The sequence below is a fragment of the Perognathus longimembris genome, chromosome 9, assembly GCF_023159225.1.
Source record: "Perognathus longimembris pacificus isolate PPM17 chromosome 9, ASM2315922v1, whole genome shotgun sequence".
Taxonomy (NCBI): domain Eukaryota; kingdom Metazoa; phylum Chordata; class Mammalia; order Rodentia; family Heteromyidae; genus Perognathus; species Perognathus longimembris.
This window is the reverse complement of record NC_063169.1, coordinates 35,762,248-35,906,426: the sequence shown is the minus strand read 5'-3', so window position 1 is coordinate 35,906,426 and position 144,179 is coordinate 35,762,248. Positions and strand designations below refer to the sequence as shown.

Genomic DNA, 144,179 nt, shown 5'->3' with positions numbered 1-144,179 from the left:
ATATCAGAATATATACAATAAAAAATTATATAAAGAGCCAAACACTGCGATATCCCATACCTGTGATTCGAACTCCTCAGGAAGCTGAAATCTGGAGGGCTGAGGGCAGAAAAGTCTGCTAGATTCCATATCTAAAATAACCAGAAGAAGCAGGGGTGGAAGCATAGCTCAAGTGGTAGAGACACAGCCAAACATGCACAAGGCCTTGAGTTCAAAATCCAGTACCACCGTGCCTGTAATCCTAGCTTCTCAGGAGGCTGAGATCTGAGGATCACAGTTCAAAGCCAGCCCAGGCAAGAAAGTCTGTGAGACTCTTATGTCCAACTAACCACCAAAAAACCTCAAAGTAGAGCTGTGGCTCAAGTAGTAGAACATCAACCTCTAGCAAAAAACAAGTCTCAAGGACAGTGCCTAGGCCCTGAGTGTAAGCCCCAGAATGAGTACAAATAATATAAAATGCAGTTCTGAATTCAAGAAACTTTAATATCCAATTATAAATCTCACCACTTTAATCACATTTTTGGGTAATTTCTTTGTTCCCCCTTTTAACAATTTTATTATCTTTAAGAAGTTGCAAAAAGGGGTTTCAATTCACCATGTCATGTTATGAACACAATGCATGTTAACCAATGTCACCCTTTTTATCGTTCTTTCTTATCTCTCCCATCTCCACTTATTCCCTGATTACTTGGCTCCATTTAAACGTATGTGAATGAATGAATGCAGTCATAATATTCTTTTGTAATTTCATGTAATTAATTGATCACCACTATTCTTAATGGAAAATTGGTTGTCATAGTTTTATGGAGGGAAGAAAAGAGAAACTTTTAAAAATTAATTTATTTTTATTATCTTTAAGTAGCTGCATAAAGGGATTTCACTTCAACATGCCAGTGTATGCATAAAATGCACCTTGAAAAATATCACCCAAAAGGTAATATTTCTGAGTGAAAATGAAGTTTCTGTTTGAAAAAAAAGTAAGCAAAAATTAAATAATTCAGATATCAATAAAATTATAGAGATCAAAAGAAACAAAAATGAGACAACACATTTGAACAAAATAATTTAGTATCTATTTTAAAATTTTTTTCAATTAATACCCTTTGCTTGTGACTATGTGGCAAAGGAAGTTTAATATCTACCACCCATTGCAGAGTAAACGGATGCAATAATTTGGTGTAGTACAGCATTGGAAGCAAAGTAAATATCTAGCAATTAGGACTGGCTACACATGTTAGGATAGATTTATAAAATGCAATGTTATGTTGATTCTGCTGCATTGGCTCACATGTATTTGGAGATTAAAAATGGTCACAATTGAATGGATCAAGAAAATGTGGCATATATATACCATGGATTTCTATGATTCCATCAGAAAGAATGACATTGCCCCATTCGTAAGGAAATGGAAAGACTTGGAAAAAATAGTACCAAGCAAAGTGAGCCAGACCCAAAGAAATATAAGTAGCATGGTTTCTCTCATTTGTAATAACTAGAATATGCCTATAAATCTACAAGTAAACCCAATGGATAGTTAAAGATAAATAATTACACTTGGACATAATTAAACAGCACTCTAAAAATTCATGCAGTGAGCACAAAGGAAATATTCTTAGGAGAGGATCACAAGGGCTCAAACTATATGCCTGTGATCATATAAAATGATGCTTATTGAAATGCCAAGAAATGGAAACAAGAGACTTTTTATTATACTGTTTGTGATTTCTTATTTTTTTTCTTTCCTTCTTCTTTGGTTTCTCCCTTAATGTTGCTATTTTTGGTTTCTGTACCTTTTGTCTTACATATAAATTTATCTGATTTGGGGAGGAGATGGGGAAGTACAGAAACAGTGAGACAAAAAGTACACCAATTCAGCAAGTGATACTCACTACACACTGTATTAGAAATTAACTATACAACTTGGGCAGAGGGGAGGAAGGAAAGTTGAGAGGGGAAAATTGGGAGAAAATGAGGGAGGGGGCATACAGGAGAGAGAATAAGGGAAGTTGATGTATATACTTTCTTGCCACTTACATTAATTTTTTTCAAAATTTCTTTTAAAATAATTCTTTAAGGTTATTTTAATTGTAAGTTCATGACAGAGAAGGAGAGGAAAATTTGTTTTATTACTAGAATAAAAGTTCCAGGGCTGAAGAAAAAAATCAATTCCTCACAAAGAGATGGATTCTTCCTCTACAAAAATGCTGCATAGAGTTTTCAGAGTATCTGTTGCCATTCCTTTACAAGACAGTGTCAATTCACTTTATTAAATTTGGAAATATATATTTTTTCTATTCCTCTTCCTGTCATTCTTTAATTTCTATTTGAAAATTGTTTTATAATTGAGAAAAGACATCTGAGTAAGAATGATTTAAGGATTCTCTAGCATGACTCATTTTTCCCTTTAAAAAGAAAAAGAAAGTCTGTGAAACAGGAAATTAAAAAATCACATGAGGAAGAGGACCTATTTTTAATAATGATAAAAATTCCAGTCATGGAACTCCTCACATAGGGCTACATTGTCACCAACCTCACCTTCACCCTACCATTTGTGTCACTCTATATCTTTAGGTAAACTTGAGGGACAAAGAAATTGACACTCAGCTCAGTAATAAACCTGAGCAGTTTCTCCATAGTCAACTAATTCTATTCTTGAATCTCTGAATCTCTACTGAATCTCACAAGTTTTTGCTCCTCTGGTGACATTCATTGTTGGAGACGACCCTCTTTGCGTGATAGCTGCAAAGTGCTGGGTAGGCAGGCAGTGACAGCGAGAGGCGAGCGTCCTGAGCTTTCTTCCCAGTTGAGAACAGACAGAGGAAAGGAGCTGCCTTCCTGTGCCCACTGCCCTAGGGGTAGACCATGCCGCACAGCTGCCGGGCTGGCCACCTGGGCCGGCGGCCTAGTTCAATAGCTGGATATCCTGTTCTGCTTTTCTGCAGCTGAGCTGTCCAGGATGATCGCCTGGGAAGTGAGTTGTGACTATCTAGGGTTTTAAGCTTGCCAAGATTAGTTAAGAAAACAAGAGTATGGGGTTATACAAATTCCAAATCTTTACATTGCTTTTTTGCTCGAAATTTGAAAGAAAGATTTGTGATCATTGTGAGTTGAGCTTGCTTACCTGTGCTCCACAGCCAGAGTTTTGGCTAAATATGAATATATTTTCAGAATATACTTAATTTTTTTCTTATTTATTGTCAAAGTGATGTACAGAGAGGTTACAGTTTCATATGTTAGGCCTTGGGTACATTTCTTGTACTGTTTGTTACCTCCTCTCTCATTCCCTCCCCGCTCTCCCTTTCCCTTTCCCCCCATTGCGTTGTTCAGTTGGTTTACACCAAATGGTTTTGCAAGTATTGCTTTTGGAGTCATTTGTAGTTTTATCCTTTGTCTCTCAATTGTGATATTCCCTTTCACTTTCCTAGTTCGAATACCATTATATACAGTTTCCAATGTACTCAGATAAGATACAGTGATAGTGCGGGCACAACCACAGGAAGGGGATACAAGAGGATCATCAACAATAGAAGCTACGGTTTCACATGGCATGTTGAAAGTAATTACAACAGTGATATAACAGTCCTTTCCATAACATGGAGTTCATTTCACTTAGCATCATCTTATGCATTCATAAGGGGAATATACTTTTATATGTAACCCCAGAAACCCCTTTTTAATGGTACAATAAAATTGTGCAAACTGCCTCTATGCCTCATGGATTGATAAGCAGAAGTTAGTCTCCAAGGCTGTATGACTGAGCATAAGTGTTAAAGATTTCTTTGAAAGTTGTTAATACAGTTGGTTATTTTTAGAGGAATGGTCTTTATATGAAATTTCCTTGATGTTCTAAAGAACAGCAGCAGCAGCAGCATCAATGATTAAAAAATTATTTTAAGTGAAATAATCCATACCCAAAGAAACACTGGTTGCATGGTTCCCCTCATTTGTGCTAACTAGATTCTGCATTCAAACAGATGAGTAAACACACTGGATGGTAAAATGAAAGAAAAAAATACATTGAGACATGATAAATTATACTAGTCCCTATACATTCACACAGAAGGAGACCAAAGGAGAACATTCCTAGGAGAGAATCACATAGGCCCAATCTTTATGTACATCTGACCATATAAAATTATATTTATCAAAATGAAGTCCAGGAGGTGGTGACAAGAGGTGTTTGTTTTGCTTTGTTCCTGTTTTTGTTTTCATTCCCTTTAGTTTTGTCTTGTATGTTCATTTATCTCTCTTTTGAAAGCTGACGGTGGGACACAGAAATGGAAGTGGTGGGACAAAGGGTGACCAAATGTAGCAGTGATACTCACAAGACACTATGTTGAAAATGAACCGAACAACTTGTGGGTTGAGACTGGAGGAAGTAACTAGAAAACAGTGAGGAAAGAAGGGTATTGTTCAAAAGGAAAAGTACTTTTTATCTGACTTATATAATTAAAACCCCTCTGTGCATTAACTTTGTAATAACAATAAATAAATTTAAAACAATTAATTATTTTAAAAGGCAGGGATCCCCCTCACCCTACCCCCCCCCAAACCCCAAAAACTCAGAAAAATAGATATGGGGAAACATGTGGATATGCCTCCTCATAGGAACTTCAAGTTTTCATACACTGATTCCACTGAGAAATAAATTAAATTAGTATGGAAAGATCCTTCAGCCCCCACTATGTCAAAAAGTCTGGCTTATGCTGGGTCCTTTTAGGAGCGTATGTCTAGCCCAGCTACTCTTGAGGTGTGGTCAGAAGATCTCAAGTTCCTGGCTAGCTCAAAGGTAGCAGATCCTATCCCCAAACACAACAAAAACATAAAGGGCTGGGACATGGCTCAAGTGGTAGAAGATTTGACCTACTTGGGTGAGACATTGGATGTGAGAACCAGGACTGTTAGCTAGCTGGGAAGGGAGAGCGTATGTAGTTCTCAGTTAAGCTTCACTTGGCATGCATAAAAACCACAAGATTCTGAAATGTCAAATTACTTCTGACCAACTTTGTTCTACTGCTGAGCCATTACATATGGCTGTTTATATCTGGCTCTTAGACAACTTTCAAAACTGATGTTTGCATGTAGTTTCAGTTCATATTTTAAGATCCAATTTTTTTTGTGTTTTGGAAAGTGAAGAATATTTCTCATCCATCCCTTTTAAAATTCTTTGGTGTTTCTGGGAGGCTGAGACTTGTCTCTTGATAAATGGGTGCTCTACACTTTGAGCCACATTCCCTAAGCTTTTTTTTTTTTTAACTATAGTTTACATGTAGGCCTTCCATTTTTCATTCTTTTTTTTTTCTGGCCAGGTTTTTCACTGACTAGGCTTGAACATTTCATTATTTCTCTTTTCATTTTCTGTGTTTTGTTTAGGAAGTGTCAATCCATATTGAAGCAACTGTATCAGCTTAATAACAGTATGTACAGTAGTTATTTAAGAAAAGGGAATGAAATTATTCTTTCTAGCATGAGGATGTTTGATTATAGAATTGGCATGGATCTATTTGAAAGTATTTTTTTCAAAAAGTTATATAATCATTATTAAGGATCCAATCTTGCAACCAGAAGGTTTAGTATTGGATTCACCTTTGTAATTTTAAAATTACTTGTGGTAACAACAAGAGAGTTGAGGGTAAGAAAGGAAATGTAGCCCTGAATATAGCAAGTACATGACCCCCCAACTGCCAAACTCAGATGATGGCTCTAGACGAGGGTTTTCAAGGAGGGTATTGACTGCAAAATTTTCTTCTTCTATGATTATTTTCACTTTTTACTGTGTTAAATCAGAGCCCCAGTGATTAATGTTCTGAGAGGTATATAAAAGCTAGGGAGGGAAGGAGGGTGTAAGAAATATGACAAGAAATGTACTCACTACCTTATTATGTAACTATACTCTCTCTGTACATCACCTTATCAATAAAATTTAATTACAAAATAAAAAAAGAAAGAAGAGAATAGAAACTAGGCTACTTAGTAAATCCTCCATCAAGAAAAGGTCTGACATATTGGCGTCTGTAATCCCAGCTAGTTGAGAGTTGGAGATCTGGAGAATAAAGGTTGAAGAACAGAGGTTAAAGTCCAATGTCTGTAAATTGTTTCTGAGACCCCCAAATCAACACACAACTTGGGTATGGTGATGCACATTTGTAATTTTAAAATAAGCAGGATAAGCTGTATGTAAGAGTATCAAAGTGAGAGACTTGTCTGGGAAAAATAATACAGGATCTATCTGAAAAATATGTTAAGATGAGAGAGAGAGCGAAAGAGAGTTGGGGCATGAAATGTGACACCAGGATCAAAGCTTTATGCCTCCAGATAAAAAAAAAAAACACAAACAAAAAACCAACCAATAATAAGGAATGAGACTGACTACACAGTCTGCCAAAGTACTAAGATGTACACAGCCTTTGTCATGATCTGATTTATAGGAACCAATAGCCTAAGTGTTATATGTACAAAATGTTGTCACAGATATTTGTAACTATGAAGCCAAATGTGAGTTACCATATGATTATATGTCTAAATACCCCAATTTGCAAACGCTGTAAGAGAACTACTAACTTAAATCATGCTAATTAAAGTATAACAGTATACAAAAAAAAAGCTACGAAATCTAGTTTAAAACAGCAGTTTTTACATGGCACTCATGTAAAAAGGCCTAAAGCAAAAGAATATTAAAAGGCGGGTTAAAGAACAAAATATTTATCCTTTCAATAGTGTTTGTTTATGACCATCAAATTTTGTAAATTTGACTCTCTAACTAGAATATTTCTTCCAATGTACTTTACATTAACATTATGACTTGAAAGTCTAAAAAAAGTAATCATTTCAAGAACGTTTTTACAGCATTTTAATATAGTTTAACTAAAATGTATCATATTTGCAATATATTATGACCAAAATTAATTTTTACTTCCATCTTTAACTGTGGAAAGTGAAGTGTATAATGTAAATTTCTTAGAGATTCACACCAATAATTGAATTTTATATCTCACCTTTCAAATGATTACAGGATTTATTCAAAGCGCCATTTGAATTCTGTAGAACTGTTTCCTTCATGTCTGCCTGTCTGCCTATCCATCCATCTATCTATCTGGCTGTCTATGCATTCACACAGAGGCATGAGCATCTACGTCAGATTAAGTTGTTTCTACATTTATTTATCTCTTCTGTTGCTATCCCATCTAAATTTTGGAGTGGTTTTTAAAAGAGACTACCTTCATCTCTATCAATGGAAAGGTTAAAATGTCAAAAAGTGGATACACAAAGTATTCAAATTGAAATGCTATTATTCACATTCATTTTATGCACATCTCTAGTTTTACCATTTCTGTAGTTAGATGGAATATATCATGTTTATATTAAAAGCAAAATAAAGAACAGATTGGAAAGTCATTTTATGATGAAATTAAAAGTTAGCTGTAATACAAGGTTTAATCAAGATGAGTGTGTGTGTGTGTGTGTGTGTGTGTGTGTGAGAGAGAGAGAGAGAGAGATGAGAATATTGATATATTTAATGTAACAATCTGTTTGACAATGTAAGATTTTCTCATGAAGAAAATTGTTCAAACCATATACAGACTGGCCATTGAGACTCAGGCTGATAATTCCAGTTACTCAGGAAGTAGATTAGGAGAATGGCAGTTCAAGGTCAGCCTGGGAAAAATATATATTTTTTTTATTTTGCCAGTCCTGGGGCTTGGGACTCAGGGGCTGAGTACTGTCCCTGGCTTCTTTTTGCTCAAGGCTAGCACTCTAACTCTTGAGCCAGAGTGCCACTTTTGGCTTTTTCTGCTTATGTGGTGCTGAGGAATAGAACCCAGGGCTTCATGCATGCTAGGCAAGCACTCTACTGCTAAGCCACATTCCCAGCCCAAGCCTGGGAAAAATATTAGGCAGATTCCCTCTTAATACAATCCAGGTATGGTGGTGCACACGTTTTATCCCAGTTAAGGGGAGGCATAAGGTAGGAAGCTCATGATCTGAAAATGGCCTCGGCAAAAAGCATGACAGCCTATCTGAAATATAACCTAAAGCACAAAGGGCTGATAACATGGCATAAGTGTGGAGCAGCTGATTATCAAGTGTGAGGCACTGAGTTCAAATCCCAATATGCCTTAAAATTGTTTTTAAAAGAATGACAACATTAGCAGAGATGACACTCAGCAGTAATATATTGCATGTAATATAATTTACCTTTTGTTAGAATCTTATTATATTTTTAATAAAATACTGTCCTACAGAGTCTTAAATAAAGCAAGTATTCTTTGGTCATTATGCTTCACTTCATTCAAACTTTCAGTAACTCTGTTGTGTGTAAAAAATCTATTTAATTAATCAACTGTAACCATAAAAGTTAGAATGTTTTTTATATTTGAATTTGTATATTTTTATATTAATTTATTGTTTATTCTAAGCTGATATCATAAATTAAAGAAAAGCAAGTACTATTTTGAGATTTGTTATTGACAGTATCCACATTCTGGGATCATGGAAATGATCTCATTTTGGTAATTTCAAGGCTATCCATCTTTCTGCATGGGCTAGAATCCCCAGAATGTAACAAATACTATGTTAGTTCTATGATAAGCTAGGTGATGATGTGGGTATATTTCTAAGGAATTGTAAACATGCACAGAAATCTTTTCAGATACAGTGACATTTTCATTTTTATTTAAATACTTCTCATTATTGAATATGTATTTCCTGTTTCATTTATGATTTTTTTTTTTTTTTTGCCAGTCTTGGGCCTTGGACTCAGGGCTGAGCATTGTCCCTGGCTTCTTTTTGCTCAAGGCTAGCACTCTGCCACTTGAGCCACAGCGCCACTTCTGGCTGTTTTCTATATATGTGGTGCTGGGGAATTGAACCCAGGGCTTCATGTATGCCAGGCAAGCTCTCTTGCCACTAGGCCATATTCCCAGCCCTCATTTATGAACTTCATATCATATCAAATCCCATAAAGAATTAAAACTATATATGCTGAAAACATGAACATAACACATTTTTAAAAGATTCAGATCACTGTTTTGATTGACATATTGTTTAGTTTTTCATTTTATTTATATGTATATGATATACAATTACATCATCTTTTATTAATAATTTGATATGTATTTGTATTATTCAGCTTTGTATTGCTGTGTTGAAATAGTTGAGAGAAACAACTTCATTGAGGAAAAGTTGATTGAGGTTTCAGTCCACATCTGGCTGATAGAATTTCCCTTAGGTCTGTGGTGAGGCAGAAGGGCCACAGAGAGTAAAGCATTTCACTTTTTGGCAAAGATAAAGAGGAAGGAGCTGTGCACACAATATACTATCAAAGCTATCTTCTCAGTCATGAATTTCTCACTGAACAAGTATGTTAATGAGGCAAGAATTCTCACGATCTGGTTACCTCTGAAAGCCCCTCTTCTGAACTGTGCTTCATCAGGAACTAAGTGTCAACCCATGAGAATTCTAGAGGTACACTTTTGGTGTGCAGTTACTGCATTATGTTATAAATAAATATACTGCATAGAGATAGATGGGAAATAGTTCTGACTAGTAAGCTTACACATACAAAGCATCTCTTTCTTTACTGAAATTGTATTTAGTCATTTTTTTCATTGTTACTTTATAGTGGCCTTAACTACCTCTTATGCTTGTTGAAAAAATTTAGTATACAAGTAGTTATAAAATTGGAGATGATGAGAATTTGGGGAGGAGCCTTAAAAAAATGTACTCACTGCCTTACACATGAAACTGTAACACCTCTGTACTTCACTTTGGCAATTAAAAAAACAAACAAATTTACTCATTACCTTACTTATGTAATGGTAACCCCTCTGTACATCACCTTTACAATAAAATTTTTAAAAAATAAAACAAAAAGACCATTTGGAGAATGGATATTTGCAAAGCAAAAAAAGTTAGCAAGAATTTTGATAGAATAAAATATTAACAAATACATTTTATGAAAGACACTTGTTCAACGTAAAATGAAAACATTTTAAATAAAAAATAAAATCATACTTACTGAGCAACAGAAACTTTACAATTATTTTGTTGTAATAACTGAAACATAAAAAAAAATCTTATGTGCTAGAGAAGTACAGAAAATAGAGCTAGAAGCTCAGGGTGAAATATTGGATATGGTTCAGGGATCCCAGATGTGGGAAAAATCTGCCAAATTGAAGCAAAAACATATAATTGGATGATTTATGAGTATTATCTCTGAAAGAACTGAGAATAATTCTTTAGATTGTGCCTATATATTTCTTTTATCTGCAAACAGCTACATTTACATATCTTTGTAAATGGTAAATTTCAGTGAGTTTAATGGTTATCTTGATGTATAATTTCTATTTTATGCATGTTTATCCTGTATTCAGTGATTGTTATTGATTTGGCCATTCTGTTCCTAAATGATATTAAAGCATGTTGTATGTATGGACCTTCTTTTATCTTTGAAGAGGATGATATTAAGTTCACGAATTAGGCTAATAATATAGATCTTAACGAATATAGAATAATTTTTAAAAAAATTTTCAACCTAGGAAAGAATGTACACTATTGGAAAAATCAATGCCTCTTTTTACTGATTTTTTTTCTTATTTATTGTCAAAGTGATGTACAGAGAGGTTACAGTTTCATTCGTTAGGCCTTGGGTACATTTCTTGTACTGTGTTTTACCTCCTTCCTCATTCGCCCCTGCCCCCTCCCCATTTCCCTCTCCCTCCATGCGTTGTTCAGTTGGTTTACACCAAATGGTTTTGCAATTATTGCTTTTGGAGTCGTTTGTCTTTTTATCCTTTGTCTCTCGATTTTGATATTCCCTTTCACTTTCCTAGTTCAAATACCAGTATATACAGTTTCCAATATACTCCTATAAGATACAGTGATAGTGCGGGTACAACCACAGGAAGGGAATACAAGAAGATCATGAATAATAAAAGCTACGGTTTCACATCGCATGTTGAAAGTCATTACAACAGTGATATAACAGTCCTTTCCATAACATGGAGTTCATTTCACTTAACATTATCTTATGTATTAATATTAGGCTCTTTGATTCTCTGCTGTGACTAGCCTAAACCTGTGCTAATTATTCCCTATGAGGGAGATCATAGAGTCCATTTTTCTTTGGGTCTGGCTCACTTCACTTAGTATAATTTTTTTCAAGTCCTTCCATTTCCTTACAATTGTGGCAGTGTCATTCTTTCTGATAGAGACATAAAATTCCATTGTGTGTATGTACCACATTTTCCTGGTCCATTCGTCTACTGAGGGGCAAGTGGTACTGAGATTCCTCAGAAAGCTAAACATAGAGCTCCCCTATGACCCATCCGCCCCACTTTTGGGCATCTATCCCAAAAAACCACAAACAAGGACACACTAAAGCCACCAGAACAACAATGTTCATCGCAGCACAATTTGTCATAGATGCCTCTTCTATTAAAAACAAAACTCCTTTTAAGCATGGTGATCTGGAGCGACAGGTAGGGCTATTATTTTCCCCCTTGTATGGTCACTGCCTACAGTTGAGAAGAGAAGGAAGGTAAAAAGGAGGAAATAGAGGAGGGGGTCCGGCAGGAGTATCATGAAAAATCTTCAACTCCTTTAGGAAGTGCCTAACAACATTTAAGCGACAGTGTTATAATTTAGGGAATTTTAGGGATGCTTTTAACTTTCTTATTCTCTAAGAAATCACACACATTGACCCCAAGAAGCCCAATCAGAAGTCATCTTTTCATTCACAGAGGAAGTGTGGTGATTGTATTTCTCAGTTCATGAAAATAGAGAATACTCACAGGTGTCCTAAGACCATATCCCAAATGATACTACCTAACAACAATCTAAGTCATGAAAGTAGCTTTAAAGTTTACCAATTAGTAATAATTTTAAATGTTCCTATTTGAAGCCTTACACATGCTTGTTTTCTAAAACTATGCAGGGGAAAGTTTATTCTAAAGAACTTAAAGTTTTGAGGAAATTTGTGAAAAAAACCCACAAATTTTTGATGGGAATATTATCTAGACTTAATCATCTGTATATTTGGTTAGTAGTACATCCCAAACAAGATACAGTCACATAAAACAATCATTTCTTGTCCTTAACTACTGAGTTTTAGAATAAGGATTGCTTCAGTTACCAGAAACAAATAGCAGTTCCTCAGATGTGAATGACATTCATTCTTTCTACAATACTGCTTATGACCCTCAGCTGATTAAATAAGATTTTTCCCCCATTCATTGAATAGTACTTATTTTCTACCTCTTACATGCCAGGATGCAAGCTAGGCACAATTTCCATCATGACAGATCCAGTATCACTTTTACAAAGTGTTGTTGCTTGTGTTTGTAAGTTTTATCTACTATTTTAGTCTCTGATGCTTTAAAAATGTTACTATTTGGTGTCAGTTTGTAAATAAAATTTGATCATTTCAATGAGCTAATTTTATGCCAATGAAAAGGTAAATTAATGGTTGAAGTCATCAAATGTTGGTACCAGAAAAAAGTATTTTTTAAAATCTTTACTTACTGGGCACTGGTGGCTCACAACAATAATCCTAGTTACTCAGGGGACTGAGTTAGCAGGACTGTAGGTCAAAGACAGGCGAGGCAAGAATGTCCACAAGACTTGTATATCCAATTAACTATTCAAAAAGCCAGAAGTGGATCTGTGGTGCAAGTGGTAGAGGGCTAGCTTTGAGCAGAAATGCTCATGGATAGTGCTCAAGCCCTGAGATCAAGTCCCAGAACTGGCACCAAGAAAAAAAAAAAGCAAATATTAAAAGTGTTGAATGGCTGGGAAGACAGCAGAGGAGCTGCAGTGCACTAGCTCAGCTTCCTCCAGCATCGCAGCTTTTTCACCCCATAGAAACTTTTACTACTAGAAAGACGACCAGCGTAAGTTGTAACAGTACAGGGATTCTGGCCAGGAAGGAAAAATCGACGTTGCTCGTCTGGAAACATAGATTTGAGCACTGGGCGGTGTCCCACCGCCACGCCAGTGCCAGCACCAGCACAGCGCCCGGCACAGCAACCCGCACTCCATGCAGGTAAAGCACACAGAGGAGACCAGGTGGCTGCTGAGCATGGATGACCTGAAATCACAGAGAGAGCGTGAGTACCCCACGAAAGATATTCTCACTCACGCCCACAGAGCAGCTTCTGCAAGGCAGCCCTTCCCCCACCGCCAGAGCAAAGCGCCATCTTTGCCACTGGCATAGGGTCAGACCAGATTGGAACTAAAGCGGGCCTGGGAAAAGCGAGGTCAAAGTAGCCATCTTTGAAAAGGGCAAGAGGGACCAAACAGTGAGAGCCAGCTCCGTCCAGGAGAATGCCCCCTGCCCAGGCGGGAGGCGTGTCCAGGGCCACAGCTTAGCCAGAGGTGCCCCGCCCTGCCCACAGGAACTTCTGAATTTAACGTGACAACAGCCAGCAGCTCCCAGCAGCACGGAAACACCAGACGGAGGAGCTAATAGATCCTGAGACAGATTAAAAGGTCCCATCACAGAGGAAGCCCAATTCCAAGTCCGAATCGGAGCTGCTTTCCATAGCCACCTCCACCAAGGAGGCCGGCCAGCCAAGGAGGCAGAAAACTCACACAAGCAAGCAACTCTCAGCCAGGTAAAACAGGCCAGAGGAGCCTCACCCTGCTCAGTCCACAGTCTATTCAAAGCCAGGCATTAAGGCCACGGCACCACAGCAGACAGAGGAACAAACTGAAATCTGCCAATTCCAGAAAATCAGGAATATAGACTGCAGACCATCACAAGGAAACCAGAGACTGGGGAAAGACCACCCAAACAAGGAAGACTCCATTTTTTTTTTCTTTTTCTTTTCAACATTTTTTAAACTTAAAAAAAAAAAAATTATTTTCTTTTTCAATTCGGAAACATCATCGGTTTTTTTTTTCCATGTTTTCTATTTTTACCTGTTTGTTTTATCAAGTTTTTTTCTTTTCTGTTTGTTTGGGTTGTTCCTTTTCTGATTTTTTTCCTTTAAATTTTATTTTCTTTTTTAAATAATTTTTTTCTGTTGTGTGCATCTGTCTCCCACTATTTTTACTTTATCTCTCTCTTTGTGTTCTCTTTCTTTAAAACTTACTTTCCTATGAAGAACACCTCCACTCTTTTCTGCTAATTATCCATTATCTATCATTGCAACCTTGTTTTCTCTACTGAGTCTACTCTTCTCCACATTTTCACATCACTGAAACTAAACCAAAATCACCACCTCCACTCCCCAAAACATTTTACTCTATTCTCGTTACTACCTCCAACTTACCTTCCTGACTTACAGCCTGGACCTCCAGTCTCCAATGACTCCTGGTTATTGGATAGAGGGTATCCCAGCTTAATCCGAGCAAATCAAAGAGGTTCATAGAAAAGCCAGTCCTAAAAGAACTTAATATAAAAACAAGAATTGCATATAGGGTTGTAACAGTAAATAAGTAACTACTGAATACAGGGCCCAGGATCAGTTGTTATATTGAAATTGTATTCTCTAGGAACACCAAATCTAACTTTATAGACAGGTATACAGGGTATCTGTACATAATTGTGAACTTGTAAGATTTACACAACAGTGCTTGGTAAGGGCTGCTTTGGGTCTTAAACGGTGCTCACAGGTGCTGGTAGACTGGCATCCCCAATTCAAATGGGAAGAGGAAACACAAGAAAGATGGCAAACAATGAAGTCTTATCCCCCACTCAAAACAAGCAGGAAGCAGAGCAGTCAATCAAAGACATAGAAGAGAACCCCAAAAAAGCTCTACAAAGTCTACTGATAAACATGACAAATGAAAAGTTTGAATCTTTTCAGTCAATTATTCTAGAGCGTGAGGAGGTAAAGCAAAAATTAATGGGGAATTTCATGGCACCCACAAATAGAAAGATAAATGAACTTCAAGACTCAAATGAAAAGATAGCTAACCAGCTTAAAGATTTGAGAGACAACTCTCAAAACCAAAGTAATGAAGTTAATGAAGTAAAGAAGTCCATACAAGACCTAAGAAATGACATGGAAATCATCAGGAAAGACCAGTCAGAAGGAAAAGAGATTCGAAATCAAGTAGCTAGCCTACAGTCCCGACTAACTGAAGCAGAGGATCGAATTTCAGGAGCTGAAGATTCCTTAGATTCTATGGAGAAAGATCAAAAATCAATACAAATCCAGTCCAATCAACAAAACAGATCGCTACAGGAGATTCCAGACACGATCAGGAAGCCCAATTTAAGGATAATAGGTATTGAGGAAAACTTGGAGAAAGAGGTTAATGGGATAGGCAATCTATTTAACAGAATATTAGCTGAGAACTTCCCAAACATCCAGAAGGAAAGGCCTATACAGATACAAGAAGCATTTAGAACCCCAAATCGACCAGACCAGAATAGAACGTCCCACTGACACATTGTGATCAAAACAGTATCAGTAGAGTCCAAGAAAAGAATCCTTTAAAGCTGTTAGGGCGAAGAAAACAATCACATATAAAGGAAAAGCAATCAGAATTACCCCGGACTTCTCAGCAGAGACCATGAAAGCAAGGAGAGCCTGGAATGAAGTATACCAAACACTAAATAAAAATAACTACCAACCAAGAATTCTGTACCCAGCCAAACTCTCTTTCATAGCCGAAGGTCAAATAAAAGTCTTCCACAGTAAGGAAAAACTGAAACAATATATCTCCACCAAACCAGCTTTACAGAAAGTCTTCAAAGATGTACTATACAGGGATAATAATCAAGATCCCAATACAGACAGAGAAATGAACCCTAATTAGTAAACATCAGATCAAGAAATGGGAAGACACAGCTTTAAACAAGATAGTGATCATGAAAGGAACAAACGATCATCTCTCAATCCTAACTCCCAACATTAATGGACTTAATTCTCCAATCAAATGACATAGGCTCATAAGTTGGATCAAAAATCAAGATCCATCTTTCTGCTGCCTCCAAGAGACACATCTATCCAGTAAAAGTAAACATCTTCTAAAAGTGAAAGGCTGGAATCAAATCTATCAAGCAAATGGCCCCCATAAGCAGGCTGGAGTTGCAATCCTAGTATCAGACAAAATCAACTCCAAATTAAAAAAGGTAAGAAGAGACAAAGAATGTTACTACATACTAGTAAAGGGATCTCTACTACAGGAAGATATAACCATTCTAAATATCTACACACCAAATGCAGGAGCACCCAACTTCATCAAACAAACACTACTGACTCTAAAATCACTCATAGACCCAAACACATTGATAGTTGGGGACTTTAACACTCCACTATCACATCTGGACAGATCAACACGCCAAAAACTGAACAAAGAAACCACAGAACTAAACAATTGCATAGACCAACTAGACTTAATCGACATCTACAGAATATTCCACCGAATAAGGACAGAATCCACATTCTTCTCCGCAGCACATGGAACATTCTCCAAAAGAGATCACATCTTAGGGCACAAAGAAAATCTGTACAAATTCAGAAGTATCAAAACCATTCCCTGCATTCTCTCAGACCACAATGGAATAAAATTAGAGCTCCACTCAAACAGCCACCACAGAAAATCCTACAATTCATGGAGACTAAACAACACACTGCTGAACCATCAGTGGGTCATTGAAGAAATTAAAACGGAAATTCAAATGTTTATGGAATTCAACCAAGTTGAGGACACAAAGTACCAGCTCCTTTGGGACACAGCAAAGGCAGTACTCAGAGGAAAATTTATATCTCTGAGTGCAGACATCAACAAACTGGAGAAACAGCAACTCAATAATTTAAGGAAGCACCTTAATCTCCTCTGAAGAGAACAACAAACCAAACCCAAAGTCAATAGGAGGAAGCAAATAATTAAAATCAAATCAGAATTAAATCAATTAGAGACGAAAAAAACCATCGAAAGAATCAACAAAACAAAGAGTTGGTTCTTCGAAAAAATCAACAAGATAGACAGACCCATGGCAGACCTGACCAAAAAACGAAGCCAGCACACTCAAATAAACAAGATAAGAGATGAAACAGGTAACATCACCACAGAAATAACCGAAATTCAGAAAATAAAAAGGGACTATTTTGCAAACCTTTATGCCAACAAAATCGAGAACTTGGAAGAAATGGATGATTTCCTAGAAAAAATTGATATTCCTAAACTTAACCATGAAGATTTAAACCTTCTAAACAGACCCATATCCAGTATTGAAATAGAAACGGCAATAAATGATCTCCCATCCAAGAAAAGCCCTGGTAGAGACGGATTCCCGGCAGAATTCTACAAGGGCTTCAAAACAGAACTCACACCAATATTTCTCAAACTCTTCAATGAAATTGAAAGAGAACGTTCACTACCAGACTCATTCTATGAAGCCAGTATAACCCTCATCCCAAAACCAGGCAAGGACTCATCATGGAAAGAGGACTATAGACTGATCTCCCTGATGAACATAGACGCAAAAATTCTCAACAAAATTCTGGCCAATTGTCTTCAACAGGTCATCAAAAAAATCATATACCATGATTAAACCGGATTCATCCCAGGGATTCAAAGTTGGTTTAATATATGCAAGTCAATTAATGTAATCCACCACATCAACTGGAGAAAGGTAAAGAACCATGGTTTTATCTCTGGATGCGGAAAAAGCGTTTGATAAAATCCAGCACCCATTTATGCTAAAAGCCCTGGAAAAACTGGGATTCCAGAGAACATTCCTGAATATAATAAAAGTATTTTATGACAAACCAACAGCAAGCATAACTCTAAATGATGAAAAACTAAAGCCATTCCCTTTAAAAACAAGAACAAGGCAATCATGTCCACTCCCTCCCCTGCTCTTCAACATAGTTCTAGAATTCCTAGCCAGAGCAATCAGGCAAGAAGAAAATATAAAGGGGATCCAAGTAGGTAAAGATGAAGTTAAACTTTCTCTCTTAGCAGATGACATGATCCTATACCTAAAGAATCCCATAGACTCTACCCCCAAGCTACAAGAGCTGATACAAAACTTTGGCAAAGTGGCAGGATATAAAATAAACCTTCAAAAATCAAAGGCCTTTCTCTCTGCTAATGACCCGAGGACCGAGGCTGATATCAGGAAAGCAACTCCCTTTGCAGTAGCCCCCAAAAACATAAAATACCTAGGAATAACCTTAACCAAAGAACTGAAAGACCTTTTTGAGGAGAACTTTAAAACCTTGAAAAACGAAATTAAATCAGAACTAAGGAAATGGAAAAACCTCCCATGCTCCTGGATTGGGAGGATTAATAGAATCAAAATGGCAATATTGCCAAAGGCTATCTACAAATTCAATTCAATACCCATTAATATCCCAACACCATTTTTTGATGAAATAGAGGAAGCAATCCAGAAATTCATATGGAACAATAAAAGACCTAGAATAGCAAAAACAATCCTAAGCAGAAAGAACAGTGTGGGAGGAATTACAATACTCAACTTCAAGTTGTATTATAAAGTTATAGTAATAAAAACAGCTTGGTATTGGCACCGGAACAGACCTGAAGACCAATGGAACAGAATTGAAGACCCGGGAATGAACCCACAGAACTACGCCTACTTAATCTTTGATAAAGGGGCTAAAATGATAGTTTGGAAGAAAGATAGCCTCTTTAACAAATGGTGCTGGAAAAACTGGCTCAACACATGCAACAAATTAAAACTAGATCCTTATATATCACCCAGCACCAAAATCAATTCCAAATGGATTAAAGACCTCAAAATCAAAACAGACACCCTGAAAACACTAAAGGAAGGAGTAGGAGAAACACTTGGGCACCTTGGCGCAGGACGGAACTTCCTTAACAAAGACCCAGAAATGCTACAAATCAAAGAAAGGTTGGACAAATGGGACTGCATCAAACTGCAGAGCTTCTGCATGGCAAAGGACATAGCTCGCAAGATAAACAGAAAGCCCACAGACTGGGAGAAGATCTTTACCGGACATTCAATGGACAAAGGCCTCATATCTAAAATATATGCAGAACTAAAAAAAATTACCTTCCTTCAAAACAAAACCACAAAGAACCAATAGCCCTCTCATCAAGTGGGCTAAAGACTTACAAAGAGACTTCTCTGATGAGGAAATGAGAATGGCCAAGAGACATATGAAAAAGTGCTCTACATCACTGGCCATAAAAGAATTGCAAATCACAACAACATTGAGATTCCATCTCACCCCAGTAAGAATGTCAGATATCAAGAAAACTAACAATAACAATTGTTGGAGGGGATGTGGCCAAAACGGAACCCTACTTCATTGTTGGTGGGAATGTAAACTGGTTCAGCCACTCTGGCAAGCAGTATGGAGATTCCTCGGAAGGCTAAATGTAGAACTCCCCTATGACCCAGCAACCCTACTTTTGGGTATCTATCCAAAAGACCACAAACAAAATCACAGTAAAGCCACCAGCACAACAATGTTCATTGCAGCCCAATTTGTCACTGCGAGAATCTGGAACCAAGCCAGATGCCCCTCAGTAGACGAATGGATCAGGAAAATGTGGTACATATACACAATGGAATTTTATGCCTCTATCAGAAAGAATGACATTGCCCCATTTGTAAGGAAATGGAAGGACTTGGAAAAAATTATACTAAGTGTAGTGAGCCAGACCCAAAGAAACATGGACTCTATGGTCTCCCTTATCGGGAATAATTAGCACAGGTTTAGGCAAGTCACAGCAGAGGATCACAAGAGCCCGAAATGAACTCCATGTTATCGAATCGATTGTTATATCACAGTTGTAACTACATTCAACATCCCATGTGTATCTGTAGCTTCTACTATTGATGATGTTCTTGTATCACCTTCCTGTGATTGTATCTACACTATCTCTGTAATCTTATCTCATTATATTGGAAACCGTGTATACTGGTATTTGAACTAGAAAATTGAAAGGGAATACCAAAATTGAGAGACACAGGGTAAATAAAGAGAAACAACTACAAAAGCAATACTTGCAAAACTGTTTGGTGTAAGTGAACTGAACACCTCAGGGGGGGATAGGGTAAGGGGGAGGGGGGAGGAGGGTATGAGTGACAAGGTAACAAACAGTACAAGAAATGTATCCAATGCCTAATGTATGAAACTGTAACCTCTCTGTATATCAGTTTTATAATAAAAACTAAAAAAAATAAAATAAAAGTGTTGAATGAGAAATAAAACTCTAAAACAAGATACTGTATAACTCCAACTCCATTTTTTTAAAGAGTAATCAAAATATTAATTGTAGAAAAGCTACTTAAAAGATTATATGAGGTATGTAAGATGAAAAAGAAAGGTAAGAAGAGCAACTTATGACTAAAGGTTTTTCAGTTGGAACAGAAATCCTCACCAAAAGTTTTGATCTTCTCTCATCACTTCTTTTATTACATCAATGCCATTATACAACACTGTGTCATTGTCCATTGACAGTCAACTGAATGAAAAATGTTGGAAGATAGATACTGATTTGATTATTGTAGAGAATCATAATTGATAGATCAAAATCAGTGCTCATATTGAAAGCTAATTTATGGATTTGTAGATAATATTTAATGTTTGGAGGGAAATATTCATTAATTCATTTTGTATTTGCAGCAAGACACAAAAGTTACACAATTTTCTGAATTTTTAAAATGTTTGTAAAATAGCTTTAATAAAAAATTAATTCATAAAGTATTTCCCATAGCTATCAGATTAAATAATCTCAAGACAGCACACTAGTGACAATGATCTAGTCAACATCAAACACGTCATTTACAATGCAAAAATATTAACTTTCACACATTTTTCAAAAACTGAATTTTCTTACAGCGTCTTCTTCTCCATGCTAATTGAAATGTGGCTTTTCATGTGATCAAATGAGAACATCCAGTACTGTTGTTATAAAATATTAATCATATGCATCTTGGCAAATTAACTCTTTTTTGGTGCTGAATAAAGCAAATAAAGCAAGCCAAAACAATAAAAAATTAATTAGCAAAATAAATTGGGAAATCTCTGCTATTAGCTAAGGAAATAACTAGCTTTAACCAGTAAAATCAGCTGATTTGATTTCTCAAAATCACTCTTCTCAAAAAACGAAGTGTTTACATAAATACAGGATTGAAATTATTTATGCTAAAATTATGTGAAATAAGTGTTCTCAAGGAACACTTGAAAAATAATGACTCCTCATGTTAAAAACTTTAGTGGCCTGCATGAGTTAATATATAGGGAAAGAAATTGAGAGGCTCAAGTTTGTTTCAGGAACAGTTAATCTCAATATAGAAATTGGTTGAAAAATGAAAATGTACAAATGAAAGTCATTCTTTCATGTACATTATCATAAAGGGCTATGAACTACACACAAAATAACAATTCAAGTTTAGTAGATTTTTTTTGAAACAGAGACTATGTTAATTACCTAGTCTTTTTGGAGAGAATGGTTCAACGGGGAAATTATATGTGTACATTTAAGACAATCATTTATTTTAAATGACCTTCATTATGGTGTGAGGAAAATAAAATCTGAGAATTGGATATTTATATCGAATATGTTCTTAGCTTTTTTTAACCACTTGATAATTTTCAATTCTGGTGAGTCTTAAATCTCTCTTTTGAAGAATAAACATATCCTATAGTCTTTATAAACTCTTCTTTTGCTGTCAGTAACAAATTAAATGTATAACAACAGAAGATATGACTATCATTCTCACTATACATAAGTTATTTATGTAGGGAACATTTCCAGTAGTGACAATAACTTTCTTTTATTTAAATCTGAATTCCTACACTTATCCTAAATATGGATTAAACCCATGGATTGAGAAAAAAATTGTTAAGCACCATTTTAGATAAAATGACAATTTCACTAAAGGATCCATTCCAAACTGAACATTTAGTGAAAAACAACTTCACCCATGTGTGGCTTCCTATGGACAAAGACAAACTACAGACACAAGAGGGCATTGCCTTCGGTCATTCCCTAAGACCCTGGTATATCTTGAGTTATTTCTTAGTTACTTTCACTTCTGATTTGATCTTTGCATTCTTTTCTCTTAAGGCTTAACTCCTGATTGTTAATTTTACTATCTGTAATTTTTCCTCCATTATTCACTTGTAGAGAGCTCTGTGCACTTGTTTAATTGACCTACCAACTTACTGCTACCATTCCTGCCCTGAGCTGGTCACCAATACCTCATGGGTTTTTGTGGGGTTATCCTTAGAAGGTGGTTTGGTGCCTGGGCTCCACTATATGGTAGTAGTACTAACTACCCGTTTTCTTGCTGATAATTTAATTTTTTCTTACTTCAAATATTCAGTACATTACTCAACAATCATCTTGAAAAAAATCCTTACACTTTCCAATAGAATTATTAATTAAAAAACTCATGTCTATTAACAGACATTCAGTTTCTCCTTTGGTTAAACAAGGCTAATTATAGCTTTCTTAGATAAAATAAAGTCTTATCTGCATACTATACAGGGTCTTCATGATTCAGCTCCACTCTTACCTTTTTTTATTTTTTTCAATCTCATGTACAGTCTTATTTTTTTAATCATCAAATGTTTATTGCCAAAGTGAAGTACAGATGGGTTACAGTTTCATACATTTCTTATCCAACTTGTTACCTTCTCCCTCATTTTCCCCTACCTCTCCCTTCCCATTTCCCTCTCCCCTCCATGAGTTGTACAGTTGGTTTATATCAAATGGTTTTGTAAGTATTGTTTTTGCAATGGCTTGTCTTTTTAATCCGTTGTCTATCAAATTTGGTATTTCTTTGCCCTTCCCTAGTTCTAATACATGTATATACAGTATCTAGGATACTAAGATCAGATACAGTGATAGCAGGGATAAAACCACAGGAAGGGAATATGAGAAAAAAAGGTACAGTTCCACATGGCATATTGAAAATAATTACAGCAATGATGTACCATGTGTTTCCATAACTTGGGGTTCATTTCACTTACAATCATCTTATGTGTTCATATGGGCATAGCTATTATGCTATTGTGATCTTCTGCTATGACTATCCTAGACATGTAGTAATTACTGCCTATGTCATGGACTCTATGGTTTCCCTCTTAGGGAATAATTAGTAAACTCTTACCTCTTTATAACTGCCACTAAGTGACTTTCAAAGGAAGCATTGCACATGAGGCCTGCTGAGCAACTGTCTCTTCTTTTAACTTGTCATGTTGTTCCATATCCCTTTGTCTTTGTACTATGTGATGTGCTCAAAATATCTTTCTTACTTTTCTGTGATAAATATAAGTGGCATTCCAAATATAAAGACTGCTGTGGATTGTTCATACAATGTCTTCTAAGAGTAGCATGTTGTAAGCTTAGTCTCCAGCTGATGGTGAGATTCATAAGTGAATGGCTCATGAAAATTCTAAATTCATCAGTGGACCAATTCATTCCATGAGTTCATAGCTATTGGGTTATTAGATGTATCCTTTTCAAAGGAAGCAGACCACTGGAGATGTGACTTCGAAGGATGTATCTTCCCCTATATTCTTATTCTCTCTCTCTCTTCAATATCTCCTTTCTGTTTTCCATGAGGTGAACAGCCTCCTCTGCCACACATTCATGCCATCATCATGTTTTGTTTCAGCACCAGCTCACAATGGAGCAAGATGACCATGGACCGAAACCTCTGAAACATGAGCCAAAAATCATTCCTTCTTCCACTACATTGTCTTTCACAGATATTTTATCATAGTAACAAGAAATTGACTGACACAGAGACCAAACATGTACTGTCATCAATAAGGAAAGTGTGAGGGATACATTTACATGGGTCTCAGAGACATACAGTGAGACAAGAATTTTGGCTTTAAACCTGTAATAATCCTGAGAAAACTAGGGTGTTAGTGGCTTATTCAAGAAATACATTGACAAATGCATCAGTGATATTCACTAGACACTATGTTGAAAATGAACTGTATAACATGTAGTAGAGGGGGGAAGGAGGAAAAAACAGCAAGAAAATGAGGGAAGAGGTGACACTGTTCAAAAAGAAATATACTCATTACCTGCTTTATATATCTAAAATGTCTCTGTACATCAAATATAGGTAAACAAATAAATTAAATAAATGGTAAGCAATACATAGAAGCAGGTCCTCTCATTTGCTGCAATATTCTCTGTATTTCTACCCATGTTTCTTTATTTCTCTCTGTTGCAATTGTTTTATATTTGCCTTGGATTCTCCAGCTATAGTAACTTCAGACACTAGGTCTCATTTATTTTTGTATCTTTAGCAGCTACTACATTGCCAGCCTCATTGTATGTCTACAGGAAAATGTTTAATAACTATAAATAAAGGTATAATAGTGAATGCTTCCATGAGACACAGGGGGTTATAAAAGGGAGATCAGGACTCAAGTGCCAAAGGTTCTAGATAACAATCTATTTTGATACTGGAACTAAGATTTGGGATGTGTGCCCCTGTACTAAGAAAAATCAAACCAAATCAAAATAAAAAACAACTTGTAAAATTTGGGGCACCATGTGCAATGGTCTAAATGTGTTCTCAAAATTCTTGTGCTGTAGATTTACTCTCTAGTGCAAATGGGTTGGCAGCTGAGGCCTAATAGAATGTAACTGAATCATGAGAACTGAGTGAATGGATGAGGATGTTAGAAGGAGTGATGGATAAATTATCACAACAGCATACCATTATAGAAGCTAGTCAGTCTTCATTCTAGCTTTATTTGTATATGCTTGTTTGCTCTATCAATTTCTTCCATATGGTAGCAATATGAATGTCCTCCTTAAATGCCTCCCAGCCTAAAGAATCATAATCTGAATCAATCCATTTTCTCAGTCTATGGAATTGTGCTGTACCTTCAGAAAATGAAGTCACAAGTATGATTTAGGTCAACAAAAATCTCTTGATCTCTAGAAAGCTCAGACATACTAGTTTTGCCAATGCTTTCCACATTCCATGGAGGTCTATTTCTTTCCAATACATTAATAATTTCTAGAGAGTAGAAAGGATTTATGTTCTCATGATCACATCTGTTGTTGGACTCCTGCTGCCTGGAATTCCACATGTGTTTGGACTAGCCAGTCACATGCAAAATTCAGTCCTGCTCATGATTTCCATAAAGAATTCCCTCACTAAAAGCAATGACAGAATCACAGGTTATACTGAAAATTTTGAATCAGGGAAAGAAAATAAAATAGCTTATTCCCAGAAGTGTGATAAATGTTAGCAACAACAAAGTTTCACATAAAAAGTGTGATATCAGTATTCCTGTTCTAAAATAGGCTTCCATCATCTACCACAGGGGAATTTCAGCTAACCTTTACTTTGCAAACTCCCTTGTCCTCACACTAACCCTTTGGTCTCTGCCTCTTTCCTTTCACTTCTCTGATTTTCTTTTTCTTCTCTCTTTCTTTTAAAATTAAAGAAATTTAGCTTCTTGTATTCTGAACAATGTTCTCTGTTCTTTGAAGCATTTAAGTTCACTCATATTCACACTGTATTTAATAAATGACTTGACCAAGTATATTGGCACAAAAAGATCACTCTTACCTAAAGATAATTATGATGAGTCTTTATGATGATTATATTTATACCTCATTATTGAAGGTCAGAAACTGAAAAATCACTGATGATAAATTTATGAAGAGGAATCTCCAAGTACAACACAGAAGCTAGAAACCTCTCATTTCCATCTATGGTTTGGAGAGTTTGTGATTGCAACTGGATTTCAATCTGCTTGAAACTACAGACTGTCAGGGACATTTCCATTCATACCCTATTAGCACTTAAGTACTTATAAGTACCCATTGATGGTTATTTTAAATTTAGAATAAATGAAGGAGTTTACAGATTTGTTAGCACAAATATTTTGTTGAATTAAATTATTGATATAAGTCATCACCTTAGGGAAGAACAATCTGTTAATTATACATAGTGAATTGTCAGCATTTTTAAGACTTAGAAATGCAATTTCACATTTGGCTGAAAAATAGAAAATATAAACTTTGAGACAAATTTTTAATTTTATTTGAAAAAAGTTATATAGATGGGCTAGTTCTTATTTTAGAAAATTGCACACGTTGAAACAAAATGACAAAACACATTTTTGTCTAGGTAGAATGCAATAGAAGATATGTGATTGATTTGAGCTCAAAATAATTATTAAAGGTTTAGAAGAATAAGAATACATATGTTTGGAGAATTGATATTGTGGATTACATTAATTGATTGCGTATATTAAACCAACATTGCATACCTGGGATGAATCCAGTTTGATCGTGGTGTATGATTTTTTTGATGACCTGTTGAAGACAATTGGCCAGAATTTTGTTGAGAATTTTTGCGTCTATGTTCATCAGGGAGATCAGTCTATAGTCCGCTTTCCATGATGAGTCCCTGCCTGGTTTTGGGATGAGGGTTATACTGGCTTCATAGAATGAGTCTGGTAGTGAACGTTCTCTTTCAATTTCATTGAAGAGTTTGAGAAATATTGCTGTGATTTCTGTTTTGAAGGCCTTGTAGAATTGTGCTTTGAATTCTGCAGTGAATCCATCTGGACCTGGGCTTTTCTTGGATGGGAGATCATTTATTGCCGTTTCTATTTCAATACTGGATATGGGTCTGTTTAGAAGGTATTAATCTTCATGGTTAAGTTTGGGGATATTAATTTTTTCTAGGAAATCATCCATTTCTTCCAAGTTCTCGATTTTGTTGGCATAAAGGTTTGCAAAATAGTCCCTTATTATTTTCTGAATTTCGGTTATTTCTGTGGTGATGTTACCTGTTTCATCTCTTATCTTGTTTATTTGAGTGTGCTGGCTTCGTTTTTTGGTCAGGTCTGCCATGGGTCTGTCTATCTTGTTGATTTTTTCAAAGAACCAACTCTTTGTTTTGTTGATTCTTTTGATGGTTTTTTCGTCTCTAATTGATTTTTCTGATTTGATTTTAATTACTTGCTTCCGTCTATTGACTTGGGGTTTGGCTTGTTGTTCTCTTTAGAGGAGATTAAGGTGCTTAAGGAAGCACCTTAAACTTAAATTATTGAGTTGCTGTTTCTCCAGTTTGTTGATGTCTGCACTCAGAGATATAAATTTTCCTCTGAGTACTGCCTTTGCTGTGTCCCAAAGGAGCTGGTACTTTGTGTCCTCAACTTGGTTGAATTCCATAAACATTTGAATTTCCGTTTTAATTTCTTCAATGACCCACTGATGGTTCAGCAGTGTGCTGTTTAGTCTCCATGAATTGTAGGATTTTCTGTGGTGGCTGTTTGAGTGGAGCTCTAATTTTATGCCATTGTGGTCTGAGAGAATGCAGGGAATGGTTTTGATACTTCTGAATTTGTACAGATTTTCTTTGTGCCCTAAGATGTGATCTCTTTTGGAGAATATTCCATGTGCTGCGGAGAAGAATGTGGATTCTGTCCTTGTTGGGTGGAATATTCTGTAGATGTCGATTAAGTCTAGTTGGTCTATGCAATTGTTTAGTTCTATGGTTTCTTTGTTCAGTTTTTGGCATGTTGATCTGTCCAGATGTGATAGTGGAGTGTTAAAGTCCCCAACTATCAATGTGTTTGGGTCTATGAGTGATTTTAGAGTCAGTAGTGTTTGTTTGATGAAGTTGGGTGCTCCTGCATTTGGTGTGTAGATATTTAGAATGGTTATATCTTCCTGTAGTAGAGATCCCTTTACTAGTATGTAATAACCTTCTTTGTCTCTTCTTACCTTTTTTAATTTGGAGTTGATTTTGTCTGATACTAGGATTGCAACTCCAGCCTGCTTATGGGGGCCATTTGCTTGATAGATTTGATTCCAGCCTTTCACTTTTAGAAGATGTTTACTTTTACTGGATAGATGTGTCTCTTGGAGGCAGCAGAAAGATGGATCTTGATTTTTGATCCAACTTATGAGCCTATGTCATTTGATTGGAGAATTAAGTCCATTAATGTTGAGAGTTAGGATTGAGAGATGATCGTTTGTTCCTTTCATGATCACTATCTTGTTTAAAGCTGTGTCTTCCCATTTCTTGATCTGATGTTTACTAATTAGGGTTAATTTCTCTGTCTGTATTGGGATCTTGATTATTTTCCCTGTATAGTGCATCTTTGAGGATTTTCTCTAAAGCTGGTTTGGTGGAGATATATTGTTTCAGTTTTTCCTTACTGCGGAAGACTTTTATTTGACCTCTGGCTATGAATGAGAGTTTGGCTGGGTACAGAATTCTTGGTTGGTAGTTATTTTTATTTAGTGTTTGGTATACTTCATTCCAGGCTCTCCTTGCTTTCATGGTCTCTGCTGAGAAGTCTGGGGTAAATCTGTTTGCTTTTCCTTTATATGTGATTGTTTTCTTCTTTAAGGATTGTTTTCTTCTTTAAGGATTCTTTCCTTGTATTCTGCTTATCCTGTTTTGATCACAATGTGTCAGTGGGATGTCCTATTCTGGTCTGGTCGGTTTAGGGTAAATGCTTCTTGTATCTGTATAGGCCTTTCCTCCTGGATATTTGGGAAGTTCTCAGCTAATATTCTGTTAAATAGATTGCCTATCCCATTAACCTCTTTCTCCAAGTTTTCCTCAATACCTATTATCCTTAAATTGGGCTTCCTAATCGTGTCTTGAATCTCCTGTAGCGATCTGTTTTGTTGATTGGACTGTATTTGTATTGATTTTTGATCTTTCTCCACAGAATCTAAGGAATCTTCAGCTCCTGAAATTCAATCCTCTGTTTCAGTTAGTCAGGACTGTAGGCTAGTTACTTGATTTCGAATCTCTTTTCCTTCTGACTGGTCTTTCCTGATGATTTCCATGTCATTTCTTAGGTCTTGTATGGACTTCTTTACTTCATTAACTTCATTACTTTGGTTTTGAGTTTTGTCTCTCAAATCATTAAGCTGGTTAGCTATCTTTTCATTTGACTCTTGAAGTTCATTTATCTATTTGTGGATGCCATGAAATTCTCCATTAATTTTTGCTTTGCCTCCTCATGCTCTAGAATAATTGACTGAGGAGATTCAAACTTTTCATTTATCATGTTTATCAGAGACTTTGCAGAGCGTTTTGGGGGTGCTTCCTGCTTGTTTTGAGTTGGGGATAAGACTTCATTGATTGCCATCTTTCTTGTGTTCCTTTTTCCCATTTGGATTGGGAATGCCAGTCTACCAGCACCTGTGAGCACCGTTTAAGACACAAAGTAGCCCTTACAAGCACTGTTGTGTAAATCTTACAAGTTCACAATTATATATAGATACCTTATATACCTGTCTATAAAATTAGATTTGGTGTTTCTAAAGAATACAATTTCAATATAACATCCGGTCCTGGGCGTATTCAGTAGTTACTTATTTACTGTTACAACCCTATATGCAATTCTTCTTTTTATATTAAGTTCTTTTAGGACTAGCTTTCTCTATGAACCACTTTGATTCACTCGGATTAAGCTGGGATAACCTCTATCCAATAACCAGGAGTCAATGGAAACTGGAGGTCCAGTCAGTAAGTCAGGAGGGTAAGTTGGAGGTAGTAAAGAGAATAGAGTAAAATGTATTGGGGGTGGTGATTTTGGTTTAGTTTCAGTGACGTCAAAATGTGGAGAAGAGTGGAATCAGTAGAAAGAACAAGGTTAAAATGATAGACAATGGAGAGTTAGCAGAAAAGAGTGGAGGAGTTATTCATAGGAAAGTAATTTTTAAAGAAAGAGAATGCAAAGAGAGAAATAAAGTAAAATAGTGGAAGACATGCACAAAACAGAGAAAATTTATTTTAAAAAGAAAAATAATAAAACGGAAAAAAAACCTGAAAAGGAACAACCCAAACAAACAAAAAAGAAAAAAACTTTATAAAGCAAACAGGTGAAAATGGAAAACAAAAAAAAATCCAACGACGTTTCAGAAGTGAAAAAAAAAATTTGTTTTTTAAAGTTTAAAAAATGTTTGAACAGAAATAAAAAGTGATGTCCTCCTTGTTTGGGTGGTCTTTCCCCAGTCTCTGCTTTCCTTGTGATGGTCTGCAGTCTATTTTCCTGATTGGCTACGTTTGACTTGATTTCAGTTTGCAGGGGGTGGATCTGTTCTGACCCTTTTCCCTTGTTGGTGCAATCCTGGGTCTCTGTGGTTCACACAGCTTGCAGGCAGGCCTTGGGTGTCTTCTGTAGATGGGGACTTGAGCAGTCTCGGGAACCGTGGCTCCTCTGTGTGCTGTGGGGCCGCAGCCTTTAACTCCTGGCTTTGAATAGGCTGTGGACTCAGCAGGGCGGGGCACCTCTGGCCTGTTTTACCCAGCTGAGAGTTGCTTGCCTTGGGGAGGCTCCTGCCTCCTGGGCAGGCGGCCTCCTTGGCGCGGGTGGCTATGGAATGCAGCTCCATTTTGGGCTGGGAATTGGGCTTCCTCTGTGATGGGACCGTTTAACTGTCTCTGGAACTGTTTGTTTCCCCATCTGGTGTTTCCGTGCCGCCAGGAGCTGCTCGCCGCTTTCGCTTTAAATTTAGAAATTCTGGTGGGCAGGACGGGGCACCTCTGGCTAAGCCGAGGCCCAGGACACGCCTCCCGCCTGGGTAGGGGGCGTTCTCCTGGGCGGAGCTGGCTCTCGCTGGTCTGTCCCTCTTGCTCTTTTCAAAGATGGCTCCTTTCACCTCGCTTTCCTCAGGCCCGCTTTAGTTCCAGTCTGGTCTGACCCTATGCCAGTGGCAAAGATGGCAGTTTGCTCTGGCGGTGGGGGAAGGGCTCCCTTCCAGAAGCTACTCTGTGATGCAAGTGAGAATATCTTCCATGGGGTACTCATGTTTTCTCTGCAATTTCAGGTCGTCCATGCTCAGCTGCTGTCTGGTGGATTTCTCCCTGGTCTATGCTGTGTGCTTTAGCCGCACAGAGTGCGGGTTGTTGTTCCAGGCGCTGTGCCAGCCCCGGCACTGGTGTGGTGGCGGGACGCCGCCCAGAGCTCAAATCTGTGTTTTCAGACCAGCAAAGTTGATTTTTCCTTCCTGGCCAGAATCCCTGTACTGTTAGAACTTACTCTGGCTGTCTTTCTAGGAGTAAAAGTTTCTATGGGGTGAGAAAACTGCGATGTCGGAGGGAGCTCAGCTAGGGCTCTGCAGCTCCTCTGCCGTCTTCCCGGAAGTCATATATAGTTTCTTATATTCCAACCTTTTCAGCCAGTAGTGGTGCTATGGCTCAAGTGGTAGAGTGCTAGCCTTGAGAAAAAAGAAGCCAGGGACAAAGTTCAGGCCCTGATTCAAGTCTCAGGACTGTCCAAATATATATATATATATATATGTGTGTGTGTGTGTGTGTGTATATATATATACATATATATAAATATACATATATATGTATATGTATGCCTTTTCCACATCATTCTTTACTTGTTCCCAAACTTCCAAGTCCAAAGTACCTTCCTCTGGGAACCAAGGATTATATTTCACTACCACTTGCATACATGTGTCTATCTGTGAACAGGAGACAGTAACGCCATTACAGTTTTAACACATGATGAGTAAGATTAGAAAAAGGAGTAGATTTAGCTTGTCCCATGGCCCCGTAATATCTTAATTTCCTCTTGGAAGCTCACTACACAGCTTAGATATCTCTTATGAAATAAAAATATCTCTTATCTCCTCTCAAGAGTTCACAACCCAGTTCCGCGGATCTCCTGTGGATCAATTGTCATGCCCCACATTGGGTGCCCATTGTGGAAGCACGGGTAACTGCAAGGAAGACAGGACACAGGGGACATGGTTCTGTGAGAAGAAGACACGTGCTTTACTTTTGGGGTGTCAGGATTATATAAGGTTAGAGATCAATTCATAATTCCAAGAGCAAAAAAGAATGATTTACAGCTCCATTCACACCAAGGATGTCATTGTAACAAAAGATCAGATTAGCAAAAGTAAAGCTCTAATTAGCTTCTGAAAAACTCAATTGTCTTGACAATAAAATTCCCTAATACTGTGAAAGTCCTTCTCCGGAGTAACTAGGTAGACAATACTACCCATAAAAGCCCTTCTCCGGAGTAGTTGTGCAAACACCTAAAAGCCCTTCTCTGGAGTAATTGTGCAAACAATATAACCCAAGAAAGCCCTTCTCCGAAATATTTGGGGCACACAATACAACCCGGGAACTTTCTATGGAAGGAGAATCTCATGACAAAAGTGGCTTTCTTTAGCCAATCAAACAGAGGAAATCCCTTAGTAGGAATTTTCCCCCACTGGCCCTTAGGTGTTCCAGGAAAGGTGTCAGAATTTCGTGCTGAGGCTAAGTTCCCCCACTGGTCAGAGGAATGTCGTCCTTCCACAATAAGAGGATCATGAGAAATGAGGAAAAGCACACAATGGAAGGACCATGGGAAATTGGTTCCAGTGAGTTAGAAGAGTTCGATAAATTTCCAAAGGTTCAATTTTAATTTTTAAGCCTAAAAAGTTCACCTCTTTTTATCTTAAGGCTAAACTTTATACATTCATACCCACAAGTATATTTTACTTATTTGTTATCAAAGATGTTGGGGTGGGGAACATGTATTTCTACCACCATGTTTGCAGAAGCAACAGTCTTCAAGATAGCCTGATAACTCTCCTAGTCCAATGTACAGTAGCTCCAATAATTTTTAAATCACTGTCATGAAAACGTTTGAATTCATCTATCCCAAGCTTTCTCCCCCGACCTGTAATTAATCCTTCAACCTCATTAAAACAAATTTTCCTAATGTACCCTATGTGCTGGAGTCCTTAGCACTGTGGTGTGAAACAACAAATGTGCTATTGCAGTAGGTTCCATAGAAATACTTTAAATGATTTATTAGCTGTGTATATTTGCCTTCTTGGAGCTATTAGAAGTATTTTTTTCTGCAATTCAAGTCCAAAATATGTTTTATAGTTAATATTAGACATTTTTAAAAAAATACTTGGCTGCCAAGAAGTGTTATTGAATTAGGTACAAATCTATACAATTTGTGTATATTTTTCTTCTTTATTGTCAAAGTGAAGTACAGAGTTGTTACAGTGTCATATGTGAGGCAGTAAATACATTTCTTATCTAACTTGTTACCTCTTTCCTCATTTCCCCCGCTGCCTCCCCCTCCCCCTTTCCCTTTCCCCTCATTAGTTGTACAGTTGGTTTACACCAAATGGTTTTGTAAGCATTGCTTTTGGAATGGTTTGTCTTTTTATCCCTTGTCTCTCGATTTTGGTATTCCCTTTACTTTCCCTAGTTCTAATACATGTATATACAGTACCCAGGGTACTAAGATCAGGTACAGTGATAGCAGGGGTAAAACCATTGGAAGGGAATGTGAGAGGTAAAATAAGAAAAAGAAAAGGGTAGAGTTTCACATAGCATGTTGAAAATAATCACACCAATGATATACCACTTGATTCCATAACGTGGAATTCATTTCACTTAACATCATCTTATGTGCTCATCCGGGCATAGTTTTACACATATTAAATTTGTTTCCAATGAGCTGTTCAATTGTAATATAAAGTTGTTTTCATTATTTCTTTAAATATTAAATGTATTACATACTCATATGTACATATATGTTAAACAAATACTGTATCTCTCTTTCTATCCAACAAATAACTACCAAGGGCTAGTAATTTGATGTTATAAGCCTTGGGAGATGATTGTCTTGAAATTAGTTTGTCTACAAAAGCACTTAATAGTTTTTAAATTTTCAGGTAATTACTCAAGTTGTATCATTGCAAATGAATTACATACAATCTTTTCCACATATGGTTAATAGAGGCTTAAACAACATAGGCAGATTTCTAATAACTTGAATGCTCATATCTAATTTCATTCATGTGTTTTATTAAATTGTTTTATAGAGGATTGGAAATATGGCTTAGTGGTAGAGGGCTTGCCTTGCATGCATGAAGCCCTGGGTTCGATTACTTAGCACCATATAAACAGAAAAAGCCAGAAGTGGTGCTGTGGCTCAAGTGGTAGAGTGTTAGCCTTGAGAAGAAAGAACCCAGGGATAGTGCTCAGGCCCTGAGTCTAAACCCCAGGACTGGCAAAAAAGAAGCCAAAATAATGTTTGTAGAAAATATGTGTCATGATACCAATAATTTTCCATTGCATTATGGGTCATGAGAAAGCATAGAAAAGCTTACCAAGGAAAGTTAGCTTCACTGCATGTTGATCATTTTTATATAGCTCAAGAAATTTACAATATAGATCCCTGCATGCTTTTTCCTCCCCTTTGAATATTTTCTGTAAGCAGTGAAATGAACTGAGCTTGGGACAAAGAATTTGACTACTGTGACTTTTCGGTATTTAAGTCTAGGAAATCAAATTATTTTCTAGTTATTTGTGAATGAAGATTTGAAAACAACTATAGAAAACAACAATCTTCTAAGTTAGGAATTGTAACAACATAATAATTTCTATTATAATGTAAGTTGTCAGTCACAAGCTACATCAGTTCCTATACTGTAGAAAGTAGTTTTCCTATTTCTTCATTGCTAGCTGATCTGTAAGGAATATACCTGAATACTAAAGAACATTACATAGTCACAAAGACAAAAAAAATCATGTCATTTTCAGGAAAACAGATACGTTAGTGGAATACCATGTAGAGATAGATAAGCCAAACTCAAAAGGTTAAATGTATATTTATTTTCATTCAATTGTGGAAACTTGACTTCAGAGGCACTTATTCTTATAAACCTATAAATTTAAACATGTGTGTGTATCTATAGCATAATGGTAACTGGATCTGCTTAGGAGAATGAGAAAAAAGGAGAAGAAAAAATATGAAGGGGAATAAATTTAAAATATGTTACAACTACGTATGTAGATGGCAAAAGGAGTATAAAGGAAAACCGTTGATCAATAGAAGTTTGTGGGAATTTGAGAAAGAGAAAGCAGTAGAGAGGATTTTATGATTAAAACACATAGATAAATGTTTGAAATACAATGTAGAACTTTCTGCTGCAATTAATACACACTGAAAAATGACAGGAAGTTAAAACAGGCTGTGTTGGGGGAAAGGTATCAATATAAGGAGAAAATGAGGATGAATATATAAAAATGTGCAAAAATAGAACAATGAAACCTGCTGACATTTTTTTAAGAAGTGTAGAAGAAGAAAGAGAGAGTGATCGAGAGGGTAAATTTGATACAGATGAATTGTATGCATGTATGAAAATGTTCAATAACCCCAACCCAGGTTGTATGCTAAAAAGATTTTATGAAACTGGAAATAAAAAGCAGAGTGGAACTGAGCTGACTCTGAAAATACATCATGATTAAAGTTTTACTATTAGAATAACAGTTGTTATAGAAATGATTTTTATTGGTATACATTAGTTGAACAAGGGAGGTGTCAGAGAAACATTTTTCTTACATATAAACTGTCTACATATAAACAGATCACACTCACACCTTCTATCCTTCTCCTTTGCTCTCTTTCCATTATAAAACAATTTCAACAAGTTGTATTTTCATATAGGCAAATAGTCTTATTATATTCTTATATGCATATAAGAATATATATTTATATGTATATAAAGAAAAACATATATTTATACTATATTCTTTCCATTCATCAACTCTACTCACCCTCCTCCTTTTGTACCATCTATTCAATAAAAATTTTAATTTCTTGTCATTCATTGTTGTAGTGTGTATTGATTGTACTGAGGTGACATTTCAGATGTTTATATATTTTTATCTGAAAAACTCTATTGCTTTTTTTTTCTTTGTTTCCCAGCTTTTTATGGATCCACATTCTTCATAGAGATTCTTGTACCAAGAAATCCTAGTTAGGGCTGGGGATATAGCCTAGTGGCAAGAGTGCCTGCCTCGGATACACGAGGCCCTAGGTTCAATTCCCCAGCACCACATATACAGAAAACGGCCAGAAGTGGCGCTGTGGCTCAAGTGGCAGAGTGCTAGCCTTGAGCGGGAAGAAGCCAGGGACAGTGCTCAGGCCCTGAGTCCAAGGCCCAGGACTGGCCAAAAAAAAAAAAAAAGAAAAAAGAAATCCTAGTTAAATCTGCTCAGTAAATACCTATCAAAGTCAAAATGTAAGCTCTTGAAAATTAATACTGTGTATGTCTATACTAGATTTCAGTGTTCCCTGGATTTATTTCAGTTTATTATTAAATATCATTCACACAAACAAATCCCTGGACATTTGGAGTAATTTTCCAGATATCAAAATATCAGATTCACTTCTCATAAAGATGTTCCCACCCAAATATATTAAATTCAAGAATTAAAAACTTTCCAAATTGGGGGCTGGAAATATGGCCTAGTGGTAAAGTGCTTGCCTCATATACATGAAGCCCTAGGTTCAATTCCTCAGCACCACATATATAGAAAAAGCCGGAAGTGGCTCTGTGGCTCAAGTGGTAGAGTGCTAGCCTCAAGCAAAAAGAAGCCAGGGACAGTGCTCAGGCCCTGAGTTCAAGCCCCAGGACCAGCAAAAAACAAAACAAACAACCAAAAATCCTTCCAAATTACACTAAACATCCAGGGATAGTAAGATAATATCTTGCTTCTATTGTTTTGTGAAATCTGGCACACTGAAAATATATTGGATAGAATCAGCATTCTTTCCTGCTTTTAAATCTCTGAGACCAATTTTATGCCATACAGATTCAATTTCATAGTCTCCGAAGTATTTCATGCCCAAAAAGTGTTTTGAAGATTTGTTCCTTGAACAAGACCGTTTGTCTGTCTCCATTAAAACAGGTTTCTATTAGTCTCAGACAAAATAGTAACAATAGTATTTTTCAGGCAGCTATAAAACACTGAATTACAAGGAATGCATTCTGTTGTCAGAATTAGTGTGGTCACAGAGTAGCATTTTATGCTTGCTTATAGTTCTTCACATCATAACTAAATGTTGCTTTTTTGTCTTTTACCCTCAATAGATACATAGGTTATGATAATTTATTTTTATTGAATGAGTGAACAAAGAAGTAGTTACAATGTTTTTTCAGTCACCATTATCAATCAATACTTAGTTGTAGAAAAATACCAGATAACTCAAATTAAAATTTCCCATTCTACTTTCATAGCATTGAACTTTATTATAATAAATGTAATATAGCAGCATTTCATTTGTGAAATGGAGATATTTCATTTCCCTCTTGTTTCTCAGCTAATAGACTTCTCTTTCTGTCCTATCCTGGTCTCCTTTATCTTTTCTCTTCTGTACTATTCATTGCAGTTCACCTCTGTGAGGAATCCTACTTCTCTTATGATTATTTTCTCTTATCTGAGGATATTTTTCCATGGCAGATACCTCCCAGCTTAGAACAAGCATGACAAGGTCTTCCTTGGTATTCAAATCACAAGCCGCTAAAATCTAGGCCATTCTCTTATCATCTGATTTAAGCTTGTAATGCATTATCATTGGAGTGCTTACTGGGAATTTCCCAGTCTCATTTGATTTAGTGTCATGGACAGGATGACTGATGACTGAATTTTCCTTGCTGTAACCTTGATCATTACCTCTCAGGGAAATTATTTGGTCTAGGCTCTTCTAAATCACTAGGCACAGCTTCGCATGTTTGAAGACTCTCATTTCTCTAAACTGTCTTGAACTTGTGTTCTTCCCTCTCATTAGAGTTTATTATTGGGTCTTTATTTTTCCCATCCTGTACACTTTCTATCGTTCATCTATACCAACAACTTCTCCTGTCATTAGAAGGAATGATGACTAAAACAATCAGATTTCCAGCCCAGGGTTCCTTTGCAGCACGTATGGGGCAGGCTGGAATCCTATGGCTGGAGGAGCACCTGTTGGCTGACCCCTTCAGCTTCTAGGAGGTAATTATAGTTATTGGACTCCAGTTGCCCTGGTTTAACTCCTTGTGCTTTTGGAGTTTTCCCCCCTACCAAAGTGTATGTGATTTACTATAAAAATAAATCAGGCAGGATGTCTCTAGCTGGAATTCCAGCATTTTGGGAGGTGGAAGGAGAAGGATTTTGAGTTCAAGGACAATCTGATCTACATAGTAAAAACCTATTTCAATTAAAAACATTTAATAAGTACATTTTAAATCAAAATGATTCTGTTTATTTAATTTTTTTAGTCTTTCAATATTCTTTTTTAATTATATTTATAAATAATGGAATATGCAAATAATTAAGCAGTAGTAAAATTATACAAATATTGTATTGTTTATACCATTTGTCATTTCAAAGTCTCTGCTCATAATTATTCATTAAACCCTTACAACCTTATAAACTAATTGTTACTTTTTTGTAGGAAAGATAGACTTGTAAAAACTTGGAGATTTGCCCAAGATCACAAACTATTTAGTGTCAAGACAAAAGCCTGAATCAAGTAAGGAAATCAATACACATTTGCATAGGTATTGCACAGCCTTTCTTACCGATCATAAAAATTTCAAATACTATTTCACAGCTGAGATTTGTTTTCTTTTAACATTAAATAGAAACTGTTGTTTAAGTTTCTATTCTTTTGCTGACTTACACAGCTTTTGAAAGAAGCAATAATTTACACTTTGGCATAAGATAGAAATAAATTAAAAACTGAAGTCAAAGAATGCATCATCAGGAAACTGGATTTTATATTCTCCATTGTAAACAGTGATCTACATAGGCTTTATTTCCCAAGGAAGTCAAAATGATTACAAGTCAGACAATGTGTACCTAAAACTGGAAAATTAATTTTGTTTTGTGGAAACATTCAGAAGCCATTTCTTCAAGACTTAATCAAATTGCCTCTCCTGGGTTCATTTTGCTTAGTTTCCCTGTGTGATGGTTGTTTTTTGCCATTCACCTCAAAGGCCTTTGCTGGTCTGGTCACTCATGTTTTAACAAAGCACACACTTTGGCCAGCACTCTGCCCTGGACAAGGAAATATAATCCGTGGATCAGGCAGGAGCCAAGTTCCTCTGAGTTATGCTGTGAGGAGACTGCTGTCTAGCAATGAGGGAGTAGTAACATTCCTTCGTGGCGCCTGCTGCAACAGATTTCAAGAATGGTAACAGACTTGTTTTAGGGGTTTAAAACTATCAGTCTGGGATCAGCAGCCTGTTCTGAGAAGCTGTGCATGCCAAATTCCAGCTGTCACAACTTACTGCTGTAAGAAGCTCATGCTCAGTCAGTCAGTCAGAGACTTGGATGATGACCTTCATTAAGATCTTATGCCACAACACTTTTTATAGCCACACCAAAAAACCCAAACTACAAATCTCCCTCTTGAAAACCCCAAGCGTCCCCTCCTGGTTTGAAATGGAGGGTCAAAACAAGGTTATCTGTAAGTTAGGTATGAGCACCCAAACAAAATATTTGGCCAAATATATGACTAGTGTGTGGTTTCAGGTTTTTATTTCAAAATCTTCTCAGGCCATTAATCACAACCATGAAAGGTTCTTCATCAAAGAGTTCACACACAGTTCACTTTTCAGTCTACAGAATCGATGTATGGATTCTCATGACAAGAAGAGAAAATCAGTAGTTGACAAAGTTGAATCTGAAATATGTCTACAATTCAGAGTTCTTTCCAACTAAGATTTTTAATTATCTGTACATGTGGATGAGCATGATATTGCTTTCCTTAGAGTGAGGAAGGAAAGGTTTCAGCCCTATGTGCCTTTGACCAGGAGCAGAACCATGACTAATGGATTGCTCACCAACAGGAAGAATAGCTAACCTTCAAAAGCTGCAGTGAACATGCCACATAAATAATACAGTGTTTAATGGATTTCAATGGACTCCAATTACACTCCTTAAACAGCTTCCTAAATTGTTTTCAAGGTCAATTAAGTCACAGTTAACAATAATTGATTTCTTTAAAATTTATTTTATTTTAAAATTAGCATACATTGCAGTAAAAGGGGATTCCTTTATGATCTTTCCACACGTGAGCACAATATATTGAACAAATGCACCTCTTCCACCCTCATCTCCCTCTCTGTTCAAAGAGCATTCAATGGATTTCATTCTGTTGTCTTTATGTGAACTGTCTTTACCCCTCAGTATCCTCTCCTTTCTCTCAGCTCCTTTGGGCTAATTGCCTCCTAGACAGTCCCTGTTCATGCTCAAAAGTTGAATTCTCAATAGTTTTAGGGTATTGTTGTGAGCCTATTACCATATTAGTACATTCAGTTTCCACATAATTCACTGTGAGATTATTTTCATTCTGCCTATTTGATTTATAAAAGGCAACAAACCCAGAAAAGTTGTAGAAATTTTTCCTCACAGCAACCAGGAAGACAAACCAGGATCCATATTTGGTGTCATGATCACTAACAATAGAAGGCAATGATAAAAGGTTATGTTCATTGTTGTTTTGTTAGTTTTTAATGTTTAACATATTTCATCTTTACACCTCTCCCCAACATTTGCACAAATTCCTCATATGCTTTGCATTCATATGGGATAATGAGTAGATTGGATTTCTGATGCTACCGCTTCTTTTATTATCATTATTTAACAATGTGAGGAAAATGACAACTTTTAATAGTTCACTGTGGCATTGACTTACTGAGATAGTGCTTTAGGAGACTTTGTAGGTTAGCATCTTTAAGACACATAGTATATATGCAGTTCTTCTCTCCTGTCACCAAAATAAATGGTTAAGGAAACATTTAACCATTGTGGACTACTTTTTTTTTTTATTGTCAAACTGATAAACAGAAGGGTTACAGTTTCATATGTTAGGCTTTGGATACATTTCTTGTACTGTTTGTTACCTCCTCCCTGATTCCTCCCTCTCCCCTCCACCTTTCCCTTAGCCCCCATGAGTTGTTCAGTAGATTTACACTAAACAGTTTTGCAAGTATTGCTTTTGGAATCGTTTGTCTTTTTTACCCTGTGTGTCTCAATTTTGGTATTCCCTTACAGTTTCTGAGTTCCCATACCTGTATACACAGTTTCCAATGTACTCAGATAAGATACAGAGATAGTGAAGGTACGAAGACAGGAAGGGCATACAAGAGGATCATCAATAATAGAAGATAGGGTTTCACATTGCATGTTGAAAGTAATTACAACAGTGATATAACAGACGTCTTGATAACATTGAATTTATTTCACTTAGCATCATCTTATGTGTTCAAAATGGTATAGCTATTGGGCTCTTGTCATCCTCTGCTGTAACATGCCTAAACCTGTGCTAATTATTCCCTATGAGGGAGACCATAGAGTCCATGTTTCTTTGGGTCTGGCTCACTTCACTTAGTATAATTTTTGCCAAGCCCTTCCATTTTCTTACAAATAGAGCAATGTCATTCTTTCTGATAGAGGCATAAAATTCCATTGTGTATATGTACCACATTTTCCTGATCCATTTTTCTACTGAGGGGCATCTGGGTTGGTTCCAAATTCTAGCTATGACAAATTGTGCTGCAATGAACATTGTTGTGCTGGTGGCTTTAGTGAGTTCTTGTTTGTGGCCTTTTGGGTAAATGTCCAAAAGTGGGGCTGCTGGGTGATACAGGAGGTCTATGTTTAGCCTTCTGAGGAATCTCTATATTGCTTGCCAGAATGGCTGAACCAGTTTACATTCCCACCAACAATGAAGTAGGGTTCCCTTTTGGCCACAATCCCTCCAACACTTGTCATTGTTAGTTATCTTGATATAGGACATTCTTACTGGGGTGAGATGGAATCTCAATGTTCTTTTGATTTGCATTTCTCTTATGGCCAGTGATGTAGAGCACTTTTTCATATGTGTCTTGGATATTCTCATTCCCTCATCAGAGAAGTCTCTTTTTAAGTCTTTATTGGCTTTGCGGTTTTGTTTTGGAGGAATGTAATTTTTTTTAGTTCTGCATATATTTTAGATATGAGGCTGATGTCCATTGTATGGCCAGTAAATATCTTTCCCAACCTGTGGGCTTTTGTTTAACTTGCAAGCTATGTCCTTTGCCCTGCAGAAGCTCTGCAGTTTGATGCAGTCCCATTTGTGCATCCTTTCTTTGATTTGTAGAATTTCTGGGTCTTTGTTAAGGAAGTTCCCTTCTGGGCCAAGGAGCCCAAGTGTTTCTCCGTCTCATTCCTTTAGTGTTTTCAGGGTATCTGTTTTGATTTAGAGGACTTTGATCCATTTGGAATTGATTTTGGTTCAGGGCGATATATAAGGATCTAGTTTTAGTTTCTTACAGGTGTTGAACCAGTTTTGCCAGCACCATTTGTTAAAGAGGCTGCCTTTCTTCCATCCTATTTTTTTAGCTCCTTTATCAAAGATTAAGTAGGCATATCTCTGTGGGATCATTTCTGGGTCTTCAATTCTGTTCCATTATTCTTTAGGCCTGTTCTGGTGCCAATAGCAAGCTGTTTTTATTACTATAGCTTTATAATACAGCTTGAAGTTGGGTATTGTAATTCCTCCAGCACTGTTCTTTCTGCTTAGGAATGTTTCTGCTATTCTGGGTCTCTAATTGTTCCATATGAATTTCTGGATTGCTTCCTCTATTTCATTAAAAAATTTATTGGGATATTAATGGGTTTTGCATTGAATTTGTAGATAGCCTTTGGCAATATTGCCATTTTGACTATATTAATCCTCCCAATCCAGGATCATGGGAGGTTTTTCCATTTCTTTAGTTCTGTCTTAATTTCTTTTTCATGTTTTTAAAGTTCTCATCAAAGAGGTCTTTCACTTCTTTTATTTAGGTTATTCAAAGTTATTTTATGTTTTTTGAGGTTATTGCAAAAGGAGTTGCATTCCTGATTTCAGCCTAGACAATCCAATCATTAGCATAAAGAAATGCCATTGACTTTTGAGGGTTTAATTTATATCCTGCTACTTTGCCAAAGTTTTAGATCATCTCTACTGGCTTGGGAGTAGAGTCTATTGGGTTTTTTAGGTATAGGATCATGGCATCTGTGAAGAGAGAAAGTTTAACTTCATCTTTTCCTATTTGGACCCTCTTTATATTTTCTTCTTGCCTAATTGCTCTGGCTAGGAATTCTAGTACTATGTTAAAGAGAAGGAGTGGATATCCCTGGCTTGCTCCTGATTTTAAAGGGAATGGCTTTAGTTTTTCACCATTTAGAGTTATGCTTGCTGTTGGTTTGTCATAAACTGCCTTGATTATATTCAGGAATGTTCCCTGGCATCCCAGTTTTTCCAGTGCTTTTAGCATAAATGAGTGCTGGATTTTATCAAGTGCCTTCCACATTCAAAGATATAACCATGTTGTTCTTTACCTTGCTCCAGTTGATGTGGTGGAGTGACATCAATTGACTTGCCTGTACTGAACCAAATTTGCATCCCTGGGATGAATCCAGTTTGATCATGGTGTGTAATTTTTTTGATGACCTGTTGAATTCGATTGGCCAGAATTTTGTTGAAAATTTTTGCATCCATGTTCATCAGTGAAATCAGTCTGTAGTTCTCTTTCCATGATGAGTCATTGCCTGGTTTTGGGATGAGGGTTATACTGGCTTCATAGAATGTGTCTTGTAGTGAATTTTCTCTTTCAATTTCATTGAAGAGTTTGACAAATATTGGTGTGAGTTCTGTTTTGAAGGCATGGTAGAATTCTGCTGTGAATTCATCTGGACCTGGGCTTTTCTTGGATGGGATGTCATTTATTGCTGCTTCTATTTCATTGCTGGATATGGATCTGTTCAGAAGTTTTAAATGTTCATGGTTGAGTTTGGGGATATCAATTTTTTTCTAGGAAATCACCCATTTCTTCCAGGTTCTCAAATTTGTTGGTATAAAGTTTTGCAAAATAGTCCCTTACTGTGTTCTGAATTTTGGTTGTTTCTGTGGTGATGTTACTTCCTTCATCTCTGATCTTGTTTATCTGGGTTCGCTGCTTTCGTTTTTTGGTCAGGTTTGCTAGGGGTCTGTCTATCTTTTTAATTTTTTCAAAGAACCAACTCTGTGTTTTATTGATATTTTTGATGATTTTTCTTGTCTCTAATTCCTTTAATTCTGATTTGATTTAAATTATTTTCTTCCATCTATTGACTTGGGGTTTGGCTTGTTCTCTTTTGAGGAGATTAAGGTGCTTCCTTAACTTGTTGAGGTTCTGTTTCTCCAGTTTGTTGATGTAGGCACTCAGAGATATAAATTTCCCTCCTAGTACTGCCTTTGCTGTGTCCCAAAGGAGCTGGTACGTTGTGTACTCATCTTGGTTGAATTCCATAAACATTTGATTTTCTGTTCTAATTTCTTCAATGACACTCTGATGGTTCAGCATTGTATTGTTTAGTCTCAATGTATTGTAGGATTTTCTGCAGTGGCTGTTTGAGTTGAGCTCTAATTTTGTTCCATTGTCGTCTGAGATAATGCAGGGAATGGCCTTAATACTTCTGAATTTGCACAGATTTTCTTTTTTTTTTTCCTTTTTTCTTTTTTTTGTCAGTCCTGTGGCTTGGACTCAGGGCAGGTGCACTGTCCCTGGCTTCTTTTTGCTCAAGGCTAGCACTCTGCCACTTGAGACACAGTGCCCCTTCTGGCCGTTTTCTATATATGTGGTGCTGGGGAATCGATTCCAGGGCTTCATTTGTAAGAGGCAAGCACTCTTGCCACTAGGCCATATCCCCAGCCCTGCACAGATTTTCTTTGTGCCCTAAGATATGATCCATTTTTGACCCATCTTATGAGCCTATGTCATTATCACTATCTTTTTAAAAGCTGTGTCTTCCCATTTCTTGATTGAATATTCTGATTTTTTATTTAGGGTTCATTTCTCTGTATGTGTATCTTGATTATTTTCGCTGTATAGAACATCTTTGAGGGTTTTCTGTAAAGCTGGTTTGGTGGAGATATACTGTTTCAGTTTTTCCTTACTGTGGAAGACTTTCATTTGACTTTCGGCTCTGAATGAGAGTTTAGTTGGGTATAGTATTCTTGGTTGGTAGTTATTTTTATTTAGCGTTTGGTATACCTCATTCCAGGCTCTCCTTGCTTTCATGGTCTCTGCTTATAAGTCTGGGGTAATTCTGATTGCTTTTCCTTTGTATGTGATTGTTTCCTTCTCCCTAACAGCTTTAAGGATTCTTTCCTTGGAGTCTATTGATCCTGTTTGGATCACAATGTGTCGGTGGGATGTCCTGTTCTGGTATGGTCTGTTAGGGGTTCTAAATGCTTCTTGCATCTTTATTGGCCTATCCTTCTGGATATTTGGGAAGTTCTTGGCTAATATTCTGTTAATTAGGTTGCCTATTCCATTAACTTCTTTCTCCAGGTTTTCCTCAATACCTATTAGCCTTAAATTGGGCTTCCTGATTGTGTCTTGAAGCTCCTGGAGTGAGCTGTTTTCTCGATTGGATTGGTTTTGTATTGATTTTTTTTATCTTTTCCCATAGATTCTTGGGACTCTTCAGCTCCTGAGATTCGATCCTCTGCTTCAGTAGTCGTGACTGTAGGCTAGCTACTTGATTTTGAATCTCTTTTCCTTCTGACTGGACTTTCCTGACCATTTCCATGTCCTTACTGTACTTATATCTTAGGTCCTGCATGGATTTCTTTACTTCATTAACTCCATTAATTTGTTTTTGAGTGCTGTCTCTCAAATCCTTTAGCTGGGTAACTATCTTATCGTTTGTCTCTTGTAGTTCAATTATCTTTCTATTTGTGGAGGCCATGAAATTCTCCATTAATTTTTGCTTTGCCTCCTCACGCTCTAGAAGAGTTGACTGAAGAGATTCAAATTTTCATATATCATTTTTATCAGTAGACTTTGTAGAGCATTTTGAGGGTCTCTTATATGTCTTTGATTGACTGCTCTGCTTCCTGCTTGTTTTGAGTGGGTGATGAGACCTTACCAAGCACTGTTGTATAATTCTTAGAAGTTCACAATTATATACAGATACCTTATATACCTGTGTATAAAATTATATTTGGTGTTGCTAAAGAATACAATTTTGATGTAACAACCAATCCTGAGCCCTGTATTCAGTAGATACTTATTTACTGTTACAATCCTATGAGCAATTTTTATTCTTATAGTAAGTTCTTTTTGGACTGGCTGGCTTTGTCTTGAACCCCTTTGATTCACCCTGATTGAGCAGGGATACCCTCTATCCAATAACCAGGGGTCAATGGAATCTGAAGGTCCTGGAAGTAAGTCTGGGGTAAGTTAGATTTAGTAAGGAGACTAGAGTAAAAATTTTTTTTGAGGGGGTGATGATTTGGTTTAGGTTCAGTGACGTGGAAATGTGGAGAAGAGTAGAATCAGTAGAAAGAACAAAGTTAAAATGATAGGCAATGGAGTGTTAGCAGAAAAGAGTGGAGGTGTTATTCACAGAAAAGTAAAATTTTAAAGAAAGAGAATGTGAAGAGAGAGATAAAGAAAAAATAGTGGAAGACAAATGAACAAAACAGAGAAAGGTTATTTAAAAAAACACCCCAGAAAAATGAACAACGAAAAAAAAAAACTTGATAAAACAAACAGGTAAAAATGTAAAACAAAAAACCAATGACATCTCAGAAATGAAAAAAAAAAAAACGCTTAAAAATGTTTTGAGAAAAAAATGGTGTCTTCCTTGTTTGGGTGGGTTTTCTACAGTCTCTGGTTTCCTTGTGATGGTCTGAAGTCTATTTTTCTGCTTGGCTGGTTTGACTTGCTTTCAGTTTGCAGGGGGTGGATCCACTCTGACCCTCTTCCCTTGTTAGTGAAATCCTGGGGCTCTGTGGTTCACACAGCTTGCAGGTAGGCCTTGGGTGTCCACTGTAGATCAGGACATGAACAGTCTTGAGAACTGTGACTCCTCCCGTCTGCTGTGTGCTGCTGCCTTTAACACCTGGCTTTGAATAGGCTGTGGACTCAGCAGCTCAGAATAGGCTGTGGGGCACCTCTCGCCTGTTTTACCAGGCTGAGAGTCGCTTGCCTGGGGAAGGTTCCTCTCTCCTTGGCAGGGAGGCCTCCTGGGTGGAGCTTGCTATGGAATTCAGCTCTGTTTTGGGCTGAGAATTAGGCTTCCTCTGTGACGGGACGGTTTATCTGTCTCAGAAACTGTTTGTTCTCATGTCTGGTTGTTCCTTGCCACTTTCTGTTTTAATTTAGAAATTGCGGCGGGCAGGGAGAAGCACTTCTGGCTGAGCCGTGGCCCAGGAGGAGCCTCCCGCCAGTGCAGGGAGCATTCTCCTGGGCGGAGCTGGCTCTCACTGATTGTTTCCTCTTGCCCTTTTCAAAGATGGATTCTTTGTCCTCACTTTCCCCAGGCCTGCTTTAGTTCCAGTCTAGTGTGACCCTATGCCAGTGTCAAAGATGGCGCTTTGCTCTGGCAGTGGGGGAAGGGCTCCCTTCAAGGAGCTGCTCTGTGGGCAGGAGTGAGAATGTCTTTCATGGGGTACTCATGCTTTCTCTGCGATTTCACCCTGTTCATGCTCAGCCTGTGATCTGCGTGTGTCTGCTGCCGTCTGGAGGATTTCTCCCTAGTCACAGCTGTGTGCTTTAGGTGTGCAGAGTGTGGGGCACTGTGCCAGTGCCAACACTGGAATGGTGGCGGGTGACCGCCCGGAGCTCAAGTCTCTGTTTTCAGGGCAGCAAAATCAATTTTTCCTTTCTGGCCAGAATCCCTGTACTGTTATAACTTACTTAGGTTGTCTTTCTAGGAATAAAAGTGTCTCTGGAGTGGGAAAACTGCAATGTTCGAGGGAGCTCAGCTAGGGCTCTGCTCCTCCTCCTCCATCTTCCTAGAAGTTCAAAAACTGGACCACTTTTTGTCTCTAACTTATGATGATGAGATATGCTTCATTCTGAGCAACTAGTAGAACAACTTTATGCATCAGAGACATGAAATATGCTAAAGAATATGTTCATAAAATATTTTATGAATATAGACTATTAACTACTTAAAATACTCAACAACTATTAAGCTATGACCATGATTTAGACAAATATTAATAATGACACCTAAAATAACAATTCTAACAGTTGTTGTAGTACTTTAGTTTGATAAAATACAACTTGTCTATTTTTTTCCTTTATGGTATTTGGGTAATGCCTAAAAATTCATTACCAAACACAAAGTCACTAGACCTTCTCTAATATCTTCCTCTGTAAATTTTATAGTAATATATTTTACACCTAGGAAATTTTGTGCAAAGTATAAAATATATGATGAGATTAAGTGTGAGTGTCTCTATGCATGGATGTCCAATTGTTTTGTAACTATTCAAGAAGTCTATCTTTCTTCAAAGACTTCCTTTTGCTTTTATGTCAAAGATTATTTACGTAATTTGCATTTGTCTATATCAGCTTCTTCAACACTGTGCAATTTACCCATGTGCCTATTTAATAGTCATATTGTGCTTCCTTGATAACTTTGGCCTATGATAATTCTTGAAAGACTTAATAAGTGCCTCCAACTTTGTTTTCTTCAAAATCATAGAGACCTTTCTTGGCCTTTTATCTTTCTATGTTAGGTTTAGTCCCTATCACAATAATTAATATTTTAGTCATTTTAATGCATTCGATCCATGAGCAAGTTTCCTTCCTGTACACACAGAAAACAAAGGTGAGGAATCAAAAGCGGAGACAAAAAGAATTATTATCAAGCATTACTTCATACAGAGCTAGAGGCTAGGAAAACCCAGACTGGTACCATATTGCTGAAGTAGTAATAGAAGTTTCCCTTCACTTGTACCTGATCTGGGGTGGGGTGGGGGGAACATCCATTTTTTACCTGATAGGATGTTAGCTGTAATTTTTTTGTGGATATTCTTTATTAGGTTGGCAAACAGTCAGTCTACTAGTTGATTTTTTTCTGTATTGATTTTTAATATTTAAGATTTTTCAACTCTGATATACATTATATGCAGAAAATTTTCTACGTCAATTAGTATCTGTAGTTGACTAATTTTTTATTGTTTTCTAGGTGCTTTCTCTATTAATGGGTGATAAATCATGTACTTCTGTACTAACCGAGGTATCACATTATTTTCTTTTACCTTAATTAAATGGCTTTTACTGCTCATGGATTTTCAAATGTTGAACAAGCTTTATGTAACAGAATAACCACTACTAGGTTATGAAGAAGAATTCCTTTCAGACTTTGTTGGATTTAAATGAGATCTTCATCTATGTTCATGATAAATATTAGTCTGAAATTTTCTTTTCTTATAGTGTTAGTGAATTAAAGAAATATTTCGTAATGTAAATTAGGATGGCTATTGCATTGAATTTGTAGATAAAGAAGTTTTTAAATGCTCTGATTCCATTATTGAAACAATCTATAAAGGTAATGTTTAGTTTCTGGATTTTTTCTGCTGTATTAAGAAAGAACTGAGCAAGAGTTATTCATAAGTGGGATAACCTTGGAAGTAGGATATTGCATTGTATTGCAGGATATTGTATTGCATTGTTCATTTCTGTGTATTATTTCACTGATCTTTATTTGGTGTTATAATTGGTAGATTAAAATGTGGCTATACTGTATTTTTTTCTCTTTAAAATTTCCTCTTTGGGATGGGTAAGAATGTTAAAATTGGTGATAAAGATGCATTTCACAAGCTGCTTTGTTATATGACATCTCCTTTGTACACTTATTTAAAGACAGTAAAAAAATCCTATTTTAAACTAAAGCATTTAGTAAAAAATATGAGATGGAAATCTCAAAATGGACAATACCAACTTTTAGGTTCTGTCAACCAGTTATTATATGCTGTTTGTTTTATTTGTTGATCCCCATGAATGTATGAGAACTACTTGGCATTGTTTTACTCACTGAAGCATACCCAAGGAATTAAGCGGAAATAGTGCATGTGGGGGAATATGAGGAAGGAGGTAACAAGTTGGATAAGAATTGTACTCACTGCTTTATGGATGAAACTATAACCCCTCTGTACATCACTTTGAGAATAAAGAAGTAATAAGAAATCTTTGACATTCAAAAATCGATTCCCATTAATGAAAATACTCAGGATAATACTATCAGAATTTATCTACTACTGTTTTATATAAAATAGCAACAATCTTAAATTTGAAGATTAATGTAATCCTCTCACTGTTCAACTACCATTGAGTTATTTTATCCAGGAATATGATTACAATAACTTATATACAACTCAGTACTCTTTATTGCATTTCTGAAAATATTTTGTTTAGGAAACACAGTCCAAACTATTCATATCATACATCTCCCACAACTTACTCTTTTTATCTATATTCTCTAGTATATTTTTTTCCTACTGCATTGAAAAACTCATGACACTACCTCCCACATTCATTGTCTTAATTTTGGGAGTCAAAAACCAGAAATGGATTATCAAGCCCAAGCCAATACCCAGGAGTTGGTATGATTATGTTCTTTCTCAGTGTTCTTGATGGAATCTTCATCCTTGTCCTTTCCAGATGGAAAGGCCCTTGGTTCATGATTCTTCCGGCTCCTGAAACCTGCTTTCCCTAATTCCTGCATGCTCTCACACATACCCCGTGTTCTAGCTATAGCACATTCTTTATAATTGCAGATTAAGTAATGTTGCTTTTTGCTTTCATTGCCTTTGCTTTTGATACATCTACCATGCAGATGTTTATGTGCCATCTCTATCATCTTTCTAGCTATCTACACTCATCCTTCAAGACTTTTCAAACAACTCTTCCTCTGAAGTCAGGAGTCTCTAGCTATTTATAGTACTGAGATCTGAGGATTAAGGTTCAAAGCTAACCCAGGAAAACACTGCAGCTCCAGAACAGACAGCAAAAAGGTGGACTGATGCAGTGGCTCAATTGGTAGAGCACCAGCTGAGAGGAGAAAAATGAAATGAGAGCATGAAATTTAGAGTCCTAGACTTTTCAACAAGTAGATGGATGCAGAAAATTGAATCCTTGACCAAATATTGAGAATGCACCAGAATTCAAATTTTTTGTTTAATAAGAGTTAGTTAGGAAAATATTTCCTCTGGCTGTAGTTTGGAGTCATTTACCATGAAGTAGATTTATGAAAGGTATCAAAGATGTCTATTCCATACATATTTTGCAGGAGTCAAAATGACATTTCCTTCTCATCTCAATCCTTAATTGGCTGCTCATGGTCACTGGGGTTTTTGCATAGCCTCAAGGCTGGCTCCATTCTGTGGCCATCTGTCTCAGTTATAAGCTCACTGCAAGTTCCATATGGCTTCTTAATTCCAGTGAGCCTGAAGTGTTGTCCTGTTCCATAGAGCCAGTTAAGATGAATGGCTTACTTTATTTGTTTTGGGTTTGGAATAATTGGGAAGTGAAATTAGCAGTATTCTGTATCTTTCATATGCTACATCTCTCAGTCTGTGTTTCCTTTAATAGAAGATGCTGCTATGGGCACCTGGCATCTCTCTCACATCTTCACACATATTTACTCTCTAAATAGAGAACATATTTTTACTCTGAAAATAATGGAAAGAAGGTCACATTTTTATTTGTAATGAATGATGCCTATATAAATTTCCTCAATATTCACAGTCATAATGATTTCTTCTCTCATGGTAGCATTTCTTTGGTGATGTGATGATATTATGGCAACTCTACTATGTGTGTGAACTTCCCAATTAGAAGTTATTTGCACCTTTATCCCATCAGGGATTTATTTTTAATGCCACAATTTCATATAGTTAATTGGCTAAATTGTTCCTTCACACTCTGAAGTTTGACGTTTTTCTTACTCCTTTATTTTATAACTGTCTCAAAAAAACCTAATCCCTGGTCTACGTCACAATGTTTTACATATTATAACAAATAGGGCTGGAGAATTTGAAAACCCATGCCACATCGCTTCATTTCAAATTTATTATGTCCCGAATTATTGTGGTCTATCAGTCTACAGTTTGTTCCTTTCTTACCTTCCAAACCTCTTATCCCAGTCCCCCTAACAAAAATTCCAAAGTCTTTCTGTTATCTTCATGATCTAATCTCTTTTTCTTCTCTCATATATTATTACTAATTACTTTTTAAAAAACATTCTGGGGGTTTTATTTTTATTTTCTTTAAATTAATACTGAAAATGATTTTCAATGTGATACTTATAGCTCTCCTAAGATACACTTGGAAGAAGTTCACTCTAATTATGTTACATTTTTAACCACTTACCCTGTTCCTACTTCTTTTTAATATAGTTTCTTGTGAGTTTCATTGAGGTATTTTCATAACACATGTCTACCCTATACTTCTATAATATTCATCCTGGTGATTTTCTCATTTCTTATACTCCCACCAATCCCATTTGTTTCCTTCCAAAACCCCCATTTTGCAAACATGTCATATATTGATATTATCAACAATAATAATTATTAATTAGACATAAATTCTGTAAATAGCTAAAATAGTATGTAGAACTCTTTCTGAGCCTGACTTAGCTTTCTTAATATGATAATTTCAGTTCTATCCACATTCTTTCAATGATTTAATGATTCTTTCAATGATTTAATTTTTTTCTTTATGATTGAATAACATTTCATTATATATGTGTATCACATTGTCTTTATTCAGTTATTGTTTAATTTTTTAGCAAAATGTTAGTCATTTATGTGGGTGATCATTATGCTTTGGTTATAAGTAGTACTATAAATAGATAACAGTGTAAATAGTACTGCCATGGATATATAAGCCATTTATCAAACCTTAGTAGGCTTAAGAACTATGTGAGGAAGTGGTGCTGTGGCTCAAGTGGAAGAGTGCTGGCCTTGAGTTGAAGGACAGCAACCAGGCCCTGAGCTCAAGCCCCACAACTGACAAAAACAAAAAAACAATTTGAGTAGTTTCCATGGAAATACATGGAATTTTAGTCACTTAAGTTGTTTTTTAATTTTTTTATTTTCTTTAAGTATTTATGCAAAGGGGGTGCCCTTTAATAACATGGATATGAATACAATGCATCTTGATCAGTGTCACCCCTTCCACATTCTCACCCACACTTGGATCCTCATCTTTCCTTACTTTATTTGTGGTATATACAATGAATTCTTGACTGAATTACATCCCTACCCTAGCCCTTTTAAGTCACACTCACAAAGATTTTGGTCAACTAGTCGGAGAAAGCACCTTGGGTTACTTGCTCTTTTAATGTCATTGCAGATGATTCTTGTACAGCTGTTTGCACACCATGGTTTAGGAGCATTGATGATTTTTTAACTGTTTAGCATTCTAAGATATACCTATTCTGACATACGTGCTATCCTGTACTGCGTCTCATGGCCTCATTAAACTCAGAGCAGGCTGGCTGTGGACTTCCAAACCTGTCTTGACATTCATGGTCTATTCTGTGCCTACTGTGCAGAAATCAATGATATCTTATTCTGCTCCTATTGCCACCTTCCACCTTACAGTTTCATGAGAAAAGTATGGGTCAACTCACCTCCTGCAACATATTTGCAATTCCAGACTATATTCTCTATTTTAGCTGTGGGATGTGTGTGTGTGTGTGTGTGTGTGTGTGTGTGTGTGTGTGTGTGTGTGTGTGTCCTATCTTTTTTTCTAGTCTGGATTATTTGTTTCTTAATCCTTACATTTTGCTAACTACAATGTTTGTCCATTCGCCCTCTCTTCCTTCCTCTTTTCTGACATTTTTTTTGGTGATTGCAGGGCTTGAACTCAGGGCCTGGGCACTGTCCCTGAGCCTCTTGGTGCTCAAAACTAGCACTCTACCACTTGAGCCACACCACTTCCACTTTGCAGATCCTGATACTATATTAACTTAATGTGTTGTGTTCACACACTTTTTGTTTGGTTTTATTATAAAATTTATTTTTGATATCTGATGATGCCAGAACTTCTTGAGAACAGGGGTAGCCTTATTTTGTCTACATTCTCAATATTGAAGAAAATATTCTGAGGCTTTATCTTAATATAGAATATTTTGCTCCAAATGTTAATATTCAAAGGAATGTAAAATATAAGGAGTTTAACAACTCTTGGAATTTTTCTAGCCCACTGGTTACATACTTTTCTGAAGTTTTTCTAATTAACCCAAGGCTTTGGTGATTCTCATTTTAATATTTTCAGAAATATTTACTTTGATGAGAACCAATTTTAAATTTTTTGGCAATTTGAAGAGGAAGTAGATATTATTCAAATATCAGTTGGTAATTATATTATTCTAATGTCAGCTAGTAACTTTAGGAATTATACGCTTATTTTCATGAACCAGTAGATTATTCCTGAACAGCCATCACAATTGAAATCCTTATCTTTGAGGGATAGTTAGCAATGGTAAGTGGATGTGCTTCTTGGGAGAGAATAATTTCTGCATTTGAAATGTGCTCAGAACTTTCACATCCAAGTAAGTCACTTTGAACAGAAATGTGAATAAGGCAAATGAGGAGCTTGTGAAACTGGGGTTTGGGTAAATGCCATTCAGGGATGATGGTTTCAGCTGATTTAATTGATCTTTAGCCTCCTAGGTCCTGCCATTCCTCTGGTTGTACTGCAATCATTTGGGATTTTTCTCTTCAGAAATGGCTATCAGGCTCAATGTTAGGTTCTCACAATACCCAAGACCCACCGTGTCGGTGTGCTGCCATTCTGAGGAACAACCCATTTAGCTTTATAGGATTATTATAACAACAATGAAGGCCCACAAGGGCCTTCTTTCCACATAAAACAACGGAGCAGGTTCCCAGTCCGGGAACCATGTATGCCCTCCATAAGAAAAAGAGGTAAGAATAAATGGCCCTATATTTCACAAAAGCAATTAAGTCATGTTGAGGTTTTATAACTCACTCGTAGTGCAGATCAGTAATACTCAGGGAAGCAAAATCGACAGCCCCCTAAAGACTTGCAGGTTTCTGAACATACCAAAGCCAGTGATAAGCATGGTAATAAGTCACTGAGAGTTTGGGACTGTTTTCTTTTTTTCTTTCAAATATTCCCCAAACAGAATTTTCCTCAGATATGAACATTTTGTTTTGAGAGAGAAAAATATGTATGAGGTAGAAAGTTTTGTTTCGGCCAGAAATTTTAATTACTTCATATATATATATATATATATATATATATATATATATATATATATATATATTCACTAAACATATTCAACTAGTAAAGCACCCATCAAATACAAAATGCAAATGTGCCTTTCTCACATGCTTTCTTATCACCCTTGTATACTCAAAATCAACCTTTTCTTGACTGATGGTTGAGACCCATGTGTATCTATTTATATAGACATTTTCTCCTTATTGGAAGGACTTAAGTAATGTTGTGTTTCATGTCAAAATTCCAGCTTCTGAAAACTGGCTGATATTATAATAATATCTAGTTCCTCTTCAAAGGAAACCACAGATTCAGAGGCACAGTCATTTTTTTTCCAGCTATCATTCTCTAAAAGAGGAGTATAATTGTTTTAGGGAAAGCTGGCAGTAACTTCATTGAACACATAAATGTTTAAAGAAACAGCAAAAGCTGTACAGTAAAAATAATAATATTAGCTGAATTCTCACAGTAGCACATGTCAATAACATGAGACACCTCTTTGAAAGGTGTCCTGAAAAGTTCTTATAGAGCTTTATTTATGATGTGAATTTCAATGTTAACCTTTTATTGTCATATATTTGCATAGTAAACTAAAGAGCTTAATCAACAACATTTTCACACATTCATACAATGTACTTGGATCAAATATGTTTCTGGGTGTTAGAAGTCTGGTATTTAGTAGTATCATAATTTACTTGGTACATTTTACTTTATTATTTTATTCAGTAAATTTACCTTTTCAAAGCTAAGAAAGATATTATTAGAGATTAAATAGATTCTTTTCAGTAGGTTTTCTTTCGAGTTTATATAATAAATTACTCAAAATTGCTAACATTAATTTTGTTTTAGTATAATTCAAGAAACTATCTTTCAAAGTTTATTAGCATTTAAATTAATCTTTAATAAATAATTTTTTTTCAATTTTTCATAATGATTTAATACTTGACATATGGTAGATTATTTTCATGGAAATTGCACTCTATTGATAACACAATGAATAATCATTTTCTCTTATAAACATAGCAAGGTCTTTATATGTTGATAGAATTCTCAAGCTAAAAATCTACTAATATGGGAAAAAACTAATTTGTCAAATTTTTTTCTCATGCACCGCAAATTGGTTTAAATTTAACAATTGTACTTGGTCTTTGATTCTTTGGAGTTTTCTAAAATATTTTTGTTTTATTTTATACTTAAAATTCTGGCTTCTACTTTGAGTGTATATGTATGCTGGGCCTAAGACTTTGGATTGTTTGAAAATAGCCATCCAATTTTTTTTTTCAAATTTATTTTTACTGGAAATTGTTCTCTACTGAATTGCTTTTTTCAAAAATCAGTTAAGAATATTTGTGTGAGTTTTTCTCATGTATGTAACACACTCTTTTCTTTGGCTGTTTCTACTCTTTGCTTTTTCTCTAGTCTTCATATAGTTTATTGCCTGAAATTTGTTTAGTTTCTTTCATCTCTTGTCTTTTGTCAAGTTTTTGAAATTTCTAGTCATCATTTCTAATATTTTTTTTTTTTCTGGGATAAACTCGGGGTCTTGTGCTTGTGAGGAAGGCACTCTTCCACAGTCTCCTTAGCCTTTTTGGCCTTCCATATTTTCTTACTTACATCTCATATGTAACTGGGGGTGGCTGGACGATGGTCCAGTGTTTTACACCTTCCTAGAAAGCAGGTTAACAGGTATGCATTGCTGTATTCAGCATTGATTATGACATTCTCTTCAAACTGCAAGCCTCATAATGCTGCCTACTGCATAAGAATAAAGGCATGAGCCACTCATTGGCAACCTTTAAATACTTTTATGTTCAGATGTCTCACCACCATTTCAAACCTCCAATATTATGAATCTTACTTTTTTTGTTGTTGTTTGTTTTGTTTTGTTGTTTGGTTTTGTTTTTGTGGTGGTGGTGTGTGTACTTAGGACCTTGAACTTGTAAAAAAAAATTCTCTGCCACTTGAAGCATATTCACAACCCTTTTCACTTTAGTTGTTTTACAGATAGAGCCTTGCTTTCTTTCCTGGGGATATTCTGAACCAGAATCTTCCAACCTATGCCTACTGTTCCAAGTTGAATCACATATGTGCACCACTGTATCCAGATTTTTGGTTGAGATGGAGTCTTGTTAACACTGCCTCCAAGTGTAATTGTATTAACCTCTGTCTAGTCAAGAAATAGATGATAGCCATTAACCATCATGCCTGGATAGATTTTTTTTTTTTAATAGTTGTAGAGTTCTGTAGGACTCAAGGTGGGGTGGAGGTCCAGTTTTCTTCTGGTGTTCAGATTAAGTAACTTCTATTTTACTTTTCTTAAAATTATTAAAGGTGATGTTCAAAGAGGTTACAGTTACATAAATCAGGTATTGAGTACATTTATTTTGAACAATGTCATCCTTTCCCTCATTTTTTTCCAGTTTTTCCCATTCTGACCCTCCTTCCCCCAACATTGTATAGTTCCTTTTCAACATAGTGTTTAGTGTATCACTGCTGAATTAGGTTACACTTTGTCCCACTCTTTTGGTGTTTTCCTTTCTTCCCCAAACCAGATAAACTCATGTACAAGGCAAAAGGTATAAAAATTAAATACAATAACAAAAGGGAAAAATGGAAAAGATAAAGAAATAAAAAAAACACAAAATGTAAAATAAAAAAAATTTTCACTTCTTGGAATTCATTTCAATAAGCATCATTTTATATGATCCTTTTCACATAACTATTGACCCTTTGTGATCCTCTCCTAAGAATATCTTCTTTTGGTCTCACTTTGTGAATATTTAGATTCCTTTAATTTATTATGCCCAAGTATGATTTTTCTCCTTTTAATATGCATTGGGTTTACTTATAGTTTTATAGGCACATTCTACTTATTACAAATGAGGGAAATCATGCAACCTATGCTTCTTTGGGTCTGGCATATATTTTGCTTAATTTTCAATTAACATAGGCTTTTCCAAGTCTTTCCTTTTCCCTTTTCCTTACAATGGGGCATTGTCATTCTTTCTGACAGAAGTACAGAATTCCATTGTGTGTGTGTGTGTGTGTGTGTGTGTGTGTGTGTGTGTGTGTGTGGTGTGTGTGTATACACACATACGCCACATTCTGACTGTGTTTTCTGTTGAAATCATTCATTCATTTGTTTTTATTTTGGATATTATACTTTTCAGTTCTGAAGTTTCATTTTATTTTTCTTTATGTATTTCTTTGTTAAGAATTTATTTGCTTATGTATTCTATTTTCCTTTATTTCAAGTACATTGTAGTTGACACTGATATGATAATTGGCTTAATCGTTATTGTAAGTTGATTCTAGCAGGACTGAGTCTTGATATAAATATATATATTGATTATGTTTTTCAGTTTGAAATCTTTTTGTTCACTGGTATACTATGATTTTTAAACATAAACATTTAGGACATTATGTTGAGAGACTCTAGACCTTATGAAAAGCCACCTGGTTTTGCCATATCAATTACATGGCTCTGATAGGGGATGGAAGGAAGTCTCTACTTTGTTGCTACCTGAAGGGAAGTAAACTTTCAGATTTTCCAGTGAGAAAGAAAGTTTAGTTCTTCACTCAGCCTCTGTGGATAATAAGAATAATATACTGGCTGTGGTGTAAAGTAAGGTTTCTGGTTTTCTGCTATACCTTTCACTGATAGCCTGCTATCTGAGTGGGGCAGGGATGCCTCACATTACTCCCCAGTTGCATTGTATGAAAAGATCCTTCTAACTTCTAGGTGTGGTAACAGGGCCTAGCCAACTCTCCCCTCCTCTCCCACATGGTTTTCACTGACACTATTGGGGAACAGCCAAATGGGATAAAAATTTGGTTTACTACTAGGCCTTCTCAGTTGTCACTTTAGTGGTGGTAGTGGTGGAAGTGATGGATTGAGTATGTCTTTCAGTCTTTACTGAGGATAAGGAAACATTGTCATGTTTGTGGTTGTTATTTTCCTGTGACATTGACTACAGTAGATTCATTATTGTTTAGTGATTTTCTTACCCTTTCCTTCCCCTTTCACTTAAGAAAACAGTTTTTTCCTCCCTTCCTTCCTCCTTTCTCTCTTCCTGCCTTCCTGCCTTCCTGCCTTCCCTCATTCTCATTTTCCTCCTTCCCTCCCTCCATCTCTCCTTTCCCTTCTTCCCTCCCTTCCTTCCTTCTTTCCCCTTCTTTCCTTTCTTTCTTTCACTCATTCTTTCTGTGGTCTTACTGAGTTGTTGCTTTATTCAGTTCCAAGTGTAGTATAACTTTTGGACTTCACTATAGTATCTTTCCTTGAATTCCTAGTGCTAGATTGTCTGCTTTATTTTCTTTTCTGAAGATTTTTACACTTGTTTTATGCAGACTGTTTGGTGTTTTAGCTGTACTTAGTTGGAGAAACAGGAAAATAGCACATTTCTATTTCTGCAGACACAAGAATCAGAAACTATTTAATACTCGTAAACTGTATAAAGTAAAACATTTGGGTACAAATAAATTTCAAACACTTAGGGATGAGTCTAGTTCATACTGCATTTGTATATCAATTCAAATTACTTAAGATAATGAATCTGTCATAATAACTACTTAGTCACTGATGAAATAGTCACTGATCTTATACAGAAATGTCTTGTTTACTTCAATTTGGAAATATCCCAATGAAAAATTAACATTGGGTCCACCATAAAAGTTGTCCAAAGATTTTAAAGTCTAATGATTAAAGAAACCTCACAGGCTATTATTTATCTTTCTCCATTTCTTTGCTTTCTTGCAATTACACTAACATTCCTAAGTTGTTTCAATATGATTTCACTTAGAAGTGCAGCTGCAAAGACAAATCTCAAGACATTTATATATTTCATAATCATGTTCTTTCCTTCCTTTTCTTTCTTCTTCCTTCCTCCTCTTTCCCTCCATTTTTCCTTCCTTTCTCCCCTTTTTTTCCTTCCTTTCTTCCTCCCTTTCTTCTGTCCTTCCTTACTTTTATTAGATAAAGTTTTACTGATCTAAACCTCTAGGTGGATGAAATAGGAGATCAATGACATGGGGAACTGTGTTTGAGAAATGATTTGGTGAATGTAGTTCCTGTTGAGGTCTTTCATCCTGTTTGATGCAGGAACAATCCTGGGTGGGCTCTGCTTGTGTGAGCCAGTGCATGTCCCAGCAAGTAAAGCTAGTGAGAAGAAATTTCCTCCCAAGACACGTGGCTCTGTTGAATGCCAAGGATATTATTCCTCTTTACTAGAAGCTGAATGCTCAGCTGTGGAAGAATGGGGAAGGTTATATTCTAATCACATGAGTTCTGCTGAGATGATTCTACCTCATGCATTGGAACAACCTCATGTCTTTCTCTCCCAATTTCCAACCTGTTTCCACTCACTTAGCGTAACAAAAACTTAGCAAAAAAAGCTATCCCATTCTTAACTAGACCCCCAAAATATATTTCAATAATTCCCACAGTAAAATAGTAGTTCAAGATAATTAAGTCTCAACTAATATTGGGTGATTATTCACCCATCCAAATATTATGTTAACACACTCTCCATTTTCTAACTATTGCTTGTGCTAATTTCCTTTCTTACTCAAAGCTCCAAATGTTTCTTTAAATTGCAGTCACTTTAGTATGTATGGATGATTTTTAAAACAGTGATCACTTTTTTATGTAGCCCCCTCCATTTTCTATGTGCTCAGTATGACTTTGCAAATCAATGGCATTTGGTTTTCTTCCATAGAGAAATCATTTCCTAAGGAAGATAATTTAAGTAATTCATCTCTCTTTCTCTACCTTCTGTCTGTATTACCTGCCAAGAACTGCAATTGGAAATGGATATCAAAACTGAACATCCTTCTCACTTATTCAAGTCACAACTACAAATGGTGTAGACTATCTCAGAAGCAAGGGTCTTCAGTTATTTTAACTTGCCAAATATTATTTTTGAGTGCAATTTATTTGCAATGCTATCACAAGAAAGGGACATCTGATTCAGATTCTGCTTTTGATAGTTTAAGCTAATTTCGTACATACTGCAGAAGGACCACATGCACAATACTACATAGATGGAATATATAAATAAGGAGTAATAACTTGTTTTAAATATAGGTTATAAAGGAAGAGATGTGGGAAAAAGGCTAACTATGAACTCTTGAACCTTTTCCTTTCCCCAAACTATATTTCTAGGGAAAAGTATGCCACTTTTAGGCTTCACTTAATATGGAGATTGGTGATACTTTTTGAAGAATGAGGAAGTGTGCATAAAGAATTCAATCCAAGGGTAGTCATCACCTACTAAAAGTTTTTACTCAGATTATATGTGTATGCACTGGTACTGGGTCTTGAAACCCGGACCTCCCAGATGTTTTACCCAATGTTGACACTACCATTTAGCCACACCTCTACCTCTGGCTTTTGGAGTTAATTGGAGAAAAGGTTTTCAAAAATGCATCTAATAAATCTGGTTTCAAGTCTTAATTCTCTGACCTCATAAGCTGTTGGTGCCAGAAAGCAACTATTAATTTCCAAGGCAAAAGACTCCATTGTATGTGCACTTAGATGATTGAATTGTAACCTGAATCAAGTTATTAGAGCCTATTTTTTTCAGAAGGTACTTTGGAAAATTGAACACATAATCAACAGAATTGATTATTATTACAGAGTGTAACTGAACTGAATTTTTGTTGATTTGTTCTTAGGTTTGGATATAGGATGTGAAATATTACAATCTAATTTATAAAATTATTTCTCCACTCTAGGATCCGTAAACAAAAAATTGCTATCTGTGTTCTGCAAGAGACCCATTTTACAGTAAGGGATAAAAACAGACTCTGAATGAAAGGATGGAGCAAGAACTTCCAAGCAAATGCACCTATCAAAATGGCAGGGGTAGCCATCCTGATTTCAGACAAGCTAGACTTCTCATTAAAATCAGTTCAAAAAGATAAAGAAGGGCACTACATTTTAATACAAGGAAAAATCCAGAGTCAAGATATCACAGTGATAAATTTATACTCACCAAACAAAAGAGGCCCTAAATATGTCAAACAAATTCTTTCAGAGCTACAGAACAAAATAGACCCAAATACAATCATAGTGGGAGACTTTAATACTCCACTGTTTCCAAGAGACAGATACAACTCACAGAGGATTAGCAAGGGAGCCAAAGACCTAAGTAACACCATACCTCACATCTGACAAATTTGTACAGAGTTTTTCATTGCACAGACACCCAATACACAGTCTTTTCAGCAGCCCATGGACCATACTCCAAAATAGATCATGTCATAGTCCACACAAAGAAACCTCAGCAAATACCAGAGTATTGATCTTATCCCATGTATTTTATCTGACCACACTGGAATCAAGGTAACCCTCAATAACAAAGGACACCACAGAGTCTACACAAATACTTGGAGGCTAAACCCCTCACTGTTCTCTAACACTTGGTTCACAGAGCAAATTAAGGCAAAATTAACGAATTCATAAGCCACAACGACAATGAAAATACATCACAAAGAAACCTATGGGACACAGCTAAGGCAGTGCTGACGGGCAAGACCATTGCCCTCAGTGCATACATTAAAAGAATGGAATCAGAACAGGTAAATAACCTCACGATGCAGCTAAAACGTCTGGAGAAAAAAGAAAAACTTGAATCTAAAATGACTAAATGACTAAATGACTAAATGAATCTAAAATGACTAGTGTAGGGAGCCAACAGCGAAGTTCATCCTGACTTCTGGCTATGCTCTCAATGACGTGCAAGGACATGGCTTAGTCGATATAGGGAACCAATAGCAAAGTCATCCTGACCTCTGGTTATGTTATCTCAAGGACGTGCAAGGACAGGGCTTACTTGAAGGGCAGCAATAATCCAGAGATGTTTTGTTATGTCCACAAGAGTCTGTTTTATGTAAACCATTCAACCTTATCTTGTTTTACTGCCTCTTGTTATTTACCAACTTCAGGGCCTTCCTGTTTTCTTAAACCTTAGTTAATCCTATGCCATTCCCTGGTTCCTAAGCTGTATATAAGCTGGAAGTTAAGATTAAATGGGGCTACAGTCTTGAGCTACAATCTTGAGCTGCAGACCTCCTGAACCCCATCTTTTGTCTCTTATCTTTTTTCTCATCTTGTATTTTTCTTTTTCTTTAATCCTCGCCCCCTCAATCAGGATTCCCTTTCGTTGCTGGCTGGCTCTGGCAAGTGGCGGCCGAACAGGGACCTGAAAACCTGGGGCGAAGGTAGAGGACCCGGCTCAGGTAAGGATGTCTGATCACTTGGGAAAGAGAGCGGGAGAGAGAGAGTATCATTGCGAGTAAGAAATTATGGGACATAGTAACAGCTGAATGCTATACCTGCAGGCCCCCAAAGGGATACTTCATGACCAGGAGTGAAAGTTGGCCAAAATCAGTTAGAACATTTCTTTCACTTTATTGAAGAAGCATGCCCCTGGTTTCCAGAGGAAGGAACCCTTAACTTAGAAACTTGGCAGAAAATTGGAAAAAAGATTCAGGAACATTATGACGCAAATGGCCCTGGGAAAACCCCAGTGAACACTTACTTTTTGGAACCCGGTCAGAGATTGTTTAGATACTAGACATGAACAGATTAAATTCAATCAGTCGATTGGAGAAACTGAACAGGGACCTGATGAGCATTGCCCAGTCCCAGGAGCTTATGCAGCTGTCTGGGAAGAGCTAAGAAAATTAATAAAATCTGAACCCTCTGGGCTATATATCAAGGAAGACTCGGATGGCTCAGACACTGAGGAAAAAATATACGATGAGCCTACTGAGGATAGACTGACCCATGTTGAGAATATGTTGAAATCAGTTATAGCCCTATTGTCACAGCTTCATCCAGAACAACAAACTCCTTTAAAGGTAGATACTGGTGAGCCCCCACCAACAGTCCTGGCAGACTTACAGCAATCCTAGGTGCAGGCTGCTCACAGAGGGGAGGGACCTGAGGCTAAGGAAATGCTAACACCACCGAGGTAACTTCTCCTGACTGAGCACTCTAAAAGATGCTCAAGTTTGAGCCCAATCTTACAAATTTGGAATATTTTACTTAACTTCTATGAGCACACGGGCAGACGAATTTCTCTGTCTCTCTTTTTCTGCCTCTCTATAAACTCTGCCTGCCTGCCTGCCTGCCTGTGACATAGGATGGGCTGATGCTAGCTTCCAAAGGTACCAATATTTGTTTAACATCTTCTTTGAAAGGCACAAAGAAAGGTTTTCTATTCTTTTTTTTTTTTTTTTTTTTGCCAGTCCTGGGGCTTGGACTCAGGGTCTGAGCACTGTCCCTGGCTTCTTTTTTTTTCTCAAGGCTAGCACTATGCTACTTGAGCCACAGCGCCACTTCTGGCCATTTTCTATATATGTGGTGCTGGGGAATCGAACCCAGGGCTTCATGTGTGTGAGACAAGCTCTCTTGCCACTAGGCCATATTCCCAGCCCCGGTTTTCTATTCTTATTGATGTGTGTTAAGTTTGGAGAGTCAGTTAAATTCTGCTTGATGTTGGTGAAATCCTAAGTTTTCTCTAGCATTGAGCACATGCTGGACAATAGAATTTGTTGGAGGTGGAAGCCCACCCATCCCCCAGGTGATGGGCGATCCAAATTCCTCAAGGCGGGGCAGGGACTTGGAGACTCAAGCTCCTGGTAACCCTGCCACCCCACCCTGAATTCCATAACTGTGGCCTTGCAATTCAAAGGTGCCTTACAATTCAAATGCTAGAAGGTGAAGGTGTCTTGCTGTGAGCCTGCTAAGGCTCTGACCAGCTCCTCTACCATTATGCTGTGCCACATGTCTGTGTTCTGTTCATGTCCTGTCTCCCATCTCTTGGACCTTCTCTGGTCATACCATCCCACTTCAGCTCCCCATTGGAGCTGAACTGTTTTCTCAAAATGTGGCTGGCTTCTCGGATAATCTGTGAAAATTTTGGTTTGCTGCAAAGGTTTTATTTTTTTTCTAACCACGTGGTTCTAGTTCTAAAATATGGGCAAAATTTGCCACTGGAATTCCAGAAAACTTACATGGCCAATTAAAGAACAATTCTAAGTGTATCCCAAAGCTTGTGCACAACTGTCTGTCTGTCTGTCTATCTGTTTGGTAAAACTTGAAAACAACAACAACAACAACAACAAAAACACAGGTTTTAAACCCATGTTTGGGTGCAAGCAAATGTGTCTAAGAAAAACTCCAAAAGGTTCTAATATTAGAGTTAGTTTTATAGCAGGCCTATCATGACAGAGTTGCAACCGAGACTTACTCCAAGGTTAAAAATATCAAAGTTGTGTTTGGTGGCCACAGGGTTGCATTGGGGAAGCATTGGTATCTTCCCCCTCCATGTCTCAGAAACTGTCATGGCTGTTGCAGAGAGCAAACTTGGTTGACCTTTAGTATGTGTGAATTTTGTTACTAGGAAGATGGTTAAAGGCCCAAGCCTTCTAAAATCCTTTTAAACCAGTAGGGCACCAACTTAAATTTTCAGGCAACCCAGCAGGAGGTGTAACAATCTATCCAGGGGACTCCGAGAGATGCCACTACAGCCTTGCCCAGATCGGACCCATCTCTCCTGCCTGCCTCCATCACACATGACTAACGAGGCCTGATGATTTGGGATGGAAGACACAGCCACATCAGATGCACTGAAGCTGAGACTTTTACATTGTCTTGACACTTTGCCCTCTTGATTGTTATTCATTTGTGTTCTCATCCACCTGCCAGTAAATGATGATTTGATTTGATGGCACATGGATCTCATTTAGTCTGCTGTTCTCTAAGTGTTACAGCAGAACTCTGGCAAGTATCTATCAGTCAATTCTCAGCAAGATACAGGTAAGCTCTACTCCTATTGTTCTCCTGTTGCTTTAATTGGAAATGAAAAGGGCTTTTATGGATAAGACTCCTTGGATTACAGTTCAAAGCCAGCCCGGACAGAGAAAAAAATATCCCTCTAAAACTCCATCTCCCAACTAACCAGCAAAGAGCCAGACTGGAAGCTTGGCTCAAGAGAACTAGCTAGATGATAAAAGCAGCACCATGGCTCAAGTGGTAGAGCACTAGCCTCGAGCAGAAGTGCTCAGGGACAGTGTCCTGGCCTTTAGTTCAAACCTCGTGAATGCCAACTGGGACAAGCTATCCAAGCAAGGAGCACCTAGACATTCAGGATGAGATCAATTCTGACAACAAGAAACCATGGAGAGGAATAAGAGGAGATAAAATCTCATCTTAAATGGAGTCAATTTAAACTTGCCCCAACTGTACTAACTTCCTACCTGTGCCCTCCAAAGGCATTAACCCTCGAGGCTTAGTGGCCAACCATGTTTGACAAATGGATGTTACCCATATTCCCTCTTTTGGACAGCTTTTCTTTGTCCATGTTACCATAGACACCTACTCTAATTTTATTATGACTACTCCTCTTGCCGGGGAGGCTAGCAAACATTGTATTTCCCATGCCCTATGCTGCTTTGCCACTATGGGACTTCTTAAACATATTAAAACTGATAATGGTCTGGGATATATCAGATGAGCTTTTCAAACTTTTTGTAAATCTTGCCAGATTGTTCACACTATAGGAATTCCCTATAATCCTCAAGGTCAAGGAATTGTTGAATGGGCAACTGTTTGTTAAAACACCAAATTTCTAAATTAAAAGGGGAAAATTATACCCCTTCTCCTGTTAATATTCTTTCTCACACTTTATTCGTACTAATTTTTTAAAATTTGGACTGTAATGGCCTTTCCAAAGCACAGCAGTTCTGGGAAAATAGAGAACAAAGAGCTCTTGCCCAAGTTAAGCTAAAAGATCCTTTGACAGTTGCTTAGCACGGGCCCGATCCAATAGTGACATGGGGTCGAAGACATGTCTCTGTTTTTTCACAGGATGAAAATAACCCCTGCTGGTTACCTGAGTGTTGTGTTAGGATTATGGAAGCTCATCAGAATGGTACAAGCACTGACTCACTGGGCTTACATGCCAGATCCACCGATTGTACACCCTACAACTTGGGAAGGAACTGAGGTGTTTGTCCAAGTCAACAGATCAGCATATGGTACAGCCCCAGATCCTTTTGTCCAACACGTTAAAATGGGAGATTTTGCAGCTTCTGACACTGGAACCCCTTTATGTTTTACAACTGACTCGAACAGTCATATTTCAGGCTGCACTGTAATGCAATCCATTAATCATTGAATTTGGATTCCTAATAACAGTCGTGTACAGTATAAGAATGACTTCATTGCCTACTGGGTTCCCTGTACATGCTAATTCTACATCGTCCTTCATGAAACCTCGCTGCATCAATGTCTCTCAAATTATAGAATCCACAGGAGAACTGCACCCCATAAAGTATAGACATGAAAATCCTTTTATAACCAATATTTCAGGGAATAATTCTCAGTTGATGGACTGGTCGGGAGCCAATCTCAACAACAAGTACAACCTAGGTCTGTGGTGGATGAATGGACACCCCCAACGTCATGTCTGGATGTTAGTGGCTGCCCTAAATAATATTTCTTGGACTACTTTTTTTAAAAAATATTATGAGTTGTGTGGCACCTCCTTATGCCATTATGTATGAACCTTTTCATATTTCTATTGGAGCCATGTATTTCAATGTTACTTGTACTAACTGTTCTTTTACAAATTGCTTGTATAGAAGGCTTACTGATCATATAATTATTACTAAGCAGCCTCCATTTGTCATGCTTCCCGTAAACATATCTAAAGCCTGGTGTAAAGAAACAGGTATTCAAGTGTTAAAACATTTAAAAGAACTGTTTGAACAATTCCAACACTATATCCCTTCCTTGACTAATGTTAAGGGGCTATTAATGACATTGCTCAGCCTGGGAATAGTTTTACTGATGGTTTTCCTTTGCCTTCCTTACATTGTACGTGTATTACAAAACTATTTTATGAGTTTAGCCAGCCAGTTACATAAGATCAAGCTCCAAGTAAATGAATTTTCCCCAAGAGGAACTGCAGTCAGAGACTGGTAAGAGGGGGTGCCATTCTGACCAACCTAAGACTGGGTCTTCAGAATTGCTCTGAAGAAGTTCCCAATGACGGGTAAGGCAGACAACCTAAGACAGGCAGGTTCGCTTCTTTAAACAAAGACTGGGGAGATGTAGGGAGCCAACAGCGAAGTTCGTCCTGACTTCTGGCTATGCTCTCAAGGATGTGCAAGGACATGGCTTAGGCGATATAGGGAACCAACAGCAAAGTCATCCTGACCTCTGGCTACGGTATCTCAAGGACATGCAAGGACAGGGCTTACTTGAAGGACAACATTAATCCAGAGATGTTTTGTTATGTCCACAAGAGTCTGTTTTATGTAAACCATTCAACGGTATCTTGTTTTACTGCCTCTTGTTATTTACCAACTTCAGGGCCTTCCCGTTTTCTTAAACCTTAGTTAATCCTATGCCATTCCCTGGTTCCTAAGCTGTATAAAATGAATTTGTATAAATTTGATTGAAAATAGAAAGACCATTCAACAAATAAATAAAACTAAAAGCTGGTTCTTTGAGAAAATAAATAAAAATTGACAGATCCCTTGCAAGACTTACAAAAAAAAGAAGTGACTCATATCCGTAAGATCAGAGACTCCACCATAAAAATTACAATACACAGGATATTCAAACAATCATATGTAACTATTTCCCAAACCTCTAACCACTAAAGAACAAAAATTTTACAGAAATGGATCAATTCTTAGAGAAGAATAAACTGCCCAAACTGAATCAAGAAGAAATAAATCAACTAAATACACCAATAACTTACAGCGAGACACAGGACGTAATCAAGAGCCTCCCAACAAAGAAAATCCCAGGCCCGGATGGATTCACCAATGAATTCTATAAAACCTTTAGTGAGGAGCTAATACCAATACTCCTTAAACTCTTCAGCGAAATAGAAACAGAGAGAGAATCCCAAACTCATTCTATGAATTTAATATTATACTCATCCCCAAACCAGGCAAAGACCCAAGAAAAAAAGGGAATTAAAGACCAATATCACCAGTGAACACAAAAGCAAAGCTCCTCAACAAAATATTAGTTAACAGGATCCAGAAACTGATCAAGAAAATTATACATCATGATAAAGTAGGCTTCATCCCACAAATGCAAGGATGAGTCAACATCTGCAAATCAATAAACACCAAGAAACACATCATCATCTCAGCCGATGCCCAAAAAGCCTTTGACAAAATACAACACCCATACATGTTAAAAGCCCTGGAGAGAACAGGAATAGAGGGAACATTCTTTAAAACAATAAAAGCCATATACAACAGACCAACTGCTAATATCATATTAAATGGAGAGAAACTTAAATCATTCCCCCTAAACTCAGGAACAAGACAAGGATGCCCACTCTCCCCACTTCTTTTCAACATAGTGCTGGAATTCCTAGCCATAGCAATAAGGCAAGAGGAGGGCATCAAAAGGATCCACATTGGCAAAGAAGAAATCAAACTATCCCTATTCACAGATGACATGATCTTATAACTGTATAACTGAAGGACCTAAAAAAATCAGTCCCCAAACTCCTAGACCTAATAAATCATTTTGGCAAAGTAGCAGGATACAAAACCAACCCACAAAAATCAGCAGCTTTTCTGTACACCAGCAGTGCACAAGCAGAAAAGGAAATTATGGAAATAGTACCATTTATAATAGCTAAAAAAGAATAAATTACCTAAGGGTTAACCTAACTAAAGACGTGAATGACCTATTTAATAAGAACTATAAAAATATCAAAAGGGAAATCAAAGAGGACACAAGGAGATGGAAAGACCTCCCATGCTCATGGGTAGGCAGAATCAATATAGTGAAAATGACCATATTGCCCAAAATGTTATACAAATTCAACACAATCCCCATCAAGTTCCCAGCTACATTCTTCACTGAAATAGAGAAAGCAACCCATAAATTCATATGGAACAGCAAAAGACCTAGAATAGCCAAAGCAATTCTAGGCAAAAGAAGCAGTATAGGAGGTATCACAATACCAGATTGCAAGCTCTATTATAGAGCCATCATAACAAAAACAGCCTGGTATTGGTATTAAAACAGACCTGAAGACCAATGGAATAGAACAGAAGACCCAGAAATAAAGCCACATTCTTACAATCAACTGATATTCGACAAAGGAGCTAAAGACATACAATGGAAAAGCATAGCTTCTTCAACTACTGGTGCTGGGAAAACCGGGCAGCCATATGTAGAAAACTCAAAGTAGAGGCTAGCCTATCACCATGCACCAACATCAACTCAAAATGGATTAAGGACCTCAACATCAGTCCTGAATCCTTGAAACTACTGAAGGACAGAGTAAGAAAGATTCTAGAATTTATAGGCACAGGAAGGAACTTCCTGAATAGAGTCCCAGGGGCACAACAGATAGGGGAGAGTCTCGACAAATGGGACTACTACAAAATTAAAAGTTTCTGCACAGCTAAAGACCTAGCAACCAACTAGAAAGACAACTAACCATATGGGAAAGGATCTTCACCAGCACAGCAACAGACAAAGGCCTAATATCCATCATCTACAGAGAACTCAAAAAACTAACCCCCTCCAAGCCCAGTAAAACAATTATTAAATGGGCAAAGGAGCCAAAGAGAGATTTCACAAGAGAAGAGATAAAAATGGCAAAGAAACATATGAGGAAATGTTCAACATCCCTGGCAGTAAAGGAAATACAAATGAAAACAACCCTGAGATACCACCTCACTCCAGTTAGAATGGCCTATACTATGAACTCAGGCAACAACAAATGCTTGAAGGGAGGCAGGGAAAGAAGAACCCTTCTCCACTGTTGGTGGGAGTGCAAAACCACTTTGGAGAACAGTATGAGGGTTTCTGAAAAACTAAGCACAGACCTACCCTATGACCCAGCCATACCACTCCTAGGAATCTATCCTGAACAACAGGTCTTAGGATATCAAAAAGACATCTGCACATCCATGTTTATCGCTGCACAAGTCACAATAGCCCAAATATGGAAACAACCCAGATACCTTCTACAGATGAATACATCCAAAAAATGTGGTACCTATATACAATGGAATACTACATAGTGATTAGAAATGATAAAATATTGGTATTCGCAGGGAAATGGTCAGAACTTGAACAAATAATGCTGAGCGAGACAAGCCTAGAACACAGAGAACAAAGGGGCATGGTCTCCTTGATATATGACTGTAGGGTCGGGTGTGTGTGTGGGGGGGGTGACAGTAGAGACCAGGTCTGTGAAACAAAAAACTTCTTGTCAAATGGTATTTCCACAGGTTTGGGTCAGCGACCTTATATTATGTATCTAAAACCAAACAACTACTAAACATGAAAAGGTCTAAAATAGACTTCTCAGTGGATCACAATAGCTCAACAGCTATGTATATATGATCATATAAGACAAGGATAAGAAAACTCTGTTGTTGACATTATATTTAAAGTTCTAGGTGAATTTCCTTTGGCATACGCCATGTGGCTACTGTATATGATTTTGGTACACTGGGTATTGTATATATGCCTACCTGATCTAGGGAAGGGAAAGAAAAACGAGGGTGTAAGATATCACAAGAAATGTACTCACTGCCCTATTATGTAATGGTACCCCTTTTGCACAATACCTTGTCAACAAAATTTAATTAATTAAGAATTATTTCTCCACTCTTGGAAATAAAAATGAAAAATCTGCTCTCTTTGTACATAAAGATAACAGAATCCAATGTCCTCCAGAAGGACAACTCACATCTAGCTCTATCATCTCAATAGGTCAGGGACATCAGAGACAGAGGCTTATGTGAAACAAAACAAGCCAGCTAGGTAATGTCCTACATTTCAGTAAGTCTCCTTTATTTGCCTTAAAATGATTTCTCACTTTGTCAAATTAAGAATTAAATGTCATACAATTTTCAACTATTTTGATGGTAAAATAGCATAGGATGATAATCATGTTATGTAGAACTCTTCATTTTCAAAAGTGCTTTTGAATGCATTTCATGTCTCACAGTATCAAAGTGAGGAGATGTTCTTTTCTTCATTTCTGAAAAGAAACTGTTGTTCACAGAACTGACTGACTGACACAGGTAAGAAAATACCGAGTTAATCCAAGGACCAGGCCTTCTAATTCCTATGCATGAGCTAATATTTTTAATCCACATATGATTTCTCATTAATTTACAAGAAGTGCCTACAGCTTAAGTCCAGCCTAAACTTGAGTGTACAGAGAAGTCTGGAATGTACATTGTACCAGAGGCTTACACTCCTAGAAGCAAGAGAACTAGTTGGTATTCCCTTTCCCTTTCCTAGTTCCAGTACATGCATATACAATATCCAGGGTACTAAAATCAGTTACTGTGATATCAGGGGTAAAACCATGGGAAGGGAATATGGAAAGAAAAAGAAGGGCACCGTTTCACATGGCATGTTGAAAATAACTGCAGCAGTGATATGCCACTTGTTTTCATAACTTGAAGTTCATTTCACTGAGGATCATCTTATGTGTTCATATGGACATAGCTCTTGAGCTATTGTGATCTTCTGTTGGACTATCCAAGTTGTGTACTAATTATTCCCTGTAAGGGGAACCATAGAGTCCATGTTTCATTGGGTCTGGCTCACTTCACTTAGTACTATTTTTTCCAAGTCTTTCCATTTCCATATTAATGGGGCAGTGTCATTCTTTCTGACAGAGGCATAGAATTTCATTGTGTATATGCACCACATTTTCTTGATCCACTCATCTACTGAGGGGTGGGGGGAGGCATCTGGGTTTGTTCCATATTTTAGCAATGACAAATTGTGATGCAATGAACATAGTTGTGCTGGTGGCTTTAGTGTGGTCTTGCTTATAATCTAGTAGTGAAAGAGCAGCTTACACCTCTAATCCTGGCTACCCCAAAGGCTGGAACCTAGAGGATTTGAACTCTGCTCAGGTAGCGACTTTAAAATATACAATAATTATAAATTATTGGCTTGTCAGTGTGTATAGAACACTAGAACCAATTTCACTTTCTTTGCTTTTTTTCTTACTCTTTCTCTCCCTTTCCATCCCACTTGTAACCCCATTTTTTCCTGAGCAGAATGATTTTTGTGTTATAGCTTTCAATTTATAATCTACATTCCAAGAAACAGATACAGCAGTGTTTTTGTGGCTTGTTTACATTCATACTAACTAGAAACCTAGACAAGGGACCCAATAAATTTATGTCAAATGAGCATATGGATGTAGCCTCTCCTTTGATTCCCATGACAATTGATCCATATTTGAACTATGGTCCTTACCCTATCTTATTGTGATATTTTTTGTTTCCATGGCTACACTACTTATTGTCTTTGTGTGTGTGTGTGTGTGTGTGTGTGTGTGTGTGTGTGTGTGTTCCAGAAGTAGACTGAGATAAGGATTCTAGAGCAAGTAGCTTACTTTTGCCATGATATCAGAAAACAGAATATAACTGAAGAGAACTCGGCAATGTGGACAATTGAAGCTGTAACACTAATGAGGAAGCCTAGGCTTCTGTACAGCACAAACCTCAGTAATCCAACCTGCAGGAGATGGGTTTAGAGATGCTTCTAGAATGCACTTATTTCCAGGCCTTTAACCTTGCACAGTCAAAGAAAAACTTAGGGGGGATAAAGTAATGTAGATATGGGAAAGTAGTATCATTTATAAAAAGGGAGATGCCAATGGGATGGGATACAACAAAGAGAGCATATCCATACTTTGGAAATCCATGCTCTGTTTGTGGGAGTTGCATGTCATTTTTTTTCTATAGATTTATTATTTGCCAATGGTAATATACAGAATGATTAAATGCCACACTATGATGAACTTAATTTTAGAAGTAGGCTTTATTAAGCTATTTGACACATGACAGGGAAGGCAGGCAGACACGTATACTTCTTGTCTGCATGTACTGATAATTTGGACTTTTGAGTGATGTTATAAGTATCCAAATATCCTTGGCAGAATAAAGGCTCCCCTCTTGCAATGTGCACAGTGAGAGGTTACTGCTCTGTTACGGAAATGCTAAGTCCAGTCTGATTTTTGTGTCCCCAGAGGATATCACCAATCCTACCGCGTCACGGAATGTGATACCCTCTCCCAAACCAACCTACTTCAGAGCATTCAATTGGAGTCCTGCCCACAGGTACCACTGAAATATCACCCCTGTTCTGCAGTTACCCTACTTGCCAATTGTGGCTTTTTTCATCAAAACCACAAAACCTGACCATGAAAGGTAAACTAATACATTTCAAACTTTTTCCAAGAGCGTTTATCATTCTGTTTCTCGTGAGTGGTTGTTTTAAGTTGAACACAATCCACATGACTCGTCTACATTTACATCTCTAAATGTTGCTTTATGAAAACAAGTTGGTGTCCAGAGGAACACTTTCAGAGATTTTTCTTTGAATATATTTGTCTTTGCTTAAAAGATAGCCCGACTCAAAAACAAATAAAACTGATTTTGAAGGATTTGGATCATTAAACTTTTAAAGGATTAAGTTTTATGTATATCCAACAGAACTCAGATTCTACTGTCAATGCGGTATAAAGGGATCAGAAATTTTTATTACAACAACTATATTAGGAAAAGGAGTGTGATTATAATAATCTAATGTTAACAAAAACTTGACTGTATGCATTGTAGGAAATCATTCTGTAATTTTCACACTAATTGATGTAAAATCATTTCTCTGTAGGATAAACACCAGTATCTTCTTTTCCAATGGGAAAAATGTTTTTTCTATTAGTAATGTCTATTAATACATGTTACAGACAGACTTCATATGAATTGTGAAGTTAATTTTCTTTTTTCATTCTTATAATTAGGTGTTTGATCTTAAATATTCATCTCAAAATTTCCATATATCAAAATAGACAGCAGTTTCATAATGAACATCTCATTTATACTCACTATAAAATAGTTATCTGGTGATGAAAATTCCCATCTTGATTTGGCTTATATTAAGCAAAGATGTTCTGCTAAATGCTATTTTAAGGCTGCTTTTGTGCAGTAGAGAGATTCCTGCTTTGTAGCCCCAGAAAATTTGCATGCTGTGAATATTCTCATAGCACTCAGCCTCAAATTACCAACTGGACCCCAAAAAGCACAGAAGAGGAATGTAGGTGACTCTAGGAGCTGGGGTAATATGTATGAGCTGGAATTTGCTGCATCGTTGGTTTCTAGTATAAATACTCTGGTTAAAATTGGTCAGCCTTGATCTAAGATTTGTACCTCACGCTATTAAAAGCATGTATCAATACTACATTAAAAAGAACTCATACAATGGAAGAAAATATTGAGCGCTTCCCTGACTCTTAGTAGCCTTAAATCTTTCAGTGAGTCACTTACCGATGGTATCATTTTTTTTTTGGTCACTACCATACATTGATTAAGCATAAAGCTTTCTATAGCATGTGAATTGGATTACAAAGTTGGTAAGCTATGTTCTTCATTCAATTAATCAATTTAAAGTATAATAAAAGAAGTAAAAGAAATATGTTCAATTGTTGTTATCTATGCTGGGGAATGTAAAAAGAAAGTATATATGTCCATATTCAGGTATTAAGTGTGAACTATCATCTAATAAAGGGATAAAAAACTCACCATAATATCTTTCCTCACCAAATTCTTGCCTTAAGTGTACTCCAAATTTAACTATTGGGAGATGGTTTGACATTTATCTAGATCTTTAAGGCTGTTATATAACTAATATTCTTGTACTTTGTGCATCCACAAACACTTCTTTCTTCATTTCATTTTCTTTTTTTGGGGGGAAGTGGCCCTGTGGTTGTATCCTAGGGCCTTTCACAGGCCAGGTAAGGACTCTACCTCTGAGCTGCAACTCCAGCCCAATAATTTGCTACTTCTTAGAACCACCTGTCACTAGGTAACCTACGATGATATCACTAAGGACTTTGCTCCTGCTTACTGTGGTCATATGTGCCTGTCATTCTAAATGGCAGCATGCTTATAAGAAGGAGTGCTATGGACATTTACAAAGAGGGCAGGTGCAAAGCTTCATTTCCTGGAAGCATGATAATGTGAAGAGAATGGTTTTTAAGAGGAACCATCTAGTGAGAAGTGATAAATGACAGGGGAATTTACCATTAGAAGTACCCAGGGTCTGATGTTTTCCTACAGTAACTGAAAGCAGACACACCACAGCCCAATATCAGATTTATTTAAACTTTACACGTTTTACTGATGTAATGTCAAATTCATTTATCTTTTAACTCTTAAATATTGTTTGATGTAACCTCTACAACATTGAACTGTACTGACCAATTTCTTTATCTAAAGATATTTTTCTATCTTTCTCCACACTTCCTTCTTTACAACTATTTAAATTTATCTTAGACCTTAACAAACATCTCTACTTATTTGCCTTTGTTACTCACACTTTTCTTGGGTTTAATTTTTCTGCTCTAGTATTTTTCATCTTCTTTTTTCTTCCTCTTCTTTTTTAAAAATTTTGATTATCAAACTGATGTACAGAGAGGTTACAGTTTCATACGTTAGGCATTGGATACATTTCTTCTTTTTTTTTTTTGCCAGTCCTGGGGTTGGACTCAGGGCCTGAGCACTGTCCCTGGCTTCTTTTTGCTCAAGGCTAGCACTCTGCCACTTGAGCCACAGTGCCACTTCTGGCCATTTTCTGTATATGTGGTGCTGGGGAATCGAACCCAGGGCCTCATGTATATGAGGCAGGCACTCTTGCCACTAGGCCATATCCCCAGCCCTGGATACATTTCTTGGACTGTTTGTTACCTCGTCCCTCATTCCCACTCCGCCCACCTCCTTTCCCTTTCTCCCCCATGAGTTGTTCAGTTCATTTACACCAAACAGTTTTACAGTATTGCTTTTGTAGTTGTTTGTATTTTTTACCCTGGGTTTCTCGATTTTGGAATTCCCTTTCAATTTCCTAGTTCTAATACTAGTATACATGGTTTCCAATATACTCAGATAAGATACAGAGATAGTGCAGGTACAACCACAGGAAGGAGACACAAGCAGATCATTAGTAATAGAAGCTACAGTTACACATAGAACATTGAAAGTAATTACTACAGTGATATAACAATCGTTTCCATACATGGAGTTCATTTCACTTAGCATCATCTTGTATGTTCATAAGGGTATAGCTATTGGGTTCTTGTGATCCTCTGCTGTGACTTGCCTAAACCTGTGCTAATTATTCCCTATGAAGGAGACCATAGAGTCCATGTTTCTTTGGGTCTGGTACACTTCACTTAGAATATTTTTTCCAAGTCCTTCCATTTCCTTACAAATGGGGCAATGCCATTCTTTCTGATAGAGGCATAGAAATCCATTGTGTATATGTACCATATTTTCCTGATCCATTCGTCTACTGAGGGGCATCTGGGTTGGTTCCAAATTCTAGCTATGACAAATTGTGCTATGATGAACATTGTTATGCTGGTGGCTTTGTGTGATTGTTTTTGTGGTCTTTTAGATAGATGCCCAAAAGTGGGGCTGCTGGGTCATAGGGGAGCTCTATGTTTAGCCTTCTGAGGAATCTCCATACCACATGCCAGAGTGGCTGACCCGGTTTACATTCCCACCAACAATGAAGTAAGGTTATCTTTGGGCCACATCCCCTCCAAAAATTGTTATTGTTAGTTTTCTTGATATAGGATATTCTTACTGGGGTGAGATGGAATCTCAATGTTCTTTTGATTTGCATTTCTTTTGTGGCTAGTGATGTAGAGCATTTTTTCATATGTGTCTTGGACATTCTCATTCCCTCATCAGGGAAGTCTAGTTTTAAGTCTTTAGCCCACTTGATGAGGGGACTATTGGTTCTTTGCGGTTTTGTTATGGAGGGAATGTAATTTTTTTAGTTCTGCATATATTTTAGATATGAGGCCTTTGTCCCTTGTATGGCTGGGAAATATCTTTTCCCAATCTGTGGGCTTTCTGTTTATCTTGTGAGCTATGTGCTTTGCCCTGCAGAAGCTCTGCCATTTGATGCAGTCCCATTTGTCCAACCTTTCTTTGATTTGTAGCCTTTCTGGGTCATTGTTAAGGAAGTTCAGTCCTGTGCCAAGGAGCCCAAGGGTTTCTCCTACTCCTTCCTGTAGTGTATTCAGGGTATCTGTTTTGATTTAGAGGACTATGATCCATTTGGGATTGATTTTGGTGCAGGGTGATATATAAGGATCTAGTTTTAGTTTCTTACAGGTGTTGAACCAGTTTTGCCAGCACCATTTGTTAAAGAGGCTGCCTTTCTTCCATCCTATTTTTTTAGCTCCTTTATCAAAGATTAAGTAGGCCTAGTTCTGCGGGTTCATTTCTGGGTCTTCAATTCTGTTCCATAGTTCTTCAGGCCTGTTCCGGTGCCAATACCAAGCTGTTTGTATTACTATAGCTTTATAATACAGCTTGAAGTTGGGTATTGTAATACCTCCAGCAATGTTCTTTCTGCTTAGGATTGTTTTTGCTATTCTGGGTCTTTTATTGTTCCATATAAATTTCTGGATTGCTTCCTCTATTTCATAAAAAAATGGTGTTGTGATATTAAAGGGTATTGAATTGAATTTGTTGATAGCCTTTAGCAATATTGCCATTTTGATTATATTAATCCTCCCAATCCAGGAGCATGGGAGGTTTTTTCATTTCCTTAGTTCTGCCTTAATTTAATTTTTCATATTTTTAAAGTCCTCATCATAAAGGTCTTTCACTTCCTTGGTTAGGGTTATTCCTATGTTTTTTGAGGCTATTGCAAAAGGAGTTGCATTCCTGATTTCAGCCTCAGCATTCAGCTCATTAGCATATAGAAATGCCATTGATTTTTGAGGGTTTATTTTATATCCTGGAAGTTTGCCAAAGTTTTGGATCATCTCTAGTAGCTTGGGTTAGAGTCAATGGGTTCTTTAGGTATAGGATCATGTCATCTGCGAAGAGAGAAAGGTTAACTTCATCTTTTCCTATTTGGATCCCCTTTATATTTTCTTCTTGTCTAATTGCTCTGGCTAGGAATTCTAGTACTATGTTGAAGAGAAAGGGAGAGAGTGGAGATCTCTGTCTTGCTCCTGATTTTAAAGGGAATGGCTTTAGTTTTTCACCATTTATAGTTATGCTTGCTGTTGGTTTGTCATAAACTGCATTGATTATATTCAGGAATGTTCCCTGGAATCCCAGTTTTTCCAGGGCTTTTAGCATAAATGAGTGCTGGATTTTATCGCATGCCTTCCGCATCCAAAGATATAACCATGTGGTTCTTTACCTTGCTCCGGTTGATGTGGTGGATTACATTAATTGACTTGGGTGTATTGAACCAAATTTGCATCCCTGGGATGAATCCAGTTTGATCATGGTGCATGATTTTTTTTGATGACCTGTTGAAGTCGATTGGCCAAAATTTTGTTGAGAAATTTTGGGTCCATGTTCATCAGGGAAATCGGTCTATAGTCCTCTTTCAGTGAAGAGTCCCTCCCTGGTTTTGGAATGAGGGTTATAATGACTTCATAGAATGTGTCTGATAGTGAACTTTCTCTTTCAATTTCTTTGAAGAGCTTGAGGAATATTGGTGTGAGTTCTGTTTTGAAGGTCTTGTAGAATTCTGCTGTGAATCTGTCTGGACCTGGACTTTTCTTGGGTGGGAGATCCCTTATTGCCATTTCTATGTCAATGCTGGATAGCGATCTGTTCATAAGGTTTAAATCTTCATGGTTGAGTTTGGGGATATCAATTTCTTCTAGGAAATAATCCATTTCTTCCATGTTCTCGAATTTTTTGGCCTAAAGTTTTGCAAAATAGTCCCTTATTGTGTTCTGAATTTTGGTCGTTTCTGTGGTGATGTTACCTGTCTCATCTCTTATCTTTATTTGGGTGTGCTACCTTCATTTTTTGGTCAGGTTTGCTAGGGGTCTGTCTATCTTGTTGTTTTGTTCAAAGAACCAACTCTTTGTTTTGTTGATTCTTTTGATGGATATTTTTGTCTCTAATTCATTTAATTTTGATTTGATTTTAATTATTTGCTTCCATCTATTGACTTCGGGTTTGGCTTGTTGTTCTCATTCAAGGAAATTAAGGTACTTCCTTAAAATAGTGATCCAATTTATGAGCCTATGTCGTTTGATTGGCAAATTAAGTCCATTAATATTGAGAGTTAGGATTGAGAGATGATCGTTTGTTCCTTTCATTATCACTATCTTGTTAAAAGCTTTGTCTTGGGCTGGGGATATGGCCTAGTGGCAAGAGTGCTTGCTTCGTATACATGAAGCTCTGGGTTCAATTCCCCAGCACCACATATACAGAAAATGTTCAGAAGTGGTGCTGTGGCTCAAGTGGCAGCGTTCCAGCTTGAGCAAAAAAAGAAGGCAGGGACAGTGCTTAGGGCCTGAGTACAAGCCCCAGGACTGGCAAAAAAAAAATCTGCGTCTTCCCATTTCTTGATCTGATATTCTGGTTAACTATTTAGGGTTTATTTCTCTGTCTGTATTGGAATCTTGATTATTTTCCCTGTATAGTATATCTTTGAGGATTTTCTGTAAAGCTAGATTGGTGGGGATATATTGTTTCAGTTTTTCCTTACTGTGGAAGACTTTTATTTGACCTTTGGCTATGAATGAGAGTTTAGCTGGGTACAGTATTCTTGGTTGATAGTTACTTTTATTTAGCGTTTGGTATACCTCATTCCAGGCTCTCCTTGCTCTCATGGTCTCTGCTGAGAAGTCTGGGGTAATTCTGATTGCTTTTCCTTTATATGTGATTGTTTTCTTCTCCATAAGAGCTTTAAGGAGGGAGGGAGGGGGGCATGAGGGACAAGGTAACAAACAGTACAAGAAATGTATCCAGTGCCCAACGTATGATACTGTAACCTCTCTGTACATCAGTTTGACAATAAAAATTTGAGAAAAAAAAAAAAAAAAAAAAAAAAAAAGAGCTTTAAGGATTCTTTCCTTGGACTCTACTGATCCTGTTTTGATCACAATGTGTCGGTGGGATGTCCTGTTCTGGTCTGGTCTGTTTGGGGTTCTAAATGCTTCTTGCATCTGTATAGGCCTATCCTTCTGGATATTTGGGAAGTTCTCGGCTAATATTCTGTTAAATCAATTGCCTATTCCATTAACTTCTTTCTCTTGGTTTTCCTCAATACCTATTAGCCTTAAATTGGGCTTAAATTGAGCTCCTGGGGTGATCTTTTTTGTAGAGTGGATTGGTTTTGTATTCTTTTTTTATTTTTCTCCATAGATTCTAGGTAATCTTCAGCTCTTGAGATTCTATCCTCTGCTTCAGTTAGTCAGGACTGTAGGCTAGTTACTTGATTTTGAATCTTTTTTTCTTCTGACTGGTCTTTCCTGATGATTTCCATGTCATCTCTTAGGTCCTGTATGGACTTCTTTACTTCATTAACTTTATTAATTTGTTTTTGTGTGCTGTCTCTCAAATCTTTTAACTGGGTAGCTATATTTTCATTTGACTTTTGAAGTTCATATATCTTTCTATTTCTCAAGGCCATGAAATCGTCTATTACTTTATGGAAGAATTGCTGTATTGATTCAAGCTTTTCATTTATCATGTTTATCAGTAGACTTTGTAGAGCATTTTGAGGGTTCTTTTCCATGTGTTTGATTGACTGCTCTGCTTCCTGCTTGTTTTGAGTGGTAGATAAGATTCCATTGTTTACCATCTTTCTTTGTTTCTTCTGCCCATTTGGATTGGGAATGCCAATCTACAAGTACCTGTGAGCACCGCTTAAGACCCAAGGCAGACCTTACCTAGCACTGTTGTGTAAATCTTAGCAGTTCACAATTATATGCGGATACCTTGTATCCCTGTATATAAAATTAGATTTGGTGTTCCTAAAGAATACAATTTCAATATAACAACCAATCCTGAGCCCTGTATTCAGTAGTTACTTATTTAGTCTTACAATCCTATAAGCAATTCTTGTTTTTATATTAAGTTCTTTTAGGACTGGCTTTCTCTATGAACCACTTTGATTCACTCGGATTAAGCTGGAATACCCTCTATCCAATAACCAGGAGTCAACGGAAACTGGAGGTCCAGGCAGTAAGTCAAGAGGGTAAATTGGAGGTAGTAAAGAGAATAGAGTAAAGAGTAAAGAGAATGGGGGGGGGGGTGATTTTGGTTTAGTTTCAGTGACGTCGAAATATGGAGAACAGTAGAATCAGTAGAAAGAACAAAGTTAAAATGATAGACAATGGAGAGTTAGCAGAAAAGAATGGAGGTGTTATTCATAGGAAAGTAATTCTTAAAGAAAGAGAATGCAAAGAGAGAAATAAAGAAAAAATACTGGAAGACAGATGCACAAAACAGAAAAATTATTTAAAAAGGAAAAAAAAAACTTGATGAAACAAACAGGTAAAAATGGAAAATAAAAAAAAAAGGCGATGTTTCAGAAATGAAAACAAAAAAAGAAAGCTTAAAAAATGTTTGTGAAAAAAATGGAGTCTTCCTTGTTTGGGTGGGCTTTCTACAGTCTCTGGTTTCCTTGTGATGATGTGCAGTCTATTTTGCTGCTTGGCTGGTTTGACTTGCTTTCAGTTTGCATGAGGTGGATCTGCTCTGACCCTAATCCCTTGTTAGTTAAATCCTAGGTCTCTGTGGTTCTCACACCTTGCAGGTAAGACTTGGGTGTCCTCTGTAGTTGGGGGTCATGAACAGTTTCAGGAACCGTGGCTCCTCTCGTCTGCTCTCTTTTTCCTCTTCTTGTCTGACTTCCAAGGTTGATTCTTTGATGATATAATTATCTCATACTGAGGATACTAAAAGTTGAATAGTTTTAGTCAAATGAATAAATGAGCATTATATACCTGAATGCTAGAAATAAGCACACTGTATCTTGCAGACTCTGCCAAAACAGTGTTTTCAGGTAGAAGCCATGAACAGTTTAATTAGCTCTAAGCTAAAATTAAATTATATTTAACACTATGTTATGGTGAGTAAAGATATCTTTGCAGTGAAACTAAACCATACTGGCATGCTATCCATCAAATAATGACAATTTAACCAAGAAGTGGCCCTTTTAATTTACCAAATATTTGTAGGATAGAGTTTTAAAATTATTTATTAGGAAATGGAGAAGATATTTATTTATGAACCCTTTTTTAAACGAGGACACCTAGTTTTAAAAAACAAAGTGTCTAGATATTAGGATATCTATAAAAATGTTGTTTTGCTTCTGATCTATGGTTAACTCTTTATGGAAAAATGTTTCTGATATTAAACTTTAAAATGTAATGCCATTTAATTCAAAGCAGTCTTAGACAATGTTTACCACATATATTCAAAGAACGTTTTTCTGCCATTTTTGAATTATTATGGTTTTATTCTACTTTAATTTATGGGTAAATGCTAAAAAAAAAACTTTTGCTTTGTTTTATTCTAATTTTCAGTTTGTAGGAATTGCTTAAGTCTGCATAATACAGAGGTAAATCACTATAGTTCAGATGTCACTTGAGGATTTCCAAAACTTCCTGTATCTGTTGAGTGGAATGGCCCTTGGTATGACTTAATGCAGGTACTTCAGTGAAAAACAACAGACAACAAAATCTATGCTTAAAAATAGTAAAGAAGAGGGCTGGGGATATAGCCTAGTGGCAAGAGTGCCTGCCTCGGATACACGAGGCCCTAGGTTCGATTCCCCAGCACCACATATACAGAAAATGGCCAGAAGCGGTGCTGTGGCTCAAGTGGCAGAGTGCTAGCCTTGAGCGGGAAGAAGCCAGGGACAGTGCTCAGGCCCTGAGTCCAAGGCCCACAACTGGCCAAAAAAAAAAAAAAAATAGTAAAGAAGAAATGCCATTTGGAGTTAGGAATTGATTTTCATAGGTTCATTTACTTTTTTAAAGTAAATACCAACTAGAACACTTAATATAAAATATCTGGTTTTATTTTCGATTGTTGAGTCTTTAAGTTCCATCATCCTAGAGATGGCTAATCATGATGGTCAAGTAATTGGGTTGAGAAAGTCAGTGAGGATATTAGAAACTCACACTTTTAAGATTTCTTTGTGAGAGCTTTTCTAAGAGAACATTAGCTAACAGGGAAGATCAACCCTGAATATGATTGGGTCTTTATCTCAGATAAAAAGAAAAGAAAGAAATAAAATAAAAAGAGGGAAAAGGAAATAGCCTTGATCACAGGCATTTTTCTCTGCTTTCTGGCCATCATGTGGTAAGCTGCTCTGATAAGCCATGTCTTATTTACAATGAAAGAGAACCAAGATCCCCGAAACCATAAGACAGAATAGATCATTCCTTATTTAAGATGTCTTGCCAAGTACTGTGTAACAACTATGAAAAAGATGACCAATACAACTACACTCTGCTTTTGTATTTGGAAAAGATGATGAGAAAATGCATGCTGCTTCTTTTTGGGTGTATCAGTGATTAATTCCAATCTTATAGTCTGTCAGCCTGGATTCTGCAACTTTTCTCCACTCCCAATTCCTGCACAAGAAAACGTATTAATTATACAATCTTTCTCACTTAGAATGAACCTGCTTTTGTCTATTCTGTTGTCCAAGCTATCTTTGGGGCACCAGAGAGTCTTTCTAGATACACAGTATCTTGGGTTAGATCTTTACCTCACAGTGCACAGTGGTGAAATTACATTGATTGCCTCAGCACCTTGGGCAATCCTTCCTGCAGTTATCTCTAACTCCAAAAATTTTCAGAGCTACCCAAAATACCATTACCAGCTAGAGTCAAGTGTTCTACACATGAGTCTGTGGAGGACATTTCATATTCTAACCATAGATTACAAGATTAATGGGGAGTCATTGGTGAAAGACAGAGTACTTCAAGAAACAGGATATGATTAACAGCCCAAATATCTGTTGAGTGACCAAGAAAATTGATTAGTTGTGATAAACACATCACAATAAAAAGGGTTTACAGATCAAAGGAAATAACAGGGTGAAGAGACAACATATAAAAGAAAGTAAAGCTAAGTACCTTCTGAGTTGGGTGTGGTAGTACACACTGTAATTTCAGAAATCTCTCAACTGAGATAGGATTGCTAATTCAAGGCCAGCCTAGGCTCATAGCATGTTTCAGGGGGGTCTGAACTAAATACTAAGCATATGTCACAAAAAGAAAGCAACACAACATAAAAATCAAACCACACATCTGAAAAAAGAAGTCTCCATCTAGAAAATATAAAAATCGAAAATGTAAAGGCTTAAAAGAAAAAAAATGATCATAATAAAAGAATGATAAACCTGTATAGCCATTTCTCAAAATGCAGCATAGCAAAGATTAGGCCACAAGGATGTGAAAATATGTTCACTATCACTAACTACTAGGGAAATGCAAGGCCAAATTACAATGAGGTATCATTTCATCAAAGTCAGAATGGCTATTATCCACAAAGTTAAAGGTAATGGTATTAGTAAGGGTCTAGAGGAGAAGAGAGACTTACAAGAACTATAAACATAATAACAGAAAATTTATAGGTGGTCATCAAAATTTTACTAGTGACTTACCTATGATCTAGCAATAATTACTGGGTATATATACAATGATCTCATTACTGAGTATAAATCCAACATATATTTCATGTTTGTGACACTATTCACAATAACTAAGAAATAGGAACAATATAAGGTTTAATCAACTGATAAATGGCCCATGAAAATAAGGTAAATTCATACAATACAATATACTATTTAATCACAAAATGCATAAAATTCTATACTTTGCAATAACAAAGATGGGACTGGAGCCAGGCACAGAAAGACAAGTACTACATAATTTCATTTGGACATGAAAAGAAAAGAATGTTAATCTCATAGAAGGTAAGAATTATTATGCTGATTGCTAGAGAGTGGGGAGATGAGAGAGGTGGAGAGAAATGCTGACCAATGAATCTGGGGTTACGGTAAAACAGGAGAGACAATTCTAGTGTGTTGAAGTTACATGGGGATGATTACAGAAAACAATAAAATACTATCTAGTTTCAAAAGTTAGAAGAAAGGATTTTGAAAAGTTGCATCAACATGTTCCTCATATGCTTATGTGATTACTGTGCTGCTTTCATACAATCCCAGTTGAGGAACTCTTTGAATAGCTCTGCAGTTATTCAAAAACCTAGTAAGATACAGTAGGATTTCTTTGATTTTTCTAGAACCATTGAAACCAACACTGACGAACTTGAGCTGAATTTTTTTTGCCTGTCCTGGAGCTAGAACTCAGGGCCTGAGCACTGAAACTGTCTTCTTTTTGCTCAAGGCTCGCACTCTACCACATGAGCCACAGCACCATTTCTGGCTTTTTATGTTTATGTGGTGCTGAGGAATCAAACCCAGGGCTTAGTGCATTCTAGGCAAACACTCTACCATTAAGCCAACATTGAGGAACTTTATGAAGGACCTCTTGGGTGAAATTCTAGTTCTAGCCTTTTCTAACTACGGGACATCAAACAAGACTTTCTTCTTTTTTGTTGCTATTTTTTGGTTGGTTTTAGCAAATAATGCCTTTTAAAGATATATGATTATAAGAATTAAACAAGTTTAGCACAAGCAAACATGTAGAATATAATCAAGCATGTGAATAAAGTTCATTACCACCATTATGGACATGTAGCCTCGCTTGTGATCATGTTCCTAGTGATTAGCACAAAAAATGACTGTATAGGTAGAGATGTTAAAAATATGTAGGAAATAGATGGAAGATGGCATGAATGTATGTATGTGTGAAAGTATGTTTATATGTATATGTGTAGCCATAAGCATTGACAGATATATTCTTTTATCTGTATACAGTAACACTACAGTAAATTTGTTGAACATACAGAAAAGGGGAAAGATTTAAATGTTTAAAGCTATACAGCATTAATTTTGCAAGATGTCAAAAGTTTAAAGGAAATTATCAGTGAAAAGCTACAGGACTGTCTATGTAATGAGGGACAAAGGAAAAGAGGAATGCATTTATTCCTTGTCCCTGTCACTTTGGCTTTGTGTCAAGCACATAAGGGTGGCACTGAAGCATGTGATTGGATTTGTAAGAATCTCCAAATGAGAAAGAAAGGGGACTCGTGCATATTAAATCTATTGCGGATTCAACATCCTGAAAGAGGAGAGTAAGGAAGAGGAATGTGTATGTTTTATTGTAGCTACAATCAACTTCTCTCTATTGCTCTGAGTTTGGCAATCACAATAAGTAGAGTATATACACATTGCCTTGTGGACTGATGGTTTTCTGAATTCAATTCATATTTCTCATGTTAAGGAAAGCCAGCACTGCTCATCAACTGGGACTTCTGCCAGTAGCATCATAATATGCGGAGCAATGAAACAGGAACTCCAATTCCAGGTCCAGTTTTTCCTTGTGTAAAATTGCTGTCTTTCCTACTCTCTGTATGAAGTACCTGGTCATTAAAGGAAGAAAATATTTACCAACTGTGGTAAATTGCACTCAATAATTTGGCTCGGATATGCAAGTCAGTGGTAAAGTTTTTGACTAGCTTTCAAGAGGATCTGAATTCAATCCCCAGCAATGTCAAAGCAGAGAAAAGCAAAATACATTATGTGATTTCAACATATATAAATTACTCTGTAAATTTCAGGAGCTTCTTTCATATTTATGATATGTAAAGCAGTACCACAGTGCCCTACTCCAGCCTGTCATTACTACATATGATAGTGATTAGCACTTCCCTGTATAGACATTCATTAAAAGTCTATGACTGATGTTGACCTAGAAAAATAATTATTTTATTTTCACTTTTTAAATAATTTTGGAGTAAAATTTAGATACCCTAAACTGTCCTGTTTTAAAGTACACAGTTCAGTGATCTACAATAAAGAAAGTCTGTAATAATCACCTTGAATAAGATGCAAACTGCTGGGTCCCCCAAAATTATTCATGCCCCTTTTCTAGTTAGTCTCTGAAATTCCAGACCCAAGTGCCAATCTCTGCTCTCACAACTAGAATCATATCTTTTCCTTGAGCTTTATGGAATTTGAATCTTCCACTATTATATAGTATTTGGTTTCTGATTTCTTTTACCCGACATGTTCAGGAGAATTTTCCCAAGGCACTCCATCTACTCATTACTTCTAATTGCTAAGACGGCTTCTGCTTGTGTGAACCCATTGCCATGTGATTCTTTATTTTCCAGTCAATGCACATTTATCAATTTGCATTTATTTGTCATTATGAAGAAAGATTCTCTGAACATTCATATACTAATTTTTGTATGCATTTTTTCCATCTCTTTCAGAAGTGGAATTGATAAGTAAAGGGTAGGTCTATTTCAGTCTTTACAAACTACTACTGATTCTGTTTTCAAATGTGTGGTGTCATTTTTCACTCACATATGCTAATTCTAACTCTTCCATATCAATCTTTTTAATTTTATCCATTATAGTGGGTGTGAAATAGTGTCTCATTATACTTTTACTTAGCATTTCTCTCAGTGTTAATGATGCCTACTATCTTTCCAAATGCTTATATTCAAAACTTTTGTGTTTTTTATGGATCTGTAACAAATTTCCAATTAACTTTTATATAGAACAACAGATAGAGGTCAAGAATTTCTTGTTTGTTGGATTTTTTAATTTTAATTGTATTGATATCCAGTTGCTCAAGCACTATTTTTAAAAAAGTCTCTTCATTCTCCCTTTTGATATTGGCATATAGATGGAAATGTAATGAAAGAGTCACATAGGAGGTGATCTATTTCTAAACATACTATTCCATAGTATGTATTTATTTGTATACAAATTTTCTCTTGATTGTAAATGTACAGGAAGTTTGGGGATTATTTGTCATTTCATTAAATTTGTTATACCTTTTCATTACTTACTGTTCTATTTTAAGGTGCTTTGCTTTTTCATAACTTCTAGCACTAGCATGTACTCATTTACTGGATTCTGATAGTTGATTGATAACATGAAGTATATGCAATTAATAATGGCATCTATTATTTTTATTTTTGTATCTATCCGTTATTAATGGATGCAATGAATTTTGCATCTGTTGCATAGGAAAGAAAGTACATTACTTCTCTAAGGTAAGAAGACATTCATCTGGTGGGAAGCTAGACAATTAACAAGATTCTGAATTTAGATCTAGATGCTTATTTCATATTTTGTCCCTATACTCTCTGTACTAAAAGAGTTTCAGAAAATGCTGAGGGTTGTTTTCTACTAAGATTACCTGTGATGCTTCAACTTATTAAATGTCATGCAGAATTAACTTAAAATCCAGGCCTATTATGTAATCCAAAATGGGAGAAAACATTTCTTAAACTTACGTTCAAATTACAGTTGTAGCCACCATCCTATGTAAAGTTTGATTAAAACCATAGTGCCGGTTGGAGTAACTACAACCTATATTAAAATTTTCCGGATTGTTTAAAGTGATGTATCTTTTAAAAGTCTTTTACAAAGAATCACTCACATGCTTGTAGTGCTTTTAGTATAAATATACCAATATACCTATTATTCTATCCATTGTATTATATTTATAACTATGTAAAGTACATAACACTTGATAATGACAATAAGTACATTATTTATCAAACAAAATAAATCTGACCATTGTCCAAAAAGAAATTTATTCATTACCTAACATATGTAACTGTACTTCACTTTTATAATAATGATGTTTAAAGCCAGAAAAAAATATTTGTGTTGTTAGAAAATACTATTCATTTTTCTTGTAAATTTACTTTTATGTTACAAATACCAAGCTGTTACTCCTTAAATTTCTATGTACTTAGTTCTGTGACCTCAAAGAACATTATCTTGTAGAATAATGACTAAAAATTGTTATAAAGTGTAAATAATAATTGCAACCTTTGAAACTAAACGGAAGGCCCAGGGTAGGTGGTAGAGAAACTGTATGTCATCACTTGGTATTATTATTTCTTAAAGAATTGGGTCTTAGATTTAAAAATATTTCAATAGAAGAAACACTCTACAGTCTGAAAATCTACCTTATCATATTAGAATTCCTAAAATGATGTATGTAAAGGATTTTCTGAGAATAGTTTCTCTCTCTAATCAATATTTTAGCTCAAGACTTTGCCCTGCTGAGTGCAACTTAAAGTGAGTTCAAAAGTACAAATGCAAATTGACGAAAGAAACCATTCAAAATAGGTCCTCTGTAGAGTGACTGCTTCAAAAATGTACAGTTATTGGATAAACTAAAAGTTTTCTTTTAACACTCTTCCCTTTATTCTTCAGAAACCATCAATAATTCCTAATGGAATGCTAGCTGAAAAATATTTTATCACTTCTTTTATAATGACAGCTGGAAAAAAAATCAACTTTATAACACTTTATAACAGCCTATCTGGGTAATGCACATAAAATTGCTATAATAAGTCTCATCTTCATGTTGTGTACACATTTCAGATAAAGTTACATTATTTCTGCTTTCAAACAAGTAAAACAAATCTACTTCTCTTAGTATTTTCAAGAGTATTTTGAACCAAGGTAACTAACTTATTTATTGATTTATTTATCAAAGTGGTGTACAGAGGAGTTAGTTATGCTTTCATACATAAGGCAGTGAGTAAATTCTTACCAAGTTTGCAACCTCCTCCTTCCTTTTGCTCCCACTTTACCCCCTTCCTAATTCTCTCCCCTCTAAAGATGTACAGTTGGTTTACAGCATATTGTTGTATCAGTATTGCTGTTGCATTGGTTCACCTTTTACCCTTTGTCTCTCCATTTTGATGTTCCCCTTCCCTTCCATACTTCTGATAAACATAGGTAACTAACTTATTAAAGACAATTCTCAAGATACTCAGATGTGAATCTACACAACTGTCATAAGAAAGGAAACTACCATAGTTCACAGAAAGCGATTTCCTTCCGGCTTTGGTGCTGATAAAAGTGGGATTTGCCTCTAAGCCAAATCAAATCTCATGCTTCAACTGACATCTGGTAAGTAGGGAAACTGGCTGCCCTGGAGTCTGAACCTCAGTGAGCAGAGGTCACTCTGAGTCTATTGCTTTTTAGATTCTCTTGGCTTCATTCAGTGTTCAGAAATTCAACACAGTGAAACCATTGTCCTTGGTGTTGCTCAAAAGCACCTCTAAATATGCATGCCAATATTTGTGGGAAAATTTGAAATCTTTCTTGCTCAAAACAAAGAGGAAGATAGTTTCTTAAAGCTGATACAAAGAAAACCACCCAAAGGTTGCCTTTATTTATTTAGGGTGTGGGGGGGGGGGGGGACACAGGCTCAGGCATGTACACTGCTCCCTGGGCTTGAATGCAAGGCCTGGTGTTGTCCCTAAACTATTTTGCATAAGGCTAGTGCTTTTTCACTTGAACCACAGCTCCACTTGCAGCTTTTTTGTGGCTACTTGGAGAGAAGAATCTTATGGACTTTTCTGTCCTGGCTGACTTTGAACCTCTATCTTCAGATCTCAACTTCCTGAGTAGCAAGGATTAGAGACACAAGCAACCAAATGCCTCAGCTTATCTATTTTTATTGTGGTCATACACACACACACACACACACACACACACACACATTTTAAATAATAACTTTTCATAATTCCACTTTTATAGAATTACAGGATTGTACAATGTAAAACTCTTTATGCATGAAACAATTATTTTCCCTTTCCCCAGACCTCAGTAATCACCATTGTATTTCTTATTTCTTTTAATTTTATTACTTTTAAAGACCTGAATAAGTAGAATTATACTGTTTTTATCTTTGTCTGTTGTTGGGTTTTTTGTTTTGTTTTTTTTGTTTTATTGTTCTCTTGCATGCTGGGGATAAAAACCAGAGCCTTAAACATGTTATGCGATTTCTCTAGCTCAACTAAGCTATATCTTAGGGCCTATTTATTTTTCTGCATATGGCTGTCTCATTTCATTTAGAACAATGCCCAAAGGCTCATCCATATTATAACATATGACAGGGAATTCTTCCTTCCTAAGGCCGGATGTTTTCATTGTAAGTATATATAGCATTTTGTTTACCCAGTCATCTATCACTTAATATTGGGGGTACATCTACCTCTACTCCAGTGAAAAATATTGATTTAAAAGTTTTAATTTTTTTCTAGATTCCAAACTCACACAAGAGCAAATATTGGAGAATGCATTGGTTGTTGGCTAGGAGTATTGATATAGAACTAAAAAAAACCCAGCAAATATTCATGAATGAATGATAATTAATGAGTTTAAGCATTTTTCCCTAGCAAAATCTAATAGTCAAATAAGTGCAGTCTAGCAGAAGGGCTAGGAATTGAGAATGGGAAAATACTGGGGAATATTTGGAATGAGAATAAGAAGTTTGTGGAGAGTTGCTTGATCTCTTGCTACTACATCATTATACATTTCCAAATGTAAAAGTCATCATCACTTGATGGTCATGAAGTTGAAATTTTTTTAAAAAAAATTCTTAAAATCATAAGAACCTTTACAATTATATACCATCATTGAAAGAAATGAGTCTATACGAAGTTAAAAAAAGATTATTATCTTGCCAGATTTCTATAGGCAAAGAAAAATGTCCTGTAATATTTCATAGGATAAATTGGTAATACATAAATTAATATAGAATCTGGCTAAATATGTACATATAAAACTTGATAAAGAAATTTAAAACTTCCTAGAGAAGAACACATGTCAAAAACAAACAGCAGAGAATGAAGTATATACTTCAAAGGTATTTTACCTAAAAATACCAACATCTATAGTTGCTCTCTCTTAATTAAAATATCTCCAATAACTCTTCCCTCAGAACAGATTCCAAAAAGTATTAGTACCTAGAAAACAGAATGAACTTCTACACATGAATCAGGAGGCAACAAATAAAAAAGTAGTAAACAAACTTGTAAGCAATTTACAAGAAAATATTTAAATAACTGACTTCCAGGAAGACAGAAGAGCCCTAGCTAAGCTCCCTCCAACATCCCAGTTTTACAACTCCAGAGAAACTTTTACTCCTAGAAAGAAAGCCCTAGTAAGTTATAACAGTATAGGGATTCTGGCCAGAAAGGAAAAATCTACTTTGCTTGCCTGAAAACACAGATTTGAGCTCCAGGTGGTGTTCTGCTGCCACTCAGGTGCTGGTGCTAGCACAGCACCCAGCATTCCATGCACCTAAAGCACACAGCAGCGACCAGGAAGAAATCCTCCAGATGGTGGTAGACAGACACAGATCGTAGGCTGAGCATGGATGGGCCAAAATGGTAGAGAAAGCATGATTACCCCATGAAAGACATTCTCACTCACACCCACAGAGCAGCATCCCCCACAATCAGAATGAAGTTCCATCTTTGACTCTGGCATAGACCAGGTCAGAGCAGACTGGAAATAAAGCGGGCCAGGGGAAAGCAAGGACTAAGGGGCCATCATTGAAAAGGGCAAAAGTAACCAAATGTTGAGAGCCAGCTCTTCCCAGGAGAAGGACCCTCTTCCCTGGGTTGCAGCTCACCGACTCAGGTAAACTCAGCCAGAGGTGCCCCGCCCTGCCTGCCCCACCAACCCTGCGGTTGCCGACTCTCCAGCAGCCGGAACTTCTAAAATCAAACCAAAAGCAGTGAGCAGCACAGAACAAACAGATGGGAGAGTAAACAGTTCCAGAGACAGATATACGGTCCCTTTACAGAGGACGCCCAATTCCTACCAGCAAACCGAGCCAAATTCCACAGCCAGCTCTACCCAGGAGAAGGTTGCCCACCCAGAAGGGAGGAACCTCCTCAGGGAAAGCGGCTCTCAGCCAGGTAAACCAGGCACAAGGTGCCCTGCCCTTTTGAGTCTGCAGCCTAGTCAGAGCCAGGCATTAAAGGCAGCAGACAGGAAGAGCCACAGTTCCCAAGACTGTTCAGAATCCCCCAACTACAGAAGACATCCAGATCCTACCTGCAAGCTGTGTGGACCACAGAACCCCAGGATTTAACTAATAGGGGACTAGGGTCAGAGCAGATCCACCCCCTCCAAGCTGAATCCAAATCAAACCAGCGATGCAGCAGGAAAGTAGACTGTAGACCATCGCAAGGAAACCAGAGACTGGAAAGTACCTACCAAACAAGGAAGACTTCATTTTTAAAACATTTTTTTTAACATTTTTATTTTTCATTTTTGAGTTTTTGTTTCTCTTGTCACATTTTCTTTCTTTAAAATTACTTTACTTTGACTAATACCTTTACTCTTTTCTGTTGATTCTCCATTGTCTATCATTTTCACCTTGTTCTCTCTACTGATTCTACTCTTCTCCACCTTTCTATTTCAGTGAAACTAAACCAAAATGATCATTCCCCATTCATTGTACTCCATTCTTTTCACTAGTGCTAACATACCTTCCTAAATTTACATCCAGGATCCCCAAACTCCATTGACCCCTGGTTATCAGATAGAGGGTATCCTTCTTTAATCCGAGTGAGTCAAAGGGGTTCATAGAGAAATCCCAACAGTCCAAAAAGACCTAAATATAAGAACAAAATAGCTCACAAGGTTACAAAATAGCTCACAAGGTTATAACAGTAAATAAGTGACTACTGAATACAGGGCTGAGGGTTGGTTGTTATATTAAAATTGTATTCTTTGGGGACACCAAATCTGCTTTTGTATACAAAAAAAGAGGGAATGTATCTGTATATAATTGTAAACCTCTAAGATTATCCAACAGTGCTTGGTAAGGTCTGCTTTGGGTCTTAAATGGTGCTCACAGTTGCTTGTAGATTGGCATTTCTAATCCAAGAAAGATGGCAAGCCAGGGAATCTCTTCTCCCACTCAAAAAAAGCAGGAAGCAGAGCAGTTAACCAAGAAGAGGATCTTCAAAATGCTCTACCAACTCTACATATAAAAATGTTAAATAAGGGCTGGGGATATTGCCTAGTGGCAAAGAGTGCTTGCCTCATATACATGAAGCCCTGGGTTCAATTCCCCAACACGACTTATACAGAAAACGGCCAGGAGTGTCACTGTGGCTCAAGTGGCAGAGTGCTAGCCTTGAGCAAGAAGAAGCCAGGGACAGTGCTCAGGCCCTGAGACCAAGCCCTAGGTCCTTCAAAAAAATTTAATGAAAAGTTTGAATCTCTTCAGACAACTATTCTAGAGTGTGAGGAGGTGAGCCAAAGATTAATACATCAATCCACCCATAAAGTAATAGAGGATTTTATGGCCTCCACACATAGAAAGAGGAATGAACTTCAAGAGTCCAATGAAAAGATAGCTACCCAGCTAAAAGATTTGAATCACAGGAACTGAAGATTCCCTAGAATCTATGGAGAAAGAACAAAACACAATACAAAATCAATCCATTCAGCAAAACAGATCACTTCAGGAGTTCCAAGATATAATCATGAAGCCCAACTTAAGGCTACTAGGTATGGAGGAAAGCATAGGGAAAGAAGTTAATGGAATAGGCAATATTTTCAACATAATAATAGCAGAGAGCTTCCCAAATATCCAGAAGGATAGGCCTATTCAGATACTAGAAGCATTTAGAACCCCAAACAGACCAGACAGAATACGACATCCCACTGACACATTGTGATCAAAACAGGATCAATATAGACCAAGGAAATAATCCTTAAAGCTTCTAGGGAGAAGAAAATAATCACATACAAAGGAAAACCAATCAGATTTACCCCAGTCTTCTCAGCAGAGACCATGAAAGCATGGAGAGCCTGGAATGAAGTATGCAAAACCCTAAAGAAAAATAACTTTCAACCAAGAATACTGTACCCAGCTAAACTCTCATTCATAGCTGAAGGTCAAATAAAAGTCTTCCACAGTAGGGAAAAACTGAAACAATATATCTCCACCAAACCAGCATTACAGAAAATCCTCAAGATGTCCTACACATGGAAAATAATTAAGATTACAATAGACAGAGGAATTAACCATAAATAGAAAACTGGAATATTAAATCAAGAATTGGGAAGACACAGCCTTTAACTATAGCTATAAAGATAGCTATAATGAAAGGAACAAACTATCATCTCTCAATCATAACTTCCTCTGGACAGATCAACACACCAAAAACTGTGCAAAGAAAGCTCAGAACTAAGCAACTGCATAGACCAACTAGACTTAACCGACATCTCCAGAATATTCCCTCCAGCAGCACCAGGATACACATTCTTGCCAGCAGCACTTAGAACATTTTCCAAAGCAGATCACATCTTAGGGCACAAAGAAAATCTGTACAAATCCAGAAGTATCAAAATCATTCCCTGCATTCTCTCAGACACAATGGAATAAATTAGAGATCAACTCAAACAGCCACCACAGAAAATCCTATAATTCATGGAGATTAAACAACACACTGCTGAGCCATCAGTGGGTCATTGAAGAAATTAGAACAGAAATTCAAATGTTCATGGAATTAAACCAAGATGCGTACACAAAGTACCAGCTTCTTTGGGACACAGCAATGGAAGTACTCAGAGGAAAAATTATATCTCTGAGTGCCTACATCAACAAACTGGAGACATCAATTCAACAACTTAAGGAAGCACGTTAAGCTCCTCAAAAGAGAACAACAAGCCAAACCCCAAGCCAATAGAAGAAAGCAAATAATTAAAGTTAAGTCAGAATAAAATGGCTTGGAATAATAATTTAAAAAAAAACACGAAAGAATCAAGGAAATGAAGAGTTGCTTCTTTCAAAAAATTTAACAAGATAGACAGACCCTTAGCAAATCTGACCAAAAAATGAAGGCAGCACACCCAAATAAACAAGATCAGAGATGAAACAGGTAACATCACCACAGAAACAACCAAAATTCAGAACACAATAAGGGATTATTTTGCAAACCTTTACCCCAACAAATTCGGGAACCTGAAAGAAATGGATGATTTCCTAGCAAAAATTGATATGCCCAAACTTAAGTATGAAGATTTATACCTTCTAAACAAATCCATAGCCAGTATTGAGATAGAAACTCTAATTAGGGATCTCATATCCAAGAAAAGCCCAGGTCCAGATGGATTCTATGCAGAATTCTACAAGGCCTTCAAAACAGAACTCACATCAATATTTCTCAAACTCTTCAATGAAATTGAAAGAGAAAGTTCACTACCAGATACATTCTATGAAGCCAGTATAACCCTCATTCCAAACCCAGGCAGGATCACATCATGGAAGGAGAAATATAGACCAATTTCCCCGATGAACATTGACACAAAAATTCTCAACAAAATTCTGGCCAATCGCCTTCAACAGGTCATCAAAAAAATCATACACTATGACCAAACTGGGTTCATTCGTGGTAGGCAGAGCTGGTTCAAAATATGCAAGTCAATCAACATAATCTACCACGTCAAACCTAGCAAGGTCAAGAATTCCATGCTTATTTCGCTAGATGAGGAAAAAGCTATCGATAAACTCCAGCACCCATTTATGATAAAAGCTTTGGAGAAACTAGGATTCCAGGGAACATTCTTGAACATATTTAAGGCTGTTTACAACAAACCCACAGTGAACATTACTCTTAATGGGGAAAAACTAAAGCCATTTGCTCTAAAATCAGGAGCAAGACAAAGTTGTCTGCTTTCCCGCTCCTCTTCAACATAGTACTAGAATACCTAGACAGAGCAATAAGGCAAGAGGAAAACATGAAGGGGATCCAAATAGAAAAGATCAAGTAAAACTCTCTCTCTTAGCAGACAACATGATCCTGTATCTAAAGAGCCTTGTAAACTATATTCCCAAGCTACTTGAGCTGATCCAAAGTAGCAGGATATAAAATAAACACTCAAAAATCTATATGCCAATGACCCGAGGACCAAGGCCAAAATCAGGAAAACAACTGCTTTTGCAATAGCCTCAAAAAACATAAAATACCTAGGAATAACCTGAGCCAAAGAAGTGAAAGACCTTCATGATGAAAACTTTAAATTCATGAAAAATGAATTTAAGGCAGACCAAAGGAAATGGAAAAACCTCCCATGCTCCCATATTGGGAGGATTAATATAGTCAAAATGGCAATATTGCCAAAGGCTATCTACAAATTCAATGCAATACCCATTAATATCCCAACACCATTTTTCAATGAAATAGAGGAAGCAATCCAGAAATTCATATGGAACAATAAAAGACCACGATTAACAAAAACAATCCTAAGCAGAATGAACAGTGGTAGAGGAATTACAATACCAAACTTTAAACTGTGTTACAAAGGTATAGTAAGACAGCTTGGTAGTGGCATAGGAAATGGCCCGAGGACCAATGGAACAGTACTGAAGATCCAGAAATGAACCCACAGATCTATGCCTACTTAATCTTTGATAAATGAGATAAAAAACAGGATGAAGAAAGCCTCTTTAACAAATGGTGCTGGCAAACTGGTTCAACACCTGCAACAAATTAAAACTAGGTCCTTATATATCACCCTGCACCAAAATCAATTCCAAATGGATCAAAGACCTTGAAACAAAAACAGATACTCTGAAAATACTACAAGAAGGAGTAGGAGAAACACTTGGGCTCCTTGACACAAGATGAAACTTTTTTAACTAAGCCCAGAGATGGAACAAATCAAAGAACGAATGGACAAATGGGACATAGCTTGCAAAATAAAGAGAAAGACCACAGAATGGGAGAAGATCTTTACTGGCCATACAATGAACAAAGGCCTCATATCTAAAATATATTCAGGGTCATATCTAAAATATATGTTTGGGTCAGCGACCTTATATTATGTAACTAAAACCAAACAACTACTAAACATAAAAAAGGTCTAAAATAGATCTCTCAGTTGATCACAATTGCTCAAAAGCTATATATGTATGATCGTATAGGACAAGGATAAGCAAACTCTATTGTTGATATTATATTTAAAGTTCTAGGTGAATTTCCTTTGGCGTATGCCACATGGCTACTGTATATGTTTTTGGTTCACTGGGTATTGCATATATGCCTACCTGATCTAGGGAAGGGAAAGAAAAACAAGGGTGTAAGATATCACAAGAAATGTACACACTGCCCTATTGTGTAACTGTACTCCTTTTGCACAACACCTTGTCAACAAAATTTAATTAATAAAAAAAGAGTAAAAAAGTAAAATATATGCAGAACTAAAAAAATTAAATTCCTCCAAAACAAATCCTCAAAGAACCAACAGCCCACTCAACAAATAGGCTAAAGACTTAAAAAGAGACTTCTTTGATGAGGAAATGAGAATGGCCAAGAGACACATGAAAAAGTGCTCTACATCACTGACTATACAGAAATACAAATCAAAACAACCTTGAGATTCCATCTCACCCCAGTAAGAATGTCCATTATCAGGAAAACTAACAATAACCAATGCTGGAGGGGATGTGGTCAAAAGGGAACCCTACTTCATTGTTGGTGGGAATGTAAATTTGTTCAGCCACTCTGGAAAGCAATATGGATATTCCTCAGAAGACTAAACCTAGAGCTCCCCAATGACCCAGTAGCCCTACTCTTGGGCATCTACCCCAAAGAACATAAACAAGAACACACTAAAGCCACCAGCACAACAATGTTCATCGCAGCACAACTTGTCATTGCCAAAATATGGAATCAACCCAGATGCCCCTCAGTAGACAAATGGATCAGGAAAATGTGGTACATATAAGCAATGGAATTTTATGCCTCTATCAGAAAGAATGACATTGCCTCATTCGTAAGGAAATGGAAGAACTTGGAAAAAATTACACTAAGTGAAGTGAGCCAGACGCAAAGAAACATGGACTCTATGGTCTCCCTCATAGGGAATAATTAGCACAGGTTTAGGCATCAGATGATCACAAGAGCCCAATAGCTATGCCCTTATGAACGCATAAGATGATGCTAAGTGAAATGAACTCCATGTTATGGAAATGAGTGTTATATCACTGTTGTAATTACTTTCAACACGCCATGTGAAACGGTAGATTTTTTGTGTTGTTGTTGTTGTTGATGATGATGCTCTTGTATCCCCTTCCTGTGACTGTCCCCATGCTATCACTGTATCTCATCTGAGTACCCTAGATAATTTATATACCGGTATTAAAACTAGGAAAGGGAAAGAGAATATCAAAATCGAGCGATAGAGGATAAAAGGACAAATGACTCCAGAAGCAATACTTACAAAACCATTTGGTGTAAACCAATTGAACAACTCATGGGGGGAGAAGAGAAAGATGAGGGGGGAGGGGGGAAATGAAGGGGGAGGTAATAAACTACACAAAAAAGTACCCATTGCCTTACATATGAAACTGTAACAGCTCTGTACATCACTTTGACAGTAAGTAATTTTTCAACTAAATTTAAATAGCCAACATATGAAAAAGTGCTTCATTTAATCATAAAAATTCATGTATTAATTAGATTTTAGGGCGCGGGGCATGGTCCCCGGGTCCAATGGCCTGGCCCGCTTCGTGGGCCTGGTGGTTGATGTGGTGTTTGTGATTGAGGGAACTGCCAACTTGGGTCCCTACTTCGAGGGGCTCCTCAAGCACTACCTGCTCCCCGCAATCGAGTACTTCAATGGTGGGCCCCCTGCCGAGACGGACTTTGGGGGAGACTATGAGGTAACCCAGTATAGTCTTGTGGTCTTCAACACTGTGGACTGCGCTCCGGAGTCCTACGTACTATGCCATGCTCCCACCAGCAGCGCCTATGAGTTTGTCACCTGGCTCGATGGCATTAAGTTCATGGGCATGGCGGTGAGAGCTGCAGCCTCATTGCAGAGGGCCTGAGCACTGCTCTGCAGCTGTTTGATGACTTTCAGAAGATGTGGGAGCAGATTGGCCAGACACACCGCGTCTGTCTGCTGATCTGCAACTCGCCCCCGAACCTGCTGCTGGCCGTGGAGAGTACCACGTACTCAGGGTGCACCACTGAGAGTCTTGTGCAGAAGATTGGAGAGCGGGGGATCCACTTCTCCATCGTGTCTCCACGGAAGCTGCCGGCCCTTTGCCTTCTGTTTGAGAAGGCTGCACCTGCCGCACTGCTGGAGCTACTGCAGGTCGCCGCGGATGTGAGCCGAGACCCTTGGCACATGGTGCTGGTGCGGGAGCTGGTGCTGCCCATTGGGGGTAGGTCAGCCCCGGGCCCGCTCCAGCCCAAGCAGCCGGTTCCCTTGCCTCCTGCCCCAGACTCGGGTGCAGCCCTCTCCACAGCCCCCCAGAAAGCTCTACCCCCCCCCCCCCCCCCCCGCCCACCGCAGTACCAGGTCTCTGTGAACCTGAGCGCTGCTCAGGTGGCTACCCACAATGCGGTGGAGGCTACCAAGAGCCAGAAGGCTGGGCTGGGCCCACGCTTCTCGCCCATCAACCCCCTCCAGCAAGCCACCTCAGGAGTGGGCTCCCCCCCTTCAGCCAGGCCCCAGTGTCTACACTGCCACCAGGGCCCCTTGGGGCCCCCAAGCCACCTCCTTCGTCCCAGTCCAGCCTGGTGTCCACTGTAGCGTCCGGCCAGGGCCTGGCCCCTCCTGCCCAGCCCGGGGCCCAGTCTATGGCCAGCTCCGTGGCCCCTGGTCCTAACCCTAACCCCCCCTAGCTCGGGGCCCCAGCACTGGGTGGGCAGCAGTCAGTCCCCAACAAGCTCCTGGCATGGAGTGGGGTTCTAGAATGGCAAGAGAAACTTAAGCCAGCCTCAGTGGACACCAGCATCAAGCTGACCCGGTCATTGCCCTGTCAGGTCTACATGAACCATGGAGAGAACCTGAAGACAGAGCAGTGGCCCCAGAAGCTGATCATGTAGCTCATCCCCCAGCAGCTGCTGACCACCCTGGACCCTTTGTTCCGGAATGCGAGGATGGTCCAGTTCCACTTCAACAAGGACCAGGAGTCCCTCATGGGCCTCTACTGCATCATGGGCAATGGCTTTGTGGGCTGCGTTCACTTCCCCCACATGGCCCTGTGCGAGGTGCGCGTGCTCATGCTGCTGTACTCGTCCAAGAAGATCTTCATGGGCCACATCCCCTACGAAAAGAGCGGCTTTGTCAATGGTATCCGCCAGGTCATCATCAACCACAAGCAGGTCCAGCAGCAGAAGCTGGAGCAGCAGGGCGGGATGTGGGGACAGCAGGCGCCTCCAGGCCTGGGCCCCATTCTGGAGGATCAAGCAAGTCTCCCACAGAATCTGCTCCAGCTCCGTGCACCACAGTCCCAGCCTTAGGCTACTGTGGTGGCTTCTGGGGCTGCAGGGTAATCCCAGCCTCAAGGTACTTCCCAAGCTCCTCCAGGTGCACCCCAGAGCCCCCCCTGGAACTGCCCCTGGTCCACCCCTCAGGGACCCACTCTTCGGCCTCAGAACCCTGGGGCCAACCCCCAGCGGCGTAGCCTCCTCCTTAATGCCTCACCGCCCGAGACTGGGGTGCCCCTGACCCAGGCCTCCCTCCACCACCTGCAGCCACCAGGGGCTTGGGCACTGCTGCCCCGGCCACACCAGAGCCTGGGGCAGCCCCAGCTGGGGCCTCCTCTCCTGCACCCACCACCTGCGCAGTCCTGGCCTGCACAGCTCCCCCCTTGGGCTCCGCTTCCAGTGGCCAAATGGAAGAGAGAAGGAGAGGGCCGCGTGTTTCGAGAAAGATGGGAGCGAGACTATTTCTTTGTGGAAGTGAAGAACATGCCTTTGTGTTTAATATGCAAAAAAAAAAAATCGTGTCTGTGTTGAAAGAGTACAACCTGAAGTGCCACTATGAATCGCAGCACAGTAAGAGCTACAGCCAGTACACGGAGCAGACGCGTGCCGCCAGCGAGCTAAAGAAGGGGCTCAAGTGTCAGTAGGAGTGGAAGGAGTGATGGGAAGATTACTCCAGGCATGAGCACCCCACGAATGTGGAGAGGAGTTGGAATGCACGACTGTGAGGCCAGTTGAGTGTCCCTGGTTTTGTCATGGCGTCTTGAGAGTTCCGATCACCAGGGGCTCCCAGGCCCCGGCACCTGGCAGAGTCCCAGCACGTGGCCTTCTCTACGCTGCTCCAAAACTATGTCCAACCACTTAGCTTTATTTATTGGTGGTGAGACTCTTGAGGTGACCCAAAAAGTGTGTCCATGGTGCCAGGCGGGCCCTCTGCTGGAACCGGCTTCCTTGTGTCTTCAGACAGGCCGGCGTCCTCGTGCACAAGCACAACTGCAGGCAGCGGTGGCGACCCCAGGATCCGTCACCCTGCGTCACCTGCTCAGGACAGAGGCCAGGCCCTCACCGCCCTCCCGGCACTGAAACCTTTGCCACAAAGCTGTGCTCCAGCCACAGGCCAGTGAAGCCCCGAGATCTGCTTGTGACAGAAATCCCAGCGGATGAACCTGAGGCCATTTCAGATCACGCAAAAGCAGCACCGCAGCCCCCCTGTGCCCCCACTGCCTCTGCAGGGCTCTGCACAAATTGCTCCTAGAACGTGGCCATGTGGGCCCCAACCCTACCCGCTCCGGGAGCCATTGACAAGGCATAATGGGGCTCTTCCTTTGCTATAGTTGCTTTCTGACTGTGAAAGGCTACTGTCTCCCACACTGTGGGCCCCACACCAGCCCCCCCATCCCCAGGCTCCCCGACACCCCTCCCAGAACGAGCCAATGCGGGCCCTTTGCTTTGTCGGCCCTTGGCCTACAGTGTGAGCCCAGACCGCAGATTGTCTCGGTAGGGTGCTGGTTCTTGTTCTTTTGCAAGACTGTGAGATTTTTCAGCTCTGTCCACGTTTGGGGGTAACCATGCGGCTCCAGCAGCTGTTTTCCGTTACAACTCTGACTCAAATATGGCTCCAGTTGAAGGACTAGAGGCTGGTTCAGTACCCATGGCCCACCCCACCGCAATCCACGGCTGGCCTCACCCCTGCCCTCCAGCCGCAGCTCTCAGGAGCAAGAGAATTATAACAGAGCAAAATTTTAATAATTAAAATATTTCTATTTTTCAATTTGTATTTTTTCAATTTTGAATTTAAAGCATAAGACGACAGTATCATACATGTTTGTATTCTGTTCCGTGCTTTCACCGTAGTTGAGTAAAGAGCCAATTTGAAAAAAAAATAGATTTTATAATGAGGTAATGCATACTACATGAATCTGAAGAAACCTTCATATTAAATTATAGAGTACATGCAATAATTCTCTATTGATCTCTAATCTAATCCTTAAACAGGACTTTCTTCTGTGTTGCTGTATGAAGGTCAGAAGTATGTTTCCATACAACACAAAAGTCTTGTATACATCTTTGATAATATGAAAACCATAGAAGAATTAACCTGAATATGTAATTCCTGAAGCAGTTTCAAATGGACACATCTCCTAATTTTTAAAATGTATTTTTCATAAATTCATCTCACCATGCCTCAGGGTATTTGATGAAAACCAAATCGGATTCGTCATTTTTACCTTGTGTAGCATATAAGAATTCACAAACACTAGTTAAATAAAATTGTGATTATGCTAGCTGACAAAGTAGTTCTATCGTATGCACTGGTAATTTAACTACCAATAGAAGGCTCAAGGGACTACAGATAGGTTAACCTAATGCACAGATTTCTCATTTCTCTTTTCTTAAAAGGTTAACTAAATTAACTTGTTTTGTAGAGTATTAAGCCAGTCATGGTAGAAGATCAAAATACCCCAATAGCTGCACCCATATGACCACATTAGATGATGCCAAGTGAAATAAACTCCATGTTATGGAGACAAGAGTTATACCACTGTTGTAACTATTATCATCATCCCAATGTGAAACCATACCTTTCGTATTTTTAAATTATTTTTTTCTTGTCTGTTTGTTTGTTCAATTGTTTTGTTCAGTTTTGTTTCTCTGGTATTCCCTTCTTGTGGTTGTACCCCTGCTACCACTATATCTCATCCAAATACCCTGGATACTGTTTATACAGGTATTAGAACTAGGGAAGGGAAAGGGAATACCAAAATTGAGAGACAAAGGTCAAAAAGACAAACCATTCTAAAAGCAATACAAAACCATTTGGCGTAAATCAATTGCAAAACTCAGGGTGGGGGGGGGAGAGGGCAGGTGGGGAAAAATGAGGGAGGAGATAAATTGCACAAGAAATGAACTCACTGCCTTACATATGAATCTGTAACCCCTCTGTACCACACTTTCACAATGAAGAGAAAAGTTTAATTTTTAAAAATGAAGCATTATGATGAAAAGTCTGTGAACTGAAGCAGAAACTAAAGGGACTGAATACCCACAAGCAGATTCTATGGGAATAAAAAGAAGCAGATTCATTTTCTAACGGGAATAAAAAGAACTTGAATTGTGCCCAAATCTGTTTATGACAGCTATGCTTCTTAGTAATTATGTAATTTAATTTATATCACATTAAGCCAAGAAAATATAATCAACACTCTGAGGAAGATTATTTCTCTGAGAACTAAAATGAAAGCTTTAAAAAATTTAATAACATTAAAATAAATTCATACAAAAATAAATATTAAAGTAGATTTGCCTAAATAATTGTAAAAAAAGAGAAAAACATAAAAAATTTAAATAGGCTTGTACCTAGAACACTTCACAAATGTTTCTAATTGTTTATTTTTAATAGTCCAGTAATCACAGATGGCATTTTGTGGAATTTATATGTTCTAACTGTGGATGTTCTAGTTATTGTACCTGCACACAAAGGATTTTCTCATACTTTATAAGATTGTGGTTTAATGAATATTCTTATAATTCATAGTTTGTATATAAGTTAGGTTATGATTTCTACCTTAATAAGTTTTTAAATATTCATGTGTCAATTATCACTTCAAATTTTAATGCAGGGAAATTATGGGTATCAGAAAAAGAATAGGGAACCAAAGTACTGAAACTTTGAAAATCACTTCATGTAAGAGAGGAGAAAGTTGAAGTAACACAGGTAACATAAAGCTATATCTTGACATAGTAGATGAGGAGAGAAGACTAGCATATGAAGGAACAGAGAACATACTCAACTTCTTAGACTAGTGTTGTCAGGAAAAGTGTCTTCAAAATAGAGAAATTAGAATAAAAACTTGATCAGGCATAAGAATTTCTGAAGGAACAACATGAAGGCCAACAGGGCAAGGTTGTAGTGAATAAATCAAAGAATGGAGAAGCTAAATGCAGAAGAATGTCTGGATGCCTCATGGACATTCCTGCTTGGGCTGCCTTTGAACTGTTATCCTCATATCTCAGGCTCCTGAGTAGTTAGCATTACAGTGAGAGAAACAGGCACCTGGTTTCTTTGCCTGCATTTTTTTTTTTATCAGCGAAGGCCAAGGTTTGATATTCTTTATAGTATTTCTCTCTCTATATATATTATGTATACATGTTATATGCATAGATACCCATATACTATATATATTATATGTATGTATACATAGATACTATATACACACATATCCTATGTATATGTATAAGTATCTATTATCTTGTTTTGCAAAGGTCTGAGAATCTTAAAAAGAGAAAGTTTTATTATCACTAATTTCAGATTCCAGTTCCCCACATATATGTTAAGTCTACCTTCTTGCCATTGGAAGTTTTTTGAGACTTCTTTTTAAGAGGCACTATTATTGGCTTTTCCTGGGTGAGCATGGGTGCATATGCGCGCGCGCGCGCGTGTGTGTGTGTGTGTGTGTGTGTGTGTGTGTGTGTGCACTGTTTTTGTTTCCATTTTTGGCCAGTATCTTAGTTTGAACTCAGGGCCTTGTGTTTGCCTAGCTTGCTTACTTGCCTGGCACTCTATTACTTGAACCATGTGTCCATCTTAGCATTTTGAAAATGCTATCTAGTGGAATTTTCTGCCTGGGCTGCATTTGAACTTTAGTCCTAGAGCTCTAGGCCTTCTGAGCAACTAAAATATAAACTTGATACAATGAAGCTTTTTAGGCAAACACAATGTTCTCAAAAGTTCTTTCATTATTCAAGAATACCTCAGTTAATTTATTCCATTGTAGTTCTGGGTTTTTATGGGAAGTCAGATACTTTTTCTTTTTATTATCATCATATATTTTGTCATCTTTTCACAAATGAACCTGCTAGGAGTTATCCATGTATTCACCTAGGCACTCATTGCAATTAGCTTAAAAATGTTTCATTATTCTGTTGCATTAGTTATTTAACAATACTTTCCAAATTTCACTTTAAATTCCAGAGTAAAGATTTTTAGATATGATGACTTTATTTTAATTTATTATGATTTTCCTCAATTGTATGCACAAAAGCATTTTTAAAAATTTGTATTGCACTATAATGTTCATTACATTTTGCCTACAATATAAAAGTAAAATGCTATTTTAAAAAATCCTAGTAAATACTGTTGTAGTTCATGAAGATTTCAAATATAGAAATGATCTCTAGTGTTAGGCTGGTTTACTCATTTTTAAAGCAACATTATACCTTTAACTGATTTAAAAAAAAAAACAGTTTCTGGAAATGCTTTATTTCTTGTAAAAGAAGAACTTACACTCAATTAGATATAGCCAGCAAAGACTACCTAACTAGAATTTATTGAGTTCAACCCAATAAAGCCACTCTATAACTGTAAACAATCAAATACCTTTTTGGTTTCTTTTTGTGTTTCATCAAACTTCCTGCTGTGTTTCTTCCAAGAATTTCCCATTACACTCTGGGATGTAGCCTCTGGATTGGAGCATCATTGTTGCCTTAGACAAAATTTAAAAAAAATTATTATGGCCTGGCTTGCTTTCTCAACATATGTGTTTGTGTATATTTTGCACATAAATTTCAAAAGGTAATCATCATTGGATAAAAAGCAGATAAACAATATGTTTCTTTCGAAGTTTTTTTGTGACTACAGTCTTTATGTTGTGATTCATTTTTTAACTTTTCTTTGCTGGCCCATGTTTTTAATACAGAGGAATAGCTTTCTGATTTCTAGTTTCATGACCTCTGTGCAAGGAATCATTGTATTCAAAAGAAAGATATTACATGAGCGTGCTTTTCAATGGTACTGGTTGATATTCAGAAGAAATATAGAGACATTTTACTATTTCTCTTGCCAGATTGAAAACATGAGGAGAAATTAGTGCTGCTTATTTTATTTTATTTTTTTAATTTTATCATCAAACTGATTTACAGAGAGGTTACAGTTTCATGCGTTAGGCATTTGATACATTTCTTGTACTCTTTGTTACCTTGTCCCTCATACCCCCCTCTCCCCCCTTTCCCTTTGCCCCCATGAGGTGTTCAATTCAGTTTTGCAAGTATTGCTTTTGTAGTTGTTTGTCTTTTTTCCACCCTGTGTCTCTCAAATTTCGGTATTCCCTTTCAATTTCCTAGTTCTAATACCAGTATACACGGTTTCCAATATACTCAGATAAGATTACAGAGATAGTGTAGGTACAACCACAGGAAGGTGATACAAGAACATCATCAATAATAGAAGATACAGATACACAATGGACGTTGAAAGTAGTTACAACTGTGATATAACAATCATTTCCATAAAATGGAGTTCATTTCACTTAGCATCATCTTATGTGTTCATAAGGGTATAGCTATTGGGCTCTTGTGATGCTCTGCTATGACTTACTAATTATTCCCAATAAGGGAGACCAGAGTCCATGTTTCTTTGGGTCTGTCTCACGTCACTTAGTATAAATTTTTCCAAGTCCTTCCATTTCCTTACAAATGGGGCAATGTCATTCTTTCTGATAGAGGCATAATATTCCATTGTGTATATGTACCACATTTTCCTGATCCATTCGTCTACTGAGGGGCATCTGGGTTGGTTCCAGATTCTAGCTATGACAAATTGAGCTGCAATGAACATTGTTGTGCTGGTGGCTTTACTGTGATTTTGTTTGTGGTCTTTTGGATAGATATCCAAAAGTGGGGCTGCTGGGTCATAGGGGAGTTCTATATTTAGCCTTCTGAGGAATCTCCATACTGCTTGCCAGAGTGGCTGAACCAGTTTACATTCCCAACAACAATGAAGTAGGGTTCCCTTTTGGCCATATCCCCTCCAACAATTGTTATTGTTAGTTTTCTTGATATATGACATTCTTACTGGGGTGAGATGGAATCTCAATGTTGTTTTGATTTGCATTTCTTTTATGGCCAGTGATGTAGAGCACTTTTTCATATGTCTCTTGGCCATTCTCATTTCTTCATCAGAGAACTCTCTTTGTAAGTCTTTAGCCCACTTGATGAGGGGGCTATTGGTTCTTTGCGGTTTTGTTTTGGAGGAAGTTAATTTTTTTAGTTCTGCATATATTTTAGAGATGAGGCCTTTGTCTGTTGAATGGCCGGTAAAGATCTTCTCCCAGCCTGTGGGTTTTCTGTTTATCTTGCGAGCTATGTCCTTTGCCGTGTAGAAGCTTTGCAGTTTGATGCAGTCCCAATTGTCCAACCTTTCTTTGATTTGTAGCCTTTCTGGATCTTCGTTAGGGAAGTTCTGTCCTGTGCCAAGGAGCCCAAGTGTTTCTCCTACTCCTTCCTTTAGTGTTTTCATGGTGTCTGTTTTGATTTTGAGGTCTTTAATCCATTTGGAATTGATTTTGGTGCAGGGTGATATATAAGGATCTAGTTTTAGTTTGTTGCATGTGTTGAGCCAGTTTTGCCAGCACCATTTGTTAAAGAGGCTATCTTTCTTCCAAACTATTGTTTTAGCTCCTTTATCAAAGATTAAGTAGGCGTAGTTCTGTGGGTTCATTTCTGGGTCTTCAATTCTGTTCCATTGGTCTTCAGGCCTGTTCTGGAGCCAATACTAAGCTGTTTTTATTACTATAGCTTTATAATACAGCTTGAAGTTGGGTATTGTAATTCCTCCAGCACTGTTCTTTCTGCTTAGGATTGTTTTTGCTATTCTAGGTCTTTCATTGTTCCATATGAATTTCTGGATTGCTTCCTCTATTTCATTAAAAAATGGTGTTGGGATTTTAATGGGTAGTGCTGCTTATTTTACTATGGGATGGACTGGCTAAGCCAGTCATGGATGCTATGTGATTCACCTCACATAAGTTACTCTGGTGTTCTGAGAATTCTCCAGGATATGGTCCCATTAGCCTTCTCTTTAGCAGGGGGCTGGGTGTGTTGGAATGTCCTCTGCAGGTGGACCAAACCTTCCCCAGCTGAGTCTGGATCTCTGATGCCTTTCATCCATCACTTTGCCAAGACGTGGCTCCAGGACTGACAGCTACCCAGAAACAGGGCATCTTGGCCAACTAGATTTCTAGCCTCATTCAATTTCCCCAAAGGGTTAAAAGTTGAAAAAATTTAAATTCTGATAAAAAGTGGTAGTTTATGTTTTTAAATAATGCTTCATTTCAGAAGGCAGTCTACAGCAAAAATTATAAAATATTAGTAAAATTAGAACTAGAGATAAAGCAGGGAAGAATATACTATGTTATTTCAGATGATAGGTGAATAGACACATAGGTAAGTAAACATTTACAAAATGTTTGGAAATAATCACATTCACCACACTTTGCCTTTCCTTCTTTTTAATGTAGAAATATGTTTGAAGGAAGGAATATTTGGTAATCATTTCTAAAATCCTGTTTACAAAATGAAGACTTATAAAAATGGATTGTCTTCAGATTACCATATTCTACACTTAAGGAATAATTCTTAGTTACCTTTAGGTCCATAAAAGTAGGGCCACCCTGAAATTTAACATCTCAATAAACCTGACTCATATTTATTTTGAAATAACTTCCCAATTAACATGAAAATATTCTTTTTGGACTTCCTTGGTGTTGGGTTAAAACTTTTTTTTTTTTTTTTTTTTTTTGGCCAGTCCTGGGGCTTGGACTCAGGGCCTGAGCACTGTCACTGGCTTCTTCCCGCTCAAGGCTAGCACTCTGCCACTTGAGCCACAGCGCCACTTCTGGCCGTTTTTCTGTATATGTGGTGCTGGGGAATCGAACCTAGGGCCTCGTGTATCTGAGGCAGGCACTCTTGCCACTAGGCTATATCCCCAGCCCTGGGTTAAAACTTTTGAATTAAAAGTTAAAAGTACATTTGAGCTACTTCTGGTAAATAATTACATTCTAAAATTGTAGCAGATATAAAATGTTTTGGGCATATGTAAGTTACAAAGCAGCATTTTCTAGTCTTTAGAGATATATGAAAGAACATTCATTTGGGGACCAGAGTTGGCTCCAAGTTATCACGGACATAGTCATGCCAACTTCAAATCTATAATGGAAAATGCTTGAGTCCAATGTGCTGTAGGTGTACATATACAGCTCTAATCAAAGCTTACCCTGAACCTCAGCAGGGTAGTGTGCAAGCAGGAACACCTGCTTTTCATTTGTAAGTTGACAGGCCATCAAACATTAGTGGTTTCTGCTTAGTTCATAGCATTCTTTTCTCTGATCCAATTTTACTTTCGTCTGTGCATTTAACTGTGAGTTAATTTTTCACTGGAATGTCCAACCTAGTTTTAACTTTAAGAACCACCATGTCTTTTGCCTTTCTTCCCCAATTTGGCTTGTTCTACCTTAAGTTTTTTTCTTTCTTTTTTTTTTTATTCTTCAAATTCTGTGAGTAACCTGCTACTTACCACTCCCTTCCTCAGACATCCTACCAATATCTTTCTTGAGCATCTGTGCTTCATGACCAAGAAGAAAAATAAAGCTTAAATTTCATTATTTGTAAATGGTGCAGCAAGGAAAACTCCTTTGCTTTTATATACACAGTTTTCCTTGGCTTTTATTCCACGTTAGAAGTAGAAGATGAGTATATCCAGCATAAAAGCAGGTTTCAGAGAAGGAAGAATAACAGGAAATAGTTCTGAGCAGGTATGGAAAAACCAACTTCTACAGGTAACAGGTACAGAGTGGACTCACATAGCTGACAGCGAACCATTCTTTGCCCAGAAGTGTGGCAAATAAGAAATATTTTCTGTAATTTTGATTTCTCCCAGCACCTACTAGGTTTCAAAAGCACAATGAAAATAGTAAGGAGGAATATAGTCTACTTTTCCTCAAATCAAAATATAATTTCTATGTAATTTTTCAAAAAATATCTTTAACTTCACATTATTGCCCCTGCCCCATGAGAGGTTAAGTTACTTCAAGAATTGCTGAAAATTTACAAATAAATAAATACATAGAAATAATGTTAGCAACATAAGTAGATGTTGTTTTCAGACCTAATTAAAGAAACATTTTTGATTCAAGGATTCATAGCTCTTCTGAGTTTGCCTCTAACAATATAGATTTTTCCCTGTTTCTTTGTTTCATTGCTATTTTAGCTCAATGATTTGACATAGCTACCACCTCACAGGTGGGGCTCACTGGCTTGGGACACAGTGAAGAGGCCTGGCTTCCTTCCTTAGCTTCAACCACTTCAAAGATTGCCCTAGGGGCAGAGTGGATGAATGAATATGGCCATCATTTTGCCATCTCTGTTACAAGTTGAGCAGATCTCTACCACAATTGTTGGAAAACAAATCAATAATAATGAAGCTTCAAGAATGATTTCATGATCTTCTCTTGGGATCAAGCTCTGTCTGACAGAGATGAAGAACCATCTAGCTTCTCGGTCATTGTTGGTGTAGGCTTTAGGCATGCGTTTAGGTAAAGGGAAAGCGTGCAGACACTGTCCAGGAAACTAGACATTTAGATACACATTATTAATGAATACAATGCTTAAGAAATTCACAGTGAAGTGAAGGACAATGGTGAGTGCTATAGTAAATGGGAAATATTGCAGAACAGGATTTTTACTAAAATGGAGGAAGGTAATAAAGTGTTCATGGAGAAATTGCTGACATATCTAATTTAGGAATGAAAGTAAGACTGGTAGAGGAAGACTTCTTGAAGGAAGGGTTATCTGAGCTGAATATTGAGTTTCGACTTGTGCCAAGGAGCCCTAGTGTTTCTCCTATACAATAAAATTTCGTGCTTCTGTCAGAAAGAATGTCATTGCCCCATTGGGAAGGAAATGGAAAGACTTGGAAAAAATTATGAAGTGAAGTGAGCCAGCCCAACAAAACATAGACTTTATGGGTTCCCTCATTTGTAATAATTAGTAAATATCTCACATAGTCCTAACAGATGATCACAATAGCTCATAGCTATGTACATATGATCACAAAATGATGCTAAGCGAAATTAACTCCAAGATATGGAAACAAGCAGATTACCATCATTGGTATTTTTCTTTTTTTATTGTCAAGATGATGTACAGAGGGGTTACAGCTACATGCTTAAGGTAGTGAATACACACACACACACACACATACATACATATATATATATATATATATTTCTTGTCATACATGTAATCCTCTTCCTCATTTTTCTATTTTCTTTTTTTTTTTTCAGGCAGGAGAGAAAGTTTATTACTGAACTGCGGGCCTGTGGCCAAGATGATCCATGGCTGGAGAGAAGGGAGAGAGAGAGCGACCCCCACCACTCAGCCCTGCCTTATATCTAGGGCAGGGGCAAAGGGTGTGGCCAAGTAGATTAGAATGTGACCTCAGGGAAAGGGGAGGTAACTGCCTCCAGGTCTGCAGGTTACCCAGATAACTGGGTGGAGACTTAATGAGGTGGGGGCATCTACATGAGCCCTCAGGGAGAGGACCTAACATTCCAGCCTTTTAATAGTTATGAAAAATGGTGAAGACTCTCTCTGGCTGCTTCCTGCTGGCAAGGGGCGTCGGCATTAGGGGTAAAATGCAGAAATGTGGCCTCTCCTGGAGAAGGCTAGCAGCAGGGGCCCTTGGTGGTAGATGCCAGTCCTTGAATGAAGCCTGGAAGAAGTCTCATGAGGCAGGGGCTGGACAAAAAAAATATTAAGGCAAAAGGAAGGGCTTAGGGCACAAAATTAAAAATTGGGTGACTTGGCTAGTTCTTATACTCAGGTATGGACATTAGATGGACAAGCTACTATCTCTTGATCCCCTGGCTCTGATTAATTTTGAAAGGGTGAGACAAAGTGACTCCATTTTGGATGCGATCATTTTCCTCTTACTCCACTCCATGATACTTGTTCCTGGAACTGGCTGAGTCCCAGTGGTCTAGGTGCTTGTTGCTGGGATGACTTGCCCTCGTTGGCATTCACAGGATTTGAACTCAGGGCCTGGGCACTGTCCCTGAACACTTCTGCTCGAGACTAGTACTCTACCACTTGAGCTCCACTTCCAGCATTTGGCTGGTAAGAGATAAGTCTCTTCAGCCATGCTTCCAGCCTGGCTCTTCGTTGAGTAATTGGGAGATGGAGTTTGAGAGAGATTTTCAGCCCTGGCTGGCTTCGAACTGCAATCCAAGGCATCTTTGCCACAAAAGCCCTTTTTCATTTTCAATTAAAACAATAAGGAGACCAAGGGGACTAGAGCTTACCTGTACCTTGTCAAAAATTGACCAAATACTTGCCAGAACTCTGCAATGACAAAACTCAGTAGATGTGATGAGTTTTAGCACAGATATATAGCTAGATGGACATACTAAAAAATGACATTTACACAGACATACACACTGTGCACATAGGTTTTACAGCATGCAAAAATGAATTTCAGCAGTAGAGTCTTTCGGAATTCCAATAGTAAATGACATTTTTTTTGTCCAATATTTTAGAACCACATGGTCAGTTAGAAAAACAATTTTGCTAGCAAACAACAATTTTTCAGATTATAAAATGGAGAAACCATATTTTGATAAACTCCAGTGGGGTGCCATGTTGAGGGGGGTGGCAGGAGGACACAAACACACTAACAGAGAACATGTGGCATGGCATAATGGCACCTGAGCTGGTGCCTGTTAAACCCAATATCCACCACGTGGTCAATGCTAGAGAAATTAACTTTCAGATATCTTTGCTGACAAGCCTTAGTTACAGAAGTCTGTGAAATGAGGCAGCTTTGTGAGCAAGGCACATTACCAGGATGGTACAACTTGGAATTTTAAAGGATGCAAGTAAGCAGGCAGATGAGGGAGAAAAAGGAAGAAAGGAAAAGAGAAAGAGAGAGAGAGCCTGAATACAAGTGACTTCTGACCATTTACCATTGCAGTGGCAAAAACTGTATCTGTTTGAGTATTTTGAGCAGGCCCCATTGCACTGTCAAGAGGCATGCTAGCAGTGTCCTGGCGCGGGTGTTACTGTGATGCAAAACCCAAAAAGCACAAGAGGGAGGTGCCTGGTTAGTGGATGAGAGCTTACTGGGCATAAGCAGCAGAAGCAGTGGACAGAGCAGCAGAGAACTGGAGCAGCAGCAGTTTCACTCACCAGGGTAGACAAGTGGTGAGGAGGTGGATGTGGATGGAGGCCAGCAATGGTATTAGTGAAAAGTGCCACGTGGCATCTCGCAGCAGCTCAGTTCGCAGAAAAAGGGCCATCAGGACTGGGGATACTCCCAGAAAAAGAAGAAAAATAGATGGGAATTCTGCCTGTCCTGACTTTTAAGCCCCATCCAAGTCACGGCACCATATATGTTAGGTTTTTAAAGTAGGTAGCCGGTAAAGGAGAATGCCATGCAGTATTCAGGCAGGAGAAAAAGTTTATTACCAAACTGCTGGCCTGTGGCCAAGATGATCCATGGCCGGAGAGAAGGGAGAGAGAGAGCTCATTTTTCTATTTTCTTCTCTCCCAAAAGCCCCTCACCTCACCGCCTTGCTTTCTTCATTATTTTTTCAAAAACAAAAAAAAGAAAAAATCATACCCTTAATGTACATTGTCACTCTAGTCTACAATGCTTGTGTCCTCTATGATTATTAACTGTAAAACAATTTCTTCCAGATTGGGTGACATATACATACACGTCTCTTTTCTTTTGCTTAGTGTAATCTGTTCCTTCTTTTTCTCTAATTTCCCCCCTCCCTGCTGCCCTTGAGTTAGTTTGTTCTTATCAGTGCCCATTGCAGCTATTGGTCCCTTTCTACTGTATTTCCCACCCTACCCCCCATTTTCCATTCATTCTGTGCCCTGCTCCCAGCTTCTTTCAGATGTACACCTGTGTACATCTTATGAGAGCTAAAGGGTGTAGTGTCTTTTAGTTACTCTAAGATTGATTACAAAGAAGTCTTTTGCTTCCTTATTTTTGGTGTTTGTTACAGCCTGGATATTAAATTATGTACATATTGTTGTTTTTAATGCACTATTTGAAATTATTTCTTTTTTGTTTATCTTCCCTATGGTTTATTTAGCCCCTGTTGTCACTGTATTTGATTTTGGTACCATAGGTATTGTATATATGTTTGTCTGAATTACGGAAGGGAAGGGGAACCTCAAAATGGTGAGACAAAGGGTAAAAGGCAAACCAATGCAACAACAATACTTACAAGACAATATGCTGTAAACCAACTGTACAACTCTCGGGGGGGAGGGAATTCAGGAGGAGGAAAGGTGGGAGAAAAATGAAGGAGGAGGCAATAAGTTTGACAAGAAATATACTCACTACCTTACCTATGTAGCTGTAACAGTGAGAAACAGACCAGGAAGTCAGAATAACATTGAAATCTTTACCTACCATTTCTTTATTTGAAGTGAAGGAAGAGGACTATAAGACAATCTATGTAGATAACCTTGAGGAACACAGAAAATGCAAGGAAACAGCTCTCAAAATGAATGCAACCTACCAACAATACAATTTTATCTCTCTAAGACCTGCTTTGGAATTCTGCCTTACAACATTGTAAGATATAAATCTGTGCTGTTTTAAGCCCCTCAATTTGTAATAGTATATTACAGCCATAATACAAAAGTAGCAGAGGAGACAAACTTACTGAAGCAGGTCTAATTCAATGTGTCTCTCTCAGAGTGATCTGGTTGTAATCCATAGTTTGCCCCTCTTTTTCTTTATGGCTGTTGATAAGCACTGGTGAACTAAAATCAATTTATTAAGCAAATTTTACAGTTTTATAGGATATTTAGTTCTTTCTACATTTGTTTGTATATCTTCAAAAGGAAGCATCAAAGCTGGTGTTATAATTTACCATGGCTGCATTAGAATTGCATGTCAAAATACAGAATAAATACTTATCAAGATCACAAACTGTGATAAATAATAAATTCAGTTCAACATCATGTAGAATCATCTAAGAAAAATAACTGTTTCTGATAGAGAAATGCAAAACTTAATATGCTAAATTAAATGAATTTATCATAATGAGGTTCCTTTTGTATCAACATTATTTTGTACAGTAATAGCATTACAATTCTATTCATTAGATCTAATCATCCTAGAAAATATGATTCAAATTTACATGCACAATTTAAGTGCACCAGATCCTTCTTATAACTTATTAGAGATTAAAGTTATTTGTCCAGATGTATTTGTTGATTCAACATGTATTTTAAATTTCACAAGTTGGTAATGAGTGGTGACTTTTATCTGTCCTGTGGCATTAGTTCATCAAAAAGTCTATGAAATATTTTCATTTTTTCCAAATAAATCTATTTTGTGACAGGATGTTAGTAAGATAGCCCTTTAACAATAATACTTATAAAAATTTTGCTTAAGAATAAATATGATTTAATGCCAAATTCTGATAGACTAATCAGTAATTTAATTCTTACTGTTTTAATATGCATGTAAAAAAAAGCCATCTAATGATTGAAATGAAGAATTTCTGGACTGTCCTAACTTTCATCTCTATTTCAAATCATTTACATTCTGAGAATTCTCAGAAGAAAAATCTATAATCTTAATTCTGCCAGGAAAATAATCTGCCTTGATCATCATAAACCTAACCATTCATTATTCATTCTCTCACTCTGTGTGTGTGTGTGTGTGTGTGTGTGTGTGTGTGTGTGTGCGCGCGCGCAGGTCCTGGGACTTGAACTCAGGACCTCTTCACTGTCTCTGAGATTTTCTGCTCAAAGCTAGCACTCTACCACTTGAACCACAGATCCGCTTCTGGATTTTTAGTGATTTATACATAATTTAAAATAAGAGTCTCATGGACTCATGATCCTCAGGTCTTAAAGATTTTCATAGCCGAAGATGAAGAGTCTAGAGCTATAGAACAACTATGAAATGCTTTATCCTTCATATGATAGATCACTTGTTTTCACAAGCTTTTCTATGTTAAGGAATGTTCATGAAATATAAAAATGTGTGCTATGGATCGTTAAACTCAACTCCATTTTCCTTTGTCTAGATCAAGCTTTCATCACTTCCTTTAAGGCTTTAAATAAATTGCTGTTTCTTCCTATCCTCTGTAGACTGGGCCTACTTTAGTCCATGAGAAAATAGAATAGTTTACATTTCATTTCTTTTCACTTCCTAATTTTACTCACTCCCCATTACCTCTCTTTCACTCTCATGTCAATTTATTTCTTCCCACCACCTGGTTTTGACCAGATACAAACTTGTATCTATCCTAAATCAACCAGAAATATTGTTTCTACTCATAAAATTTCTTTTTAATGTTCTAGATTATTTCCTTGTAGTTTTTAACTGCCCTTTCACTTTTTGAGGTCTAGGTCTTTTGGCACTTTTCTACTGCAAATAACTGCTAATCAGAATACAGTTAATGGTAACTTCAACTTGAATTAAAAAGAACAAAGTACCTTGAGCCTTTTCCTATCTGTTTCCTACCCCTATCTATTTTTTTTTCTATCCATCTTTTAACTGCAGATGCTCATGCATGCTTATATAGCAACTTATGAGATTTTTGGCTCTCATTGGAAGAAACTGTCCCAACTTCATCTTTTCTAAAACTAATTATTTGAAAATGGCTTTTAAAATCTATATATCTGTTCAAGGACATTTACATGTATTTATGACCTTAGATCCAATTGCCATTATACCACTCCACCCAGATGTTCAATTTACCTCAGAATAAAACATCCCAAAAGTGAGCTTTCCTGACACCAACACTCAAATTGAACATATTGACACTTTTTCTTAGAGTCTGTAATTTAGTTTCTGACAATATGTTCTATGCTGACACTAAAAATACTTTTCCAGATCCCTACAAGAAACCTTGACCTCCTCTCATTGCAAGGACCAACCAGTGAGGAAGACCTGTCACTACTGCTTAGCAGGTATTTCATAAATTTCTAATCTTTTCTAGTCCCACTTTCATGGATCATGTTTTCCAATTGTCAATTTACTTCATCAATAATTTTATACATGGTCTTCTTCCTGATAGCCTTGATTTCTCAGGCTTGTTTTACCTATTAATAACCTCAGGTAATGTTCTATTCCTTAAAATTCTCCAGTGATTGCTCACTCACATATGATAAATTCTTAATCCTGAATAAGGTATATGAATACACTCTTCCCATCTGGTCTTTAGCTACCACATCAAATTCACCTAGTTTGCATGTATTGTTTCATGTGTTCTTCTGAAGCTGAACTGTTTGAGGAGAAAGGAAAAGCAGGTTGTTTCTCTTTGCTTTTGAACATGCTGCCATATTTTCCTGACTGTCCTTTCTTCCCTCTTTACCTGGTGAGTTCCTCCTGTCCTATAGTCATTCCTGTCAGCAACGAAACTAATTTGTCACATGCTTTGAGCAGTACCTCTTAATAGACTTTTGAAATACCACAGAATCCTAAAATTTCAATTGATAACTTAAAGTTTTTTCAGTTCTTAAGTAGTTCAATACAACAATCAGAACAAATATATTGATATTATAGAGCAGAAGTCAACAAAATACCACATTTGGCCCAAATCACCTCTAAGGAGGCTGCAGCCTGTTATTTTATGATAAATTTTACTATTCAACTAATAAAAATTGTTTTATTTTATTTTGCTATACCAGTAGACTTCAGTAGTTACCAGAGCAATCATGTAGCTCACACTCTGAAATATTTTCACTCAAATTCTTTATACAAAATATTTACAAAGCTCTGTGTTAGAAGAAAATTCATATGTCATTCCATAAAATGTATGCAATGTAATCTATATTTCAAAATGATTCAAAGACACCAATACTTTTAAATTTGTAAACATCTCTCTTACAATCAGAAATTATGATTTTTTACTTTTCTTTTTAAATTGATATTTTCTTTTGATTTCACCAACAACATTAGCCAAGGTTCTCCAAAGAAGCAGAATCAATAAAGATATGTGCACATATAAAGAGATTTATTATATGAAGTTGAAACATGGAGCATGGTAAGTTTGAAATCTGTAGATCTGATTGAATATGGCAGCTGAGCCCAAGGCCCAGGAGTCCTGTACAGACAAGGACAGGCAATTTTCTCTTTTACTAGAGTGGAGTAGACTTGCTTTACTCAGTGGATGAAAGCATGAACAAAAGGAATCAATGAGGGCATGCTTTTCTGTTCTTTTTAAAATTTTAAATATTAATATTATTTAAAAATCATCTGCATAGAAACCTTCAGAAAATATTTAGAAAAATACTATGACCCGGTAAAATTGACAAAAAATTAACCATCATACTACCTACTATTTTTCTAGTATATTTTATGATTGGTATCTTTTTTAAAAAGTTTTTATTATAAAACTGATGTACAGAGTGGTTACAGTTTCATACATTAGGCATTGGATAAATGTCTTGTACTCTTTGTTACCTTGTCCCTGATACCCCCTTCCACCCTCCCCCTTGCCCCCTGTGAGGTGTTCAGTTCACTTACACCAAACAGTTTTGCAAGTATTGCTTTTGTTGTTGTTTCTCTTATTTTACCCTTTGTCTCTCAATTTTGGTATTCCCTTTCAATTTCCTAATTCTAATACCAGTACACACTGTTTCCCATACACTCAGATAAGGTTACAGAGATAGTGTAGATACAATCACAAGAAGGTGATAGACAAACATCATCAATAGTAGAAACTACAGATACACGTGGGATGTTGAAAGTAGTTACAACTGTGATATAACAATCATTTCCATAAAATGGAGTTAATTTCACTTACCATCATCTTATGTGATCATAAGGGTATAGATATTGGGCTCTTGTGATCCTCTGCTGTGACTTGCCTAAAGCTGTGCTAATTATTCCCAATAAGGGAGACCATAGAGACTATGTTTCTTTGGGTCTGGTTCACTTCACTTAGTATAATTTTTTCCAAGTCCTTCCATTTCCTTACAAATGGGGCAATGTCATTCTTTCTGATAGAGGCATAAAATTCCATTGTGTATATGCACCACATTTTCCTGATCCATTCGTCTACTGAGGGGCATCTGGGTAGGTTCCAGATTCTCGCTATGACAAATTGCGCTGCAATGAACATTGTGCTGGTGGCTTTACTGTGATTTTGTTTGTGGTTTTTTGGATAAATACCCAAAAGTGGGGTTGCTGGGTCATAGGGGAGTTCTACATTTAGCCTTCTGAGGAATCTCCATACTGCTTGCCAGAGTGGCTGAACCAGTTTACATCCCCACCAACAATGAAGCAGGGTTCCCTTTTGGCCACATCCCCTCCAACAATTGTTATTGTTAGTTTTCTTGATATATGACATTCTTACTGGGGTGAGATAGATTCTCAATGTTGTTTTGACTTGCATTTCCTTTATGGCCAGTGATGTAGAGCACTTTTTCATATGTCTCTTGGCCATTCTCATTTCCTCATCAGAGAAGTCTCTTTGTAGGTCTTTAGCCCACTTGATGAGCGGGCTATTAGTTCTTTGCGGTTTTGTTTTGGAGGAATGTAATTTTTTTAGTTCTGCATATATTTTAGATATGAGGCCTTTGTCCATTGAATGTCCGGTAAAGATTTTCTCCCAGTCTGTGGGCTTTCTGTTGATCTTGCAAGCTATGTCCTTTGCCGTGCAGAAGCTCTGCAGTTTGATGCAGTCCCATTTGTCCAACCTTTCTTTGATTTGTAGCCTTTCTGGGTCTTTGTTCAGGAAGTTCCGTCCTGTGCCACGGAGCCCAAGTGTTTCTTCTACTTCTTCCCTTAGTGTTTTCAGGGTGTCTATTTGATTTCGAGGTCTTTAATCCATTTGCAATTGATTTTAGTGCAGGGTGATATATAAGGATCTAGTTTTAGTTTGTTGCAAGTGTTGAGCCAGTTTTTCCAGCACAATTTGTTAAACAGGCTATCTTTCTTCCAAACTATTGTTTTAGCCCCTTTATCAAAGAGTAAGTAGGCGTAGTTCTGTGGGTTCATTCCCGGGTCTTCAATTCTGTTCCATTGTTCTTCAGGCCTGTTCCGGTGCCAATACCAAGCTGTTTTTATTACTATAGCTTTATAATACAGCTTGAAGTTGGGTATTGTAATTCCTCCAGCACTGTTCTTTCTGCTTAGGATTGTTTTTGCTATTCTAGGTCTTTTATTATTCCATATGAATTTCTGGATTGCTTCCTCTATTTCATCAAAGAATGGTGTTGGGATATTAATGGGTATTGCACTGAATTTGTAGATAGCCTTTGGCAATATTGCCCTTTTGATTATATCAATCCTCCCAATCCAGGAGCATGGGAGGTTTTTCCATTTCCTAAGTTTTCACTTAATTTCGTTTTTCAAGGTTGTAAAGTTCTCCTCAAAGAGGTCTTTCAGTTCTTTGGTTAAGGTTATTCCTAGGTATTTTATGTTTTTGGAGGCTATTGCAAAGGGGGTTGCTTTCCTGATATCAGCCTCGGTCTTCGCGTCGTTAGCAGAGTGAAAGGCCGTTGATTTTTGAGGGTTTATTTTATATCCTGTAACTTTGCCAAAGTTTTGGATCAGCTCTAGTAGTTTGGGGGTAAAGTCTATGGGATTCTTTAGGTATAGGATCATGTCATCTGCGAAGAGAGAGAGTTTAACTTCATCTTTACCTATTTGGATCCCCTTTATATTTTCTTCTTGCCTGATTGCTCTGGCTAGGAATTCTAGAACTATATTGAAGAGCAGGGGAGAGAGTGGACATCCCTGCCTTGTTCCTGATTTTAAAGGGAATGGCTTTAGTTTTTCACCATTAAGAGTTATGCTTGCTGTTGGTTTGTCATAAACTGCCTTGATTATATTCAGGAATGTTCCCTGAAATCCCAGTTTTTCTAGGGCTTTTAGCATAAATGGGTCCTGGATTTTATCAAACACTTTTTCCGCATCCAGAGATAAAACCATGTGGTTCTTTAGCTTTCTCCGGTTGATGTGGTGGATTACATTAATTGACTTGCATATATTAAACCAACTTTGAATCCCTGGGATGAATCCAGTTTGATTGTGGTGCATGATTTTTTTTGATGACCTGTTGAAGTCAATTGGCCAGAATTTTGTTGAGAATTTTTCCGTCTATGTTCATCAGGGAGATCGGTCTATAGTCCTCTTTCCGTGATGAGTCCCTGCCTGGTTTTGGGGTGAGGGTTATACTGGCTTCATAGAATGAGTCTGGAAGTGAACGTTCTCTTTCAATTTCATTGAAGAGTTTGAGAAATATTGGTGTGAGTTCTGTTTTGAAGGTCTTGCAGAATTCTGCAGTGAATCCGTCTGGACCTGGGCTTTTCTTGGATGGGAGATCCTTTATTGCCGTTTCTATTTCAATACTGGATATGGGTCTGTTTAGAAGGTTTAAATCTTCATGATTCAGTTTGGGGACATGAATTTTTTCTAGGAAATCGTCAATTTTTCCAAGTTCTCGAATTTGTTGGCATAAAGGTTTGCAAAATAGTCCCTTATTATTTTCTGAATTTCGGTTATTTCTGTGGTGATGTTACCTGTTTTATCTCTTATCTTGTTTATTTGAGTGTGCTGCCTTTGTTTTTTTGGTCAGGTTTGCTAGGGGTCTGTCTATCTTGTTGATTTTTTCAAAGAACCAACTCTTTGTTTTGTTGATTCTTTCGATGGTTTTTTTCGTCTCTAATTGATTTATTTCTGATTTGATTTTAATAATTTGCTTCCGTCTATTGACTTGGGGTTTGGCTTGTTGTTCTATCTCAAGGAAATTAAGGTGGTTCCTTAAATTATTGAGTTGCTGTTTCTCCAGTTTGTTGATGTATGCACTCAGAGATATAAATTTTCCTCTGAGTACTGCCTTTGCTGTGTCCCAAAGGAGCTGGTACTTTGTGTCCTCAACTTGGTTGAATTCCATAAACATTTGAATTTCCGTTTTAATTTCTTCAATGACCCTCTGATGGTTCAGCAGTGTGTTGTTTAGTCTCCATGAATTGTAGCAATTTCTGTGGTGGCTGGTTGAGTTAAGCTCTAATTTTATTCCGTTGTGGTCTGAGAGAATGCAGGGAATGGTTTTGATACTTCTGAATTTGTACAGATTTTCTTTGTGCCCTAAGATGTGATCTATTTTGGAGAATGTTCCATGTGCTGCCGAAAAGAATGTGGATTCTGTCCTTGTTGGGTGGAATATTCTGTAGATGTCGATTAAGTCTAGTTGGTCTATGCAATTGTTTAGTTCTGTGGTTTCTTTGTTCAGTTTTTGGCATGTTGATCTGTCCAGATGTGATAGTGGAGTGTTAAAGTCCCCAACTATCAATGTGTTTGGGTCTATGAGTGATTTTAGAGCCAGTAGTGTTTGTTTGATGAAGTTGGGTGCTCCTGCATTTGGTGTGTAGATATTTAGAATGGTTATTTCTTCCTGTAGGAGAGATCCTTTTACTAGTATGTAGTAACCTTCTTTGTCTCTTCTTACCTTTGTTAATTTGAAGTCAATTTTGTCTGATACTAGGATTGCAACTCCAGCCTGCTTATGGGGGCCATTTGCTTGATAGATTTGTTTCCAGCCTTTCACTTTTAGAAGATGTTTACTTTTGCTGGATAGATGTATCTCTTGGAGGCAGCAGAAAGATGGATCTTGATTTTTGATCCAACTTATGAGCCTATGTCGTTTCATTGGAGAATTAAGTCCATTAATGTTGACCGTTAGGATTGAGAGATTATCGTTTGTTCCTTTCATTATCACTATCTTGTTTAAAGCTGTGTCTTCCCATTTCTTTCTTTTTTTTTTTTTTTTTTTTTTTTTTGCCAGTCCTGGGCCTTGGACTCAGGGCCTGAGCACTGTCCCTGGCTTCTTCTCGCTCAAGGCTAGCAGCACTCTGCCGCTTGAGCCACAGCACCGCTTCTGGCGGTTTTCTGTATATGTGGTGCTGGGGAATCGAACCTAGGGCCTCGTGTATCCGAGGCAGGCACTCTTGCCACTAGGCCATATCCCCAGCCCACCCCATTTCTTGATCTGATGTTTACTAATTAGGGTTCATTTCTCTGTCTGTATTGGGATCTTGATTGTTTTCCATGTATAGTACATCTTTAAGGATTTTGTGTAAAGCTGGTTTGGTGGAGATATATTGTTTCAGTTTTTCCTTGTTTTGGAAGACTTTTATTTGACCTTCGGCTGTGAAGGAGAGTTTGGCTGGGTACAGAATTCTTGGTTGGTAGTTATTTTTATTTAGAGTTTGGTATACTTCATTCCAGGCTCTCCTTGCTTTCATGGTCTCTGCTGAGAAGTCTGGGGAAATTCTGATTGCTTTTCCTTTATATGTTATTGTTTTCTTTGCCCTAACAGCTTTGAGTATGTTTTCCTTGCACTCTGCTGAAGCTGTTTTGATCACAATGTGTCAGTGGGATGTCCTATTCTGGTCTGGTCGATTTGGGGTTCTAAATGCTTCTTGTATCTGTATAGGCCTTTCCTTCTGGATATTTGGGAAGTTCTCAGCTAATATTCTGTTAAATAAGTTGCCTATCCCATTAACCTCTTTCTCCAAGTTTTCCTCAATACTTATTATCCTTAAATTGGGCTTCCTGATCATGTCTTGAATCTCCTGTAGCGATCTGTTTTGTTGATTGGACTGGATTTGTATTGATTTTTTATCTTTCTCCATAGAATCTAAGGAATCTTCAGCTCCTGAAATTCGATCCTCTGCTTCAGTTAGTCGGGACTGTAGGCTAGTTACTTGATTTCGAATCTCTTTTGCTTCTGACTGGTCTTTCCTGATAATTTCCATGTCATTTCTTAGGTCTTGTATGGACTTCTTTACTTCATTAACTTCATTACTTTGGTTTTGAGAGTTGTCTCTCAAATCTTTAAGCTGGTTAGCTATCTTTTCATTTGAGTCTTGAAGTTCATTTATCTTTCTATTTGTGGATGCCATGAAATTCTCCATTAATTTTTGCTTTGCCTCCTCATGCTCTAGAATAACTGACTGAAGAGATTCGAACTTCTCATTTATCATGTTTATCAGTAGACTTTGTAGAGCATTTTGAGGGTTCTCTTCTATGTCTTTGATTGACTTCTCTGCTTCCTGCTTGTTTTGAGTGGGAGATAAGACTTCATTGTTTGCCATCTTTCTTGTGTTTCTTCTTCCCATTTGAATTGGGGATGCCAGTCTACCAGCACCTGTGAGCACCGTTTAAGACCCAAAGCAGCCCTTACCAAGCACTGTTGTGTAAATCTTACAAGTTCACAATTATGTACAGATACCCTGTATACCTGTCTATAAAATTAGATTTGGTGTTCTTAAAGAATACAATTTCAATATAACAACTGATCCTGAGCCCTGTATTCAGTAGTTACTTATTTACTGTTACAACCCTATACACAATTCTTATTTTTATATTAAGATCTTTTAGGACAGGCTTTCTCTATGAACCTCTTTGATTCACTCGTATTAAGCTGGGATACCCTCTAGCCAATAACCAGGAGTCATTGGAGACTGGAGGTCCAGGCAATAAGTCAGGAGGGTAAGTTGGAGGTAGTAAAGAGAATAGAGTAAAATGTATTGGGGAGGGGAGGTGGTGATTTTGGTTTAGTTTCAGTGATGTGGAAGTGTCAAGAAGAGTAGAATCAGTAGAGAGAATAAGGTTGCAATGATAGATAATGGAGAGTTAGCAGAAAAGAGTGGAGGTGTTCTTCATCGGAAAGTAAGTTTTAAAGAAAGAGAACGCAGAGAAAGAATAAAGTAAAAGTAGTTGGAGACATATTCACACAACAGAGAAAAATTATTTAAAAAAGAAGATAAAATAAAAAGGAAAAAAATAAAAAATATCAGCAAAGGAACAACCCAAACAAACAGAAAAGAAAAAAAAAACTTGATAAAACAAACAGGTAAAAATAGAAAACATGGGGAAAAAAAAAAAGACGTTTCCGAATTTAAAAAAAAAAAAATTTTTTAAGTTTAAGAAATGTTGAAAAGATAAAGAAAAAAAAATGGAGTCTTCCTTGTTTGTGTCATCTTTCCCCAGTCTCTGGTTTCCTTATGATGGTCTGCAGTCTATATTCCTGATTTTCTGGGTTTGGCAGAATTCAGCTTGCTCCTCTGTTTGCTGCAGGGCCTGTGCCTTTACAGCCTGCCTTTGAATAGGCTGTGAACTCAGCAGGGAGGGGCGCCTCTGGTCTGTTTTACCCAGCTGAGAGGTGCTTGCCTGTGTAAGGCTTCTGCCTCCTGTGCCGGGCAGCCTCCTTGGTGGAGGTGGCTTTGGAAAGCAGCTCCTTTTCGGGCTGGGAATTGGGCTTCCTCTGTGACGGGACCATTTAACTGTCTCAGGTTCCTCCGTCTGGTGTTTCCCTGCCGCTGGGAGCTGGTGGCTGTTTTCGCTTTAAATTTATAAGTTCCGGCGGGCAGGGTGGGGCACCTCTGGCTAAGCCGAGGCCCAGGGCATGCCTGCTGCCTGGGCAGGGGGCGTTCTCCTGGGCAGAGTTGGCTCTCACTGATTGGTCCCTCTTGCCCTTTTCAAAGATGGCTAATTTGACCTCACTTTTCCCAGGCCTGCTTTAATTCCAATCTGGTCTGTCCCTATGCCAGTGGCAAAGATGGCGCTTTGCTCTGGTGGTGGGGGCAGGGCTGCCTTGCTGGAGTTGCTCTGTGGTCGCGAGTGAGAATATCTTTCGTGGATACTCACGCTTTCTCTGCGATTTCAGGTCGTCCGTGCTCAGGTGCTCCCTGGTCTCTGCTGTGTGCTTTACCTCCGTAGAGTGTGGTTTGCTGTGATGGGCACTGTGCCGGTGCCGCCGACACTGGCGTGGTGGTGGGATACCGCCCAGAGCTCGAATCTGTGTTTTCAGACGTGCAAAGTCGATTTTTCCTTCCTGGCCAGAATCCCTGTACTGTTACAACTTACACTGGTTGTATTTCTCTCTGAAAACTTTTTCTTTCCCCCATGTGACAAGTATCAAGACACTGCTCAAAGTTTCTCACCGGTGCTTCCCAAGGGAGGATGGGAGGGGTGGTCTGATTGGTATCTTTTATAGATGATTTTTAAGTCTGTAGTTTATCATTCTCTGAGAGTAGTAGAGTGCTACCCTTGAGAAAAACAACTCAGAGAGAGAGCCCAGACCCTGAGTTCAAGCCTTACAACCAAGAACAACAACAAATTAAGACTGTTAAGTATAAAGTCATAAAACTTTCTTCTGGAATTATTATTATCATTATTCCAACAAATTGTAACAAGAAAAAGAAAAAATTAAATTTCAATAAATTATTAAATATGAAATATAAAATGTATTAAGAGTATTTTAATATCAAAGCTGTTCCTTGTATAGCATCTGCTCTCTTCTAATAATATATATTATATTTAAATGAATAGTATAAAACAAAATGCATGATTGAAAAAGAATTGTGGCAATTTTATCACTACTTTTCCTTTTTATAAATGTGAACAATAAGAAATTATTGTTGTAATGTAGCAATATCTACTTAACACTTTGATATACATTTAAAGATGGTACAGTTGTCTCTTACTTAAAAATCATCTTTTCACTGAAAACTTGCCTAGTTCACCTTGTTATTCCAACTAAAACAATGGGAAGTTTCTCCAGTGCTGTGGCTTTGACTCATGTCAGCTGTGACATATTTTGTTGTGTAAAATAGCCAAGCATGTATGTTTAATTTCCTACTGGTTAGTAGACAGGGGAAAGGAAATATTCTACATTGATGTCACAGTACTACATGTTACTTGTCACATTACAGATGAAAATAAGAATTAAATAAACTGATATATTGTCACTTATTTCATTGTGAGATTTTTGTTATTTCTAAAGCTAGATTAGTAGTAAGCCTATCACAAAGAATAAGTAAATTTTGTAGCTGCTTATATCTAATTTGCAAAACCACAATCTTTTGCCTGATGTATATGCATATGTACAGTGAACTTCTTTTTTTTTTTTTTTTTTGGTCAGTCCTGGGCCTTGGACTCAGGGCCTGAGCACTGTCCCTGGCTTCTTCCCGCTCAAGGCTAGCACTCTGCCACTTGAGCCACAGCGCCCCTTCTGGCCGTTTTCTGCATATGTGGTGCTGGGGAATCGAACCTAGGGCCTCGTGTATCTGAGGCAGGCACTCCTGCCACTAGGCTATATCCCCAGCCCCTACAGTGAACTTCTTGACAAATTACTTATAGACTGTGATGTTGGGCTAAACAAGGTTAACATCACAGAAAGGACAGGTAGTTAGGAAGGGAAGACTAAGAGCTGTCTGCAGTTCCATGGGTCAAAGCTGAAATTTGTTTGCCCCAGGGTATCAACCAATCAGGATAGAAAATCAATTCAAGAAATTGTGGTAGGGGGAATTGTACAGCCGGATGCTATTTGGAGTCTCCAAGCTGAGAGAAATTTAACAGCCTTTCAACAGGTTAACTTCTGCCCATTTAGGATAGTCTCCCATTTGATTAACTTAAAGTCAGTCCATTTAGACTTTGAATTATATTTGTGAAAATCCCTTCACAGCAGCACTTGGAGTAGTGCTAGAATAACCAAGAACATGCATGCCTGTTTCCATATGGCGAATATATAGCAGGCCTGTCTAGTCCTATTGGTTTTTCATCTTGGCATCAACAGAAAAGCCCCTAGGCAAAGATTGAGATAATTGTGAGATGGTGATGAGATCCAGGACGTGAGGCACAGTAGCCACTGTGGTGGAAAACTGTCTAAGGCCCTGGAAACAGAAAACACTGAGAGTGGCTGAAATACCAGGTAAACGGGTAATCCTTATTGGCCTTATTTTCCATCTTCATGCTTCCAGACACCTGTCTTATTGTAGTAACTCCAAACACAAGGATTTACTGAAGTGACTTATGTTCATGGTGGAAATAATCTGCAAGAAGTGGAAGTGGCTGTTTGCAAAGCAATTCATCTATTGAGGTGGGGCTCAAAAATGTGCAGATGGGGGGCTGGGGATATAGCCTAGTGGCAAGAGTGCCTGCCTCGGATACACGAGGCCCTAGGTTCGATTCCCCAGCACCACATATACAGAAAACGGCCAGAAGCGGCGCTGTGGCTCAAGTGGCGGAGTGCTAGCCTTGAGCGGGAAGAAGCCAGGGACAGTGCTCAGGCCCTGAGTCCAAGGCCCAGGACTGGCCAAAAAAAAAAAAAAAAAAAAAAAAAATGTGCAGATGGTCCTCTGAGGCTCTCAGGCTGTCTGAGATGATCTCCATCCCACATTTTGCCTCTGAACAGGGCTTGGGTTCCAAGAGGAATTGAGTGGAAACTGGGTTCTACCACTGTGTTTGAAGAAGAGTAACAGCTAAATATGACAAAAAATGTTCTCAGAACATGGAAAATGCTCTATTCAGAGCTAACATATAAATTAATGACAGAGCTGAGTAAATTAACAGGTAGGTCATCAATTTCTCATTTTCATCTTAATTGCACACATTATATTACTGGAACACATTTACCAGAGCCCCTAAGAATAATAAGCATGGTTGGAACATGACTGATGACACAGTCTACAGGGAAATTAAGATGGTCCCAAATAGGCATTATTCTCTCCATACTTCACTTACAGAAAGTAACTAGAATAGATTGAATTTATCCTGGGCCAAAATCAGAAAAGATGTAGAACTCAAATCCATTTGAGTTTTTAAAACTATATGAATCTTTTAATCCTGTGGCCTGCTGAATAAATATAATCAAGAGAAGAAAGCCACATTATTAAGAAAATTCTTTTATTAGTTGTCTAGGGCTGTGAAAATGAAGTACTGCAGACTAGATAGACTGAACAAGAAATTATTTCTCATACTTGAAGAAGGTAGAAGTTTGAAATGTCCACTTTTCCTGAAGTGAGGCCTCTCTCAAGCCCTAGCTTGAAGTTGGCTGTCTTTTCCCTGTGTTTCTACAAGACCTTGCTCTCTTAGTATGAAGGACATGAATCACATCAGATCAGAGAACCCCCAAATGAGTATAATTACCTCTTTCTCACACTCCAAAGTTCTATGGATTAGGACTTCAACAAAGGGATTGGGAGTAAGATGAATATAATTAATATATAACAATCTGATTAGCAACATGACAGTTCCGTCTGAATTATATCTTTGGTGATTTTTTTTCTGATTAATATCTGCTCTTACCTTCTATCTTCATTTATCCTGTAGAATCATCATATTGTAGGCCAATTCTTAATTGCTTCAGACTGTCAAGGAAATGCTCTGTTAGCTTTCCCGTACCCTTGCAGCGTGCCAACTGCCAATTGTGAAATAGCGCCCAAACTACTCTTGCTAAATAGGAAAATCTGTACTCATTATTACAGAAAAAATATCAAAATAAGTGTAAATATATATATATAGAGAGAGAGAGAGAGAGAGAATTTCATACTAATCTTTATGTAGCTCATTGCTTTTGCAATTTTGTTATGTTTGTACATTGTTATTTAATTTATTATTATTATAGAGGTGATTTACAGAGGGATTGCAATTACATGAGTCAGAGAACAAGTACATTTCCTTATGTACAGGGTCATCCCTTCCCTCATTCACTCCCAGTACCTCCTCCCTGTCTCCACCCACAAGTTGTATAATTCCCTTTCATCAGTGTCCAGTGAGCTCCACTGCTGCACTTTTTCACTCTTTTCCCCATGTGTTCTGTAGCCTCCTTCGGAATCTTACAGGGATATACATGTGAATACACCATACATAAAGAAAAGAAGACACAATCATCAACAATTAAATAAGAGATCTCTTATTTACATATCTTTGAGTTCACTTTGAATAAATATAAAGAAGCACATAGTCATTGTACCTTTGTGTTTTGCACCTAAGAGTTATTTGTTATTTTTATGTGTTTATCACTTGTTCTAGTTCACAACATCCTAGAGGAAAGGGGCATATTTAATTCAATTGGGACTTAGATTTAAGCACAAGACTGGAAAAGGGTATGGTGATCTCCAATAAAGCTGAGATGAAAAATAAAACTCAGTTAATAATTCAACTTCATTGTATTTATATTGAAGAATGCTCTCATAGTCTGGATGGAGACAAAAAAAAAAAACAGAATAAGAGCAGGATTGATTGAGCTTCTTTACTTGCAATTATGACTGTTCAAAAGCAAGCCATACTCCATCTCCTCATAGGCAGTGCTTGTAGGGAAATACCAGTGTTTTTGAGGTGGGAGAAGAGGCATCTTGTTCCAGTTAAAACTTTTTGCCTGTGTAGGAAGCTGTTTTTCCCGTACCTCTGTCTTCCAGAGAAACAAGTTGCTTGAAAACAGTCCTGTGCCTTGTTTTTAACTATTTGATTCTTGCAACTTTCTGTATGGTTATATCAATATTAATTGGGCAGAAAAATGCTTAGCTGGCTGTGATGTTGGAAATACTTGTCTTTTAATATTCAGATTTCTAGTACAGATAGCTAGTTCCTAGAAAACATCTTTCTTATTTAGCCAAAAACATCCATTCTTGCTGACACAGAAACACTGTGATATGACCTCTTTGTGATCTTCAACATCAGTTTTGTCTTTCTTCAAATGTAAACTATTTGTACTTAAGGGCACAACTCTTTATACTCCTATATCAAGTCATATTTATAAGAGTTTTAGAGTATGTGGTTAGCTAAGCAAATTCTATTCCTTTGTTAACTGCAGATACATGTTGGACAGGAAAAGACTGGTAAGTAAAAATATCAGCCTCAATTCACCAGAGATTACTACAGAAAAACTATCAAATGAGAAAGGGTATTATTTAATAAGTATATAGCTACACAAATATTTTCTGGAACATTCCACAGAGAAGGCCTAAAAGTCAGTTATCAATTAAGACCAAAATACTATGCTAATACAAAACATATGTTATAGATTAAAGTAACAATTGCATTTAAACTTGAAAAGCTGAAAGTTCCCTCTTTATTCTCTACATAAGCAATTATATAGAGAGTTGTCACCATCAGCAACCTTTGTTTCAAGAAGCAAAAACTATACTTTGAGACATAGGTAGGATATATTTACATTTGTTCATAAATGCGGTTCAATAAATTCATAAAATTAGTCCATGGTTAAAGTAGTCTATATAGGCTGGGGAACAGAAGAACCAAGGATAGCTAAGTATTGGTCAAGTATTTCTGAAATTATATATGGCATATGTGTGTGTATTACTTGTAACTTATAAAAAGCATTCCAAATATCTATCATTATTCAAAAATATTAAAGATAAGTACTGAAATGAGTAAAATGTGTGTTGTCGTTTCTGACTTCAAGTATTTTAGAATCCTGTTGGAGAGAAATAAAGACAGGAAATTTATTGATAAACTGCAAAGCTAAAAGACATTAATGAGACTGAGGCTGTAAAACAGGCAAAGGAGGAAATCTGGGATTTAACCCTCATGGTATTTAAGGCTCAAATATGGGTGGAACAAAAGGAAGCTTTTAGGGAAGAGTAACCATCTAAACTTGTATACAAAATGAGCTTTGTATAGCTGCTCTGTTAAACCATAACCTGTTGTTCAATTTATTGTCTCTACAAAATATAGGTTTTGGTGTGACTAATACATGAAATGTGGAGCTGAGAGCAGCCCTGTGGATAGGTACATGAAGGACATAGCAACAGGCTCAATATTCCAAAGAAAAGGCTGATTTTTCTTCTTACACCAACGAATTGTGCTTTGTGGAAACAAAAGAGAAAGTAATCAGAGAAGAAAATGTTTCTGCACAAACAAGTGAATTGAGCCTGGAAAGAAACAAATCATTCTAAAGATGTAGTGGCCAACAGTGCTTCTATCATAATTATTGCTGACTAGTTTGATAGTTTTTAGAAAAACTTGGTCAATGATCTTTAATTTTATAGATCCAGGTGCCACCTATAATCCTAGCTACTCAGGAGGCCTGAGATCTGAGGATAATGGTTCAAAGCCAGCTGGGACAGGAAAGTCCGTGAGAATCTTATCTCCAATAACTTCTCAGAACAGGCTGGAAGTGGTGCTGTGGCTCAAGTGGTAGAGTGCTACCCTTGACCACCAAGAAGCTCAGGAACAGCGTTCAGAATGAATATGAGCATAAGTATATATGAGATAGAATTCTAGGGCTGTGGGAACAATAGACATGCATTGGAAACAGGATTAAAATTTAATTTCATCCAAATACCACAATGAAATTAGACTAGTTTGGTTAAAGCAAGTAGAGCTTCTCTGTAAATATCTCACTCAAATTTCTTTCTCACAGCCTGCTGATTGCAAAAATGAAAAAAAGAAAGTATGAAATGAAGATAACAATTACAGTGATTCATTTTTGCCTTTCCTCATTCTTTACATCTAACATTATTTGTGACTGAAAAATTGACTATGTATCTATAGAGTAGACAAATAATGAAGAACAAAGGATAGATGAGGAAAAGCAAGTATTTTCTGCTGTCTAAGGCATGGCTGATCAGAGTTCCTCCAAATATAAATAAATGTTATTGTAGAAGAGAAAATATAAAGTTTGGTTCCTTGAAACACCTTTGAGATGATTATTTTTAAGTCTTTGTCTAGAACCTGCACAAAATAAAGTACACCAAGCAACTGCCTCAGGCTTCCTGAAACCAAACTTGCCTATAAATAGCCGAGACTGGTACAGCAGGGCTTGCTGATATATTGTTCCTACAATGTTAATGGGGTTATAAGCAAGGAAAAAAAAATACTCCTAAGGCTAGTGGTTTTCAAAGTGTATACAAAGCCAAGTAAGTCCCAATCTAGACAAATAACTACTATACTTTACATTTCAACTTCTGACTCTTCCAGTTCGTTGACTATCAGGTTGTCTGCGTTGCCAGGCAACAAGGTCTTCCAAATTACTGATGGGCTTAGAGGGGGAGCTGCTTCTGTGTAAAAGCACATGGAAAAAAACTGTATTTGTCTATAAATACCTTGGACCTATCACTGCCTCTATGCTGAGAATCACAGATGGTAGCAAAACCCGTTAAGGATCCTTATCAAAGGATGATTGAGTTTTGATTCAAATTATTCTGAAAAGCAGGGTCCAAGAGTTCTTAGGTTACAAAGTATTCCAGTTCACAAAAGCAGTAAATAAGCATGTGACTAAAGACAAAGAACACAACCATATTTTAGATTTAGAAGCATAAAATGAATGTTAAAGTGTTCTTTCTGCTTGACCAACAATGTGATGTATCATCAAATTTTGTTAAAAATTTTTGTCTGGCAGAGAAATTGAGACATAGTCTCTTTTCTAAATGTGCTAATTTTTGGCAACAACTATTATGATGCACACCTACTGATTACTGCCATCTCAATAAACACTGTGGAAAAATGCAGTAATCCTATTGCCCTAATCCTCTCCCTACCCCTTCTCCAATAACTGGTATCCATTTGCTTTTAGGATCCACTTTGTTTCAAATCATATAAGACATACATTTTAAAGCTTTATTTAATTTAAGGTGCTTTGAGTCATGGTCAGAGGCTCATGGATTTGTGAAAGTGGAAATGAACTGTTCTTCAAGCTAATGAAAATAAAGATATTTTGTCAGAGACAAGTGCCAAACTAGTTAGGATATGGAATTTGAAGGAAAATGGCCTCAGAAAACCATGATGTATGATGGCCTGACTTAGTATATTGTTGTTTTATTGATTGCTCTTCAAGGCCATTTTCCTTTCTACATTATTACCCCAAATTTATACTTTTTAGTGTATCACAAATGATCCAAGATGGCAATTATGAAAAATGTCAGGCAGCATTAGTTAGTGAAGTGATGTGGATATAGTGTATACTGTATACAATGTGCTTAGTGGACAGTTGAGAATACTACTGATGGCTGATGAGACTCATTGCCAGCATCTCGGTGGACATAATAATAGCCACAGTGAGCTCTTTTCCAGATCCAGGATGCTCAGACAGCTTTGAAAATATCCTAACCTCTTCAAAGTCTGCAGTACTTCAATTTACAAAAAAAACAAATGGGGCTATCCAAGTTCAGTTGCAACTCACACATTCTGTGAATTCAAACTAATACTTACATGCATTCATAGTCACATGTAATGGTTCTTGAGAATGTGATTCCTCAGAATAAATAATTCCTATCTATAAAGATTATCTTGCTATTGAGATCAAATATCTTCTGATATTTTATAACTCTGCACTGTCCAATCTTGATGTCCTTTGCCTTCCTTCAGCCAGGAATATTCAGTAAGTGATATATCAAGTATGTCTTCACAACATCTGGATCATATAGAAGTTTCTATATTTATTACTTTAGACTTACTAACAATTGCAGATATTTTGAAGCATGAAGTATTTGAACACATTTTACTTCTATAACAAATGCATTTCAAAGATATCAATTAAGAAAATTAGAGTATCCCTTGGTTATTAACCAGAAAATTGGAGGCATAATATGGCGTGAGATACATTAATGAAGCTAGCATAAAAAGGATAATGAAAATTTTCTCCTATGTACTATGTTTTGGTGTTGAACAAACCTAAAATCTATTATAGTGATGGAAATTATTTCAGTTTTCTAATAGGCTAGTGACAGAATAAAGACAAAGAAAATAGTTACTAACTAGTTTTTCTCACTCACCTCTCTATAGTTTATTATTTTCTTATAGACTTGAGGATGAAGGAAAGATGGTCTCAAAAACCAGCACTGTAGTTTTTAATTCTGTGATTTCAGGGCCTTTTTATTTAATCAATTTAAGAGGAATGAATCATACTTTTGGAATAATCAATCTTATAATAATATGATGGTACTTCATGAACTGATACCAGAGAAACTTGAGAAATGTTTGCAAGTTACTTGGGACAGACAAATCAAAGCAGAGATCACCCTTCAGGTTGTATCTATGTTAACAGACATTAATGCCATGATTTCTTTACTCCAAGTCAACAGTGACTGCAAAATAGCACATGGCCTGAGTTATTCTCAGCACTAAAATGCTAAACTATCAAGGTGTGTGTGTGTGTGTGTGTGTGTGTGTGTGTGTGTATGTGTGGTTTGTCAATGTGTGTGTCCTTCATATCCCAGATCCTTGATATTCCTTAGAGTCACTGAATATCTATCTCTGCCTTAGTTTGAAGGTCATCTCTTGTACATTTGGATACATACAGAAGTGGACTTGGTTTATGGACAGTTTGTTCTGCCCTAAACTAAGGTGCACTTATCTGAACTGGAAAACATGATAAAACTGGCTTCACTTGAGGTACAAGAAGGCAACTGCTATTGAGTGCTACTCTGAAGATCAAGCAGGAAACAAGGCTTCTGATTCCTGTACAAATTTTCGTACATCTTATACTTTAAGTCTTTGTGTTCTGACATGAAGTCTTTGTTTTATGACTGCTTCACATCATTGTCTGTTTCCTAGCAGTGTGGCATTCCTGTTAAACATATTTTCAGGTTTGAATTTAAATGCCATGATTACAGAGCTTATTATTCTATAGTTAAGCTTTTGCCAAATGTTATTTCCAGATTACTGGAGAATTTCTTCATGCAGTTCTATCCACCAAAGTGTTGTTATTTAGAGAGGAGACTTCAAATATGTGAAGCACAAAAGGAGAAAATAGAGTCACAACATCATCCCCAGCCACCTATCAACTATGAAGAGAAATAAGTCCAAGTTGTACTAACATCCAAGCCTCAGAGACACCAGGAGAAGTTACTCTCTGTCTGCCAACATTATGGAGCCTCATCCTTGCTCCCACTAGGAACACATTGAAATCAAGGAAACTTTAATATGATTGCAGCTATAGAACAAGTACATTTTTATCTCCAAGAATAATATGCTTTTTTTTTTGTGTGAGCTGACATATCTTGGCCTGCTTTTCTGCATGAAGAAGCTCAAGTTTCAGTATATTAAATTTATGATGCCCCTTGGGCCTGCCAAGCAAACTTAGGAAACAGATGCATAATGTTTTAAGCTGAAATCTTGTTTTAAAAGCCAATACTAGTTTGTATAAAACTCAACTATATCCTTCCATTAAAAAATGAGAAAAGAAAACCCCCAAAAATTTTAAGCAACATTGACTCCTTTTTCCAGATCAGAGACACTAGGTAAAATGTTGACATGAACTTCATCATGAATGAGCAAAGCTGATACCCTCTGAGCAAAAGCATTTTCTAGGGCTGGGGATATAGCCTAGTGGCAAGAGTGCCTGCCTCGGATACATGAGGCCCTAGGTTCGATTCCCCAGCACCACATATACAGAAAACGGCCAGAAGCGGCGCTGTGGCTCAAGTGGCAGAGTGCTATCCTTGAGCGGGAAGAAGCCAGGGACAGTCTGTGCTCAGGCCCTGAGTCCAAGGCCCAGGACTGGCCAAAAAAAAAAAGCATTTTCTAAACATTGTGTATAACAGTTTTAATAATTCATAATTATACTGTTTTTCTCTACTAGGCATATTCTAACATACATTTTATAGGTTATTTTAGGATACTTAATATTTTCTCAGACACTCTGCTAGGTTAACAGCATACCCCAGTAGAATTGTTCATTTCATTGTTGAGTCAGGGTAGATTTGTTTCATTTTGTTTGTTTACAAAGGAAAACTCTAGTTCAGACCCTTGACATAACACTGAAGAACTCCAACAACCAGAGTGCTCCTTCATCTTCCAGTTGTGCAGGGGTGTATATGCACATTTGGTGCTCATGTAATTTAACCTAGAAAAAGGAGAACATTTTATTTAGTCCTTTTTTTCAACTTACCAATTATTCATTCTTTTCCTTTGGGCTTAATGATTTGTATTTTAGTCATATTTTCTAGCTCTTTCTACTTCCAAGTACATAGAAGTTCTGTACCCCAGGGATGCTAAGACTGTGCAGTGGGAATACAGGGTGCTGGACCTTGCCTGGCTAGTGCTCCCAGGAAATCTGGCTGCACTGTAATCAGAGACTTTGGGAAAGGTGTCTAGTATGGGGACTCATATTGATATTGTGATCCAAATGAAAGTCAGTATGTCCCCTAAGATGAGGATATAACTGACTTTAATGAGAGAGAGAGAGAGAGAGAGAGAGAGAGAGAGAGAGAGAGAGAGAGAGAGAGAGAGAGAGAGAGAGAGAGATGGAGGGAGGAAGGGAGGGAGGGAGGGCGCCTAACTGACCAACTTTAAATTTAAATTTGTCTTTCTTTGGGAATAACTAGGCAAAGCACAGTTTTATAGTAAGAGACACATGTAAAGGTCTCCATAGTTGACAGGAAAGTGGGAAATGGACATGCGAGCAAACTTGTGAGAACTTAAGCCTAATGAACCCTCTAATTGGTTATAAAATTTGAAGTCTACCTAACAGTGGATAAAAGCAAATATTTTCAACCCAATTACAAAATGGATCTCAGTGTCTCTGATCTGGAAAAAGGGGTCAATGTTGATTTTTTTTTTAATTGTGGGTTTTCTTTTCTCATTTTTCTGATTAATGCTGAGTTCCAATAGGAACACTAGTTTTTAGAGTACCAAATGATTTTTTCTAATTCCATAATACATATAGATTTGTTAACTAGAATTATTTGTAATACATATTTTAGTATAGTTAATACATACATGAGTGCAGATGTATTAGTTTTATCAGGTGGTTGTATTTCCCTGTTGCTGCTTTAGTCCCACACTCTTGATTTTGGTAAGTGCTTAAGATGCTTTTGGGACTGTTAGGAACATTCACTTCTTGCTTATTTTTATTTAAAATTGTACACTAATTATTAATACTATATAATTTATGGATTAATTATCAATTATAATTATAGGTACTATAATTATATTTATGATTAATATACATATCAAATGGATAAATTATAAATATATTTAGAATAAAATTAATACTAATTATATTTATGATATATTTAATTATAGTTAATAGTTAATGAAACATTTGTACTTAAAGTCTGTGCTTTTCTTTATTTTGGTTGTCATGGGGCTTGAATTCAGGGCCTGGAACTATCCCTGAGCTCTTTTGCTCAAGGCTAGTACTCTTCCACCTGGAGCCACAGCTCTACTTCTGGTTTGTAAGTGGTTAATTAGAGATAAGAGCCTCACAGGGACTTTTCTGCACAGCTGGCTTCGAACCACAAACCTCAGGTCTCAGGCTCCCGAGTAGCTAGTATTGCAGGTATGAACCACCAGTGCCCAAACTTTATTCATATCTTAAAGTGAAATAATTTGGACAGCTTTTTTTATAGTTTACAAATATTCAGCAGTAAAATAATGAATGCTGTGTTTATCTAGCTGCTGAGCTGAGCCAAAAGATGTTAGGCAAAGGCTGTAAAAGTAAATTGAAAAGAAAAAAGTCAATGGTGTATTCTGTAATATCATGGCCAACATCCTGCTTTCAACTGATGAATTAAAACTCTTACGGAAAACCTACAGAATAATATAATACAAAAGGCTCTAGCAGTAAATGCTCTATAACTTATTTTGAAACAATAAAATATTCTCAAACCACTCACATAAAATTTGAATATTTTAAACAAGGTGGAATACTGCCTACTTATTGAATAGCCCTTTTAGCTGTTTCTTCCAGAGGAAGAAATCTAATATTTCATACACCGGGTTTGTCAGTAGATATCCTCATGTCTGAAGGGAACCAGAGGTTCAAAAGTCTGAAGAGAACCAGAGGTTCAAAAGACAGCTCTTGTGTAAACCCAGAAAGTCAGTTCATCAGTGATCCAGTACTCTCTCAGCTCCTTAAATTGAAAGGTTTCTATTGATTGATATGTCTGTCTTCAGACTTCGAATTGGCCTAATCCACTTAAGTTAAAAGACAACTGCACATAATTTATCAGAGAAGCATGTTTGAAGTTTCAGAGCCTTGGTTCTAATTTGATTAGCAGCTTTCAGCTTTCTTAATATCTGCATTAGATTTGTTTCCTGATACTGATGAGAGAGACAGTATGTATAAATTATATGATAACCATCTTCTATAGTTCTAAAACGCTACTGAAAGATCTCATTTCACAAAAGCAGTGGCAGTAACTATTCACTCTGGTGACAAATTTGTCAACCTTGACTCTCAGACTGAGATGCTTCATGAACACACTCAAAACTAAAACTGGAATTCAAGAATGTATACCATTTTCCATTATCAGCTCAAATCAATAGTAAAGCCAAGAGTTGTCTGAAAAGAGGAAGTGATTCCTTCTCCAAAGATATCTATAACTTTTGATTGTTATTTTGAGTCAAAAGAAATAGTAGCCCAGGCAAGAAAGTCATGAGACTTCTATCTCCAATTAACCATAAGAAAAACGAAAGTGGCACCGTGGCTCAAAGTGGTAGAGCACTATCCTTGAGTAAAAAATTCAGAGACAGTGAACAGGGCCTGAGGCCAAGCCCCATGACCACCACTACCAACAACGACAACAAAAAGAAAGAAAAGAAAGGAAAGCAGGGAGGGAGGGAGGGAGGGAGAGAGGGAGAGAGGGAGAGAGGGAAGGAGAGAGGGAGGGAGGGAAGGAGGGAGAGTAGTTCATTATAGCCATTAGATTAAATCTACAACTTAACCAGCACAACAACTGCTAAATTTAAAATACATAGCCATGCATGAATTAGATTAAAATATTTTAAGGGACTGTGCTTGTTGATTGCTTTCTCCATTTACACAGATTTAAAAAAAATAGGTAGCAAGAATGATCCAGACTTAAAAGCAGCTAGCACAGGTATGAGATATGCCTTATGAGTCAGCACTTTGCAATCAGTCTGTTGTGATTTTACTAATTTATTGCCAATAATATAGACACATGAAATACAACTCAAACAACATTTCATCTAGATTTGAATGAATATTAACCTTTTAGTATGAGAAGCTCAAAAATAAACTATTTGTTTGCATTTGTGGTCTGTCTTACTACATTTTCGAGTTTTGAAAAGGATCATACTAAAATAACCTGCATAAATAACATGTGAACCCAAGAGAAAGGAATTACTCAGAACTGTAAATCTCACAAAAAGAAATTTGCTTGTAAAGTTTTGCAAATCTCACTGATATATGAGGGGTTGGGCTGTGTTTGCATAGGACTCACAGTCATCAATCATCACAAAAGTTTAGAGAGAATTAAAACACCAGAAATAGGCATTGAGAAAAATGAATCTACGAAGTACTCCTAACTTTAAAGTAACCCCTTCTGAGAGAATGTACTATGAAATGAGTTAATTTTTTTCTTTACATCCATTCAAACAGCTTTATTCTCTTCAAAGAAAATGTTTAAATTTTTTTTTTACTTCATGATGATTTCATTTGATATAAAATTCATATTATTGTTCAAGCTGTGCTACAAACTTTTTAAAGGGTCCTTTAATTTAATTTAAAAACATAGTACTTATTATGTAGGGATCTTCTTCATAAAATAAGGGTCCATAGAAAAATCACGAGAGACAAAAGATAAAACGACAAGCCAATGCAACAGCAGTACTTACAAAATATATGGTATAAACCAACTTTACAACTCATGGGGGGAGAGGGAAATGAGAAGGGGGGTGGGGGTGGGAGGGAGGAGGTAACAAGTTGGATAAGAAATGTACTCAGTGCATTATGTATGGAACTGTAACCCCTCTGTACTTCACTCTGACAATAAAGAAATTAGAAAAAAGAGAAAGTACAAGCATCAAAAATATTTTCAAGCTTCTCAGATAGAATATTACTAAATAAAGAAAAAAAACATTTATGCTAAAAATTGAATGTTGGAGTAGAGTTACAAGAACATGTCCATAAGGTAGGTCAGTATAATCATTGATTAAATATAAGTAATACACATATGTATCATGTCTGCATATACAGATATCTATGTAGATACTGGACATATAGTGTATAACCATATCTAAATACTTAAACATATTAAAATTTAATATTTAAGTAATTCATAGATTTTGATATTTTAATCTTATGGAAGAATCTATAAATGGATAGAAACAATGGTTCTTCTATCCCTTTTCCTGCTCCAGCTGGGCATGCTCGTCAGAAATAAATTCTTTCATTGCCTCTTTCTTCTAGAAAATAATATTCTTCCAGTGGTTTCCAAACATCATTTTAGTCATTGAGTGTCATTTACCATGACTGCTGAACATTTATATGCTATTGTGCCAGACTTCTAGTTGCCCTTCTCACATATTGGGGACATGGATACCTCATGGTTTAATTGCTTTTTTAAAAGTTCCCTCTGGGGGCAGGGGTTTAGCTCACCAGAGGTTTAGCTCAGTGGAGGAACACCTGCCTGGCCAGCACAAGGCCCAGACTTCTGTCCTCAGCTCTGGAAAAACAAACAAACAAACAAAACTATAAAAAGTTCCTTCTCTATCTGTAGATAAATTGCTGACGTATTATTCATATATTGTCAAATACAGAGGGTTTCTAGGTGCTTCAACTTTTAAAATAAAGGCATAGCCCCACCTGCATGTTTTCCTACAAAGAAAGGATACTCACATGAAAGACTAGCAAAATTCATAGGTAGCAATTGCCTATCATTCCTGAACGGGACACATTATGCCTAATAAATAACTGATGATTGAATGCATTCATACTCAATAGCAATGAGCAATTACTTACTAAGAGTAAGAATGTACAGTTCATTTCTGTGGTTTAAATACCGTGAACATACTTTCTCTTTTAAACAGTGAATAATATGCAGGGGTCTTTTGTCTAAATTCTTAAATAAATATTATCATTGCTTAGTTTTAAACTACAGCATAAGAAAAACCAAGAAAAACAAAAACAAAAAAAATTTACGTCTACAAAAAAGATTTTTTTCTTTGAGTCATCAGGTATGAGTGTGTTGCCTGCATATATATATATATATATATATATATATATATATAGTATGTGTGTATGTATCTGTGTGTATACATGTACTTATATACAAAGATACACACATACTGTATATATACTGAATTTTATACTATATACTTTCTATATGTATATACTATATAATGTATAATAGAAAAACATGCTATATAATAAAATATATTAAAATATAAGGATATATACTGTTTGTATACTATATATAGTCTGTAAAGGAAAAATCACTTAATAATGGTAGAACATTACACCAAAATATAAACACCCCAAATCCTGAAAAAAAAAAAAACAACTTGAAATTCAAGAGACATTTAACATACTTTTCCTTACACATTTATTTAGGATTATTTTGATTTTTTTAAATTTTTATCTAGGAGAGTTCAGTGAATCAATACATGTAAGTTCTTTCAACGAATTCTTAAAATGACACTTTCTAAAGAGGATTTTGTCAATGCCTGGAAGGTCTGCTTTTATATGGATGAAAGAGGAAAATATTCTGTAATCTTTCTAATGGGTATGGTCAAACTTTTTGAGAGGTTCCTAGTAAAGTTTCTGATTCTAAGCCATTTTAGGTTTCATTGCAATACAAAACCATGTTCTGTATCTACGCAGCCCTCATTTTCTTTGCTATTACATGCCAAGTACTTTGACTATACCATCTTCAAATATCAATTTAGAAAAACATGTCTGTCAGCAGCTCATTATCCCATCAATTTGAGCTACTATATCCCAGATTTGTTGCAAACTGCAGATGGCCTCAAAGATTGTATTGACTGTATAGAAAATATGCTGGATGCTTTCTGAATGTATGGCAAAGCAAGAAACTTGTTCTCAGCCAAG

The 144,179-nt window shown here is 37.3% G+C and overlaps 1 pseudogene; it reads left to right on the top strand.

The window, feature by feature from the left end:
- The first annotated feature begins 100,076 nt into the window (after nt 1-100,076).
- Nucleotides 100,077-102,464, top strand: LOC125357683 (annotated as a pseudogene).
- The last annotated feature ends 41,715 nt before the right edge of the window (nt 102,465-144,179 follow it).